Source organism: Beta vulgaris, chromosome 3, assembly GCF_026745355.1.
Source record: "Beta vulgaris subsp. vulgaris cultivar EL10 chromosome 3, EL10.2, whole genome shotgun sequence".
NCBI lineage: Eukaryota > Viridiplantae > Streptophyta > Magnoliopsida > Caryophyllales > Amaranthaceae > Beta > Beta vulgaris.
In genome coordinates this window covers 5,668,281-5,790,176 of record NC_079204.1, presented here as the reverse complement: position 1 = coordinate 5,790,176, position 121,896 = coordinate 5,668,281, and the positions used below count along the sequence as shown (strand labels likewise).

The 121,896-nt window shown below is 34.2% G+C and overlaps 12 protein-coding genes, 1 long non-coding RNA gene and 3 other non-coding genes across 18 annotated transcripts; 8 read left to right on the top strand and 8 right to left on the bottom strand.

Annotated features, from left to right (window-relative positions):
* The first annotated feature begins 2,057 nt into the window (after positions 1-2,057).
* Positions 2,058-7,500, top strand: LOC104888347 (protein SGT1 homolog B). The gene is made up of 10 exons (XM_010673286.4): positions 2,058-2,317; positions 2,813-2,882; positions 3,131-3,255; positions 3,881-4,046; positions 4,154-4,250; positions 4,353-4,418; positions 4,917-5,055; positions 5,752-5,831; positions 6,806-6,910; positions 7,072-7,500. Exons 1-10 carry the CDS (start codon positions 2,158-2,160, stop codon positions 7,177-7,179), a joined length of 1,116 nt encoding a protein of 371 aa, XP_010671588.2. The 5' UTR covers positions 2,058-2,157; the 3' UTR covers positions 7,180-7,500.
* Positions 7,501-9,915: 2,415 nt separating this feature from the next.
* LOC104888346 (UDP-glycosyltransferase 88B1) lies at positions 9,916-11,824 on the top strand. Its single transcript, XM_010673285.4, has one exon. It carries the CDS (start codon positions 10,122-10,124, stop codon positions 11,556-11,558), a length of 1,437 nt encoding a protein of 478 aa, XP_010671587.2. The 5' UTR covers positions 9,916-10,121; the 3' UTR covers positions 11,559-11,824.
* A 530-nt stretch (positions 11,825-12,354) lies between these two features.
* TRNAA-UGC (transfer RNA alanine (anticodon UGC)) lies at positions 12,355-12,427 on the bottom strand. The gene has a single exon. It is a non-coding gene; the product is annotated as a tRNA-Ala (tRNA).
* A 4,037-nt stretch (positions 12,428-16,464) lies between these two features.
* Positions 16,465-18,311, top strand: LOC104888345 (UDP-glycosyltransferase 88B1). Its single transcript, XM_057393527.1, has one exon. It carries the CDS (start codon positions 16,717-16,719, stop codon positions 18,160-18,162), a length of 1,446 nt encoding a protein of 481 aa, XP_057249510.1. The 5' UTR covers positions 16,465-16,716; the 3' UTR covers positions 18,163-18,311.
* A 3,421-nt stretch (positions 18,312-21,732) lies between these two features.
* Positions 21,733-23,544, top strand: LOC104888344 (UDP-glycosyltransferase 88B1). Its single transcript, XM_010673283.4, has one exon. The coding sequence runs from the start codon at positions 22,008-22,010 to the stop codon at positions 23,400-23,402; it is 1,395 nt and encodes a 464-aa protein (XP_010671585.2). The 5' UTR covers positions 21,733-22,007; the 3' UTR covers positions 23,403-23,544.
* A 966-nt stretch (positions 23,545-24,510) lies between these two features.
* Positions 24,511-24,583, bottom strand: TRNAA-UGC (transfer RNA alanine (anticodon UGC)). Its single transcript has one exon. It is a non-coding gene; the product is annotated as a tRNA-Ala (tRNA).
* A 958-nt stretch (positions 24,584-25,541) lies between these two features.
* TRNAA-UGC (transfer RNA alanine (anticodon UGC)) lies at positions 25,542-25,614 on the bottom strand. Its single transcript has one exon. It is a non-coding gene; the product is annotated as a tRNA-Ala (tRNA).
* Positions 25,615-29,527: 3,913 nt separating this feature from the next.
* On the bottom strand, positions 29,528-31,433 carry LOC104888343 (ABC transporter G family member 8). The gene has a single exon (XM_010673282.4). The coding sequence runs from the start codon at positions 31,396-31,398 to the stop codon at positions 29,602-29,604; it is 1,797 nt and encodes a 598-aa protein (XP_010671584.2). The 5' UTR covers positions 31,399-31,433; the 3' UTR covers positions 29,528-29,601.
* Positions 31,434-41,077: 9,644 nt separating this feature from the next.
* On the top strand, positions 41,078-44,057 carry LOC125495955 (uncharacterized). Its single transcript, XR_007272406.2, has 4 exons — positions 41,078-41,424; positions 43,261-43,441; positions 43,547-43,652; positions 43,842-44,057. It is a non-coding gene; the product is annotated as an uncharacterized LOC125495955 (long non-coding RNA).
* Positions 44,058-45,346: 1,289 nt separating this feature from the next.
* LOC104888340 (hypothetical protein) lies at positions 45,347-47,106 on the bottom strand. Of its 2 annotated transcripts, XM_010673279.3 has the most exons (3): positions 46,976-47,106; positions 45,848-46,641; positions 45,347-45,687 (listed from the first exon to the last, which is right to left on the bottom strand). In XM_010673279.3, exons 2-3 carry the CDS (start codon positions 46,633-46,635, stop codon positions 45,495-45,497), a joined length of 981 nt encoding a protein of 326 aa, XP_010671581.2. In that variant the 5' UTR covers positions 46,636-46,641; positions 46,976-47,106; the 3' UTR covers positions 45,347-45,494. The 2 variants fall into 2 exon arrangements, with proteins under 2 accessions (XP_010671581.2, XP_010671580.2); XM_010673278.3 differs by having other exon boundaries at positions 45,347-46,641; positions 46,976-47,105.
* Positions 47,107-50,198: 3,092 nt separating this feature from the next.
* LOC104888341 (receptor-like protein EIX2) lies at positions 50,199-53,222 on the top strand. The gene has a single exon (XM_048640111.1). The coding sequence runs from the start codon at positions 50,199-50,201 to the stop codon at positions 53,220-53,222; it is 3,024 nt and encodes a 1,007-aa protein (XP_048496068.1).
* Positions 53,223-56,533: 3,311 nt separating this feature from the next.
* On the top strand, positions 56,534-59,458 carry LOC104888598 (receptor-like protein EIX2). Its single transcript, XM_048640110.1, has one exon. The coding sequence runs from the start codon at positions 56,534-56,536 to the stop codon at positions 59,456-59,458; it is 2,925 nt and encodes a 974-aa protein (XP_048496067.1).
* Positions 59,459-73,880: 14,422 nt separating this feature from the next.
* Positions 73,881-75,560, bottom strand: LOC104888338 (membrane-associated kinase regulator 5). Its single transcript, XM_010673277.4, has 2 exons — positions 74,540-75,560; positions 73,881-74,411 (listed from the first exon to the last, which is right to left on the bottom strand). Exons 1-2 carry the CDS (start codon positions 75,429-75,431, stop codon positions 74,338-74,340), a joined length of 966 nt encoding a protein of 321 aa, XP_010671579.2. The 5' UTR covers positions 75,432-75,560; the 3' UTR covers positions 73,881-74,337.
* Positions 75,561-88,246: 12,686 nt separating this feature from the next.
* On the top strand, positions 88,247-93,014 carry LOC104888337 (reticulon-like protein B4). Its single transcript, XM_010673276.4, has 5 exons — positions 88,247-88,720; positions 91,551-91,731; positions 91,813-91,954; positions 92,360-92,429; positions 92,519-93,014. Exons 1-5 carry the CDS (start codon positions 88,423-88,425, stop codon positions 92,686-92,688), a joined length of 861 nt encoding a protein of 286 aa, XP_010671578.2. The 5' UTR covers positions 88,247-88,422; the 3' UTR covers positions 92,689-93,014.
* Positions 93,015-94,571: 1,557 nt separating this feature from the next.
* On the bottom strand, positions 94,572-98,544 carry LOC104888336 (F-box protein At5g52880). Of its 2 annotated transcripts, none has more exons than XM_010673275.4 (6): positions 98,149-98,544; positions 97,193-97,356; positions 96,651-96,738; positions 96,244-96,443; positions 95,543-95,688; positions 94,572-94,898 (listed from the first exon to the last, which is right to left on the bottom strand). In XM_010673275.4, exons 1-6 carry the CDS (start codon positions 98,331-98,333, stop codon positions 94,827-94,829), a joined length of 855 nt encoding a protein of 284 aa, XP_010671577.2. In that variant the 5' UTR covers positions 98,334-98,544; the 3' UTR covers positions 94,572-94,826. The 2 variants fall into 2 exon arrangements, with proteins under 2 accessions (XP_010671577.2, XP_010671576.2); XM_010673274.4 differs by having other exon boundaries at positions 94,572-94,950; positions 98,149-98,543.
* A 2,390-nt stretch (positions 98,545-100,934) lies between these two features.
* LOC104888335 (hypothetical protein) lies at positions 100,935-107,124 on the bottom strand. Its single transcript, XM_010673273.4, has 14 exons — positions 106,606-107,124; positions 105,218-105,339; positions 105,012-105,100; positions 104,891-104,926; positions 104,466-104,559; positions 104,250-104,292; positions 103,987-104,149; positions 103,299-103,877; positions 103,067-103,189; positions 102,413-102,981; positions 102,035-102,170; positions 101,873-101,941; positions 101,642-101,779; positions 100,935-101,536 (listed from the first exon to the last, which is right to left on the bottom strand). Exons 1-14 carry the CDS (start codon positions 106,821-106,823, stop codon positions 101,423-101,425), a joined length of 2,493 nt encoding a protein of 830 aa, XP_010671575.1. The 5' UTR covers positions 106,824-107,124; the 3' UTR covers positions 100,935-101,422.
* Positions 107,125-121,896: the final 14,772 nt, after the last annotated feature.

Here is a 121,896-nt window from a genome sequence, read left to right as displayed (position 1 = left end):
AATAGTTATTTAACCTTTATTTGTCTTCTAACTTAAAATGGCATTACAATACAAGCCATGATAAAGTTATGTCCATTTATTCTATGAACACTCTACCTAAAAGGAAACCACATTAAAACGAAGAATGAACGTAATCTAGGCGTTTTCTTTATTTTCTTTTTGTCTTTTTTTTTGTATTGTTTTCCTTGGGGTGGTTTGTGCATGCTTGTATTTGTAAAAACACTTAAATGGTACCAGTGCACTAAGTGTCTAAGTGTGCATTGGGCTGGTAATTGATATTAACTTCATAATGTGAGTTTTATAGAGAGATAGTAAAGTAGTGAACTTATGTACAATATGATGAATTTTATTAACGGAAAATATATAGTGAAATTATATGCAATATAGTGGAAAGTTTATATTTAATGTTTTAACGTGCAGGAAGATATATGTTGTTTAGTTTATCGTGACACATACTTTAACTAGAGGTGATCATGGGCTGGGCTGGGCTGAGCCGGGTTTGGGCCGGACCCCGCCTTGAAAAATTGCCCATTGTCGGGTCGAGCCAAATTTCGGGCCGGAATTTTGTGCCCAAAGCCCGCTTATTCGGGCCAAAAAAAACTGCCCCAAATCGGGCCGGGCCGGGCCAAAATGATCACTTCTAACTTTGACCTATAAAAAGATCAAAGATGTAGATTCTGCATGATATAATGAGTGTATCTAAAGGATATAGTGAGTTTCTGCATGATATGTAAGTGTTTGAATTATATAGTGGGTTGTTCATAATGATGTAGTTTTCGCATGATATAGTATGTTTTTCAATGATATAGTGAGTTTGTTCATGATTTTGTGGGTTTTTAAATGATATAGTGGATTTGTTTATATAAATGATGTACTAGTAGTTTATGCATGATATAATATGTTTCTAAATGACATAGTGAGTTTTTGCATGATATAGTGGATTTCTAAATGATATAATGGATTGTTCAGAAATGATACGTACTTTTGGCCTGATATAGACTAATATCAACATTAACTGGATCCATGCAAGTCAGATTGTTGTATTTGTGGGTTTAAAAACACATGAAATTTGGCTTCAGAGCAACATATAATTCCACTTATATAAAGAGAGTTTTCATATAATAATTGGATACTCTTTCCTTACTGATAATCTTTGTTTTTGTTTTTTTTAAAGGGAATCGATAATCTTTGGTTACTAGTATTACATGTTCTTTTTACATGATATGATATTTTTGATAAATGATGCTCCCTCTATTGCAATTTATAGTGCTTGTATTTCATTGTTTCTGTCCCAAATTGTTTTTGTTTCTCATATTTCTATTTTAGAAATGATATTTTTATTCCTGCAATTCCCACATTAAACATTTTTTAATCCTCTTTTATCCTTATATTTACATGGGAAGTTGTAACCACATGGGAATTTTCATTGGTGAGGAATACATTAAAACATTATTTTTATATCTCTTCTCTCCTCATTTATTACATACATATCACTATTTTATTCTAATGTGTCTAAGAGGGTTGGCAACCCTAAGGGTTACTCAAACATTTTCCCCTTACAACAGGCAACAGCTCAATCTTAACCACTAGGCCAAGATCTTGGTATTCATACTTCCTCAGTAATATAATAACTCTAATGAAAAAAAATACATACTCCCTCTATATTTTTTTTATCTTTCCTACTTCGACTTTGCACGTTTGTCAATGCACTTATTCTACATTATATATCTTTCATTACATATTTGTAAAAATTATAATAATTGAATATTAATAATGTACTCATTGAGACGAATCAAACAAGACCCCACCTGACTATATATTTTCTTATATATTTGTGAATAGTGTCAAGATTCTAAATGAGAAAAATAAAAAATATAAAGGGAATAATATTTTATACCTTACAAATAATATTTATTTATTAGAGTTAATTAGGCTATTACTCTTCAAAATTCTACATTTAGTACTAGAGTCGTCGACTTTTCAAACCCCTTTCCCACCCTCATTTCCTAGCAAAAGAATCCCTCTCCTTCTACATCTATTATAAATATATACTATTTGTCTATTTCCAATTATTATCACTCGCAACTCTCAAGTCAATCCTCTCCTCCCTCTGCAAGTCTCCCCCCACTTGCTAACCTTCCAGAGAGTTCGACAACAATGGCGACGGATCTAGAGAAGAAAGCTAAAGAAGCTTTCATCGATGACCACTTCGAATTAGCCGTTGAACTTTACTCTCAAGCTATTGATGTTAACCCTAACATCTCCGAACTTTATGCCGATCGTGCTCAAGCTAACATTAAACTCTCCAACTTCACTGGTTCATCTCTTTTTCTCTATCTTTTCTTTGTGCATTAATACCAGATTTGCTCTGTAATTTTGTTGTTTTTACGAATTCCTAAGTTTTTACTTAACTGATTCTATATATATCAGTACTAAATTATTGTTTCGTGCTTTAATTTCTGTAATTTATGTGTTTTTTTTTTTTTGGAATTTTACTGGTTTTTCTGTAGTCTTGCTAGATTGACCTGTATTTCTTCTATATATGTATGATTTCCTTGAGTTTAACCGAATTTATGCGATGATTATGAATTTGTTCGTATTTATATACGAAAATGTATTTTCAACCTAGACAACAATGGTTTAGGTTTAGTAATATAATTTTAAGATCCTTGTAAAATTCTTTCTGTTACTTCTTAAGAAACATAGGAACACATGGAAATAATTCGCGAGGTTCGTGTTTTCTTATCGTAACTTTTAGCCTATGTTTACAGTGTGGAAGATGGTATCTTACAATGTTGTTGTTTATGTATAGAGGCGGTTGCGGATGCGAACAAAGCGATTCAATTGGATTCTTCAATGGCTAAGGCATACCTACGGAAAGGGTTTGTTTTCTGCACTCTTTTACTGAACTTCAATACTAAGTGGTGTATTGTGTGTTATATAGAGATTTGGTGAATGCATATTAAGTTTTCTTGTATTTGGGCGTTAATTGCTTTTGTAGAGCCTATTGTGCTGATTGCTGATGATTTGGTGCTGATAGCAACATTTAGTTTTTGAGTGGCACTGAATTGATAGATTATGTGATGATTTGTTTTTAGAAAATATTGATAGATTTATTGGATTTGTGCAGTATTGCATGTATGAAGCTCGAGGAGTATCAAACTGCCAAAACAGCTTTCGAAGCAGGATCTACCTTAGCACCTGAAGACTCGAGGTTTACAAATTTTATCAAGGAGTGTGATGAACTTATTGCAGGTATCTTAGTTAATTTGCTTTGGTATTATCTTATTTAGGTTCTGCAACAAGGCATTGCTTTTGTGACTTGTGTGTATCATAAATTCATAAGGTCCTGGGACCCTGTATTCGTGGCATTGCTTCTTTTTTATACCTGCTATTATTCTTTGTGAATCTTTGGTATGTTACTCAATCATGATTATTTGAAAAGAAAATAAACTTTTGCTATCTAAGGTGTAATTATCATGGGAGCTATTTCAAGTTTCAACCTCTGAGTGGTCTGTCTGGTTGACACATGGTCCATCTTCTGTTTGCAGAGAAATGAAAAGTGTATTGTCTTCACACTTTAAAAGTCTCAATGTCGTCTTCGTCTTTTTAAAAATAGAGGTCCTGAAGTAACTTGTAAAAATTGTCTAATTACTGCTTTTTTCACATTGAAGTATCCTTCTATTACATTCAAACCCTGCTGATTTCTCCAATTTCTATTATTTTGTAGTTAGCACAAGACTGTATTCATCTTGATTATACCCTGTAGATAATCTTGTACGGTGGACGTATATATCTTAGGATAGATTAAGTAAATTAATAGAGCCAGGCTACATCCAATCCGTTATATCTCCTTGTGACTCCATGTTGTTACTTGCAGAGGAAAATGCCTGTTTATCTAAGCCATCTATTGAAAGTACTACCAGAAACACTGTAGTTGAAGGATCAGATTTAGATAATATCACTGCACCAGTAGCCCGTGCTCCTGCTGTTGATGGTCTATCTAGTCCAGCTAGTGTTGTGCCAGTGTCAAAACCGAAGTTCAGGTGCTTCTTGCCTCCCCTGATATTATCATGCTTGCCTGTTTTTGAATTCTTTACTAGCGTAGCGCAACTTTTAGGCTGTAATTTTTTTTTCTTTGGCCATGTTACAGGCATGAATTCTATCAGAAACCTGAGGAAGTAGTAGTAACTATTTTTGCTAAGGGTATACCAGCCAAAAATGTTGCTGTTGACTATGGTGAACAAATTGTGAGTCTTTTCTGATAGCCTTGCTGCATCACGTCGGGAGAACTTGTTACCGGTTTGTTTTTTTGTTTGCATGGCTCTTATAATGTTTTATTTGCTTTCCAGCTTAGCGTTACCATTGATGTTCCTGGTGAAGAACCATACCATCTTCAGCCCCGCTTATATGGGAAGGTAAATCACATAAAGCTATCTTTTCGTTGTGGCTTGTGATTTTGTTGTTGCCCATCAAATATTATAAGCATAAGTTGCTAGAATATTTTGTTGGAAATGAAATACTTCATTTGTTCTTTTTTAATTGCAACATTTGGGTATTTACACTTGCCGATACATGATTTGACTATTAATATCTTAAGTTATATATTTGTAAAAGTTATGCTAATGAGATATTTAGAAAATACACATTGAGACGAATCAAATAAGATCACATATGACTGTTTTTTCTTATGTATTATTCACTATAGAAGGTCGAAAGTTGAAGTGTGAATAGTGAAAAAGTCAAAATGTTGCACTTAGAAAAGAACGGAGGAAATATGTTAGTCTTGTATACATATAGCTGTGATGAAAATACGGAAAAGTTTGCTGTGCTTTTTCTTTGAACAATTGAATTTAAAACAGTGTACGTATGTAAAATGAAGAATTTGGGGTTATAATGCGTGTTTATCCTGGCAGATAATACCAGCCAAATGCAGATACGAAGTCTTGTCTACTAAAATTGAAATCCGGCTTGCAAAAGCTGAACCAATACAATGGACTTCTTTGGAATTCACCAAGGATGTTGCTGTTCCTCAGAAGATAAACATATCAACGCGTAAGTGAATTGCTGTTGGGCACCTGACCAATGAACTTATTTCCCTATGTTTTTTCTTTAAGTCAGTGATTGAACTTAACATTTTCCTGTAATTTTTTTTTTTTTGTATTTCAAACTCCCCTCACAGCCCGCTTTACTACTACTACAATGTTTGGGGCCGTTCAGTGGAAATGTGGAAGGAATCACTCCCCAACTCCATATAGTGTCTGAAAATGATGTTGCCTGTTTCTGTGGAAGGGGTTTAATTAGTGATAAAACTGAAGTTGTAAAGAAGTTAATGTGTTATTGTGTTCTGTGATCAAGTTTTGATCGGTATCAAATCTGATGCTATTTTAAATTAGTGATGCTTGTCATACTAACCTGCTTATCTCGGGTTTTTTTTTTTTTTTTTTGAAATCTCGGGTTTTTTTTTTATATGAAGAAGTTTGTTTGTGTGTGTTTATGTTGTCATTCTTATTGGTTATACCTACCCCAGGATCTCAGTTCTTTCTTTTTTCTTTGCTTTTTGGTGCTTTAGTTGTATGATATATATATATATATATATATAGTATATATATATATATATATATAATATATATATATATATAATATATAATATATATATATATTATATATATATATATATATATATATATGTATGTGTTGGATAATTGAATTTATACTAATAATGAAATGTTAATGAATGAATTGCTGCAGCTGCACAGAGGCCTTCTTATCCGTCGTCCAAACATAGGGGAGTGGACTGGGACAAATTAGAAGCCGAAGTGAAGAAAGAGGTATGCTTAATGCCTTCTTAAGCAATGTCTCCACCCACCCCCCCCCCCCCCCCCCCACCCCCTCTTAAATAAAGGACAAAGGAAAAAGAAGAGAGAAGAAAACATGAGGTGGTGTTTAGGAGCCTTGTATGGACATGGTCCATACTAATATTATTGTGGATCAAAGTCACCTATATGATATAGTGACACTTTTATTTCATATAGTTACCTTTTAAAATTTAAAGTTACGCTAATATGTTATTATCTAATTTAATGATAGTTTTCTTATACAGTCACCCTTTTTAACATTATTGTATCATAATGAAAATTTCACTTTGTGAGATAGTAACGTTATTTTTTTCTTATATAGTCACTTTTTAGATATCTATATTTACTCCTTGTTTATATCTACTTTTTTATATAGTGATCCTTTTTTCATAAATTACATGAATTAGTATTAGGTCCACACTAATTTAGTGTGGACCAGGTTCATATAAGTTTTTTATGGTGCTTGGTTGGGCACTTCTAAGTTCTAATATGTAAAGTGATGACAATTTACTGTCTACTCTACCTTTGCCTCTTCTGTAAATTTTTAGTTTTACTCCCGTTAGAGGATCACACTTGAATCTAGCACAATAAATAGGGAAAAAAAAGAGGGAATTTGTATGTGTTCTATTTTGGGTGTGTGTGAGGTTGTGTTTGTTCCTTTTTGGGGGTGTGTTCTTTCTTGGATGTCTGTGGGTTGGAAACACTGACACAGGGAGTCAAGTAATCCAGGGAGGAGAATGGAGGGTTGAAGATCCCATGCATGCAGAGAACTGCCTTGTCAGTGATATCTGGTGGTATTTTGAGCTTAGATTAATCGATAAAAGAATCATCATTGTCGACCACGTTCTTTTTTGTTGGGTCTCTTCTTTTGCACTTTCAGGTCATACTGTCGTTATGAAATTGAAAGCCTTGATTTTCACTTGTGCAAATTGGGCCTCATTTAACAGGAGAAAGATGAAAAATTAGATGGTGATGCAGCTTTGAACAAGTTTTTCCAGGACATATATCGAGATGCTGATGAGGACACAAGAAGAGCCATGCAGAAATCCTTTGTAAGCCTTTGAATTTTCATTTCATTGATTTATGTAATCTGATTATTTCGTATTAATTTTATTTACACCAAAACCGTGTCTGTTCTGCGGAGCTATGTTTTGCATCTGCAGTACATATATCTTAGTTTCTGGAGAACTAATTGCTTTTTGTGTTGTTACAGGTGGAGTCGAATGGTACAGTGTTGTCAACAAACTGGAAAGATGTGGGAGCGAAGAAGGTAGAGGGAACCCCTCCTGACGGCATGGAGATGAAGAAATGGGAATACTAAGTTTTTGTGCCCTCTTATATAAAATCTGTGCAGTTTTTTGGTCTGCTATTTGTCTTCAGTTTGGTATTTATTTTGCCAAAATGACTACTTGTTGGGTATTTGATCGAACTCCATGAATTTGAGGTTTCCTGTTTTTGTTTTGTTGTCTCAGTTGGAATATTGAGCGTCAAAACCTCTGGTCTCCCTTATAATTTTTTGCAATTTTTCGGTTAATTATTTGAGTACAAAATTGTGAAATAGTGGTGGTAACTGGTATCTCTTTTCCCTTGCAAAGGGTTATGTGGCTGTGTTGCATAATGTTCATATATTAATTATCTTCAATGGTTTGCAACTGGTTGTGGTGTTCCATTCTAAAACGATGATATGCATAATGCATGGTGCTTATAATACTACCAGTATATGCTAACCTTCTAACCTTTAAGGGTATATAAATCTTCTCCTTTTTAACCCTTGAATGTTTCATCAATGGCATTGAAGAATTATGCTGCTGGAAACAGTGGTTTAGACCAATTAGTCTCATTGGAATGCAAACTCTTGTCTAGATTTGGGTATATGTACCCCCTTAGGGCGTGTGTGCTATGTAAATTTGTCTGGTATAGTGGTAAAGGTTTGGACTCATGACTTCAAAAGTCATGGGGATTCTTTATGGCGAGGTTTCCCTTATCATATCGTTTCTAAGGTGTTTGACCCGCAAACCTGGCTGGTTACACCTGTACGAGGTGTTAGTTCAGTAGTGTTTTTCATCTTACCAATTAAAAAATTATTTTATCAATAATGTAAAGAAAATATTAAACAATAAAAAGCCAAAGGAAGCGGGGTCACACATTGACGAAAGCGAGGTGCTTTTGGTAGTTGATTACTTGCTTTGGAGCAATGATAAAACGTTTATAGTCTTTGGGCATTGAAAACAATTATTAGTTTTTTTTTTAAAGTTACCTTTATGTAAAAGAAAAACTTTTTGATTAAATAAAATTTAAGGTAACCTTTTGTCAAATAATGAACATGTGGTATTTGATAAAAAGTAAAATGTCGTTAACTTTTTTCTGAAAAAATGCAATTGATTATTTATAAGAATTTAAATTTGTTTTTATAAAACTGATTATTGATAAATCAATTCCTGCTTATATGTCAAAGACACTTGTTATCGTGAAATCAACACTGTATGTATATAGTAGTATGTGTTAAAATGACCCCTCAAAAAAAAAAAAAAGTATGTGTTAAAATGACAATATTATCGTTACACGTTGCCCACCAATAATGAGCGTTTATCATTTCGGTGGGAGTCCATTAATTATGGAAACAGCGAAAGACAAAATCTGGGGTGCATTTATTGGGTAATCACTAGTGGCACTGGCACTAAACAATCAACATAGCTTACTTTCCACAACAATTGCCTAGAAGAGAAGCGTAGTCCACTTCTCAACGATCAGTCAAAAATGGGCTACACTTCTGTCTTCATTTGGATTACCAACATATTGACTGGTAAGGCATGTATATCATGTTAAGGAAATACCCCAACATAATGCTGGGAGTAAGGATCGAACCCCTGACATCAGAGGTCAAGGGGGAGCGCTCTACCCACTTGAGCTAACTCCTATCCCTGAGGGCAGCCTAATATAAACTCTACGTTTCCTACTAGCTTATTTTGGGGAATTTTAGGATTTTTATCAAATATCCAATAATTTGAGATTATAATCGAAAAAATTAAAGTAGTATACTTTCTCCGTTTTACTTTAAATGTAACAGACGTGTATTATTTATGAGATATAAAATATTCATTTATTGCATTAAAACAAAACGGAGGAAGTGTAATAGATATATCACTTTGATATGTCATTCAATTGTTGTCAGGCAATTAATGTGATATGAATAAAATTTATTGATCTTATAACTGTAAGAGTTCTGATATGCAATTCAATGGAAAATGTTTGAGTAACCCTTAGGGTTGCCAACCCTCTTAGACACATTAAAATAAAATATTAATTATATATAATAAATAAGGAGAGAAGTGATATAAAAATAATATTTTAATGTATTCCTAACCAATGAAAATTTAATATAAGAGGGTTGGCAACCATAAGGGTCACTCAATCACTCTCCTTCTTTTAGTTACACGGCTTGCACCATTTTTTTTTTTACACTATTCATCAACTCGTGTTAAGCTATTTTGTACGGTCGTACCATTATATAAGGAAAAAACCCAAGTGAGGTCTTGTTTGATTCATCATAATGCAAAAAATTTAAAATGTCAAATTTTTATAATTTTCACTTACACTCAACAAACATCTCGACCAAATATAAAAAAAAAACAAATGGTGCAACTAAAAGAATATAAACGTTTGACATCATTAATAACTGCCAAATTGTCACCTTCTACAATCAGCTTGTCAATACCAAGGGACTTAGCCCCTTTGTTGGAAGATTCCATGGAAGATTCATTCCTCTATTTTGGACACAGATCAAGAGTTGGGTCACTTTGTGGATGTGCAAATTTGTCATTTGTTTAGGGAAGCCAATGCGGCTGCAGACTAGATGGTGCATCGGGGTCATTCTTCGACTACCACTACCTACTGGTTTGATGTTCCTGTTTTATCCTTCGCTGTAATCATCTGTAAGGATGCTTTAGGGTAGCCCAACTCCTGTCTTCCTAGTTTTTTCTTTCCTTGTTAAAAAAAAAAAAGGAATATAAACGTAATATATACTACAATAAACCCAAAAGATAAGAGTAATCGGTAATAGTCTCATGGTATCCTCAATCTTCGAAGACAGTGGGAGCCAGTAAGCCACGAGGAACATCATTCAAATATTTTATTTACAGATAAACTGTTACCATACAATTACCATCATACAAAATTTCTGATATCAAGTTTTTCCTCAACCAAACTCAGAACTTCATCTTAGTTAAGTTCTTTCTACTTTCTCCTCCACTAAATTTTACATCAATGGAGAAAATAGTACTTTACCCATCACCAGGCATAGGCCATTTAATCTCCATGGTAGAGCTTGCTAAACTCCTCTTAACTCACTCATCTTCTCTCTCTTCTATAACAATTCTCATCCCAAATTTTCCTTTTATTACAGGCTCTTACTCCTCTTATATCTCATCTATTTCTTCATCTTTTCCTTCAATCACCTTTCTTTCTCTTCCTTCTGTTCCTCTCCTTCATGGAGATTCTTCCAACTATGAAAATATGGAGCAACTTACATACGAAACACTTCGTAATAACAACCCTAATGTTCTTCAATCCCTTCAATCATTATCTGTATCATCTCCAGTTTCTGCTTTTATTATTGACTTCTTTTGCTACAATGCTGTTGAAATTTCACAATCTCTTAATATACCCACTTACTTTTTCTTCACTTCTGGTGCTTCTGCTCTAGCTTTCTTCCTTAACTTCCCGGTATTCGACAAAATCTCCTCTGAGCCTTATAGGAATCTCAAGGTTTCATTTGAGATTCCTGGGTTGTTCTCTGTTCCTGCTGATCATATGCTAGAACCAATGCTTGATCGTGGTGTTAGTTATTATGAGTTTGTTAAAATGGCTGAAACTTTGCCTAAATCTGATGGGATTATTATCAATACTTTTGAGTCATTAGAGGTTAAAGCTGTTATGTGTTTGAAACAGGGAATTTGTCTTCCTAGTACTACAATTCCTCCTGTTTATTGCATTGGTCCTTTGATTGCGAAACAAGGTGATAATAATGTGAAGAACAAAGATGAAGATAAACATAAACATGAGTGTCTTAAATGGCTCGACTCACAACCTAGTAAAAGTGTTGTGTACTTAGGTTTTGGGAGTAGAGGTGTGTTTTCTAAGGAGCAATTATGGGAGATAGCTTTTGGGTTGGAAAAGAGTGGAGTTAGATTTTTGTGGGTTGTTAGGGCACCACCTAGTAAGAGTAAAGGTGATGCATTCTCAAATCAGGATGAGCCAAATTTCGACACGATCCTTCCATATGGTTTTTTGGATAGGATTAGAGATAGAGGCCATGTAGCTAAGTCATGGGTACCGCAAATTGCGGTATTGGGTCATGAGTCGGTTGGTGGATTTGTGAGTCATTGTGGATGGAACTCGACTTTAGAGGCAGTAGATACTGGTGTGCCTTTAGTAGCATGGCCACTTTATGCCGAGCAAAGATTTAATAAGATCTTGCTTGTGGAGGAGATAAGGATTGCGTTACCAATGGATGAATCGGAAGATCGATTTGTGAGTTCGAGTGAGATTGAGAAACGAGTTAAGCAAATTGTGGACTCGGAAGAAGGCGAGATTATAAGGAAACGAATGTTGGATTTGAAAGCTAAGGGTAGGAACACGCTCAATGAAGGAGGTCCATCGCATGTGGCATTGACTACATTAGTCGAATCATGGAAAAAATAAAGGGAACTCACTAGTCGAATTGCATATTAGAACTTACTAAAATTTGAAGTTGCTCCTATAAAAAAAATTGATGTTGCTAGTAGTCTTTAGCTTTGAGTTATATTGAACTTCGGAAAAGAATTGTATGCCTTTTCTCTATTATTCTCAAAACTCTATTGGTTAGAAATAAGGGTGAGCGAGTTGCAGTATGAACATATATGTCCGTCATTTGTTATTGTTGTTGTGTCAAATATTTATCTCATATTAAGAAGAGTGTTTTTTTACAAGACTCATAGATTGTAAAAATATCTAGTTATCATTAACGAACAACAAAATAGAAACGTGATACCATAAGCATAGGAGCAAATTTTATTATACAATAATCCTTGCTTCTCCTACTCCCTTCTCAACAAACTAGCTAACATGCTCACACAGGTTATATAAGGAAGGCGATGAGTCGTCACACATTATGTTGTATACCGATGAACATAATGTGCAATTGTGCATTACATTACAAACAGATTGACAATTCATAGCAGAAATAATTTCTTTCATAATAAGAACACATTTCATTTCCAGTAACACTTGAACAGTTGAACTATAAAAGAAAACAGAATTGTGATAGTATGATGCGAAATTATTTGGTTATATGAAAAGTCAATTAGTTAAGAGTATATTGCACGTTATGCTTAGCCAATCACAAAGATGATGTGAAACTCAACTTTGGAAAAAATCTTTTTAGCATTGGCAAGACTTACAAGTTACAACTTACAAAACCTTCGAGTATAAGACAAAATTTTAGCAAAAAATCAAAATTTGGAGATGCGGGGGATCGAACCCCGTGCCTCTCGCATGCAAAGCGAGCGCTCTACCATTTGAGCTACATCCCCTTTGATGTTAATATGCTTACAGCTCTACTTTTAACATTGGTTATAATATATTTGAGATTAAGTTGGGAACCAATGTTACAACTTACAAAGCTTATCTCAGTCTTAAAAAATGTTAATATGTTTATTTTAATTAAAATGGTTAGCAACTGGTTAATGGTATTGTTTTAGCATGATGATATGCATGGTGCTACTTGTTATTTATGTTAAACTTGGAATGGTAAAAACATTTTACTATATATCTTTCAAATTTTAAGTTTTACTCCCTCCAATCCGTATTTAATTATTTGCTATGTTATTGTGGTTACAAATATTTAAGAAAGGAGAAAAAATATGGTGGCGACCATAACTTTATTGGCAAATGATAAATATTTAAGAGTTATAGATAAGAAAATGACAAAATTAGTCTTAAAAAAATGTTAATATGTTTATTTTAGGATTTTTTGGTTAAAACACCCTTATGTTTGGTGATTTTTAAAACAATCCCCCTTTTGTTTTATTTTTTAAAATGAACCCCCAAACGTTTTATAAAAATTTTGGTTGCACCCCCAAAACCTAACTGCCGTCAAATCCAGACGTTTGTGGGGCCCTTTTTTCCATTTTCCCTCCTAAATGTTGCGTGAAATGACATTTGTATCCTTAGGTAATAAACCCTTCAACTAACCTCTTCATCTCTCTCATTCATTCCTTTGTTTCTGATTTCATCTCTCTCATTTGCTTCAGTCAGAAATTCAGCATCTCTCTCTTGTCATCATCTACACCTTTTCATCTCCTCTTTCAGTCTCTCTTATCCAGCACTCTCTCTCTTTAAAAATTACATTAACAATGAGGAATAAAATGAAAAAACTTGCAACTACCCCAACAAACAATCCAGTGATAAATCCACAATTTTTTGGTGCATTTTGCCTTTTTGATGCTCATGATTTTTTGTTCAACACCACCAAAATTTCCACCTTTGGCTTAGTGTCTTGAATCCTTGCGATTTCACTCTTTTAAAATGTTACTTCATGTGTCAACAACCTCTTCTCCAGTACCAATTTATTAATGACCACCTTCTGCCACTCCTCCTGATTCTTGTCAACCCATCCAAAGAATCCACACCCTTCTCTTCCAGTATGAACATCTGAGAATTTGCAGGCATAGAAACTCCTCCCAGGATTGTCATGCGTCCATGACCTCAAAATCTTAGCATGAATTCGACAATTGCATTTGGTTGACATAACCCTAATTGAACAATCAACCCAAATTAAAATAAGCAAATAAACCCTAGAATTGCAAAATTACCCAAAATTTAATGCCTAGAAATGAATGTAACACTTACTTGATTTGAAGGATGTCAGGAATTGTCAATTGAGAGTGGAATTGCAATTTTCCGTTTGAAATTTTGGATTAGAAGCTTCAATTTGGGGGTGTCGGAAATGACCGTTGTGAGAGGGGAATATCCTGATTTGGGATGAAGTGGTTGTTATAAAATAGCATAGGTGGGCCCCACAAACGTCTGGATTTGACGGAAGTTAGGTTTTGGGGGTGCAACCAAAATTTTTATAAAACGTTTGGGGGTTCATTTCAAAAAAAAAAACAAAAGGGAGATTGTTTTAAAAATCACCGAACATAAGGGTGTTTTAACCAAAAATTCCTTTATTTTAATTAAAATGGTTAGCAACTGGTTAATGGTATTGTTTTAGCATGATGATATGCATGGTGCTACTTGTTATTTATGTTAAACTTGGAATGGTAAAAACATTTTACTATATAGCTTTCAAATTTTAATTTTACTCCCTCCAATCCGTATTTAATTATTTGCTATGTTATTGTGGTTACAAATATTTAAGAAAGGAGAAAAAATATGGTGGCGACCATAACTTTATTGAAAAATGATAAATATTTAAGAGTTATAGATAAGAAAATGACAAAATTAAAGAGAAATACAAATAATTTTTGGTGTATGTGGGTCCTAACTACCAAACAAACAAATATGACAAATAAAAACAAACTCATTTATGAAAAATGTAGCAAGTAAAAATAAACACCAATATAAGAAATATGTAGTGCGCAAGTAAAAAAAAGACAGTATAAAAAGAGTCTCTTTTAATAAATTGGACGTATTATTGCTGCAAGAAAGCAGTGACAATTATTATTGTTAGAAGAACTATTAAATTGATTGCGAAATGGAAATTCTAACGTACCTTTCGTGTGAATGTTTGCCAAATATGTGCTACATAATGCATACTTCGAGGTTTATGTACAATAGACTTTTCAAGTAATACAATAAGATGTCTATCATTTTCAATCTCTCATTCAGCCACTAAGATTGAATAATAGCTCAATTGATACGTGTTCTATATGTACTATATAGTAATAGTAGCTGATATATCCTCTTCTAAGTCATCGGGTGAATAATAGTTCAATTTTTCATCTTACTATTAGATAATATCTTCAAATAATTCATCTGTCCTTAATAGATACGTCATATTGATGGGATACATGAATCAAATATACAACTTTAACCATTAATTTTTTCTAATATATACTATTAAATTTAAAAAAAAAAAAATATTTAGAAAAAGTATATTGAGATTAACCTAACAATAACTAAGATAAGTACATTTATTTTTACAAAATAGTTATGAAATATATTCAATGATTTTATTCAAATAATGTACAAAATCGATATGATGCTTCTATTAAGAAACGTAGCAACTAGCAAGTAGATGTACGACGTCATGCCTCAATCGTCATCAACGATGATCAAAGGAAGAGTCGAAGAGATTATAGTTGAGATAGTGGGAAGCCAAGTAGGGACTACGGGGACGCATGTGACGAAATTGAGGTGGTGTTGGAAGATCCTTATATTAGTTGCTGTAGGACTCCAATAATAATAACGTAGGAAGACAAAATGTGGGGGCGATTTGGTTGGCTACTTGCACTGATGAACAATGACCATAGCTCCAAGTTGACTGCAGGTAAACGCTTGAAGAGAAGCGCAGTCCATTTGCTTAACGACTAGTTGAATATTAGAAATCGCAATCACATGGTCTTCATAACTACTAGGGGTGTTAATCGAGCGAGTCGATTAAGAGCAGAGGGTTGTTCGACTCGTGCTCGCTAAGTTTCGAGCCGAGTTGAGTTGAGTTGCTCATGAGCAGCTTATTTAAAGTTTCGGTACACCATATAATTTAGAGAAGGCCAACAGTGCAGGCTAATCCAGCCCAGCCTACCTCGTGCGTCGTGCGGGCCGGATCCGCAAAAAGCCCGGTCCAGTCCAACTCGAACCGTGAAATTGGTGGGTGGATCGTGAGCCAGATTTCTTAAAATTGCCCAGCCCGGACCATGAACTGGACCAGCCCAGTCCAAGTAAATATCGAACCAAATTGTGTATATTTAAATCAAATTGTATATATTTTAATCAAATTGTATATATTATAATTTAATCAAATTTTAAAATAATGAAATTATTCATTAATATTAATTAGGGTAATGTTATATGTAGCCTTAAGGGTAATATTAATTAGGGCTACATATAAGCATTAAATACATGTCTTAAAATGAAAACAGTTTATGAATTCATGACAAAATTTCACATCATTTGAGGTAATAAATGCTTGATTCAAATTTTTATTTCTATTTTAAGCTTCTTATACATAGCCCTAAGGGCTATGTATATCATTTTCCTATTAATAATTGTATATATTTTAATTCATTCTAAAGATTTCATGTAACAATAATGAACAATTTCAATGATTAAATAATTTTAAAAAAATTCTCATACCGGCCCGCCAGCCCGATCCAGCCCACTAGACCCACGAATCGCTTCCCAAATTGTGAAAAATCGGTAACAAACCGGTGTGGGCCAAGATTTTTTGGCCCGCGTACTAGCCCACCCAACCCATGAATTTCATGGTTCGGTCCTGGACCGTGAAATTTCAGCCCAACTCGCTATGGCCCACGGTCCGGCCCGCCCAACCCACACCAGTGGCAATCACTACCTTAAATTCTAGGCATTGATTATAATATCTTAATCTGTCAATAAATTCATTATTAAGGTCATAAATTACATCGTCATCCATTTTATCTTACAAGTCTTCAATCTCCACTCTACCATAGTTCCTCAAACACCACAGCTGAAATCACTAACGAAGCTCATCTTGAAAGAAAGTGAGCCAGAAGAGAAACCTTCTATAAATATCTTGGTTGATAAAATGGTATGACAACACCATTAAAATTTAACACATTACTAATTTCACCTACTAAGCTCAAAATTCTTCTTCCTTCTTCTTTTCTCCTACATTAATATGTGTTTTACACCAATGGAGAATATAGTACTTTTCCCTTCACCAGGCATAGGCCACATAATCTCCATGGTAGAGCTTGGTAAACTCTTCTTAACTCACTCATCTTCTCAAGCTTCCATAACCATTCTCATCCCAAATTTCCCTTTTATTACTGGCTCTTACTCCTCTTATATCTCATCTATTTCTTCATCTTTTCCTTCAATCACCTTTCTTTCTCTTCCTTCTGTTCCTCTTCTTCATGGACACCCTTCCAACTACGAAAATCATCAGCAACTTACGTTCGAAACACTTCGCAATAACAACCCCAATGTTCTTCAATCACTCCAATCACTATCTGTATCATCTCCGATTTCTGCTTTTATTATTGATTTCTTTTGTTACCCTGCTCTTGAAATATCTCAATCCCTTAATATACCCACTTTCTTTTTCTTTACTTCTAGTGCTTCTGCTCTTGCTTTCTTCCTTAACTTCCCGGTATTCGACAAAATCTCCTCTGAGCCTTATAGGAGTCTTAAGGTTTCATTTGAGATTCCTGGGTTGTTCTCTGTTCCTGCTGATCATATGCTAGAACCTATGCTTGATCGTGGTGTTAGTTATTATGAGTTTGTTAAGATGGCTGAAACATTGCCTAAATCAGATGGGATTATTATTAATACTTTTGAGTCATTAGAGGTTAAAGCTGTTATGTGTTTGAAACAGGGAATTTGTCTTCCTAGTACTACAATTCCTCCTGTTTATTGCATTGGTCCTTTGATTGCGAAACAAGGTGATAATAATGTGAAGAACAAAGATGAAGATAAACACGAGTGTCTTAAATGGCTCGACTCACAACCTAGTAAAAGTGTTGTGTACTTGGCTTTTGGTAGTAGAGGTGTGTTTTCTAAGGAGCAACTATGGGAAATAGCCTTTGGGTTGGAAAAGAGTGGAGTTAGATTTTTATGGGCTATTCGGGCACCACCTAGTGAGAATAAGGGTGATGCGTTCTCTCATCAACTCGAACCGGATTTGGATTCGATACTTCCACAAGGATTTTTGGATAGGACTAAAGATAGGGGTCATATAGTTAAGCTATGGGCACCGCAAATTGCCGTGTTGGGTCATGAGTCAGTGGGTGGATTTGTGAGTCATTGTGGATGGAACTCGACTTTGGAGGCGATTGATGCTGCTGTGCCTTTAGTGGCATGGCCATTGTATGCCGAGCAAAGATATAATAAGATTTCGCTTGTGGAGGTAATAGGGATTGCATTACCTATGAATGAATATGAAGATCACTTTGTTAGTTCGAGTGAGATTGAAAAGCGAGTTAAGCAAATATTGGACTCAAAAGAAGGCGATGTTATAAGGAAAAGAATGTTGGATTTGAAAGCTAAGGCTAGAAATGTTCTCAATGAAGGAGGCTCATCTCATGTTGCATTGACTACATTAGTGGAATCATGGAAACGATGAAGGGAGTGCAATGATTTGTAAGACTTTATTATTGTAATGTTGCATATTGGAGCTTATTGATATTTAAAGTGGCTAGTAATTATTGTATTTGATTTATACTCTTACGACCTGTTTGGTAGTTGGTTATAAATGGTGGTAATGGGAATGAATTTGTGTGTAAATTTGTGAAAAATATCATTGTCCATTCCCATGGTAATGCTAATTTATCCTAAAGTGTCCACTTTCCTTGTTGAATTTTCATTCCCATCCAATACCACCTTGTAGGTGGTAATGAGTGGTAATGAAAATTGCTTCCCCTTGGAGACAAAAACACAAGTTTAGGGGTGAGATTGCTTGCCCATGGAGAAAAAATGCTTTTCCATGGAAATTTTAAGGATGCTTTCCTAATAAAATTACACTTTAAATTCATTTCCATTACCGCAATTTATTAACGACTACCAAACGGGCCGTTAAGACTAAAATGAATTGTGAACCGGTGGTGGCTACTAGTGGCTATTCCTTTTTTTAACCTTACAAAGCTTATCTGGATTTGCTTTGCTTAGTCTAGAAAATGCTACTCTCTCTGTCCCATAATATAGTGTCTACTTCATTTTTTGGTGGGTCAAACTTTAAATTTTTTGACCGAATGTTCTCATTTGTATATATAAAAAACATATTCATGTGGAATCGTGTTAGATTCGTCTAAAGATGTAGTTTTATAACATCAACTTTTTTTATATATTTTATTAATACGAAATCGACGATATTAAAGGTCAAAGTTAGGTCTTGGAGACCATGTAAAAAAGAAACAAGTACTATATTATAGGACGGAGGAGTAATATAATTAGAAGTTTAGAACGGTTAGCAACTGGTTATGGCCTATAGGGCTGCAATTGACGATATGCATGGGCCTATTTATGTTAACCTTAGCTTCAAAAGGTACAAATCTTCTCCTATATTGCAAATTTTAATGACGGTTATTGTTAGATGAACTATTCGAATAAGAATTCAAATTCTTGTGTATATTCTTGTGTATACACGAGCCATAGTATGTTCTCGTAATGCGTAAGTCGGTGAATTAATCAAATTGGTTAAAAAAAAATTGAGCCTCAATGACAATTTAGTAAAAAAACTTGGTCTAATGACAAATTGGTAAAAAAAAAAATTGAGATTAGAGGGAACATAAAAATCTGGTCAAGTTCAACACTCAAGCCAAAAAACTTTTGCCGTTGTATATGTATTAATTAATAGAGGGAAACAAAATTATAACCCCAAATATTGAAATATTTAACATATTCGGGCCGCCTTAATGCATTCCTGCACCAACCTAATAGGGCACCAGTGTCAGTTCAGGGAATATTAGAATCCATCAATCACAAACGTCGCACATGACACGAGGTTACAATATTCTTCCTTCGTTCTTTTTATATTACAATAATTACTATTTTGGGTAGCTTCAAATTTATTGCAACAATTCCAATTTTGGTATAAAAAATAACTTTCATTGACAATATCGCCCTTACTTATTAAGACCATCATAAATTACTCACTTTGCCTTATGAAATTGCTTTTATCTTCTAAGGATGATTTCTCTCCTACTCTAGTTATTTAAAGAGTTACTTTTATACTAAACTACTCAGTTGTTCCAAATCCTTAAAAATTGTGTCCAAACACGTTGTAATAGAAAAAGAACAGATGTAGTATTAGTTCGGCTAAATTTTAATCGAATTGGGTCACCGTTAGTTTTCTTTTTACTACTTCTAACCTTTAATTTTGGTTGTTTTTTGGGACATTTTTGGTACTTCTATCCTTTAATTTTGGTTGTTTTTTGGGACATTTTTGGACTTCTTAGGGTCTGGTTATATTTTCTCCCGGAACATTCATAGGAAACTCGACGTGACTTGTTACATTGTAAGGGTGCTTAGCACCATTTGTGTTGCCTTGAAAAAGCCTTTGAACACCCCATTTGTTCATTTGTCGTGAAACCCAAAATTACCTTGCAATGAACATAAATGCATCCATATATTTGTTACAAACCACATGACTCATTTCTAATGACCTTTCATATCCCTAGGAGGTATCCCGTGGCGTTCGAATCTCGGCCCCGAAAAAATCCGAAAGTGTGTGTATTATAACCTCCAATTGTGGCTGTTTATGCGACATTTTTAGACTTCTCCGGGCCTGGTCATATTTTCTCGCGAGACATTCTTAGGAGTGCCGACGTGACTTGTAATGTTGCGCGGGTGCTTGACACCATTTGTGTTGCCTCAAAAGGTCTCGAAACACCCCGTTTGTTCATTTCTCAAGAAATCGAAAATTGTCTCCACATAAACATAAAGGCATCCACATATTCGTTCCAAGCCACATGACTGTTTTCCGATGACGTCACATGCCCCTAGGAGGTATCATGTGGCGTTCGGAGCTCGGACCCCGAGAAAGTCCGAAACCATGTATTATAACCTTCAATTTTGGCTGTTTTTGGGACGTTTTTGGACTTATTCGGGCCTGAGCATATTTTATTCCCAAAACGTTCCTAGGAAAGCTGACGTGACTTATAACGTTGCGCGGGTGCTTGGCACCATTTGTGTTGGCTTGAAAAGCCTCTAAACACCCCGGCCATTTGTTCATTTCTCGTGAAACCTAACACTGTCTCGAAATGAGCATAAAGACATCCACATATTCGTTCCAAGCCACATGATTCTTTTCCAATAATCTTATTACACGCTCCAACACATGCTTTACACATGGACATGAGAGGTGTGTAAGTTTTTACATCCGCTATGTTGTTAAAGTTGTGATATGTATTTCTTTCTTTTTGTCAATTATACTACTTCCTCCGTTCTGTTTTAAATGAAACAATTGCTTTTTCACGCAACCTGAAAGCGCTTATTTACTTATTAATATCTTTAGTTGTGCACACGTAAAAAATTCTAAAAAGTTATAATATGATAGTATGCATCGAGACGAATCTAACAAGACCCGCTTGACTATGTGTTTTCTTTATATAATGATGATAAATGGAAGTCAAAATTGATTAATAAATAGTGTCATTTAAAACAGAACGAATGAAGTATATTGATTTTTGGCACTACTTCTATAATATACTTTGACCCTTTTTAATTTTTACTTCATCTTGTTAAAATTTCCCCTTCGTATATCTTCACAAGATATCAACATTTTATATTCTTTATGATCATTACATGAAAAAAGTTTTTTATGTCTTCGGTGTATAATTTTAACCATTGAAAATTTCAATTATTAATAATAAATTTATGAAAATTGATATTTTTTAAATGTATATTGAGATATACGACTCTATCCAAGTATAGTTCATGATACAAGCTAAGATCAAAGGAAAGTATAATTAGTCTAATGATGTAATGATTTCTAAATATTGGAGGAACTAAATCAAGTAATTTTTAGCCTTGCTCATTAGTCATTACTAGCATAAACCTAAGGGGAAAAAATAAAGGAAGAATCAATTAATAGTTCTTTAAGATACTACCATGAAACCAAAAAGAATAAATTTCTCCGTTATAAAATAAACGGAACACTTTTTCTCAAAAAACTGTCACATGAATAAAAGTTGCGCTTCACTTAATTCAGAATGGAGGAAATACGTAAATTAGTAGACTAGTAGCTGTAGATGAATTATTATTAAGGTCATGGATTACATCATCTTCTTGACTCTTCAGTCTTGAGTAGTTCTTCATAGTCCACCAGTCAAATCACTAATGAATGATGCTCAATCTTCCAAGAAAGTGTGCCATAGTAGTATTTTGTTGAATATTAAATGTACAAATAAACCATTATTCAATCCCATATACTATACAGTTCAAAACTAAAATTTCTTCTGTTTTACATCAATGGAGAAAATAGTACTTTACCCATCACCAGGCATAGTTCACTTAACCTCTATGGTAGAGCTTGGAAAACTCCTCCTAACTCACTCATCATCTATCTCTTCCATTATCATTCTTATCCCAAATAATCTCCCTTCTATTACTAGCTCTTACTCTTCTTACATCTCTTCTGTGTCTTTATCTTTTCCTTCAATCACCTTCATTTCTCTCCCTTCTGTTCCTCTCTTAAACCCTTCAAACTACGAAGATCAACAACAACTCACTTTGGAAACAATTCGCAATAACAACTCTAATGTTCTACAATCCCTCCAATCACTATCTGTGTCATCTCCAATTTCTGCATTTATTCTTAGTTACCCTACTCTTGAAATCTCTCGATCCCTTAATATACCCACTTTCTTTTTCTTCACTTCTAGTGCTTCAGCTCTTGCTTTCTTCCTTAACTTCCCGGTATTCGACAAAATCACCTCTGAGCCTTATAGGAATCTAAAGGTTTCGTTTGAGATTCCTGGGTTGTTTTCTGTTCCTGCTGATCATATGATAGAGCCTATGCTTGATCGTGGTGTTAGTTATTATGAGTTCATTAAGATGGCTGAAACTTTGCCTAAATGTGATGGGATTATTATTAATACTTTTGAGTCATTGGAGGTTAAAGCTATGAAGGCTTTGAAACAGGGAACTTGTCTCCCTAATACTCCACTTCCTCCAGTTTATTGCATTGGTCCTTTTATTGAGAATCACGGTGATAATAGTGGGGAGAATAAAGATGAAAATCAAAGACACGAGTGTCTTAAGTGGCTTGACTCACAACCTAGTAAAAGTGTGGTGTATTTGGCTTTTGGGAGTAAAGGTGTGTTTTCTAAGGAGCAACTATTGGAGATAGCCTTTGGGTTGGAAAAGAGTGGAGTGAGATTTTTGTGGGCTGTTCGGGCACCATCTAGTCAGTTTGAATCGGATTTGGATTCGATACTTCCAAATGGGTTTTTGGAAAGGACTAAAGATAGGGGTTATATAGTCAAGATGTGGGCACCACAAATTGCGGTGTTGGGTCATGAGTCGGTGGGTGGATTTGTAACTCATTGTGGATGGAAATCGACTATAGAGGCGGTTAATGCTGGGGTGCCTTTAGTAGCATGGCCACTCTATGCCGAGCAAAGATTTAATAAGATCTCGCTTGTGGAGGAAATAGGGATTGCATTACCAATGAATGAGTCTGAAGATCGATTTGTGAGTTCGAGTGAGATTGAAAAGCGAGTTAAGCAAATTTTGGACTCAAAAGATGGGGATGTGATAAGGAAACGAATATTGGATCTGAAAGCTAAGGCTAGGAATGCACTCAATGAAGGAGGCTCATCTTATGCGGCATTGACTACATTTGTGGAATCATGGAAATTGTAAAGTGTTATTTATAGTATGCATATTGGAGGCTTTGGAGCTTACTAAAATTTAAAGCTATTAGTAATTGTTGTCTTTAACTTATGACTATATATAGTAATGTTGTATGACTTTCGATAAATAATATATTTTTTCCTATAGAAAATTGACCCGACCAGTGATCACAAAACAACATAAGAGATCAAATCCGATTGCGCTCTGATTAGTAAAAACGAGTTGATAAGGGCCCGTTTATTATCGTTTTCTGTTTTTAGTTTTCAATTTTTTTGAAAACTAAAAACCAAAAACTGGAAACCAAAAAAGTGATTTTCACTTTTCAGTTGCCAGTTTTCAAAATCATCATGTTCCCAATAAATTTGACTAATTTTTTATTCATTATAGGACATTTATCATATGAGTTTGAAAATCAAAAAAACCAAAAAACAGAAAAACATAGTAATACCGAACAGAACCTAAGTTATAAGCCCAAGCTCCAAAACTAACTCCAATATTGTTGTTCCGATTCAAATTTGTTATCAAACATTAGATATCTTTAGTTTCAAGTCCAAATTTCATCAAATTTTACATCTAAAAACAAAATTCCAATCCCCAAAACCTTGGTGCTTTGGTCCATGCATAGTCTTTTGCATCATGCAAGGATGTTATCTACGCATATAATAGCAGTGACGAAGTCAGAAAGCTCAGAACTCATTATACATACTAATTCAATCGAACGTTGAAATTAGTTTTATGCTGATGCATATCGTCAAATTGAGTTCATGTACATCGAGGAGTGATGAGTGACATTTAAGTGTTTATTATCTGGCAGACATTGGTATACATATACATCGAGGAGTGATGAGTGGCAACGCTGCAGGTCTGATTTAACGAGTCTATACTATATTGTGTAGTACTTGCCAACAATTTGGTCATTTGGAGTACGTTGTTATGGTAGAATGATTGATTAGTGGAGGTGTAATAGTCTCAATAAATGGAGATGGTTGGTTTGTTTCACTTTTTATGTGTGAGAACAATATACAAAACTAAAATATCACTCCATAGGTTATATTCTAATAAAGAATAAAATGTTATTGTTGACATGAAGGTAGCTAAAACCTAAAATGACTTTCTGTGGAGATGCGGGGGATCGAACCCCGTGCCTCTCGCATGCAAAGCGAGCGCTCTACCATTTGAGCTACATCCCCATTAATAAGCTGGTTAACCTAATCATTATTATGGATTAGAGGGGTTAGATTATGATATACAACGTTTGATCTCTTTCATTTAAAATTGTTTTATTCATTCGTTGTGAATCTAGTTGGGCATTGGGTGGGCCGATTTGGTTTGGAATAATAATAATTTGCCACAGGCCCACACATTATGTTCTGCAAGTGGGTCATGTTGGGATTTGGGTCGGCTTGAATAGTTTCGAAATTGATTGAAAAAATTATACTAGATCCGTTTAATATTATTTACAACGATTAGACATTTTCTACTCATATTTTATGTCAAATCGTTCGTTATCTTATTTTATTTTTAGTTTTTTTTTCTGAAAATCAAAAACAAAATTATGGAAATAAAAAAAAATCTAGTTTTAGTTTTCACAAAACACACGTTTAGTACAAGTGTGAGTTTATTATACCCCGCGCCTTTCCTTTACTTAAAAAAAGAGGTGCGCTTTTATTCTATAATTTTCATATTTATAAAACCAAAAAGTAGAAACTTATAGTGATATAAAACGAGCCCTTAGCAATTGTTTTTTTTAGGTGTAAACCGTTTGGCAATTGTTAGCTAACAGACAGACGAACACAATTTACAAAGTGATACATTTATTCCCATTTAGTGTTCGTTCATTATCTTATTCTATTTTCAGTTATTTTCTGAAAACTAAAAACAAAATTATGGAAATAAAAAAAATCCAGTTTTCTACTATTAGTTTTCACAAAACACAATTTACAAAGTGATACACTCATTAAAAAGGTTCTAACCTAGCTGAAAAAGGCGACCAATAAATCCCAATATTAACCTATATAATAAAGAAATAAATCATATGATCGTTGAAATAAATCTAGCTACAAAAAGCAACCAGTACATGAATACATTTTATACATCCCATTCCCAAGCTGCCATTAGAACAATGGTACAGCAAAATATGCAAAAATTTGGAGATGCGGGGGATCGAACCCCGTGCCTCTCGCATGCAAAGCGAGCGCTCTACCATTTGAGCTACATCCCCTTTGTTATGATAGTTATATGCGATAAAATCCATGTTAAGAGCTCAAAGATAGAATGATAACATAACCCTCGCAACACTACCTTGGTGTCCAACACCACTGTGGCCCCTTTGGCAACAAGCAATGTTCTCTTAATGGCGCGAATCTTAGTCTCTTCTAACTAAATTTTTATGTATGATTGAGACAGAAGATTGGGTTATGTATATGGAGTTAGTAATAATTAAGATGGCTCAAACTATGAGATGTATAATTTCGTCAAGATAAGCACTATATATATATGAATCGAACTTTTATACAGAAAAAAAAGACTTTGATGGAGTTGGATAAGGAAAACTAATGCAAATCGCTTATTCTTGGCGTGTACTGATTGAATTTTGGTGCAATTTCTCGATTTTAGATTATACAATTCTCTCCTTTTTTTTTTTTTTTTGTGTGAGTTGTCTTTTTAAGATCTTTAAACTCCACCTAGGCTTTGGTACCAAGTCAAGTTCGTTGTTTGTCAGATGGATATTATATTATTTTCAAATTCATAAAAAATTACATGATCCTATAATCAATTAATCAAAATTAGGATAAGCAATCCTTTAAAGTGGATGTCATCTAGCTTAAATGGTAAAGTCTTGTGAAGGTGGTGTGTATTAAGAGATTGAATCCCGTCTACATTCTCTCGCCTAGTCGCTCATTAGCACCAAAAAAATTAACCTTTTAAAACTTATTAAGTGATGGTTTATTTTAATTGTGGAACAATTCACATGGATTTTTATATCAAATCTCAATAACATTGGACCGTGAGTAACCTTTTGTAGTAAAGGATTAGTTGTAGAATGTAGACTAGAACCCACTAAAAAAAAATATGCAATTCAGAATCTTTACTTTCTAAAAGATCAATTTCTAGCTGAAAATCACATCACTTTAACAAAACCACCGTACCGTTATATTTCGTGAACTTTTGGAACACAACATTCTCACAACTTGTTAAGAAAATGGTGGACAGTTTAGAAATAGCAACATTCTCACAACTTGTTCAGAAAATGGTGGACAGTTTAGAAATAGTTGTGTTACTGGCTACTAAGTTCACGTGAGATGCGTAGTTGGAGTCGAGACTCGAGATGTACATCTCGTGAATGTTTTTTCCCTAGGGATTCATTATCATTCATGTGCAAGTGCAACCAAACAGTGAGACGTGAGTTATAACTTATAAGCTACAACAAAGAAAATAAAGCAAAGACTATTATTATACTTCTTCCGTTTCAAAATAGATGGTACATTGTGATTAAAACGGACTCCTAGGCAAAATTTCATAAATATGTTTAAGTAGTATAAAGGGAGGTAGTTTAATTCTAGTGGTCCCATGTGAAAAGGAGGGAGAAAGAAAAAGTTGGGGACCACATGTATTAATTAAGTAAAATGGTAAAAGTGTAAGGCAAAAGTTACTAAATAAGGAAAAAAAACAATGTATCATCTATTTTGAAACACCCATAAATAGACAATGTACCATCTATTTTGAAACGGAGGAAATATAATAATTATGAAAATTATCCTTGATAATCATGTATGTGTTTTAACAGTTTATATCTAGTGATTGAAAACTTTATATACTTCCTCCGTCTCATAATATAGTGCCTACTTCATTTTTGGTGGGTCAAACTTAAAATCTTTGACCGAATATTCTCATTTGTATATATAAAAAAACATATTCATGTGGGATCTTGTTAGATTCGTCTCAATGTGTAGTTTCATATTATCAACTTTTTGTATTTTTTATTAATGCAGAATTGAAGACATTAAAGGTCAAAGTTACTTCTTGGAGATCGTGTAAAAAAGAAACAAGCACTGTATTGTGGGACGGAGGGAGTATTTCATAAAATGACCTCGTAGTATAATTTTTCTATGTTGGGACCATAATTCTATAATTCATTTACTATGTTCAAGAAATGTACTCTTTGAGATCAATAATGGTTGATTACTATCATCAAGAGTCAAGACACAAAATTGGAAAAGAAAAACACAAATAGTGTACAAAAGAATCCCAAAATCACAAAAAATCAATTTCAAATGGATATGTTTTATTGTATGTTTAATTTGTATATATTTTGGATTATTATGTATGTAGTTATAAATTATTTAAGATTTAGTAAACATCAAAAGAGTATATTTTTAGCGGATATTTCATCATGAATGTTACACTATTCTTTTGATGCAAATTAATGTCACGCTACAAAATAACACAATGATATATGGTTTAGATAAATTATTATATTTTGTTAACATATTTAGGGCCTGTTCTCCCCACCTTATTTTCAGTTCAGTTCAGTTCAGTTCAGTTCAGACCAGTTCAGTTCAGTTGAGTTCAGCTCTTGACAATACTTTTACTCTCACATATCACTATTCAGTTCAATTCAGATCAATTCAGTTCAGTCCAGTTCAGATCAGTTGAGTTCAATTGAGTTCAATTGAGTTCAGTTCAGCTCAGTTCAATTCAGATCAGTTCAGTTCAGTTCAATTCAGTTCAGTTCAGCTGTTTTATGCCGAAGAGAACAGGCCCTTAAATAGTCAAATCATAGAATTATCAATGTGAATTTCCCTTATTATTATTATTATTTTTTTTATAGATTTTACAATTTTGTTGTGGACAAAGACAAGACATTTAAAAAGAGTGATGAGAAAAAAGTGACAAATTTTTTTTGGTTGATTCTGCTGTTTTAATTTTGGATATATTTGATAAGGACCCGTGACATCTATTTTTTCCATTTTGTAACAAGAAACATTTGCTGAAAATCAAAAGCTGCTCCAATTAACATAAAGCAAGATTCCCTATGTTCAAAAGAATTTCGGGTCACGGGTCACCCTTGATAGAATAGTGGCGCTACTAAATAGGCTTGGTAGATTATGGCATGATGCCCAATTCTATAGAAAGTTGAAAAAAGCGTTAATAATAATTGAAAGACGTGATGGTATGTGCCATATCAAATATTAGAACAAACCCCTCCCCCCCCCCCCCCCCCCCCTCAATTTATTGGTTAACAATGTGATTTTTTTTTTTTTTAACAACCAAGGTCTCCATCACCGATAGCAGTGACTAATCCTTTCGCTCTGGGTGCTCCACTTAAGAGTAAAGGGCTGGTCAAGAATCTCTTTTCATTCCCAAAGGTTGAGGATCAAACCCTCGACCAATTGATTAAGCAACAAAGTGAGCAACCACTATGCCAAGACCACTTGGTTAATTTATTGGTTAACACTGTTCATAGGAATATTAAATTGTAGCATTCATTAACCCTAAAATCTTATACACAAACCCGGCCTAGTGTTATGAGTACTACCCTAGTTCTTATAAAGATAAGCTATAAAGATAAGCTAATAATAAATTTAGGGTGATAAATGTTTCACAACTTGATTATAGTTTAATTAGCATATAATTCATTCTTAAATAGATAGAGGATATTCGAATATTGAACGAGTAGAACATGATATACCTAATGAATATTATAACCTGTCAAATAATTTTGTCGAAGCTATGCACCACTCTCTTTGTTTTAGCAATGGGTACACATGCATATAATATTCATGGTTAAATTTTTTCTTTTGAGGTAAGAAAAATAACATTAGGAGATCCTCCGCTTTAAAAGAACTTTTAATGCATCGGTTATAAGAATAGAGAAAAGTGAAGAACTGTTAATTTCAAATATATCGAGTTTGACTATTAACTTTTCAAAATACCTAATCTTTCATTACTATATATGATTGCTTTGTAAATATACAACAATGTCCAACATTTATATACATGAAGATCTTGAAGGAGATCCCCCTATGCAAATACTTGGAAAAAAGCAATGAACCATGCATAAATGCATCATGCATGTCCCATATGTTATTTCACAATAGATTTACTGAAAGTGAAACAACAGAACTCATAGATTCACCAAATCATAGAGCATTGGAATATTATTTGTTATGATTGGAACAAACATAAAAATTGACCATCAACATTATTATTTTTTAGACCTTGAAACTCTCCTAATCAACACCAACAAACAAAGTACTCTATAGACAACAAAAAACCCAACTAAAACATAAACATTAATCCATCTTTGATCTTCATGTAACCCTCTCTTTTCCAAAACATCATGTCCTGTCACCATACAACTCTTAGTCCCTTCATACCACACCAAACACTTACTCACAAGGCAAGAGTACTCATTTATAAGCAAAGCATCTAGGGCATACTTATACATGGACAAGTAATGCATGTATACCCAATACTTTGGCATACTTTCCTTACCAATAAAGTACCCTGAGAAGAGGAAACACCCGGCGAGAAGCACGGTTACCAACGACGTCCCGGCGATGTATGTGGGGGCAATCGAGCTAAGGAATAGGACAAAGGAGTTAGCCATGAGTACAATGATCCAAATTACGAGGACGAAATACCCAAAAGACAGCCATGTAGCACAAAGTCCTACAAGAAAGTACACTGAAAAAGAGTAGATTATTGAAATGGCAAGCAAATAAGGGAGGAAAACAAGGGTATTAGCTAAAAGATAAGAAGATACTCTATAAACTCCACTTGAAGTTTCTCTTAATAAGATTGGTCTCTCATTAATGAAAATTGGTAGGGTTTCTGTTGTAGAAGAGAGGAGAAATGTAAGAGTAAATGCAAAAAGCCCTAATCTTTTTTGAATCCCTTCTTTATTATACCCTATATTAATGTAAATAGTTCCTAAAACAAGACCAACAATTAATGCTTCCAAAGTATTTGTCAAAAGAAGCTGTTTTGTTCTGTAAATAATCTTCCAAAATCTTCTGGAAAGTATAAGAATTTCATGCAATCTTGAACTCTTATACTTGATCTTCTCTCTTTTATGATCATTTGCATTATGATGATCACTTAAATTGTGAGTAGGAGATGGAGGAACAGGAAGTTGATTTAGTATTTCCATAGCATATTCTAGGGCATTAAGCTGAGGAGGAACAGTAAAACCATTAAAATTCAAGTGATTTTGTAAAGAAGATAAACTCCCATGATGTAAAACTCTTCCTTTAGATAACAAAAGAATTTGATCAATGGTTGAAAGGATCTTAAAACTAGGTTGATGGATAGAAACAACAACTGTTCGATGCCTCGAAAGTGCGATAAATTTTAGGGTTTGCATGACATTGAAAGCAGAAGCACTATCAAGGCCTGAAGTAGGTTCATCAAGGAGAAGAATTCCAGGATCATGTAATAGACTAAGTCCTATAGAAACCCTTCTTTTTTCACCTCCTGATAAACTCTTTTCACACCAAGTATTGGATAAATGTCCTAGACGAAGTTCCCCTAGGAGGGTGGAGACAACATCGGAGATCTCTTTGGAGGAAAACTTGGGGTGGAGTAGGCGGGCAGTGAAGGCAAAGGTTTCGGAGACAGTGAGGAGAGAAAGACAAGCATCATGTTGTGGGACGTAGGCGGAGAGTTTTCTATAGGACGAAGGAGAAATAGGGTGGGAGTTAAGGAGGAGGGTGCCGGAAGTAGGGGAGGTTCTAGCAGCTAGGATGTCTAGGAGGGTGGATTTTCCGGCCCCGCTCGGACCGACAATGGCTAGTATTTGGGAAGGGAAGGCGGTTAGGGAGATGTCTTGGAGAATGTAGGTTGGTGGGGTGGTGGTGCAATCTTTAAAGAGGAAGCTTGGTGTGAAGGAAGTAGTAGTGGAAGTGTTTGTGGTAGTTTTTGTGTAGGAGATGGAAGTGGCTGTTACTTTATAAGTTTTTGGTGTTGGTGGTGAAATTGGATTGTGTTTATGATGTTCCATATTGGATTGGTTACTTGTATTATTGATGGTTGTGAAAGTGAGCAATCTTATTTATATATGAGATTTTGAAGTGGCCAAGTGGGTAGGATTGTAGAGTTTCATGTGGTTTTGTAGCAATAGGTACTTAGGTAGTGTAACAAATTAAATACACGTTACGTGTATAATGTATATGTGTGTGGTAATTGGCCTGACGAGTGATGATCCATCTAAAGCACTCATGTTATAAGCTTACAGCTTAGAGTATTCCATCTTTACCTTTTCATTTATTTATATACTATAAAGATTTTGATTCATTATTTAGATGTACGTCTGTACCATGTAGAATTTACAATGGTTGTAGAGCAGTCGCAAAAAAAAATGAAGTAAAGGAGTAGATATTTGATGTTGTCAATGAGCAATCAAAATGTTAATAACAATTAGTTTTTCTTATTCAATGAAAAAATATGCTTGAAATTAGGAACAATGACTAAGGGCCTGTTCTCCCTAGTTTATTTTCAGTTCCGTTCAATTCAGTTCAGCTGATTTGGACAATATTTTTACTCTCACATATCACTATTCATTTCAGTTCAGTTCAATTCAGCTATTTTATGCCAAAGAGAACAGACCCTAAGAAGGTAACAAGTAGCAAGTCAAGTGAATTTTTGTTTTCAAGAGCAGGTGACTATCCAAGTACAAGATGTAGAAATATACAATAGCGACACAAATGCTATTATTCACCTAAAGGGGGGAATATAGAGCTATCAAAGCCATTGCTCATAATTTTGTCCATCGTTCATAAATTAGGTGGGATTGTGGGAATGCAGGTGGAACAAGCGAATCTGATTAGTAATAGCTACTTATTACCATCCATTTTTAAAAAACTACTCCATCTGTTCTCAAATAATAATTATACGGTATGATTTTTACCATTAATATTTCTAATTACATATTAGTAATCTTAATAAATTTTGATATACTGAAGTTATACATTGATGTGAATCTAACAAGAGTTAAATCATCATAAGCTAAGATTTGATATTTATAATGGTTAAAAAATATGGTTAAGAGTTATAAGGTTGGCCATAGAAGTCAACTAAACAATTATTTGAGAATGGAAGGGATAGTATATATAAAAGTATTATGTAATTGATGTTTCAGGTTATATCAAGCAAACATATATACAATTAAAATAATTTCAAGCTTAACTTAGCTTACTTGGAGGCTATATATCCACCTCATGACCTTAAGTGGGGACACTTGAAGGAGGATTTTCCTTATGATCCCCCTTCCTTTCAAGTGTCTGGGCTTCTGGTTGTTTAGTCTCCGTGCAAGGGCAGCACACGAGAGTTACTGTGGACATTTTTTTAGAGGTATTTATGGACATAATCATCCTCAATTCCATTGTATGACATTTAATTCCATAAAACACATAAAATAAGATAAGGAAATTAGAAAGAAAAAAAATACTGCTCCATCAAATGGAAGCAAGGTGGATCCTAAATTAAAATAACATATCCTATATACACTCTATTTTTCAGAAATTAATTATCATATGACCAATATGTAACCTGAACTAATAATGTGTTCGCTGAAGTCAAATGAATGTAGTATTGAGTATTGACAACAAAAAGTCTCAGCTTAAGAAGATTAAGCAACAATTAGGCTTTGATCCAATCTTTACATGAATTATTGATTTGAATATTATTAATTTTTTGACAATAGCTACAACTAAACCTAGAAATTAAGGAAAACAACGGTAAATTAGCTAAACAACGAATAGTTGATCAGACTATAATAGCTAATAAATCAAACAAATAAGAGTCACGGACTAAATTAGTAGTAGGCAGAAATGATCGAGAGAAAACAACTGCTTTAAAAAGAGATACAAACAAAATACGAACACTCATTATAGCGAGCATGATTCAGTTGTACCAAACATTCAATCCGCTTAGAAAGTAGAAACTAAGGTGGTGATTGTTTGTTAGCATTGAGTTTGTATTATTGTATGTATCATATTACCAATTGGACATGATTATAGGAAAGAGTTTTCTTTGCGTTATGTGCGACATATGTTACTCATAGGCTGAACATTTTCTTATTCCAAAAAGAGTCACATGACCATATGTTGACAATTTTCTTCTTCTTATTATCTACATCCGAGTTTATTTTTTGCTCATCTCTCGCTTGAAACTCTTCCTATTGTTAGAATTTTGCTCATTTATTTGAAGGATGTCAAATAAGCAACGAGCAAACTGAACTTAAAACTAAACTTGGATGTACCATACTCACAATACATCCTGAATTCCTAATGTATGACAAATGTTGCTCCGGGATTTAATGTTGCTAATATACGCCTCTTTTGATAGTACTCTTCTATCTTCCTAAAATCTCAACTTGGCATATATGACCGCATAAGCATGATAGTGAAGTTCGTGTTACCCTACAAAAGTAATGTATCCATAGCACCATGTATATATATTTTGTAATTTTGTTGTTGTTTGTTAGAGAGTTAATTATGATGGATTATGATGTAGATATTTTGTGGTACATCATGAGTTGTCGCATTATAAAACTAGTTGTTGCTGATACGTTCTTCTCAATTCCTTCTTCTCATTTTTTCATAACCTAAGCTCGGAGAAGGAATAGATAAGAGGGCACGCAGTCTCATGGAGAATGTGGTCAAAATTCCATAATAAAATTCGACCAGAATGACCGAATTGTTAAACTTCATGTATAAGGATACTATAGGTTACCTTGTAGAAAAGATTGAAAGATCATCACAAACCTCACTTTTTCTTTTGTATTTGAATTTGTGGATTAGCATCATTGATTTGCTATCCTCGTGGGTAGTGTGCTAAAGGGTGACCCTATGGGTCACGTCCACTCGATAGATAGATGACTGAAGGTCAAACTTATTTTGAAAGATGCCATTATCTATGGTAGCCTTTAACATTTTAGAAGCCCTATACCAATTATAAAAATAGGGACTTAGATATATAAATATTATAAAAATTTACAATATAGAAAATATATATCAATAAAGTACCTATATTAAGATTAAATACACACAAATAAAGCATCAAAATTGACGAGATTACAGACAATATATATGTCTGATATGAATTGAGTGTTGGTTCTTTTGGGGGCCCCTAAAAGGGGGGCCTTGTGTTGTAGGTCTCCTTGCACATCTTAAACGATGGCCTCTACCATTGTTCATGTTGATCGAGTGAGTCGAGTATGTTTTACGTTGTGCACAACTCGACTTGACTCAATTGTTAACAAGGTTTTATCGAGTCGAATCGGAGTTCTTGCGAGTTGCGAGCAAACAAGTTTTATTAAACTCCCCTTCGTTGAAGCAATCCCGGAGAGAGAAATCAAATAGAGTTAATGAAACAACAAGAATGAAATTGTAGATATAGCATTTTTATTTGTTCAATTTCATCCTTTCAAGTGTTATGTTTTTTGTCCTCTCGTTCTAGTATTTTTACTATTAGATGACCTTAATGAACTCTCTAAGTTACTACATACAAACTTGTTTTTATATTAAAACTAGTTTGTAGGCCCAGCTCGGGTACTTATAGTTCTAGTTATTAATAATTTACTTTAAAATGATATCACCAAGTATCATTTGGTTTAGTGGTTAAAACTTTAGTATATGAACTTGAAGGTTATTGGATCAAATCATATACAATGCATTTAGTACTTTTTTTTGTTGTATAAGGATTATGTGTAGTAAAACAACCTAAGGGGGAGCGGCGCCGTTCCTTACTTAAGAACACCTTTTAATATACTAGTATAGATCCTTAATATCAATAAAGAAACAAAAATCAACACTTTAAAATTGTAATATAAGTATGAAAACTAATAGAAAATTATAATATGTTGGTTGAGCTAGCTAGGGTTTGCTCAACCCGAACTAGTTTTAACCAAATCGAGTACAAGTTGTTCATAAACTACTCAACTTGATTAGCAGGCTAGCAAGTATTCCTAGTATATATGAATGGAATTTGGAGGGGTTGACTCCTAGTTGCGTTGTAAGAGGGCGGTCCTTTCGGTTGGTGCTAGGGAACAACGTACAGTTAGTTATGGCCAATCAATATAGCATTCATTACGGAGAGTTTTTGTTTCCTCTCCCTCTCCTCTCCCTCTCACGTTATTTTTTGATAGTTTTAAGTTTTAGTTTTCTCTCCTCTCTTTCTCTCTAGTTTTTTGTGTAAACCCTAGTTTTTATTCTTCCTCATTAGTTCATGAGTTTCATTAGTTTCTTTCCTTGATTACTTTAATTATGTTTTCTTTTATAGTTTTAGATATGATCTTTTATTTCATGTTAGAGTAGTTTTTATTTCTAGGGTTTTGGGAATCCATGTTTCTATGCTATGATTTGATTGATATTTATTCATGGTTTGATTAGTTATTGATTTCTCTAATTGATTAGTATTTTTATTGTTAATCTTGCAATCTGATCAATTGTCTGATTAAATATTGTTAATATCGAGTCATAGATCGAGAGATATTACTTCTTAGATACTTACCTACAATTAGCAAATCTGATTATGTTGAGCGACCGTACTAGCATATGTTGATTTGAGAGCGTTAATGTCTGACCAAGGATTAACCTGTGCTCTAGATATCTGCTTGATTGAACTATTGATGATATTTTGATAGATTATAGTTATAAACATGGTGAACCATTACCCTAGATCCTTTTTAGTTTCTTTTTCGTAGTTTGATTAATTTAGAACTTTAATTCAATTATTCCTGATCTTGTTTAGTTTCTCCATATATTAGAAGCTAGATTAAAAACGACCATCTCTCTGTGAATTCGACCCTACTTACGCTACTATATTGTTAGAAGGTTTTGCAGGAATTTTTTTTGATGGGTATACGACAACATATCACAAGGTGGGCAGATAGCTGATGTGCCCACCTGAACACGCTAAGGCAGATGGGGCACCCATTCCACCGCTGATGCTTATCTCTATTATGGTATAAAATATCATTTTTCTTTGTGTATGTGTAACCACAAAAAATACAATGATACATCACCTGAAACCAAAAACAATCCAAGAATTGAAAAACACTTCATCAAAAAAAAGCGAAAGATTCAAGAATACAACCAAGAATTAGAAAAAAAAGACCCTAAAAATTAGAATTTTTTTTGAATAGAATCGAAATTACGAACTTAAAAAAACGACCTAAAACGAAAAACAATCCCAGAATTGAAAAACACTACATAAAAAACGAAATATTCAAGAACACAACCAAAAATTAGAAAAAAAAACGAATAAATACAAATTGATGATAACTAACAGGCGGATTGAATCGAAATTACCAACTGAAAAGACTTTAAAAACGAATGATTCGAAAAACCCTAAAAATTATAATAATATAAATTGATAATTACTAATAGACGGATTTGTTAGAGATTAATCTAGAAAAATCTAGATGTGTAATGAAACATGAAGTGATGTATCTAGAAACATCTTTAATTTTACAAATCAAAGATATTAGACAAGTGTAGAGAATCTAGAACTACAACAACTATAAATATGTATTGTATGTACATGAGTTGAAAGGTGAGCCAAACAAGTGAGCTCCACACAAGAGATTAGGAAAGGTAGAAACAAAGGGTTCTACCAAGGCGAATGAGAGATATGAGCTCTCACAAACACACTCGTATAATTAATTATCAATGAAAATACAATTTCATGATACTATTTGGGTCCATCAAAACTTCCGTATGCACCACAGATTTTATCAGGATTAAATCGAAATTACAAAATGATTCGAAAAAACAAAACCAAGAAACGACTTACATCAGTATGATTCTGCGAAGAAATGAGTGAAAATTGCGAAGAAACGAGAAAGAAACGCTTAGAGAAATGAAATTGCAAAGAAACGAGAAAGAAAGCGCCGGAAAACGAAAAAGTGCGACGAAACGACGGGAAAGAAAATGCCGAAATTATTTCTGCAGTTGGCTCCTCCAATTTCATTCACGGTGGTTAACCATCTCAACTGCCTAGTCCGTGCTCCTCCAATTCCAGTGCAAGGTGGGCAGATAGCTGATCTGCCCACCTGAACCTGCTAAAGCAGGTGGGGCACTCATATTTCTACCGGTGATGCTTATCTCTATTATGCTGTAAAAATATCATTTTTCCTCGTGTATGTGTAATCACAAGGAATACAACGATACATCGCCTGAAACCACACAATAAATCCAAAATCACCTTTCGATGACAAAATGCTCTACTGAAATAAGTCGAGGAATACCCGGGGAAGAGGAGGGGAGTGGTATGAACATGCAGGACGTTAGCAAGATCAATGGTAAATGATGCGAGAAGGAATCTCACAACTTCAACTGATTCCAGCACATACAAGATTGACATGTATAGGGTAAGATCCACTAAATATGGACATCGCCTGAAGCCACACAATAAATCCAAAATCACCTGGGAATGCTTCTTCCATCAAGAGCAGTCTTTGCAGAAGATGCAGTTTCTGTGTCAGAAATCTGAATCAATGCCTACAAATCAGGGAAAAAAAATGGAAAAGTGTCACTTCTACCAACAGACAGTATAAAAAAATGGCAGATACATCAAAGTTAACTACCTGGTTGCTCGGCTTCAGCTCGCAGTCGCTCAGCTTCAGCTCGCAGTCGCTCAGCTCGCAATCTCTATTTCTCCAACTCCTCCAGTTCAAGGTGGGCAGATAGCTCATCTGGCCACCTGAATCTGCTATGGCAGTTAGGGCACTCATGTACATCATGCTGATGTTTACCTTTGTTATGCTGTAAAATGTCATGTAACCGTGTGTAGGTGAGACCACAACGAATACAATTAAACATTGCCTAAACCAAAAACAATTCAACACAACCAAAAATTAGAAAAGAAAAACGAATAAATACAAATTGATGATAACTAACAGGCAGATTAAATCGAAATTACCAACTGATAAGACTTCAAAAACGAAAGATTTGAAAAACCCTAAAAATTATAATAATATAAAGAAAGCTCAGATCACAAATTCCTTTGTTTAATCACATTCATATCATTCCTACTGAATACTGATATTGTTCACTCAATATGGAATTCAAACCGAAATCAGTAAGTACACATCCAATGGAACTAAAAAAACAACTAAACTACCTGCCCAACTGAATGAGGCTCAAAATTCAAATATTCAAAGAATATTGTAGCATTTTCTCTTCCAAATAAGATTCTATGTTTAAAAAGATTTAAAACACATAACATGATGTTGCAGAGAGAAGACAATATGGGACATAACAGTCAAGATTTGGGAAAAGGAAAAATACCTAATAAGGATCAGCAATAGGATCGGAGCTCATATGTATTGCAGTCAACAAACTTAGCTTATAGCAGTCAATAAGCTCAGCCTGACCTCTTATAATCTATTTTATTTATAAACAACACCACACACTCTAACAGACACACCAAGCTAGACCTATATAGAGATTGCTTTTAGAAGGGCTGCAATATAACCTAAATTTATAACCCATAAGGAGCTGGCAAAAGGACTCAGGCATTAGTATAAATTTCTCTAATTAACTCAGCCCATAGCGAAATCAACTTTCTAACTAGCTATATAGGTCTTGAAGCATCTTAATATAGCTATTGAAGAGAGAGGGGAAGAGGGAGCAGTTTTGAAGCAGGTGAGTGAACATCAGTTGGACACAACAAAGAACATTAGTTTCAACCCAGAAACATTTATTAGTTTCTCTAAAACAAAAGTAACATTTATTAGTTACTCAAATATTCTATGAAGGGAAAGAAATATGTGTAACCTCCACTATAATGCAAAGGAGACTATAAGGAAAGCACTTTGGAGTAAGTATACTTTCCAATTTATATATTTACCTGTCCACTGACAGGTAGGGGTAGATGATCTGCAAAGACAGAACACATCACTAACAAGTGATATATAGTCCTGCGACCGGAAAGGATCAACGGCAGCACATTTACATCCACATATGGAAAATCCAAGTACCCAACAATACTTCAACTACTAGAAAATGCAGCTTAGACTGGCTTCACGAGGCACCAATATACTTTTTGTGTAGCTTAAAAGAACTCAAAGATAGCTCAGCAATTTACAAAATTACTCATTCGACATCACGACTAGCTATCTTAGCAATTAGCAGTTAGCAGTATAGCACACAAGACTATTGTAATACAAAATTCACGTATATCCAGAATATATTAATTTTTTTAGTTTGATAAATTCATCGAAAAAACCCCAAATTGATCTCATTGAGAGAACTACCAAATAAACAATTCTGGAATAAGCAAGCATTGCCACTCACATTCTCACCCTCCCTCGCTCTCTTAGCATCAAATTGTTAAACTACCACAACATAAAGAGTGCCAAATGTAAATTGCGCAAAACAAACTCACCTCAAAAAACAATAACATTCAAGAAATCAGATAAAACAAAGAAAAGAAACAAGATTATGTGAATACATCCTAATTCACTCCACGATTATGATATACGTAACAAAATTCGTAAAATTACGAAAACCCTAGCAATCAACATGAACACAAAACAAGTAACAAATCCACGAAAGCAACAACAAAAAGAATGCAAGATAGTAATAATGAACGTTATTAAGATGAACCATTAAACTGAACAAAAAGAACTTAAAATCAAAAATTTACCTGCACTTCATAAGGTGGTCGCAGTCGTCGAGGAAGTCGAAGGGCCTGAGTTTTTGTTGCAGGACTGATGTAATACGTTTTATAGCAATGCAGGATCAACACAGATGCACCATCAATGATTCAACAACCAAAGAGATTAAACGTAGAAGGAGAAGAGAGAAATAGGAGAATAGTAGAGAGATTGATTGTATTAATATCCATATAGAGTATTGATTACACCTTCCCTTATATAGTGCTACTAAAGGACAAAATACGTAGGACTAATAAGGACAAAATAACAGTAATAAAAGGACAGCTTATGATTAGCAATGATTGGTACTAAATGCCACCTAGGTAAAATATTCTAGAGGAATAATTCAGATGACACCAATTTACAGTAGCACAATCATATACCCAGAAATATCAAACATGATATTTTTCAGATTACTCCTTATTAGTCATTACTCCCCCTCAAGTTGGGAGTGTAGCATTTGTGGAAGTTCCCAACTTGGCCAATAGATGCTTGTGCTGCTTGACAGATAGTATTTTTGTTAGGACATCAGCTAGTTGATCTGATGATGACACATGCTGAGTAATGATGTCACCAAATTGTATCTTATCCCTGACATAGTGACAGTCTACCTCCAAGTGTTTGGTCCTCTCATGAAGGACTGGATTAGCTGCTATTGCAAGAGCATCTTGGTTATCACACTTTAGGATGGTAGGTGGTAATTTTGTGAGACCCAGGTCTTTGAGAAGAGTGGTTAACCAAGTGACTTCACATGTTGTGATGGCCATAGATCTGTATTCTGCTTCAGCAGTAGATCTAGCCACAACACTTTGCTTTTTAGCTTTCCACACAACAAGAATCAGCCTTTTTAGCGTCTGAATTTAGCGTCCGACAGTATAAGTGGACGGTAAATTAAAAATTAGCGTCTGATTTATTTCAGACACTAATTTGCGTCTGCTATCTTGTTTTTTAGCGTCCGCTCTCGTAAATAGACGCTAATTAGCGTCCGTCTACAAAAACGGACACTAATTAGCGTCCGTTCAATAAATTAGCGTCCGTTAGGCAGACGCTAATTTATTGACCCTACCAAAATCAATCGACCAAACCGTCCAATTATTGTCCATAACGCCATATGGTCCTCTCTCACTCAATTCTCTCTCACTCAATTCTCTCTCACCTCAATTCTTTCCTCTGTCTAACTCTTCATCTCCCTCAAACTATTCATTTTCCTCAGAAAAATTGTGGTTTTCGTTATTTCACTCGTTTAGATCTGGTATTTTTGTTCAGTTAGTTGTGGTAGGGTTTTGTTCAGTTGGTTGCATCATCGCCGCTTCTGTCTCTGAGCTTCATCGTCGTCTTCAAGCATCACCGCCGCTTCTTTATCAGGTATAGTTTATTTTATTTTTAATTGTCGTTTGAATTTTCATTATTCTATTTTTTATTCTGAATTTTCGTTTTCGGATTTCTGTTTTTCAATTTTTAATTTTTTGGTTTGGGTTTTTGGATCTGTTGTTTTGGTTTGGGTTTTGGATCTGTTGTTTTGGTTTGGGTGGGTCTGTTCGTGGGGTTGTTCGGGGAGGGTGGTGCTTTCCGGCTCGTGTGGGGGTTCGGGTGGGTGGGGCTCTGGGTTCGTGGGTGGTTTGGGTATTTGGGGTTAGGGTTTCGCATTTTGGGTTGGGTTTGACCGGTATAATAAATTCTATAACACTTGTTCACATTCATTCCAAACATTTTACAAAAGACTGAAACCCCAAAAATTTGTTCACTTTCTCTCTCCTCTGGTGCTGCCGCCGCAGCAGTGCTCCCGCGCTTCTTGGCGTTGTTGCCGCATTTGTGGATGGCTGTTGTAGCTTCTGTGTGTAGTAAGTTGTTTACTAATTAAAATTCATTTACTTTCGAATTGAAACTTGTTTTGAAGTTTACATTACTATGAACTTTGATTCCAATAAATTCATGACAAATTTTGGGTTGGGTTAATTACTTCACCATTCTTTTTTGTACTCTGTAGAAAGAAACATCATGAATTTTTATTAACACTTGTTCTTCTCTATCTCTCCATTTGTTTCCAATAATTAAGCTGTCGATTTCCTCTCTCTTCTCTCTAATTTCTTGGGTCTGAATTTTATGATTTCCACCGTTAATAGATTTCAAGAGCTATGCAAGTTTGCAGCGTAACGGTATATTATTTTTGTTATTCTGTTAATTTGTAAGATTATTTTAATTTTTACAACTAATGTTGAGTTAGAAGTTGAAATTATTGAACTAATCTAAACTTAAGGCTTTGATCTCCCCTTTTTTTTTCGTGCATTGTTCCAAGTATAAAATTATAAAGTATATTGGCTTAATCTACTGTTAGTTCTGGTTTTCTATTGTTGTTGAATGTTGATTGACTGTTTTTCTGCTGGAATTATGAGATATTGGTTGGGAAATGTTGCATGTTGTTCATGAAATTATGTAATTTGATTATGAAATTGTAAATGTTTTAGAGAGACAGAATTCATGAACTTTATGGGAAGTATAGCTTGTAAATTTTTATGGGAAGTATAGTTGGACTGTAGAAACTGAGAAGGTTTAGCATCCATACATTACAAGCTTCATTGGCTTGAAATCGGCTCAGATTGTGTAAACTAAAATGTCCTTGAAACTGGGAAACCTTGTGTTCCTGAGGTTTTTGTGCTTCATAGAACCAAACAACTCAAAAGAGTATTCAAGTTTTGTGCTTCCAACTTTATGGGAAGTATAGCTTGTAAATTTTTATGCCTACCAGACAAGTACTAACACTTCTTTAATAATAGTCGCCTGAGGAGACTTTAAACTGTTTTAGTCCATAAAGTAGATGCTACGTATTGGAAGGTTGTTAAGCTAGTTATAGCAAATATAAGAAGACCTTAGCTGTCTGGCATCTGTAGCGTCTCAAATACTGCATTGATGTAGCATATCTATGTATGAGTGACTATAATCTAGGAGGGTGTTGTGAGTTACCAAAATTTACTGGTAGTTTATTTGTTTTGAGTTATATGACCAGATCCTGCATTATCTAAAATCTTAGCAATTGTGTAATCGGGCATAACCTGTTCTTTATGCTACTTATTGTCTTGCTCTATGTGGGTATTTTATATATTATGTTTTTTATAACCTGTTTAGTTTTTGAAGTGTAATAATAGCAAGAACAACTTCACACCTATCTTTACATGACAATGTTGTGTAATTTTCATGTTACAGGATTCCTGATCCCGAAGGGACTGTGAGTTATCACCCGAGGAACCAATACTTCTATAAAAGGCATTTTAGATATACAATGTGAAAATCATAATTTGGAAAGGATGAGACAACTTGACAAAGTGGGGGAGTATTAGTTGCTGCTGAAGTCACTTGGTCTGTACAATTGTTGTGATTGGTACAGGTAAAACACTGCATTATGCATTCCATACATGTCCTGTGTCCTATGCATAAAAATTGTTGTATGTAGGCTACAAATGAAAATCTTTCACCAAATCTTATTAAGCAGCTTGCAAAAGAGTTAAAAAATCTCGACGAAACACCTCCAGAAGGAATCAAAGTGGGCGTTAATGATGATGATTTCACAACCATATTTGCTGATATAGATGGCCCAGGTACATTACTCACTTTCCTCTTTCTAGGAAGCGATTCCTAGGAAATAACGAATTGGATTTTGAGTACGAGCTCCAACTATATGGTCTGTTTTAACTAGATTGTGCTTGAGCAGACTAAGCTCTTGTAAGTTATGTTTTTCCTGGAGAGTGACCTTTGTTTCTAATTTTGATTTTTTTTTTCTTTTGCAGGTTTGTTTGAGTTTGATAGGATGACTTTGGAAAGGTTGAAGATTGAAGATTTGTATATTGAAGAAGAAATGATTTCTTTCTAATGTATTACATAGATTTTTTGTTATTATTTATTTAAGTAAGGATGTAAATTATTCACAAATTTTGATTTATCATTTCTATTTATATTGTAATTACTTTTATTACATATAATAATAATTATAATTTTTCCTTCTACATTTGCATTATTATATTTGATAGTGACAAGTTTGACTCAACATAATAACCAAGGAAAAGTGGTTACTCACAAGTTTCAACATTACATTTGAAAAAAAAAGAAGAGAATTAGTCTGGGGTCCGACTTTAATCGGACGCTAATTAGCATCCGACTTTAGGGTTGGACGCTAATTAGCATCCGACTTTTCTAATTAGCATCCGACTTTATAGTCGGACGCTAATTAGCATCCGACTTTAGAGTCGGACGCTAATTAGTAAAGACGGACGCTAATTAGCATCCGACTTTACAGTCGGATGCTAATTAGCGTCCGACTATAAAGTCGGATGCTAAATTTGAAATTTCGGACGCTGAAATTTTAGCGTCCGTTTAGCGGACGCTAAACGAAGAATTAGCGACTAGGGGTTTTGCATCAGCCTTTTAGCGTCCGTTGACGGACGCTAATAGATTTAGCGTCCGATCCCGCGTTTTTAGCATCCGATTTTGGCGGACGGAAAAGGGTGACATTCTTGTTGTGCCATGATATTGGTGAATGACCAAGAAGGATGCAGTAGCCAGATGTAGACCTCCTAGACATGGGGCAGCTGGCCCAGTCACTGTCACGGAAGGCATTGAGCTGAGCAGATGAGGTAGATGCAAGGAGGATTCCCTGTGATGAAGTGCCAAGAAGATATCTGAGTAGTCTTTTTGCACATTGCATGTGAATGGTTGTTGCATATGCTGGCTTAAGAGTTGCACAGTAAAGGCTATATCAGGCCTTGTGATTGTGAGGTAAATTAATTTACCTAGCAGCCTTTGGTATGAAGTAGGGGAGGGCAAGAGATCACCAAGAGTAGGAGTGAGTTTGAGGTTGGGATCCATAGGTAATTGTAATGGTTTGGCATCCACTATACCATATTCCTTTATGAGATCCATGGTGTATTTCTTCTGAGAGACAAAGAAGCCAGCTGAAGATCTGTGGATTTCCAGGCCAAGGAAATAGCTCAATGGCCCTAGATCCTTCATGTGAAATGAGAGACATAGCATCTCCTTTAGATGATTGAGTTGCTCAATAGAATTGCCTGAGATGAGTAAATCATCCACATACACAAGCACCAGAGTGATAGTACTCTTTGTCACTTTAGTGAACAAGCTGTAATCAGCTTTAGACTGAGTGAAGCCAAAGTCTAGGAGGGTCAAAGAGAATTTTGAAAACCACTGCCTAGGGGCATGTTTTAGGCCATATAGAGATAATTTTGAATGAAACAGGCATAGTGTGGATATTAGAGCATACAAACCCATTATGCACAAATTTCTAAACATAGCAACTAAGCATTAACAAGGAAAAGGAAAATCAACATCCAAGTGTGATTAAATACTACAAATAAGCAGAATGTAAAACTAAAAACATCTTCCTAATAAAAACTTCTAAGTATTGGAGATTTGATAATTAGGGAGCTCTACCCATATAGGTGGAGTTTCATGACTAAATCGAGAAGGGCCTTGATAATCTGGAGCAACCACTTTTCTTTGTTCCAAACAAAATATGCCCATATCCATTCCTCCTCCACAGGTCGTACTCCAATATTCTCCGTAATTGTCGTCGGTGAAATAAATACAATTAGGTCTACAACTACGTTTATCCGATGATGCCTGTACAAAAAAGGTAGAGTTGTGACCAATGAATAATGCCCGATTACCTATATTCTTAACTTGTTTAGCTTTGCCAGTGTCAACATCCAACTCAAATAGCTGAAAAGATCGAGTATTCCAATACTTGAAATTACCCTTGCGGAACTTAACGTGCACTAACCTGTGTATCAACAATAGTTTCTGTTTGCTTTCTAGTACAACTATGTAAAACCTATGAACCACATAGGGTATAAAACCTTGAGCTTTTAAATTTGAAACGATTCTGAATGGTTTATCTGGTATTTCGCTTCCAAAGGCTATTACTTGACCGTAGGCATCAATGGTATAAAATTCTCCCCTAAAAAAACACACATCTTCAATCTGAAACCGTCTAACAGGTTCAATCCACTGTTGTTGCCCAGGTCTCCAAAAAGCGATATGTTTAGCTGTGTGAAACACCATGGCAACCTCAAAATCATCACCTGGCTTTGGCCTAGTAGAGAATGCAAATCTTGAAAACTGGACAAAATAATCTGTATCACACCATATATCTCCGTCTGAAAACTCAAGGAGGGGATGACTTGGTGGTTTGATGACACTACCAGTAAAAGGATCAAAAAATGAGATAAGAGCTTTTTTCCTACTCACACCAATCAGCCATCCCTTTGAACTAAAATACCTTCGGTGGTCGTCGGCGTCATCGTCAAATCGAGGTAGATCGATCTTACGAACCATGCCCTTCGTCAGGCTGTAAAATCGGCGGTGTGAAGTGGTGGGTGAATCAGCCAGCATTAACCATGGAAGTTGGGTGTTTTTTGATGGACAGAAATTCAAGTTCATATAACTAACATCCTTCGTTTCAGATCTCCATAAAGAGCAAACCAATCTTAAACTTTCCAAATCTTCTAGATTATCAACATGCTCAACTGCGATTTTTCTAATAATATCTTTTGGAAGATCATCTGCCATGCTCAACTGCAATACAATAAGTACGGAGTCAAATTCATAATCTTTATAAATATTTCCGGAAAATACAACCCAGTTGAAATTAGGGAGTCAATTATAGATAAAATTCAGGAAAAGGGTTAAAATCAACACGTCAATGGAATTGAATAGGAGAGAAATTCAACAAAACAGAATATGTATTATATGGGCAGAAAGAAAATTTCTAAGAAATCAAAAATCAAAATTTTTAAAAGCTAAATTCACAAACGGGACACAAGTATTTCATATAGTTAATGTTTGGAAAACCAATCTGATTACAGGAAAATTCTATAACAAAGATTAGCAAGACATTTACGGGATTTACCTGAATTCCAGAGAACGAGTGGCGAGATCAGAGAGAGAAGTTTTTTTTTAGGAAGGAGAGAGAGCGCAGTTAAAAGTAAACAATGTGACTTTGATACCTAATACAAATTTTTTTTACCTCTCCACAATATTGAAAAGAAGATCTAACAGAATCTCCATGCTAAAAGACTTTTTTTTATCCATGCTAAAAGACTCTAATAGTAATAAAATGATAGTAATAGTAATACTAGTAATACTAGTAATAATAATACTAGGAATGAAATACAAAGTAATAATAATATTAGTAATAATATGTTTTATAAAAGATAGGTTTAGATCATATCAGATAAGTTCAGATCAGATCAGATCATATCTGATAAGTTCAGATCAAATCAGATCAGAAAAAATAAGTTCAGATCATATAAATTCAGATCGGTAAAAATAAGGTGAACTAAACATAGCCTAATTAATCGACGCACCATTATTAATTGGGAAATTTACTTCACTTCTAGACTGGAAGTATATTGCAATTACATTAAAAAAAATATAATACATATTAAGTGTTATGTAAATCATCATGGAAATAACGATAACTAGTATAGATGTATTTTAGTAAAACTACATTATATCCTTTATTATACACACCAAGAAAACGCAACAATTAACGTAAATACAGGAAGATATGCATGATATATTGATATGTGTTAAATATGAATGAGAGTATTATCGGGATCTTCAACCGCGATTTATGTTGGAAAACTAGCGTTTAGGCCCGGGCGATGCTTCGGGATTTCACTGTGCTACAATTTAGTAGTAGTTAAATAAGTCATCTCACACCCATATAAAAAAAATAATTTTAACCAAGTCAAGTACTAGTTGTTCGTCATCTACTCAACTTGATTAGCAAGATGGCAGTATCTCTATCATATATGATGGAAATTTAATTTGAAGGGGTTGAGTTAAGTTGTAAGTAGGGATGGAAATGGATCGGGTTCGGGGCGGGTGGAGCATCACTCGCATCCATCACCCGCCTCCATCCACCCCACCCGATCCATCCACCACCCGCCAATTCATCCACCCGAATCCATCCATCCATCACCCACGGGTGAAACGAATCGTTCGGGTGGTAATCGGATGTAAATACTAGTGACAAATTAGCACAAATTCGTGACAGAAAATTGTGAAAAGGGCAGAAATTCGTGATAAAATTAGGGCAGAATATTGTGAAAAAAGGGGCAAAAATTCGTGACAAAATTAGCAGAAAATTGTGAAAAAAGGGTAGAAATTCGTGACAAAATTAGGGCAGAATATCATGAAAAAAGGGCCAAAATTCGTGACAAAATTAGGGCAGAATATCGTGAAAAAAGGGGTAAAAATTCGTGACAAAATTAGACAGAAATTAAGGATAGAAATCCGAGAAAAAAAATAAAGGAAAAAATTCGTGAAATGAAACTCAAGTCAACATGTATAAACGAAATCTAAGAATCCTATATAATTAACCAAAAAAATCGATTTCGTTTTCTTAGGATTAAAATCGTATGAACAGATTAATGTTTAGAATTTTTAATACGTTAATAGTTAACAATGGACGCTTCCCTTGATGCTACCACCGTCAGAAGTGCCGACCACTAGAGAAACCGCCGACCACCAGGGAGACCACCAGGCGAGTAGTACGGAGACAGACTAGAGAGCGTTTTCTTGAAATTTTAGGGTTTGAGAATCACTGCTGTATAGTTATGAGTGTATAAGACTAGTAAGAGCTTATTCAATTATTCATTTGGACTTGGGCCTAGCCCAGCAATACACAAATTTCAGAAAAAAAATTGTTTTTTATATTTTCGGGTTAACGGGTCGGGTGGTGGGTGAAAATTTTCCACCCGAATCCGTTAATCCGTCACCCGTCAATCATCCATTTAAACCGGGTTTTTCATCCGTCCATTAAGTCGGGTGGAGCGGGTTAGCGGAATAGCGGGTGATCCACTGGATATTTCCATCTCTAATTGTAAGAGTGGCGGTCCATTCCGTTGATGCTAGGGAATAAGGTACACTTAGTTATGGCCAATTAATATAGCATCTTTACCTTTGAGAACAAATATTCTAATAATGCTGCCCAAAGTTGACTTGATTTGACTTGGTAGGTTGGTATAAAGCAAGTTCTAGCTTTGCATTATTCAACAGATTAAGGGCTTGTTCTTTTTGGCATAAAACAGCTGAACTGAATTGAACTGAACTGAATTGAACTAATCGAATTGAATTGAACTGAAATGAATAGTGATATGTGAGAGTAAAAGTATTGTCAGGAGCTGAACTGAATTGAACTGAGTCGAATTGAACTAAACTGAACTAAACTAAACTAAACTGAACTGAAAATAAGCTGAGGAGAACAGGCCCTAATTAATGAACCTCAACGCTAATAGTACAAGTTTACATTCTTTACATGGAATGATGCAAAAAAAATAAAAATTGTCAAGGTGGTGAAAAACCGTTTAATCTATTAATGAAGGTCCACTATTATTTTCTTTGCACAGTCCTCGATAATTGAACCACCCATGATTATGGACTTAAATAATCAAATTATCTTATGTGGTGTCTAATGTCTGGTAGACAATATATATGTGAAAACTCCAGAATTATGTCATGGATAGTATTTTGTAAGTATTACAGAAATAATTTCTCCAATTTTATTAGTTTCACATTTGCTATTTATAATATCTATTACACAAATATGATAGTTATTATCTTTGATTACATATAAAATTACTCTTGAAATAAAGTATCTTTAATTACGTATCATCCATTATTTTGACGGAAAACACCAAATTATTCAAAGACTCCAAGTCCACCATTACAGCATTGCATAATATTATATTAATTACGTATCATCCATAATATTATATTTTTATACACTTCTGTGGAGTATATAGTATAAAAATACGGCCAATAATTTCTTTAAAAAAATTCACCTTTAAAACAAAAGATGGTACAAAGAGGAATTTCCTCACTTTGTTGACCGTTCACTCTCATTCACATATATAATGGCAAAAAGTTGACTCCATGATGAACCAAGTCTTGGTCTATGTCTTATGTACGAACAGCGTGGTATGGACAAGCTGGTCCGCTCATTCATACGCTGAGCAATATCTACGCCATATTCATAATTCATGCATGCATGCTTCCTACTATTTATACCCCTCAAGTCCATTCTCTCAAACACACTTCAATTATTCTTCCCAAACTTACAAAAAATGTCTTGCTATTATTCCCCTATCAAAACATGTCGTCGATACCTACTATTTCTTCTTGCTTGCCGCTATTTGTTACCCTACTACAACGGTCTCGCCGCTGGGATTACTACAATCGATGATGAAGCCACTATTCGATGTCTCCATAACGAGAGAGAAGCCTTACTCGAATTCAAACACGACATTCGAGTTGATCGTTGTGGGCTACTCTCTTCGTGGGGTGACGATGTACACCATCATAAAGACTGTTGTCGATGGCAAGGCGTGCAATGCAACAACCGTACTAGTCATGTAACCATGCTAGCTCTTCGAGGGCCTTGTTTGGAAGGTACATTAACTGCTTCCCTCATTGAACTAAATCATTTGAAATTCTTAGACCTTAGCTTGAATGATTTTCGCGGTCAGCTTATGCCTAGCTTCATCAGTTCCTTAGCCAATTTACGCCACCTTGATCTCTCTGAAGCTGGCTTCACAGGTGAAATCCCTCATCACCTCGGAAACCTTTCCAACTTACTATTTCTTGATCTTAGTTGTGATTCTGGTAACCTATATGGTTGTCCTTATGTCAATAACTTAAATTGGCTTTCACACTTGAGTTTGTTGAGAGATATTAATTTGAGTGGTATTGATCTTAGTCAAGCTAGTGATGATTGGTTTCAAGTTGTTACTAATCTTCCTTCCTTGAGGACCCTTCATATGAAAAGATGTTGGCTTTCTCCAATTATTCCATCAACCATTTCATACATTAATTCCTCTACCACTTTAAGTACCATTGATCTTAGTAACAATAATTTCAATGATACCTCGATATTCAAGTGGTTGTTTAACTTGAATGGAGCAAATACTAGCCTTGTTTCTTTTGACCTCTCTTATAACCAAATCCCAGGTTCCATTCCACACAACTTTGGAGAAATGCTCTCTCTTTCGTATCTCGATTTGAGTTCAAACCAAATTGATGGTCCAATCCCACGAGCAATATGGAATATGCACAATATTTCATATATGTCTCTTGGTATGAATCAACTTGAAGGTCCTATTACGGACAGAATCTCGAATGCAAAACACCTAACACATCTTATTCTCTCCGGAAATAATTTTCATGGGAGTGGAAATTTTCCAAGTTCATTAGGTACCTTATGTTATTTACAAGAAATACGCTTAAATAACAATGAACTCGAAGATGAATTCTTGAGCATTATCCAAGCCTTATCCGGATGCGCAAGCAAGTCACTTGTGTCTTTGGATTTGTCTAACAACCGAGTATGGGGCTCCATCCCGAACATAATCAGCTCATTTTCTTCATTGAATGGCTTATATCTTAGTACTAACCAGCTGAATGGCACGGTTAGTCAAGGTATTGGACAACTTTCTAAGCTTGAGAGATTGGATATGTCTTACAATTCATTGAAAGGTACAATCTCCCATACACACTTATCAAATCTCTCAAGATTAAATACTCTAGACTTGTCAAATAATCTAGATTTAGTCGTCGACATCAGTGCTCATTGGATTCCACCATTTCAGTTGAACTCCATAAATCTAGAATCTTGCAAGTTAGGACCTTCTTTCCCAAAGTGGCTTGTAACCCAAACAAATGTCTCATACCTCGGCATGTCAAATGCTGAGATTTCAGACAGTATACCTTCTTCTTTTTGGAACTCATTATCTTCCGAAAATTTGGAGTACTTAAATATGTCTTACAATAAGATTTATGGAGTACTCCCTGATCTATCGATTACCTTCCACAATCTCCCACTAGTAGACTTGAGTTCAAATGATTTGCATGGTGCAATACCATCTTTTCTAAGAAATACTGCAAAGTTGTACCTAAACAACAATAGGCTTTCCAAATTGAGTCCTTTCTTTTGCCCAAAACAAAAGACTTCTCTACTCATTTTAAACCTCGCAAACAACTTATTTTCAGGGGAGATTTCTGATTGTTTGATGTATTTTGATCAATTATTAGTTCTTCACCTTGAAAATAACAATTTTTCGAGTAAATTGCCGGTTTCCATAGGTGCATTGAAGCAGCTTTCGGCACTCCATTTATACAACAATAGTCTTTCAGGAGAACTACCTCGATCATTAGAGAGATGTACATCATTGAACGTTCTCAACCTTGGATATAACATGTTCACAGGGCATATACCCTTAAACATTGGTCATAATTTAACAAATCTTGGTGTTCTTATCCTACGAGGCAATAGTTTTTATGGGAGTCTTCCTTTAAGCCTTTGTCAACTTTCTCATCTCAAAATCTTGGATGTTTCCATCAACCACATAAATGGAGTTCTTCCCAAATGCATAAACAACTTTACAGCAATGACTAATGCAGATGATGGTTTAGGCTTACCAGATTTTAGTGTTGATTACCTCTACATATTTTATGTGTACTCAGATTACGCAGAACTCATGTGGAAAAGAAAAGAACAGAGGTTTCAAAGATCACTGAAACAAGTGAAAGGTATTGATATTTCAGATAATGAGTTAGAAGGTGAAATTCCTCAAGGAATTTCAAGCCTTAATGGTCTTATATTCTTGAACTTATCAAGAAATCATTTGAAAGGAAGCATTACCTCAAAAATTGGTATGTTAACATCTTTAGAATTTCTTGATCTATCAAACAATCATCTTTCTGAAAAGATTCCTACAAGTCTTTCTCAAGTGACTAATCTCGCGATCTTGGATTTGTCAAACAACAACTTGTCTGGGAAAATTCCAGTGGGTACTCAGTTACAAGGGTTTGATCCTTCATCATATATGGGAAATTCTCAACTTTGCGGTGCACCTCTTTCGAAATGTCCTGGAGATGAACCGCCTGCAAGTAAGCTGAATAGAGATGATAATGCTCATCAAAATGAGGGTGGAAACAGTGAACTTTTTCTGGGATTGTATATAAGTGTACTACTTGGATTCATCTTAGGATTTTGGGGAGTTTGTGGAACTTTGGTGATTAAAACAAATTGGAGACATGCTTTTTTCAAGCTTCTTGATGATGTCAAAAACAAGTTTAGTTTTATGAGATGAGATGATGGTTGTGATTATTTGTGAACTTCATTGGCTAGAGCTTAGAGAATATATATATATGTAGCTCATGCATGTTATATACTTATTGTTGTTGTGTTTACTTCATTGTTGCATCAAGGCTTCTACATGGTAAACTACTTATTTTAACTTATAATTTCAATTGAATTCCTTAATATCAATAAAGAAACAAAAATCAAAATTTTAAGATTGTAATTTAAGGCTCTATTACATTCAACTTATTTTAGAAAAAAAAAAAAAGATAAGATAAGATAAGATAAGATAAGATAAAATAAGATGTTAGACAACAAAATAAACTAGAATATAATTTAGGATAATTAAGAAAATATAAAATATGATAAAATAAGATAAGATCAGATAAGATCATATAAGATCATATAAGATAAAACTAACATTTTTTTTGGTGCGTGTCATATTAACCTTGTTTTCTCAATTGGTTATTCATCAGTGTTACAAAAAGTTTAATATAAACAGAAATTTGTAATTATTTTTAATTTTTTTAGTAGGCTTTTATTAAATTAATTTTTTATTGATTTTTTAGTTATTTGTTCATCATTATTCAAATATTGTACAGAGAGAAGGAAATATAAAGCAGAAGAAAGCTTGTACTCAACTAAAGTGGAAGAATTTGGGTATCGATTTCAATCGTTGAATACTAATAAAGTGGAAGAGTTTGATTCATACAATAGAGATTACCTAATAATAATCATATGGATTTTAAGATATTATTAGTATAATTATTTATAAGAAATTCAAGTTTTTATTTTTTCTTTTGATTGTGCCAATCAATTTATAGTGTCAAATTAATTTTTTATCAGAGTTTTTCACACATATGTAAAAAGAGAAAATTAATCTCCTTAAATTAATGTTTAATTGAAAATGTTAAATTCAAATTCGTTGTTAACTTGTTCTATATATATGACAAATAAGAAAAAAAAGATTATTTTAATATGGGTAATGTTATATATATCCCCATATAAGCATTAAATACATGTCTTAAAATGGAAACAGTTTATGAATTCATGAGAAAATTTCACATCATTTGAGGTAATAAATGCTTGATTCAAATTTTTATTTCTATTTTAAGCTTCTTATACATGGCCCTTAGTGCTATGTATATCATTTTCCTGCTAATATATATGACAATTTAAATTCATTAAGGGTATTATCAAACTTTTTGTAAGGGGACACCATCGTCCTCCCCTCTTAAACTATATAATAGTGATATATGGCAAGTAGGAAGAAGACAATATTGTTTAATATATATGGTCATTTAATTTCATTAAGGGTATTGGGTATATTAGACTTTTTATAGGCGGACACCGTCTTCCTCCCCCTTCATTTATATAATAGAGATAAGATAAGATAAGTTGAATCAGGCGAATCCTAAGTATGAAAAATAGAAGAAAACTATAATCTGATTGAGCTAGCTAGAGATTGCTCAATCACACTCAAGGTTTCGATTAAAATTCAAGCTTAACTTAAGATAACTCAAGTCGAATTTGAATTCAGTGTTAAATTTTGAATTAACTAATTTTAACGGAGTCGAGTACAAAGTTATTCGTCATCTACTCAACTGGATTAGCAAGATGACAATATCTCTAGTATTTATGATGGAAATTTAATTTAAAGGGGTTGAGTTACCTTGTAAGGGGGGGTCCTTTCCGTTGATGCTAGGGAATAACGTACACTTAGTTATGGGCCTATGGCCAATTAATATAGCATCTTGTCAAAGCTTTGCTCAGATATGAAAGGTTCCAATGTTGTGTTTTAATGTTCCTGGAAATCCCGGCACCAAAAACCTTTGAGATCTAAGACGAATATTCTAATAATGCTGCCGAAAGTTGACTTTACTTGACTTGGTAGGGTGGTAAGTGGTATATGAAGCAAGTTCTGGCTTTGCCTTCAGCAGACTAATTAATGAACCTCAACGCTAATAGTAAAAGTTTACATACTTTACATGTCTATAGTTCATGTTGTTTTCTGCTGCAATAAATATATCCATGAGTCATGACATACTACTAAAGTATTAATTAATCTTTCCCACACAAATTATCAGATTTTAGAAATTTTGGCTCGTTTTCTTTTCATTAAAAAGCGTTTATCAGCCATGTGTGTCTTCTTTGCTTTTTGCCGTCACAATATTATTTATATTATACAAGTGTGTATACTGTACTACTGTACACTTGAAGTTATTTCATTGCTTATTTATTAATAAAGATTTAAATTAGTAAAAAAACATGAGCAAAAAGAAGTCTCTTTAGTATAAGGTAAACTCAGGTTTACGGTATAAGTAGTTTTGCCACTGCAAGAATGATTAGCAATAGAAATACAACTATCCATTTCCTGAATGTCACTAAAGCTCCGTTTGGTAGGGCATAAAACATATTCAGAGTAAAATGATTTTCATGAAAAATAATTTACAATGGAAAACACAATTTCAAATTTAGTTTTCCGTTGCTTGGTTTCATGTAAGAAAAATAATGAAATGTAAGAAATATGAAAGGGAAAGTAAGGAGGTAGTGAGAGGAGTGAAAATAGTTTTCCCTTTATTTTGAAGGAGAATGGTTTTCCATCCTTAAGAGTGTGATTTTACTCCAAGGGAAAATAGTTTTACACTCCTTTGTCAACCAAACGATGTAAAACTGAAAATAGAGGAAAACGATTTTCCATAAAAACGTTTTACGCCCTACCAAATGGAGCCTAACTTCTACATATTTGGTTGGTGAGTAGATTACTGCATGATAAATTGATTATAAAAGTCGCGATGACAAGTTATCGAAGACGTATGAGATATTACGAATTGCTGACAAACATGCAACTCTTGTATTGGAAAAAACTTGTGCAACTAGTATTGGAAAACTTGTGCAACTAGGGATAGAGCGAGATCAAAAAAATTAGTCAATAGTGACGAAAGATAATGCACGTAACTAACACGAAATTACCTGCGTTATCAAAACTTGACTTGGCTAGTAAGAACTAGTCAATTATCAAAAAAAGTATTGGCCTACTCTTTTCTCTACAAAGCAAATTGATCTAAAGTCTAAAGAATCATTATTTATAGTACGATGTTTCCACAATCTAAATCATAGTGTTTACACAGTGAAAATTCATAGCAGTCACATAGTATTTCTGTTTCTATAAATACACTTAATTAGAACTTGTTCTACTACATTCACACAATTTCACTAAATATGACTACTTATCCTCTCATAAAAAACTGCCATCAACTTCTTTATATTCTTTCTTTCCTTTTGCTACCATGCTCTGTGATCTCAACTACTGCAGAGTCAATGAATAATAGCAATGACAATACTGGTATCCAATGTTTAGAAAAAGAGAGAAAAGCTCTGCTCCAATTTAAACAAAGCATTCAATTTGATCGTTGTGGGTTGCTTTCTTCATGGGCAGAAAACAACCAAGATTGTTGTCAATGGAAAGGCGTCCAGTGCAACAACCATACGAGTCGTGTTGAAGGGCTCCATCTTCGTGGTGTGCGAATGGATAGCCTTACTAACCGTTGTCTCGAAGGTAATATAAGTGCTTCCTTACTTGACCTCGAGCATATGAGTTATTTAGACCTCAGTTTCAATAACTTTCTTCGCCAGCCTATACCGCCTTTTTTAGGCTCTCTTACTAGTTTAAAGCATCTCAATCTATCCAATGCTAATTTTAAAGGAGAAATTCCTCGTCAACTTGGGAATATCTCTGTATTAGTATCTCTTGATCTTAATTGTCGTTCTGAATTGGATCCATATGATCGACCTTACGTGAAAAACTTGTGGTGGCTTTCGCGTCTTACATTATTGACAGACATCAATTTGAGTGGTATTGATCTTAGTGAAGTTACTGGTTGGTACCATATTATAAATAGTCTCCCTTATTTAAGAGTCCTTAAGATGAGAGAGTGTCAACTTGCTCCAACATATCCATCATCACTCTCATATGCTAATTCCTCAAGTAATCTTAGCATAGTTAGCCTTTCTAGCAATGACTTCAATAATGCTTCAATTTTCAAATGGCTGTTTAAATTGAAAGGAATAAATACTAGTTTGGTGCACCTTGATCTCTCTTATTGCTTACTTTTAGGTTACATTCCGGATGATCTTGGTGGAATGAGCTCACTTTCATATCTTGATATGAGTATAAATCTTCTATTTGGTTTGATCCCAAGTTCAATCTGGAATATGCCTAATCTTTCGTATCTTTCCTTGAGTTGGAACGCGCTTAGTGGTCTTATATCATTTCCTGACAATATTGCAAATCATACACTCACTCATCTTGATCTATCTGGGAATAGTTTTGAAGTAAGCACAACTCTTTTGAAATTTCTTACTCAGTTATGTGGCTTACAAGAACTCGACTTAAGTAGCCAAAATCTCCCCTTTGAGTTCTCTGTTATAATGAAATCCTTGTCTGTATGTTCACTAAACACACTAGAAACTCTAGATTTGAGTAACAACATGGTTTGGGGTTCAATTCCTGATATGATCAGCTCATTTTCTTCTTTAAAAGGGTTACTTCTTTATGGTAATCGTCTGAATGGCACAATTAGTCAAGGTATTGGACAACTTTCTATGCTTGAGGAGTTGGATTTTTCATCCAATACTTTGTCGGATACTCTCAGTGATAAACACTTGGCAAATCTCTCGAGTCTACGTACACTATCCTTGTCAGAAAACCCGGAGCTAGTGGTGAATGTCAGTAGTAATTGGGTTCCTCCATTTCAGCTAGACTCCTTGACTCTAGGTTCTTGCAAGTTGGGACCTCACTTCCCAGAGTGGCTTAAAACTCAAAACAACTTCTCATGGCTTGACATTTCCAATGGCGGAATTTCAGGCTCTATTCCTGTTTCTTTTTGGAAGTCATTGCCATCTAAACTCCAACTTTTGGATGTGTCACGTAACAGTATTTATGGGACAGTTCCAGAAGTATCGATTACCTTCGATAACCTCCCTCGAATAAACATGAGTACAAACCAGTTTAGTGGCACCATACCAAGCTTTCTTGTAAATGCTTCAATGTTGTACCTAGACAACAACAAGTTTTCTAACCTGACTACTTTCCTGTGTCCAAAAGCCATAACTTCTTTAACTTTTTTAGACCTCTCAAACAACTTATTCTCAGGGGAGCTTCCAGATTGTTGGATGTACTTTGATCAATTAGCTACCCTTTACATGGATAACAATCATATTTCAGGAAATCTACCAACATCCACGAGTGAACTACAAAACCTTCAAGCGTTACACTTGCGTAACAATAGTCTTTCTGGAGAAACACTCATGCCTTTGGAGAATTGTTCTTCTTTGGTTGTCCTAGATCTTGGTTATAATTCATTAACTGGTCATATACCGCGTGAAATTGGAAATAGTTTTCAAAATCTCAGCGTTCTCATCTTAAGAAGCAATGAATTTGTTGGGGATCTTCCTTTAAGTCTTTGCCAACTTTCGCGTCTCCAAATATTAGACCTTTCGAGTAATCTCATCTCTGGAACTGTTCCTGCATGCATATACAACCTTACAGCAATGACAAACACTACTGATCTTTTACCTGCAATTGGTATCAAGGGAATTTATGCATCATCAGATTCTGCAAAGCTCATGTGGAAAAGACAAGAACAGAGTTTTAGCAACTCTTTAGGCCTAGTTAAATCCATAGATTTCTCAAACAATAAGTTGGAAGGCCAAATTCCCTCCCAAATTTCACTTCTTACAGGTCTGTTTTCTTTAGACTTTTCAAGAAACAATCTCAGTGGGAGTATAACTCCCAAGATTGGAGAATTGTCATCTTTAGAATTACTTGATTTATCAAACAACAATCTCTCTGGCATCATACCTGCAAGCCTTTCGAACTTGAGCTCTCTCGCGATATTGGATTTATCCAACAATAGATTGACAGGGAGAATTCCTATGGGTACTCAGTTGCAAACGTTTAATGCATCACAATATGCTGGTAACCCTGGACTTTGTGGTGATCCACTTCCAAAATGTCCCGGGGATACACAACCTGCTAGGCCAATGAATGCAAATCAACATAAAGAGGACGACAATGATATCTTTCCTGGATTGTACATAAGTATTGTGTTTGGATTCATCGTTGGATTTTGGGGAGTTTGTGGAACTCTAGTGATCAAAACCTCGTGGAGGCGTGCCTATTTTCGATTCTTTGATGACACGAAAGATAAGCTTTATAGAACATGGAGGAAACCTACAACATAGTTGGTTAATTCTTCATCTTCTACTATAACATGGAGCAAATTTTCACGTAGAATCTTGTTTTTGTGCAGGTTCTTGTAGAACAGTTCCCAGTTTTACTATTAGCTAGTAATAAGTTGTTTTCTTTTTCTTCATAGACTAATGAATAATGTAATTATGTACATAATACTACCACAAGAAAGAAATTATACCAATAATCATACAGTGAAATTGTTCTTCTATATTATGATGGGTTTCTTCGACAGTTTTATGAGAATCAGCGAGAAAATGAGCATAACTACACAGAGTTACTCCCTCCGTCTTAAAATATAAAGCACGCACGATGTTCGAGATCGAACTTTGACCCTTAATTGCTCTCAATATATGTCGATAGAAAATTTTAAAAAATAATATTATCATAGTATTCTTCAATACGAATCAAATGATATAATTTTTATTTATCATATTATGAGAGAAATTTATGGTCAAAGTAATTTTCGTAAAACGTAAATGTCTTACATTTTGAAACGGAGGGAGTATATATATACCAAAGTATTATTTTTTTTTTTCTTTTCTTCTTGGTAAGTTCATCTCATTGATCCTCTTATGGTAAAAAAAATCAAAAACTGAGTGATGATCTAATGCTTTCCAAGATTATAAACTTCTGGGCCATTATGGTGTGCGGCCCATCAAAAAGAATCAACAGTTTTAGATCTTCATCACATGTGTACTGAAGTGGTCCATTAGGCATTAGCACATGTTTAGGATCGTAAGAGCTGGAACGTTTTAGTTCAAAGTTGATATTTTCAACTCAATTGTCACATGCTTTATAACCCATTTAACTCATCTATTTAAGAAATCAGATTGTTTTTTAACGACATGAACAAAACCAAACCCAATTGAAATTTTTTTAATTTAACATGAGTCCATGAATGCATATAAATTCCTTTGTTGGATAGTTTGTGTGGTTTTTCGGATTTAAACTTGTTTTTAATGATGAAGTGGTTTCCTCCAGGAAGACAAGTTTTATTATTAGTAATTTTGCTACCTTGTGGTCCAAAGCTCTTAATTTGGAAGAAATGAGTTTTAAGGCTAATTTGGCTGCATACACCAAGAGTAATAAACTTCGCATAGGTCCTGGTTCAACCTGATCTCCCCAGCTCCTGGCATATGGCTCCAAATTAAATAATGGTAATGTTGTGCTGGACTTTGTAATCTGTGACGCTTCAGGTGATGCTCTGATGGTTGGGCTTTGGTCATGTAAGTGTATTAAAAAACGCACATAGTCAAACCAGGCAAATTAAAAAAAAAAAAAAAAAAAAAGAGAATACCAAATAGAATTAAGTTGGTACCAAAATACAATTGGATATCAACTTAATGCTATTTGGTTCGTACCAACCTAACTTTATTTTAGTATCAATTTAATTGCGCACCGCGTGACATTACCAAAGACTCTAACAATTAGACATTTGTACAGGCTACAACCTCAGGCTCATCGTTAATTTATCCTCCTCCAATGACTTGAAATGAGTCATGATCAAGCTAAAGTTTTATTACACTCCTTTATAGTTTATAGTAAATTTTCATATCCTACCACTTTAGATCAACAAGGTACGATATTGAAAGAAATTATCCCAAATTTCACAATATACTTAGATTATTGGCTCATAGCTAATAAATGATCTTATTCATATCTCTCTTTTTTTAGTATCTACTATCTAAGTATTTTATTAAGTGAAAGTATTGGGTCAGACCGTCTGACCAAATACTTACTGTCAGACGGGCTGACCAGTAACCTCAAAACACCGTCTCCTTTGGCCCTTCACAAAGCTCAATCATCACCATTTTCCCAACACTTTTCCCCTCCCCAAAACCCCTAACTTTCCCACATTCTCTCTCCTCCATAACAACCCAAAAAAATGAGACTCAAAAAACGCAGCAAAAAACCCATCCTCACCGACGCCGGAGACTCGTCGCCGGTGGGCCCATTTGTTGAGTTCCAGAACGGTCTTTAATAATAGGCGCAATTCATATCGAAATTGCTGAAGATATCAGGGATTACGATAGCTGCTTCGAGGACTAAAGTGAAGGCTACTTATGTGACTTTGTTGTGTAAGAATTGGAGAAATGTTAAGCTTGTTCAGTGTCAACCTGGACTTAGTGGTGCTATTATTCCCAGATCTTGTAACCATATTGATTAGGTTTCTCCTTCATTTTCACATTTCTCACTTCAAGTTGTTTTGTTTCAGTTGGATTTTGTTTTGTTTCAGTTGGACTTTATTTTGTTTCAGTTGGACTTTATTTTGTTTCAGTTGGACTTTGTTTTGTTTCAGTTGGACCTTGTTTTGTTTCAGTTGGACCTTGTTTCGTAATATGTATACCAACTGAAATAAATAATGGACCAACTGAAATAAATAATGGACCAACTGAAACAAAAAATGGACCAACTGAAAGAAATAATGGGCCAACTGAAAGAAATAATGGACTAACTGAAAAAAAATGAAGACTACCTGAAAAAAAATGAACACTACATGAAACTCAAGTGAAGTGGTCCGAAGAAAATATTGTGTCGGACGAGTCCGACACAATACGAACTCTTTTATTAATTACCAATTATACCTTGGATGGAACCATGGAAGTTATGTAATTATCTTAAGAATGTTCCACTGAACACGGACACAGTCCAACTCGTCCTAAACTCCTAAGTTAATTACTATGATCATCGAGTAGGTATTATATTCTTATCATCTTCACTTCGTTAATGTCAAAATATGGTAATTAAAGTTGTCAAATGACCAACTCAACCAAAAGTTTAAGCTGATGGTTGAGGCCCCAGGAATAAATTTATACTCTATCACGTGTAGCAGAAGTCTCCCTTGTACCTGGCGCTAAATATTCCACTAAGAAAAGAGGGGTGGATGAGATTCGAACTCGTGACCTTTTTGTCACGCTGGCTCTTGATACCATGTCAAAGGACCAACTCAACCAAAAGTTTAAACTGATGGTTAAGGCCCCAAGAATAAATTTATACTCTATCAAAAGTTCTTATTATCTAGTCATAATATTTTAAAAGACACAAAATCAACAAAGAAACATAGCAAATCTATAGATTTCTGTTAGATAATACTAATATAAAATGGTTTTGCTTCACTTGTTGGGACTTCAATTTACTGTCTAAGTACATGGTTTTATGCACTTGAAATTCACAATCCCCCATTTAACTTATGATGAGCTTGTCTACTAAATTTCCTCAATGTTGGCTATTCCCTGAAGTTATGGAGTATAATCATCTTGGATTTTCTTTCCTTTTTTAATTTAGCTAATCACTTTGTTCTCCAACATCTTTCTTGCTCTGGTAAAAACTTGCGGTGATTATCCTGTATTATTCTTATAAGATTACTAATGTTATCTAACTTATACAAATTTTTAGAAAACCAAACTTTTATCTTTATTGCATACTTTATAGTTTATATAAGATAAGAAAAAAAGAAGGTTATGGGACCCTCCGCACGAGGAGAGCTCCCACCTTATCAGTTACAAGTATGTTATGAAAAGTAGTAGAAGAACAATCATCTATACAAAACTCGCTAGCCACTAAATGTCCCACGTTAGCAATTAATCCAGTCAACGTTTCTATTAGCTTCCCGGTATATGTGTTGGATGTCCCAAGAAACAAAAGAGTTGCATACTTACCTAGCCTAATTTATTAATAAGTGGTATTATCATATAATACTTACATATATAGCTTAATTAACTAACTAGCAATCTATACACGCGATGCGTGCTTCAATTAATAAATTTTTTTAGTGGTTAGTTTTTCGCAATAAACCCTTTAAATTTTTTCTTTCCCAAGGTAATTGTTTATAGCATTTCAATAACTCTAGTTCTTCTTAATTGTGATATTTTATGAGTCAATTATTTGAAATCAATGAAGCACATATAATGCATAAAGCAATTAGAAATTATATATCACTAACCTTTTGTTGTTTTTAACATATAGTTGGAGTTGAAACTAGATTAGGATGAAGGTAGTATTAGTAATATATATCTTTCGATAATGTTACTTTTTAGTCTTATTTTATTTTTAAAATATATACAAGTTTCTATATATTATAAATCATCATCAAATTTTTACATACTACATTATTATCGATAATGAATTCATGTATTCCAATAACACACTTTTGATTTTGTTTTATAGACTTTTCTAATCAATCTATAATCATATGTGTATGTTTTTCAATGTTCCATTTTAAATTTATGATAAATTTTCTTATTTAAAATTATTTTGTCAATTTTATGTTGATTGTGATGACTTTGAATTGTTTGGGAGTTTCCTTTTTTAAATTAATTTTGTCAATTTTTTGTTGATTTGCATTGATTGTCCTAACTTTGAGTTGTTTAGGAGTGTTGTTTGAAGTTTTTTTATTAAAAAATTTATTTAATAAGGGTAAAAATGTGATTTTAAATGGGGACATTGTTGCTCTTCTCTTCATTTATATAGTTATTATAGTATAGAGGTTAGTTAATCGTGGCCAAGTTGTAAAATTTTTACACATACGTCTCATTTCGCGTACTTTTTTGTATAGTAATTTCACTAGTAGAAGTCACTATATAGTACTCTAATTTTTTGACAAAAGAATAGAGTACTAATTTAATTTACTTAATTTTGAAGTGCTAAGTACTGTGATTATTATAAGGGTAATGCTAAATGCAGCCCTTAGGGCTGCATATAAGCATTAAATATCTTTCCTAAACTAGTATAAAGTTGGTTATTTATGACAAAAAGCATGCATTTATCAAGGTCATTAATGCTTGTTTTACAAAAAAAATTTCCATTTATAGGTTCTTATATGTAACCCTAAGGGCTGCATTTAACTTTTCCCTTATTATAATAGCCTCTTATCTCTTGCTCTAACTCTCATTTAGTTTTATTCTTTCGAAACTCAATTATACCTCGAGTAGGAAGTCAATTACCAATTTAACATACCTTAATTATCCCAAGATTATTGATTCATTGGACTAGGACTCACCAACTCGTCCTAAGTTACTGTGATTGTCGATTACGTATTAAATTCTCATCATCTTCACTTCGTGAATGTCAAATGATGAGAATATAATCTCAAATTAACCAATTAATTTGTTCTATTAGTATCTAGTTATAATAGTTTAACATAGACATTAGACAGAAAATCAACAAGAAACATAGCAAATCTATTGATTTTTGTTAAAAATACTAAAATAATTTGGTTTTGTTCCACTTGTTGGGGCTTCGATTTATGTACTGTCTAAGTGCAAGGCATTATGTTGATCTTGGAATTCGGAATATGATCCACCATTTAACTTATGATGAGGTTGTCTACTAAAGTTTCCTCAATGTTGGGTATTGAGGCATTTGAGCTATATTCTTTAGAGTTACGGATTATTTAATCTTGTTGGATTTTCTGTTCTTTCCTTCTTAATTGAGCTAGGTTGGTGGTTCTCCAATATTCTTGCTGTAGCTCTGTTTTAAGATGGTGTTAAATCGAATATTTCTCTCTTTTAAAATATAAGACATTTATGTTTTATGAAAATTTAGTTTGATTTTAAATATCTCTTATTCATAATATGAAAAACAAAGCTTTTAAACATTATACCATTAAATTAATTTTGAAAAATATTATAAGAATATTTTTTTATTATTTTTATCAACAAAACTTGAGAGTAATTAAAGATCAACTTTAACCTTGAATATCATGTGTGTCTTATATTTTGAAACAGATTGAGTAATACTCCTTTTATGATTTTGTGTTGTATAATATATTGTGCGGTTGTGCCGCACCCCATAGAAAGGTTTTGGGCAAAAATACGACTGGACCTTGAAGAGTCCTAAAACGGTTAAAATTGAAGGTTATACGTCATGCTTTAGACGTTCGCGGGACCCGTGCATTGAATGTCGTGGGATGCCTCGAGAGGACATGGGATGGTATATTAAGGACTCTCACGGCTTTGAACGGACATAAAAACAACATTTACAACCATTTCGGGTCATTCCGTGGCTACACGACAAAATAACAAATGGGTCGTTTGGTGGCATTCTAGAGCAATTCAGATTGTACAAAGCACTCGGGATGCATTATAAGTCGTGTCACACCCCATAGAAAGGTTTTGGGTGAAAAATATGACTGGGTCCGGAGAAGCCCTAAAACGATCAACATTAAAGACTATAAGTCATGCTTTTAGACGTTATGGGACCCGTGCATTGAATGTTGTGAGATGCCTCGAGGGGACATAGGATAGCATATTAAGAACTCCCACAACTTTGAACAGGCATAAGAACAACTTTTACGACCGTTTCGGGGCCATTCTGTGGTTGCACCACAAAATCATAAATGGGTGGTTTAATGGCATTCTGGGGTAATTCAGATAGTGTGAAGCACATGACATGCATTATAAGTCATGCCACACCCCATAGAAACGCTTTCAGTGAAAAATATGACAGGTCCCGGAAGAGTCTTAAAATGGTCAAAATTGAAGACTATAAATCACGATTTTAGAAGTCAACGGGATCCGTGCACCGAATGTCGTGGGATAGCTCGAGTGGACATGGGATGGTATATTAAAAAATCCCACGATTTTGAACGGAAATAAGAACAACTTTTACAACTGTTTCGGATCCATTGTGTGGTTGTACCACAAAATCATAAATGGTGGCTTAATGGCATTCTGGGGACATTCAGATGGTGCGAAGCACCTGAGACGCATTGTATGTCGTGTCGCACCCCACAAAAAAGTTTTTGGGGAAAAATATGACCGCACCTGGAGAAGCCCTAAAACAGTTAAAATTTGAAGGCTATAAGTCACGCTTTTAGACGTCAACAGAACCCGTGCACCGAATGCCGTGAGATGACATGAGGAGACATAAGATAGTATATTAAGAACTCCCACAGCTTTGAACGGAAATAATAATAACTTTTACGACCGTTTCGAGGACATTACGTGGTTGCACTATAAAATCATAAATGGGTGATTTAATGGCAATTCAGATGGTGCGAAGCATCTGGGATGCATAAGTCGTGTCGCACTCCATAGGAAGGTTGCCGTCGAAAAATATGACCGGGCCCGGATGAGCCTTAAAACGATCAAAATCAAAGGCTTATAAGTCACGTTTTTAGACGTACACAAGACCCGTGCACCAAATGTCGTGGGATGGCTTGAGGGGACATAGGATGGTATATTATAAACTCCACGACTTTAAACGCAAATAAGAATAACTTTTATGACCGTTTTGGCGCCATTCCATGGCTGCACCACAAAATCATAAATGGGTGGTTTGATGACATTTTGGACAATTCAGATTGAGTATATAGCAGAGTTTTTTTGTTAATTAGAAACAACGTTTTATAATCACCTTTTTGTGAAAAATAACCTTTTGAATTTTTTTTGCAACTTACAACCTCAAACAAAAAAAATTGCGAGATGAAACTTTTTCTGTCGTTGACCGTTAATTTTTTGTCGTTGACTGTGATTTGATTTACTTTCATCTCTCTTATACAATTTATAATATGTTGTTTTCATTTGTTTAAAAATTAGAATAAAAAATATCATTTTATCATATAAAACGGTGCTGGTTACTACTTATACCCTCCGTCCAAATTTAGTTGCTACATTTGTTTTTTCACAGTTTACGAGATGCAACTTCAAACACCAATATCTTGAGTTACATATATGAAAAAATTATAAAAATGATATATTTGAAAAATTCAAATTGGAACGAATAAAACAAGATCCAACATGACTACGTCTTTTTTTATGTGTATGGAGTAAAAGATAGTCAAAATTATGACGTGAATAGTGCCTATGGTCAAAATGTAGCAACTAAATTGAGACCGAGGGAGTACTAGCTTTACTATAAATGACCGAATGAGCACAACGTACCAGCTCACCTCGTGGAACTGTTCATTTTTAACCAAATAAATAGACAAATCTTAAGGGCACGCAAGAAACGGTCATACTCTACGTCCTTATGTCCAAAGGCGTGGGGGTCTCGGATTGCGTAGTATCACGGTTCATAATCGAGCATTATTGATTAAAAAGGTCTGGCGTATTCATCGAAACTCTGACCTCCTCATCAACAAGGTCTTTGCTTCTCAGTCCCTGGTCTCTTCGCCAAAACTGTCTACTCTACGTCCTTTACGAGGTCAAAGTTCTTGGGGTGCACGGAGTCTAGATCAAGCTGAAAAGGTTCTTCTTGCTAATTATGCGTGGAAGATTGGGAGAAATTCATGCCTTCGGGCTGGTCAACACCGATGGATTAATGGTAAGGTGCCGATATTCCGCGATCAGATCACACTTCGTACTGCGGCTACTGTAACTGTTGGTTCTCTAATATTACCTCATCAACAAGGATGGAATGTTCCCCGATTATGTTCTCTCTTCACTCCTGCAACGGTTAGTGCTATTCGAGGATTAGAGTTGCCCCGGCTTCATAATCCATCCGACATGCCTTTCTGGCCTCTTACAACATCTGGTACATATACAACTAAATCTGATTACTATCTTTTATCTCGACAAACTGATATATGTAGCATGACACCCCCTTTGGTTGCGAAAGTATTTCGCATACTATGGGGTTTGCGCATCATGCCTAAATGGAAATTTTTTTTATAAAAGCTGTGGCACAACAATTTAGCAACGGTTGCTAATCTTTCGTATCGAGGCCTGTCTGTTTCGGATGACTGTCCAAGTTGTGATTTGGAACCTGAGACTTGCCAACATCTCTTCAGATTGTGTCCATTGGCTATTTCGGCTTGGAGAACAAGTCAATTGGGTATCATTTCCAATTTAGTCACTTATGTCTCCTTCAAAGACTGGCTTATTACATGGATACTATACCTTTACCGTATGGATGGCTACTCTGGCGACCATTTACCTATTTTTGTTGCCACGCTATGGGCCATCTGGCAAAGCCGGAATAATTTGGTTTTCAATGGTATAATCCCTAATGGTGAAATCTTACACTCCATTATGCAACAAGTAATGCAACATGTAACCTTTCTTACCAAACCTTTGGCATGTCATAGGGCTCTGGCAGAAGGTCCGGGTCCTCCAGGGTTCCTAATGGCGCATTTTGGATCTTCTTTTTCTGGGGTTCCCCAACTACATATTCAAGTAGATCGTTCTTGGGCAGTTCATACTGATTCTGAGATCGTTGTCCAAAGCTTACGTAATCCACGGATACAGCCGACAACGATTTCATGGACACTCAACGATGTTCGTTCAATTGGCGAGCAATTTCACTGGTGTCGAATAACAAAGGTCAATCGTTCGCAGGTTCAGCTAGCACATGATTTGGCTATTCGGGCCAGAAAGGGACAACTACCAATTGTCCACCTGTAATTGCTTTAATTGCTTTCTTGTGTTAACTGCTTTCTTGGTTTAACCTTCTTGTACGTTTTTCCGATGTCCAAAAAAAAAAAAAAAAAATACATTACTCCAATTTTCTTGCATGAGAATGGAGATGATCAGAAGATGAATTGTTCCCATATTAAGGGCAACAAACGCCCAGTCGGGCATACATTACATAATAATCAAAGGCACAACCGCACAATAAATGAATATAAATCACTCCCCCAATCTTCAACCCCGAGAAAGCTTTTTTTTTTTTCTTCTTCTTTGTTTGTTTGTACTGTATGTCTGTAGTTCCTGCATGCATGCAACTAAGTAACTTCCTTACTCTGTAGTCTTTACAGCTTTTCTTTTTGGACGAGCTAATCCTTTAAGCTTTTTTGTGCCTAATTTGCTTGGAAGAAAAGAGTATATCGAGGAGTACGTAATTCGAGTGTAAAGCCTGAATAGAGTTGGAAAAGTGTAATCTTTTTGGCATCAAAATGAGATAGCTAGTTACTGGTAGATCAGAACAGGAGATAGCTAGTTACTGAGATAGCTGCCTAGTATTACGTGGTTTAGACGCCATCAGCGTGAGCCTCTTCCTCTGAATTCTGACATGCTCTACAAAGTATATAGGACTATAAGGAGTATTTCTTTGACTACCAATTCCAACCTTTCTCCTTATTTCCATCAACTTATTTTATTACCTGCCCTTATTACCGTTTTACACTTTTTTTTTTTTAAGTTTTGGACTATACAACTCTACATTTGAATTAGGAGATTATTGAACATCGACCTAAAATTTCTTAAAATTATCCTAAAATATAACTAAAATTGCAATTTTACCTTTGTTTTTTATCGTCACATTACTAAACCCCTTTATTACCCAACAACCATCATCACACACATCACCACCACCGAAACCACGCAAAACACAATCCAGACCACACACACCACCGATTAAATTACGCACAACCACCAACGAGAAAGTATAACTAAAATTGCAATTTTACCTTTGTTTTTTATCGTCACATTACTAAACCCCTTTATTACCCAACAACCATCATCACACACATCACCACCACCGAAACTACGCAAAACACAATCCAGACCACACACACCACCGATTAAATTACGCACAACCACCAACGAGACCAAAAAACATACCCTCCTCCACCACAAAACGTCCTAGTCGGACGTTCTGTGGTGGAGAACGGTACATTTTTTGGTTTTTGCTGCTTGCTCGATCGTGGTGATTGCAGGGGGTTGGGATGAGGGGCTGCTGGTGGGGGTGGAGGGTGGGTGGGGTGATGACCTACTAGTGAGTGGTAGAGGGGGTAGTTGTTAATATATATTTAACTTTTTATATTTTTTAATTATGTTTTTTTCCTTATATACAGTATACTTAGAAATGGTATAAAAGTCATGAAACAAGATTGAGTATTTCTTTTCATTGAAAAAAAGTACTATTTATATGCAAACAAATTACTTCCTCCATTCTGTTTTAAATGAAACATTGGATGAAATGACACTATTCATTGATTTATCGCTATTATATAAAGAATAACATAGTCAAGTGAGATCTTGTTAGATTCGTCTCGATGCATACTATCAAATTATAACTTTTTTATAATTTTTACGTGTACACAACTAAAGATATTAATGACTAAAGAAGCGCGTCGGGTTACGTGAAAAAGCAAACGTTTCATTTAAAACGGAACGGAGGAAGTATATTGCTTTTACGTTATTTTACTTGAATCGAAAAGGCTCAAAACAATATAATTTTTTTATTTACTACATTGTTGTTGCATATTTTTAAGGCGTTATATGACTCTTAATATTTTTTACTTTATTTAATTAAAATTATTAAAATTTAATATTATGAACTTATACATTTACACAAATCTAACAAGATCACGCATAGTTAAAAAGTCAAATAATCAATCAAAGTTAATGATTGATTTTTTCAAAATAACATAATGTAGCAAATAAAAAAACTCGGGGGGAAATTCTACTAAAAAAAGAAATAACTTCACCATGACACGTGTTTAGGAATGGCAACGGGTTGGACTTGGACCGGATTATGCATAATCCGACTCCGACCCTACAAGAAGTCGGATTTTAAATCCGACACCGACATCCGACTCTGACCCGACTTAAAAGCCGAACATCCGACTCCGATCCGACTTAAAATCCGAACATCCGACTCCGAATCCGATTAGACTTATTTTTCTCCCCATTTTTTTATAAGAAAATAGTCTTCTATAATATAATAATCTAATAATTATAATTTATTCTTATAATCATATGGAAATCTTATATAGTACAAATAATTCAAATATTACCATTATTTAAAACAATCATTTCTTCAATGGAAAAATCCTATATAATACAGTGGGCTGAAAGTCGAACTCAGGTTATCCATAAATTATACATTAATATAAATGAGAAAAAAAGATTGATTGACTCAAAGTTGGAGTCGGATTCGGATGTCGGATTATTTTATGAGATCTGACTCCGACTCTCTTCCAACTCGGAGTCAGACTTTTTAAACGGAGTCGGAGTCGGATTACTTTTTTGTCGGAGACAAGTCAGATTTTTTCCTTCGGATCGGAACGGACTAGAGTTGAATTCGGACTGAATTGCCATCCCTACACGTGTTATTGAATTTTGCAGAAATACGACATTAGATGAAAATTATTTCATTGGTACTGGAATCCAACTGCAGGGCTGTATAGACTATAGTAAGTATACTATGACCAATTGACCATGCTCATGCAGAGGTCATGCTAGTAATTGCAAATTCTGCCCGAAAAGATGATAGGAGATAAATGCAGATTTGGCGTTGAACAAAGGGATTATATGCTCTCTTCTCCTTTTTGTTTTCCTTTTTTTTATTGTTGTTTTTTTTATATCTATTTTTTGAAGAGTCATATCACTATTAAAAAGAGGAGTAAAAGGAAAGAGAAAAAAAAGCTAATAAAGAGAGCAAAAATAAGGAGGGTAAAAGCAAAGGTAAGGGAAAGAGAAAAAATTGGAGTACTAAGATTTTTTTTTTTTTTTTTTTTTGTGTGGAAAAGTATTTGAGGAATTATGACTTATGTGAGGATAGATGAAAGAAGTGAGTTGAGCTTTGGAAAGTGGGTTCCTAAAGATTGACCAACTTTCCTTTTTTTCTTTTTCTTTTTCTTTTTCCCTTTCTCTTCTTTTTTTTCTACATGCCAAAATATAAAAATTGCTTTCTCCTAAATTATCTTTCTTAAAATAAAAAAGACTAAAGATTAAAGACTCTTTTCATTTGGTTTACTTAGTTACAATGAAGCATTTTATGCAATTTATATTAGCAACAATAAGTTCAGATAAATTATTAAATAAATTTAAAAAATTTACAATCAGTAATATAGTTACTCCATTTGTTTCTTAAAATTCTATTCACTTTTCTTTTTCATTATTTTTTTAAAGTTCTATTCACTCTAGATCCATCCTTAAATATGTATGTTTTTCTCCATATATATTTACATTATCCTTTATAACCACTTAGGACTTGTTCTCCTCAACTTATTTTCAGTTCAGTTCAATTTAGTTCAATTGCAATTAATTCAGTTCAATTTAATTCAGTTCAGTTGCAAGCAGTTAAGTTCAGTTGTTTTATGTCGAAAAGAACAGGTCCTTAAGAGGTGGTATTAAGTGGAAATAAAATTGTTTATCATGTTTGAAGATGTTATTTTATTACTATACAAATAGGTAGGGGATTTTCCTTTTATATTTTAATTACACATAAGGTAATTGCCAATAGCCCTAAGAATGTTAATAGTTTTTACTTACTCCGTTTTTTTAGATGACTCATTTTGAATTTTGTTATTATTCACATGTGCAACTTTGACTGTATTTTGTGATTTGTACTTATGAAAAAATAGTCATCTCGAATCTTGTTAGATTCATTTCAATGTATATTTTCATAATATCAACTTTTTGCTTATTGATAATTAGAGATGTAAAGGTTTGAAATATTATATTGACATGTGTCCAATGAAAATTTGTCAACTAAAAAAAACAAAGGTAGTATTTTCTACTTGGTGCATTTTTATGCAAATCATAAGGGGGCATCTAGTGCATTTCCGAAACAACGAGGGTACCTGATGCATTTTATGATATCTCAGGGGTACCTGGTAAAAAAACCGATATTTTAATTACACATAAGGTAATTGCCAATAGCCCTAAAAATGTTAATAGTTTTTACTTCATCTTCTTTTTTTTAGATGACCCATGCATTTTGAGTTTTGATACTATTCACATGTGTAACTTTGACTATATTTTGTGATTTGTACTTACAAAAAAATTTAGTCATGTAGATTCTTGTTAGATTTGTCTTAATATATATTTTCATAATATCAACTTTTTGTAATTTTTGCTTATTAATAATTAGAGATATAAAAGTTTAAAATATTGTATTGTCATGTGTGCCCAATGAAAACGTTTCAACTAAAAAAACAAAGGTAGTATTTTCTACTATAAAATTGTCTATTTTTACCATGAAGATAAACATAAAAATGAAAAGTCTTTCCTCAACATTATAACCTAATTTACCTAAAACTTTTTCACATTATGCGAAGACTATGTTCTATAACTATTTACATAAAATAAGGTGATTTAATCAGAATTTTGAATCTTTGTAGCTTGATATGCTATTCGACAAAACTTTATCGATATTCTGATACTAATTTATAAGAATGAACATCTACACAAGCTCATATTAGATTCATAATGTGAAATCTGAAACTTAATTTATTGAGATGAAGAAAACGCACCTAACATATTTTTCAGATGAAAGAAAGTATGATTTGAAATTTTGAATTTTGTAACTAAATTATCAAGACAAAAATCCAAAAATATGGTGAAGGAACCTAGCATCATCTTTCACCACAAGTACAGTGAAGGCAACTTTGCTATCTAGGCCAAATTGGCCCATTTCTCATCAAATTGTCATGCTGAATCACGAACTTGCAACAATTCTTGATACTTCCATCATTTCCAAAACGCAAAAAAGCAAATCGGAAACCACAAAATTTGCACAAAATTTTACAAAAGCCATCATCATTAACAAACAGTTTAATAATGCTTTACAAGACGACTCAAGTGACCTAAGCTCACTCGTCATACATCACTGGTCATCGCTCATCTCCCAAATTCTTCTTCATCATCATTCTTCACTCTAGTAACAAATTAACCACCTAAAATAAATACAAAAAAAATCAAAAAACCAAAACCTTTCAATTTTCTCTCTCTAAAACAGAGAAAGTCACCAAACTATGTCTCCTAATTATGATTTTCTTCTAGTATTGTCTCCTTCACAATTCTCAGTAAAACACAGTAGTACCAATTTTTGAACCCTAATTAATTATTGATTAATATACTAATATCTTTTTTGGGAGAAAGATTTTCCCGCCTCTTTCTCTCTCCTAAATAACAACCAACATACAAACAAACAAAAGTTTACAGGTAGCACCAATATAATCATTTCATTTTCTTTTCCCTCAGATTTCCTCTGACACTTGAATTGACTTCTCATGTGATGGATCACTGCTACATCTCGATAGTGCTGAATGTCCTGCAATTTTTTTTTTACATTAGTTTAAATTCAAATTACTGACATTATAACACTAATTTATACATTCAAATGCATAATTGTCTCTTAATTAACGAACTTTTTTCAATTAATTAAGATTAAAAATGTACCTATTGGAGAAGTGAAAGAACGCTTGCAGTGTAGAATAGCGCCTTCAATACCGTCTTGAGGATGATCATTTCTCGCCGGAAAATTCGCCGGAGAAGGAACTCCGATCATAGCTGAAGCTGATTTGCATTTTCCTAACTGCTTACATCTCACGCTAAAACGACTGCTCTGTTTCTCCTCTTTCTCTTTCTTCGACGACGGAAACGACGTCGTTGATGATCTTGTTGGAGAAGCAACGAATTTCTCGCCATCGTTGTATTTTTTCGAGGTTTTCGGCTTAATGAGGTTTAAGTATTTCTGAACGACGTCTTTCGAGAAACGTTTCGAGGTTTCTGAAAAAGCGTCGGAGGTTTGTTTTTCAATCTTCGGACTAGTGGTGGAAACGCTTGAGTTGTTGCTACTACTACGAGTGAGCTTCGGAACAATCGAACCGTCTTCAATCCTGAATTTGACTGTAAATAAGCTTGAACTACTCCGTTTCGGAGAATAACATGAAGAAACGCTTTCCGTTTCGTATAAATCCTCAACACGTTTCGATTTCTTGTTAAATCTTCCAAACATGAAGACTCTGAGCTTCGGAGGAGCTGAGCGAAGAATCGAGATCGGAGATTGAGGTTTCGACTTCAGTTTCGGCTCTGATTCTCTTTCTTCGACGTTGAAGTCGTTTTTTGAGGATTTCTTCGAGCAAGGAGAAGTGAGGTCGAATTTGGAGTCGTATGAAGGTAATGTGAGCTCCAATTCGAAGAAAGAATCGTCGTCGTCGTCGGTTTCTTCGGAAAGGTGATCGGAAATGGTGGAATTAGCAACGGTTTCTGCACCATCGCCTTCGCTTGTGGTGGTTGCGACTTTTGAAGTATTTGATTTCCAGAATTTGAGCATTGTTAACACATCCATTTTTTTGGTGGTGTTGTAGTTGAGTCAATACTGTTAGTTGAATGTAGGAAGAGTCAGGGGAGGAGAGAGAAAGAGATTTTTGATTTGGTTTTGTCTGGCCGTGTGGGGATGGGAAGTGAGGGGGGGTCTTTATAAGAGGGGAGGAAAGGAGGTTTGAGTTTCTCCTTTTTCTTTGGGGTTATACAAGAGTATTGTAATGTTGTACACTTGTACAAATCTAAGTACAATTAGGCCCTGTTTTTTTTTTACTGAATTTAATTGAATTGAAAACTGTAAAAAGAAAACTATTGAACTGAACTGAATTGAAATTAACTTAATTGAACTAAATTGAATAGAAATTAACTTAACTTAACTTAACTGAATTGAATTAAACTAAACTAAACTGCAATCTAAGAGAACAGGGGCTTAGGCACTATTCTTTTTAACTCAAAAAACTAAATTGAATTTAACTGGAATGAATTGAACTTGATTGAATTGAACTAAATTAATCTAAACTGAAATGAACTAAATTGAATTGAACTGATAGAAAAATTGAATTGCAAAGAGAAAGTGAACTTAAATGAATTGAAAATATGTCCAAAAGAACATATGGCCTTAATATTGACTAGTTAAGCTCTCCATTATATCTTTGATACTACTTTGTAAGATGCGTCATCTTCACTTAAAAAAATACTACTTCATAAGTTATCAAGTCTGTAGGTGTAAATAGAGTTAATTAGTTCCAATCATATCAGATGCAAAAATCAAAACTAATTCGATCCAATCAGAATTAATAAGTTCAGTTCAAATAAGTTATCCTTGTGTGGAGAGTCTCCTAGTATATATAGTTTATCTTATAAAAAATTGACTTTGTACCTAAAATCAAGGTTGGAGTATGGTTGTGATTTGTGAGACCCTTATTCCATCCTTGTGACAAATATTTGATCTTCACTTTTACAAGAATTATTCCCAATTTTTTCCTTTTTTACAAGTGAATTCTTCGCTTACGTATCTTACAATTTACATTCCATTATTTTGTACTTTTTGATAGTGCTCACTTGAAAATTCTAATCAAAGTTTGACCATATTTAGTGATTGGAAATCAAAATGTTGAACAAGGTGGTGATTCTTCTATATAAACAAAATACATTCATGTGAGATTCCTTTATAGCAATTTTAGGATTTCTCGAATGGAAGATGATGTCAATATTATTAGGCTATCACCTACTGCTTATTGTTGCATCATATATGAGCTAACTTTTTTGTTCTCTTGTCATAATATGGTACTCTAAATCAATACATAATTTACAGTTTAAGAAAATTTGTATAGTCGAAGAATTTAAAAATCTACTCTTTGAGTAGTCAAGTGAACTATACTAGGTTAAACAAAATATGTGTTCAATTGTACTTAAAAAGAATTATAAATTTTGTTAGATGGTACTTATAATATATAAACAGACATGTAATTTAAAACAACATTCAACTAATTGATTTCCTCAAATTACATGTACATTATTCAGCCTAGCTAGTAAGTTGTCTCAAATATTATAGAAAAAAAAATTGATGAATAAAAAAATAATGTTGGAAAATGGGAAGTAAGTAGAGAATGGGGAATATGGTTGTTGCAGTTAAATCTCGATGGGTGTGTGTCTAAGAGGAATACAAAGAAAGATAGGGAAGAAGGAAGGTAGATACAGAGTACGTAAAAGATGGGGAACAAATTATGGACACCTAAACTAAATATTGAGTAAAGACAAAGTCAAGGACACCCGGCGAGTTTACTCTCGGACTTCTTGTTCCTTCCCACATCTCACGGCTAATCAGTCATCCCCCCTCCCCTCTCCTTCCTTTCTTCATACCCATATATACGTCACAGAACTCATTCATTATATACTCGGGTGTACCATATGTATAATACTCTCGAAATTAATCTTTGTTCATTTGTAAATTTTGCACTCTTCTTTTCTTCAGTATATTTTGTTAATTAATTTGAATAATGAAAAATAATAAAATATAGTCTTGCGTGTACCATACTCACGATCCATCCAGTGTATAATAAATTTTTGCATACCACTTATTATTTTGAACATCCTACATATCACTAATAGATGTTACTTCGATTAATTTTATATTAGTGACATTATATATAAAAATAGTACCAAAAAAATAACTCATATTATAAGAAATCAAACAAGGTGGAGTTGTTACTTGTTAAGGGAAGTACGACCTATTGAGTAAATTAGACCTTCATGTTTGATGCATTTTAGTTGCTCAATTAGTATATGTACTTCTTTGACTTCTTTTTCAATTTTAGGGTGTGACGTTGACCAGTGGATACTTGTAAATTATAATATACTCATGAAAACTATATTGTAGATGGTAGAGTGTTGATTAATGTTAAATATATAGCTTTCATAATTACCAAGTAAAGTTTGATTTAGTGGTAAAAATTTAGCTTCATGATTTTAAGATTATAGAATTGAACCACACTAGGAGCTCTGGGGGGTTGGTGGTAAGGGATCTCTCCCAAAAAGTCTTACCTTTAAACCTGTTTGGTTAAAACTAAGCGATTTATCAGATCAATAGGAATTTTCATCTTACTTATCTAAAAAAAGGACTTTCATAATTACTTTTTTTATATGCAACAACTAAAAATAAAGGATGAACTATACTACTATGTTGTTAGATAGTCCATATATTTGAAGAGAGAGTACAACAATAATAGTAGCAACTTATATTTTGAATGCCCAAACCAAATGGAGAAAAGGACTTGGTTTCAAGTAGAAGAAATTCGCTAATTTGAATATGATGGTCTACCGTGACTTGTGGAAAAATTAGACATTTTAGAATAAGTTGTCCAATTTGACTTGTTTTATTGACCAAAATGTGCTACATGGAAAACAAATTTGTGCTAAAAACAATTGAGATAAATCACAAAACATATTGATTCTTAATACTAATAAGATATATGGAACTTTTGACAAGCTAAGCACCTAACACATTTATATTAGCTATTCATATTTTTCCCCCACTCAAGGCATATTAATAACATATATACAAGTTTTACAATTACAGTCTCAACAAACTCATGCCATGATCTTTATTAATTTACCAATCGCCTAGACATAGTGTGACATCAAAAGATGAGACTCGGATTAGACATGATTAAGTTAAAATAATAAGTTATGGTCTCTTGAAATACTCGTCTCTATAACTAGTTAAATACAGTGGTTCATATGTAGAGTCTTTGTGAATGATCTTTCATTGAAAATATTGTTAGCGCAACTGCAAACAATTTATGTGTCTTTGTACTTGATTAGATAAGTAATATGTTTTTCTTAATTAGTAAACTTTTTTTGTCCCATCTTCTGGTACTTTGTTTTGGACCCCATCTAATTTGTTTTTTCATAACATATCAATAAGTTACAATGATAAGTATCATTATTCATTGATTAGATGATTAGGTTCAAGAGCAATAATTAACTTCAGACTAATAACAATCCTAGTCCTAATACATATCATATATGGAATTCTAACGAAAATTGAAAAATAATAGTTAGTACTAGTAAAATATAGATAAAAGTATAAGCTAGAGGTAAGAGTAGAATTGGAAGAAATAGAGATAATCTATAGTTTCTTGCGCTCCAAAAATTGCATTTATGAAAATCCGTTTTGATTTTTGTGAATCTTATGGCAAATACTCCAGCAATAATGACATAGTGGCAAAACAAGAGGAGGTTAGGAGCGCATCACGGTGATAACTTGATAAGTAAATGGTTGGACCATTGGAACTTGTTTGTGGGTTCACATATGAAATGAGATGATAATCAAGCTACTTGGCCATGCCATAACGCCTTCTACGTGGATATTTTCATTGCCATGATGACAATATGGATATGCATCTGCCAAATTAATGCCATACCATTTACGTACGTACACATTGATAGCACTAGCTCCATGCCATCTAAAACTAGAAGAATTCTTATGCAACACTAATTTTTCACATATTTTTTGAAGTATAACTTCTGCCACGACAACAAGCCCCTTCATCTAGTGACTTATAGGGCTGGTAATTCCTGACATGACATGATAACTCGATACGAACCCAACTTAAAATTATTAAGAGAAACACGAACCCGACACTAACAAAAGAAACTCATCAATCCGATTAGCTACATTTATCATATTATGCAACTATTCTACTTTTTATATCAATTTTGATACATTTGGAGGCCAGCCCGAGATCGACACTAGACTAAACACGAACACGACCCACTGACACGAATTGCCAACCCTAGTGATTTAGTCATTTTATAGCAAACAAACTTTTCGCGTATAGCGTATGGCATCAAATTCAAATCGTTGGGGGCCCACAATTGTATGTTTTCTTTGCTCTTTTAACTTATGCAATATATAAGAGTAGATAATAAAGTGTCTGACACCTTTGTAATAGTTGTAATGTTTCTAAATAGTGATAATAGATGGTGAACGATAAAAAAGTTCTAAATTAATGATGTGATAACAATCTTATAATGAATGTAAAGTCATACCGATATCATGAACTCCTTCATTATTACTATTTTTTTTATAAAGTAAGATGATGCCAATACTATTAGCCTATCACCTCCTGCTCTCAAGTCTCATAATACTAAATATGCCACTATATATCATTCAAGAATATACATTTGCTCGTATACCTAAGAGATTTTGACTACACAATAGAGTACTACTTTGAAACTTGAGTCAACATGGACATAACTTCACGCACGTAACTAAAGCTCAAGAATACCCTTGTACTATTAAGTAAAAGGTTTTCCAAGATAGTATAATAGGAGAATTTCCAAAAGAAGCTAAAGAAAGTGAATAAATGTGTTTGTGTCTCGAAAGAAAAGGCCAAAAAGAAAAGAGCTCCGCAAAAAGAACCAAATACAAATGAAGTGTTTCTTATAGAGAGCTTTTATAATCTCTTTGCTTTAGTTAGGCTTTAGATAGAGAGATAGCCTTCAAAAATCTGTAGGAATATTGGACACTTTCACAAGCCAAATGTGTGTGTTGGGACACTCTTTCGCTCAATCTACTTCCACCTTCTGTTTCCTCATCAAAAGCAGTTCCAAATTCGTAAATCTCATTTACCACCGCCCAAACAAAACAAAGTATAATTTCATTAAAAAATAATTAAAGGTTTGACCAAAAACTTTCCCGAAATTCCTATGAATTAAAAATTTCGTGAGTTGTTTGATTGACAACAAAGTAGTAAAATGAAGAAATTAGAAATATTTAGGAATTTTGAGTTCTCACAAAATGAAGGAAGTTACTTACCTAGGTCCCCCTAGATAAGTAAAAATTCCCACGGAGAATTTATTCCTACATTGTCAACTAAACAATTTAACCAATTTCCCGTAAATTTGATTAAGTAATTTATTCGTATGAATTGCAATTTCATGAGAATTTTGACTTCCCAGATAAACCAAACGACCACTTAAAATTTTCATTTAACATATCTATGTTCTAATCTTCCTAAAAAAAAATAGATGGAAACCCAATATAAAGGGATGAAGTGGGTGATGGATCAGGTTGGATAAGTGTGGTGCTTCACCCCATTCGCCATCCAACCGTCTACCAATTTAATATATTATAAGTAATTCCTTCAATTTGAATATAAACGATGTATTATATGCAAAAAGGTAGTTTTAGATTTTTAAAAAATATTGTTTTGAAAAATATATTTGTTGTTTTTATCTTATTCAGTATAATCAAAATAGTATTTCTTGTCGAAAATAGTTAATTATTATGATTAATGTAATATTTTTGCAAAAAAGCGTTCAACCGTTAGTCACATGATGCACCCAATTCACCCACAGATGATGTATAGGTGACCGATGGATCCGTGGGACGAATGGAAGCAAGCAATGAACGATGTAGATGAAGGTCCACTCGACCCGAATTCAATCCATTTACATAACTAACTAGAGCTGAAATGCATTTGACTTTAACTTTACCCAATTCACCCGTTCAAGAGAACCAATAGTCTATATAGAATTAGGGGGTATTATGTAACTGCATAAAATATTGCCTCATTTGTCAATTATCGAATAGTTGTTAGCTGATTGTATTAATAAGTTTGACTTATTGATTGTATTAGCTGATTGAATATGAATATTTGGTAAATAATCGATAATTTATTATATTTTAGTCAAATTCTCATTTAACCTCAATAATTCCAATTCTCTCTCTCTCAAAAAAAACTTGTCCACTAGCCTTTTTAGAGGTTTGGATCTAAAAAAACTCGTAAAATCCTCTATTTACCAAACACCAATACTAAAGGATTTGACTACTGAATCCTTTAAATTGGATGAAAACCTCTAGTTCATACCCAATCCTCTCTTTACTAATAAAGCCATTGGCTAGCTACTAGCTAGAAAACATGCCTATATGCTAACAAACTGATTTTTGTTTAATATGTTGAGAGTTAGTTGTTGTAAACCTTAAATTGAAACATGCTGATTTTTGTTCTTTTACAGTTATTTATAGTCTTACTAATCTATGCTTTCAATTCCCTTTGTCCCAGCCTTTTTATCCTTTCGAGTTTTTAAAGGTAATTATCCATTTTGACTCAAAGAAAAGAGAAGGTATCCGAAGTTGTAAAGTCTACCTATACAACATGCATTTGTGAAGTTCACAAAGTACTTTAATTTAGTCACCCAGCTTTAGTACAAAAGAAAAAGAATAAAGGACGTTAGAAAATGTATATAATTTTTCAAGTATGTTAAAAGAAAAATTAAAGCAAAGGCTCAAAGGAGCGTTAACAAAGAAAGAGTAAAAGTGATGTGACAAATTTCCCTCTTTTTCCTTTCTAGTTGTAAATTAAATTTACTAATTTTTAAATATATATTAAAATTAAAATGAGAATCATAATATTTTCAAAGGTAATTGAAACTAAATCTAGAAAGTTCATAAAGTGTGGTGCATATCTAGTATGACATATGTCTTGCTATTGGAGTTTTCAACAAGAGATGTCTCAATATAATGGAGAAGTATACATGAGGGATATCTCGTATCTCAGTTGAGTGCCATCCTGAATTGAAGGGCATTAATCAGAGTTTGAATCCTCATTTTAACAATATGTTGAGTATTTACTTTTGAGTTATTTAGTCTTGTATTTAGCCTTTGAACTGGTATGTCCTGCATACTAGTAGCATATCAAAAGTTGATTTTCTGATTAGTTTTAAAAAAATGGAGAAATATACAATTCACTTACTATGTGGAAGTGTGAAAAAAACTAAGGCCCAACGTGTATGCGGGTCAAACTATACCCAAAAAAAGGCCCATGCATGGAAATACCCCATATGTCGATGTCCGTTGCGTCTTGCTCCGGTTTTGTCATGCATGTGCTTATAACCACATTCCCACCTTTTTTTTCTTTCTATATGTTCTTGCTATCACAAACGTGATAAAGCAACGAAAAATAAAGACTAATTGACACAACTGGTAATGTGTTAGATAAATCTATAGATATAGGAAAATATTTTACTATCTTTCACCTCAAAGAGTATAAATTTCGGAATATGAGTATTGGAGTTAATTATAAGGTTTATATATTAATAGCCTAATTAACCTAAATAAAATGAGCCTAAACCAGAAACAATTTACTAAATTACCTATAACGAGAACCCCTCACTTGATTAATCCTAGTATCAGATAATTCAATATAAATGCATATTTCAACAAATCTCGCTCCCTATATATTTAAGTTGTTGGTCCAATAATTTTGATTTTAAAATTCTGCAATGCATTAATTAATTTTTTTCTGCAATGCTATCTGTGGTGAAATTAATTTATGTCTCATGCTATGCCATGCTTACCCGTCCAAAGTATGGTATAGGTATACAATTGTCTCATACAACCCTACATAAATGGTACAATGGTCTGTTGTGCCCTTTTCATGGTAGATCAGATTATGTAGTGTTTTCGTGCTTTTTCATATCGTGTATGTGAATATGTCTATTTATAAGCTTAAAAAAAGTTAAAATTAAATTAGTTTCAATACTTTGACGATTTTAAGTATACATCTGTACTCTTGATCGCAAAAATAAGTTATCCTCGTAAAATTATACATTTACAGCATGGTGCATTTGTACTGATAGGAACATTAGGAAGTAATGATGTAGGTTAATAAACTAAGTGGAAAACCAAAAGAAAAAGACTGAAAAAGAAAAGAAACAAATGTCCTACATTCAGGCCCGTCTCGAACTATATAGAGGCCCTGTGCGATCTCGTATAGGAAGAATTCAATAATGTAATATCTCATCCATACTCCACATACATATTATGAAAAAAAAAATAGTCCAAATAAGTAGATAAACTTTTTCTTTTTACTACTTGAACTTTCTCTATTTTGGGGCCCTCACAATTAAGGAGCCCTGTTCCATGGAACATGTTGAACATGCTAAAAGCCGCCCCTGCCTACATTATCTTGTGAATAATCGAATTAAGTACATTATCTTTCTCTTGTTTATCTAAAATGAAAAGCAAAAGAAGTATATAAATTGGTCAATTGTCAAATTAAGAGATTCATGGGATGGGAGAAATCTATCAATCAGAAGACGATTTCACGGACTCTTATATGAACATGTTAATGATTGCAATCAAAGATTCTACCACCTCAAATTCATGATGATGAACAAAGCCAAAGCTACAATTTGGATTTAATGACCCCACTTTTTCCTTAACTTTCTCATGTGATCAAGGTAAGTAGGAGTAACAAGTTTATTTACCTTAGATAATTCCTCCTTATATGCTTATTTGTAGGTGGGTTAGGGGACATCAACAAGTTAATCGATAGTGGTAGTTGGTAGTTTGAATCAATGTTGTTGGATTAAGGAATGATGCTAATCCTTACTATTATGAACTAATTATATCATTTATAACTTCCTTGATTACGGTGTATATAGTGATTAGCGCGTAATAATAGTTTGTCTAAGAAAAGTAGAAATTGTAAGACTAGTTGGTGAAGTCGTAGAACATTAGGAGTTCACTCCTGGTACACCCGGGTGTACCATGAGCACGGTACACCCAGGGATATTTTTGTAATAAATTGAACTTCAGGTGCTCATTTGATACTAGATTTGCTCATATGAGCATTTTGCTCATTTACTCATTTGCTCATTTTGCTCATTTTGTAATAAAAGTGTTTGATCGTTTTCTTAAATGAGTAGAAATATTTGCTCATTTGCTCATTCGCTCATTTTGCTCATTTGCTGAAAATAGTCTTGGGTGTACCATGAGCATGGTACACCCAGGTGTACTATAAATATTCTCGAACATTGATACATATAACTTAAAATTGAATCTTATCTATATATGTAGTTTTTTATTTAAAAAAATATTCTGCATATCCTTTATACACGTCTCTTTAAAAAAAAACACTAAATTTTCATATATAGTTCAATTTAACCTATATATTAAATTACTTTTTAGAAAGTGTGAAATTGATATTTCTCTCTTTTATGCATCTCATACTGAATTATTGTCCAGAAAGCCGAACTATGTTGAAACACAATATGAATATTTATATTTAACAATTATTGGACTTGATTTATTTTTTTAGATGAGTAGAATTTTCCTTATTGATGCATGATATCATTACCTACATAAGCATGATGCAATGGTACTTCATTAGGGTCCTTACTAGAAGTTTTAAAGACGAGAACCATACATGCTGCATATCTTTTGAATTTGATGTGCAAATTCATACTCTTTATAAATGCACATGATAGAAATAATGTACATTTTCTGTAGTACAAAAAATGCCATGTAGCCTTTGCATACATTTGAACATAGAGCGATTACTTGCTTATTAAGTGCTCGTTTGGTTGAGCGGCAGCCTTTGGTATCTCGTAGCTCTCGAGTTTGGAGGCCTCCACCTCCGGATTGCTGGAAAATCAATGTTGATGCCTCGCTGGAAGTAGAAGGTTGGGTGGGGCTCGGTGTTATTGCTCGAAACCAGCTGGGTGAGGTGCGATTTGCTGCGTCTCGACGGGTTCGGGCTTTCTGGACTCCAGAAATCGCTGAAGCAAAGGCAATCGAAATGGGGGTGCGCATGGGACGAAGGTTTGGACTTGCGAATGTGGTGGTGGAATCGGATTGCCTTCATGTTATCACCAGGCTTCAAAAGACTTCCTTCTATCTGTCTGATTTGGATAATGTCTTGTCTTCTATCTTCTCTTCTAGCTCTCATTTTCTTTCCTTAGTATGGTCTCATGTAAAGAGAGATGGCAACTTTGTAGCCCATCATTTAGCTAAGCTAGTCCCTTTTGGGGTTGAACAAATCTGGGAGAACCATGCTCCTCGTGAGGTGGCTCCCTATCTTCTAATGGACAATTTGTCCCGTGATTAATCTAGCTTATGCTTTTCCCCTCAAAAAAAAAAGTGCTCGTTTGGTTGAATGTAGGGAGTGCAAATTCCTTATAAATTTATCTTCTCATGTAATTATATTTTTTAGGAATTGCTAAATGTTGTTTGGTGATTCATGGGAAGTAAAAATTCTCATGGGGATTTTCACTTACCTAAATCTCCCTATGTAAGTAATTTCCTCCATTTTGTGGGAAGTGGAACTTCATAGGAAATTCTACTTCCCATGAATTTGTCAAACAAACAACACCAAGAAATTTCAATTCCTAGGAATTCCAGCTTCCTATGCTAAACAATGTCACCAAACAACAATTACATTGCATTAGACTTGATCAAAACAGCCCGGCCCGATTCTTTTGCGGGTTTTGGGCAGATTTTTTTGGCCCCCAGTTGGGCCTGATTTTTTTCTTTTGGGTTGGACAAGCTAAAATTGACTTTTTAGCCTATTTTTTGACCCGGTCCGATTTTGGCCCAAAAATCCTGCTCATTTTGGCCCGAAATAGCAGGCTTCGGACACAAAATTTTGGCCCAGCCCGGCCAATGAGCAATTTTTTCGGGTGCCATCCTGTTCGAACCCAGTCCGTCCCATGATCACCTCTATGATCATGAGACAAAAGCACAGGACAAGGCTACAGCCTACAAAAAGTTAATGGCAGGCCACATGCTTATTCACATGTGATAAATAGTTAAAACAAGGCCAGGGGTTAATAGCAGGCCCATTCTCATTCAATAATTATAACCGCATTTCTGAAACATGGGCCATAAAAATAAGTTCGTTGTAGTAGGCTAGTTAGCTACAACTAACACATTATGGCCTGATCCAACTCAAACCAACAAGGCATTAGGCATAGGCATATTCTCTTTCAGTACCTCCTATTTCCCTGAGAAATATGAGCATATTCCATTTGAATCAAACTAATTCGCTTGATGATACTATGAACACATAAAATCAAACCAAAATCTGCAAGTAGCTTCTATACACTTTCATCTACTATCAAAGAGAAAGAGAGAGGATTTTGTGTGTGTGACGAAATTTGTTCCAGTTTTTCTTCTACTTTGGAGTTGTTGCATCATGCTACTGGTAAGTTCAAGTTAGAAGCTTGTTACTTCTTTCCTAGATTATACAATTTATAATACATGTATTCCTCATTGTTTTATGATTGCAACTAATTTGAAATAAGAGAAGTATCTACTTGTCAAATGACTCAAATCCTTTCTAGTTTGGATAATTTTCTGTTGCGTTAATGCTAAGGCCTAAGAGTGCATATTCTTACATAAGAACTACACTCGAGTGTATCTTAAATAAACCCACTCATATTTTTTTTTTCAAACAAATAATTAATATTTGAACTAATCTATGTAACTCATTTTTGCTTATATAAACTTATTTGAGCTTATTAGATTTAATTAGTTAGACTTTATTTTTCAACATTATCGATGTTATAGATTGAATATTAATATCTCTAAATTTACTTACGTAAAAATTATATAAAAAAATTGATATTCTAAAAGTACATATCAAGATGAATCAAACAAGATCTCACATAACTATATTTTATTCTTATTCAGTAATCACAAATGATAGTCAAATATTTTTTTTTTGAAAAATGTCAAAAACTCAAAGTGCAACCATTAAAGATATAGAGAAAAAGTACTCAATTAAAAAATAAATATTATATAACTGTAAGATGTCAGTCGTGACCTTTGAAATGAAAAGTGAGAGTTTAACTATCAATAAAAAATCACTTGTACTAATTGTAAGAAACTTGATTTGAAAATAACATAAAGATAGGTGAATCTATACCTGAGCGCAGGCCGGGTCGAACCTGTTCACGAGCTCGACCTGTGGGTTTAGGAAAATGTCGGGCCGGACCCGAGCTCGACCTGCGGGTTTAGGGAAATGTCGGGCCAGGCCCGAGCCCGAGAGTGGCGGGACGTGCCGTGCCTGACTAGAAATTTCCAGATTTTGTTCATGGTCTAGGCCCAGGGATCTGCGAGCGTGACCCGTGTTTTATGTTATTTTTTTGAATGTTTTAGACTAAAAAAGGGCCTACGAGCCATCTAAGCGGGCTCGTGCCGACCGTGACAAGCCCACAACCCACGAAGCGGACAACAAACCGAGTCAGGCTAGACCCAAACCGAGCCGGGCCGGGCCGCGTACTGGGCCGGCCCTGCCCACCTCTAATTATTGTCAGTGAATCCCTAAAATCTTACAAAATAAAATACTTTCATATAGATATGTGCACCCAAATGGCAAGCAATGAGTGCAACACATGTAAATCTCACGACCCCACAAATTAGAATACAACTCCTGTCTCCTTCGCGCCCCACGAAAAGAGTATGCTATGCCACTCCTTAATTTCCTTCCCTCCACGTGTCATCCAACTCCTTAAATATCTCTCCCACGCTTCACTTAACGCCGTCACCCACCTCCCCCTCCTAAATTAACACAATACAAACATCCCTTAACCTCTCATTCCAAAACCACACATACATTTTCTCTCTCCTCCCTCCTCCCAACACAAATCCCACTCTCTTCTCTCTCTCATTTTCCATTTTCCAATTTTCTCTCTCCTCAGCTTCTTCCGCCATTGAAGCTGCGATGTCGGACCACGCAGAGGAGCACCACGAGTCATCATCGTTGATGGAGAAGATCTCCGATAAGATTCACGGTCACGATTCATCATCGTCTTCATCCGACGAAGAATCCGATAAGAAAAAGTCTTCGTCGTCGGAGACGCCGTCTGTTCCTGCTGCTGCTCACGTGCCGCCTCCGGAGGTTGTTCCTGCGACGGAGAAAGCGGAGGCGCCTGCTTCTCCGTCGTCTTCGACTTCTTCGAAGATCTATCGCCTTTTTGGTCGCCAGAAGCCTGTTCATAAGGTCCTTGGTGGTGGCAAACGTCAGTTTCACTCTCCTCCTTTTTTTTTATATCGATTTTTCGAAAATGCGGTGTTATTTTCTCTAATTATACGGTTTATTGCGTGGAATTAGAGGTGCGAAGAATTCAATGTCATGACTCATGAGCTTATATGTTTGGTTTTTCTCCTAATTCGAATTAGAGGTGCAAAACTAACTATATTTCTATTTAGGAGATGAATTTTGTAGATTATTTTGGTACTTTTGAGGAATTGGACCTGTTTTTGCTATCTGTAGCCTGTAGGTCATAATGAAATAGTTTATTGCGTAGAATTACAGGTGCGAAGAAAATAATGTGACGAGCTTATATGTTTGATTTTTCTTTTAAGCTGAATTGGAGGTGTAAAACTAACTATTTTCGTGTTTAGGAGATGGATTTTGTAGATTACTTTGGTACTTTTGAGGAATTGGAGCTGTTTTTGCTATCTGTAGGTCATAATGATATAGTTTATTGAGTGGAATTAGAGGTGCGAAGAATTCAACGTGATGAGCTTATATATTTGATTTTTCTCCTAAATTGAGTTAGAGGTGCAAAGGTACAAAACTAAGTATTTTCGTATTTAGGAGATGGATTTTGTAGATTATTTTGGTTTTTGCTATCTGTAGCCTGTAGGTCATAATGATATAGTTTATTGCATGGAATTAGAGATGCGAAGAATTTAATGTGATGAGCTTATATGTTTGATATTTCTCCTGCGTCAATTTCGAGGTGCAAAACTAAGGTTTTTGACGTTTAGTAGATTATTTTGGTACTTTTGAGGAATTGGAGCTATTTCTGCTATCTGTAGGTCCTGATTATATAGTTTATTGCATGGAATTAGAGATGCGAAGAATTTAAGGTGATGAGCTTATATGTTTGATATTTCTCCTACCTCGAATTAGAGGTGCAAAATTAAGGTTTTTGATGTAGATGGTTTTGGTCCTTTGAGGAATTGGAGCTATTTTTGCTATCTGTAGGTCCTTATTATTTATTTTGTTGCACGAAATTAGAGGTTTGAAGGATTTAATGTGATGAGTATATGATTCATTTAGCTTAAGTGGAATTGGAGGTGCAAAACTAGCTAAGATTTCGTATTTAGGAGATTATCTTGGTACCTTTTGAAGAACTGGAGCTGTTTTTGGTATCTGTAGGTCCGATTTTATATTTTTATATGATGAACCTATTTATTTGAGGTGCTAAGAATGTAATGTGATACTAACCTTACTTTTTTTTTTATTTTGCTTTCTCGTGAGTGGAATTCGATGTGAAAATTTAAGGTTTGTTTGTGGGAGAAGAATTATGTAGAGTATTTGGTAGAAGGAGCTATGTTTGCTATCTTCATGCTAAAATTTTATCACATGATTATACTTTTGTGGTTTTTCATGTGGAATTTGGGGGGGGGGGGGGGGGTTGCTAATTTCGAGTGTGATCTTTAGGAGAAAATTTTGTAGCTCTGTTTGGTGCTTTCGAAATTGCTATTGAGTATTTTCTATTTGAAGGTCGAATTTGATTAGCTTGTATATATTAGAGGCGCAAACTTATTCATTAGTATATTTAGTTGATTTTTTTGTGTGGGATGCGGGGTGCAACCTTGAAGTCTTATCCTTAAGAGAAAATATAGTGTAGAAGATTCTAATTAGGTACATTTGAAAGAGTGTAATTATGTTAACGATTTGGATCATTTATTGTGATTATAGTGAGGAGCTCTATTGCTTTCTCTAGACTTTTGGTCATTTTTTTCTTTTGCTTTCTATAGAAGGCGTGAAACTACGGAGAAATCTTTAGGAGAAGATTTTGTAATTAGATTTGGTGCTTTGCTATTATAGTTGCTTCAAATCAGCATTCTTATAAAATTGCCTGAGTTCTTTTTGCTTTGCTTGGTCAAATCTGTTTTTTTTTTTTGGCTTGGCATGGAGGTGCAAATCATGGTATGATTTTTTGGATGAGATTTTTTTTAGTCTGATTTGGTGCTTTTCCATTACTGTTTATCTTAGAGGTTTTGAGGAACTGTTGTAGTTATTGCTCCCTGATTGTTGTTGTATTTTGATATCTATATGGAATTACGGATAGAAGATGGCCCAATCATATTGACTGCTTAAAATGGGACCAGTTTTCGATCACACATTCTGTTACCGTTGCACTGTTGTTCTTTTGCTTGTTCAGTTGCTTTTGTTTGCTGTTTTTTTTCCATGCAAACATGTTTTTGATATATGGAGGTTCTTTCATCACTCTCCCCTGTCAGGGCCTATTGATTTTTCTTCTTGTGGGCAGTCTTTCCCTTGGCGTGATTATTCACAGTTTTGACAATTGCCTTGTGTAGTCAATTGCTTGTTCCAAGCTTGTGTACTACCATATTTTCCCCTTGATTAATTGGTAGGATTTATTGCACTTGCTTCTTAGAGGCAGGCTTGATTTACAGGGTAAAGACATAAGGGTTGGCGAAGAGGATAATGTGAGCTATGCTCATAGTTTTCTGCTTTCTTGGTTCAGATAGATGACCTGCGCTGCCTGTTGTTTTTCAGAACTTTTCTGATAATCTCTTGTTAGGAGTACTGAGAAGATTGTTGTTGTAGCAAAGTCACTCTCAGAGATGGGATTAAACATTTCTCATTTTCTTTTTTGATTCTTTTTTTCTTTTGGGAGTGAGGATCTCTTCTATTTGGTCTTTGTGCGTGTGAATGCATGTGGCTAGATTGTAAGGGCAACTGGGCAAGAGGTTTCATCATGCTGTGACTACTTCGTTTCTTCACATGTATATTTGTGTTGAAGGTGAAGACCTGATTTTGTGTGGTTTTTGTTTATTTTTAACCATGTCTGATTTGAATCTTTTCAGCTGCTGATGTTCTCCTGTGGAGGAACAAGAAGATTTCTGCCTCTGCACTTGGTGTAGCTACTGTTATTTGGTTTCTCTTTGAACTTCTCGAATATCATTTGCTGACGCTGCTCTGCCACATCTTGATATTTACTCTAGCGGTCCTTTTCCTTTGGTCAAATGCTTCTGCATTCATCCACAAGTGAGCATATTGTTCTCCTAATTTGACTATTCATACTTTTAAGGAATTTCCATCTTGACTCTGTTGTCTTGTATTTGTTAGGGCTCCACCACGTATTCCAGATGTTCACATTCCTGATAATGCTCTCCTGGAATTTATCTCAGTATTAAGATTTGAAATAAACCGAGCTCTTTCTGTTCTACGGGACATTGCCTCTGGGAAAGAGCTGAAGAAGTTTTTTAGAGTATGTTTTTCAGTCTCTCTTGTCAATTTCAATAATTTCGTTTTTGATATCAAATCCTATACCATTTGTCTGTTTTAATTTCGTCTGAATTTGAAGATCGAGGTTGGTCTAGTGGTCGTAAAGGGGTTTGATTCTAACCCCTTGCAAGAAGGATTCCCAATTTCTCCCCCTTCTTGCAAGGGAATTCTCCTTACCTTCAAAAAAAAAAAAAAAAAGTCCAGTCGGAGTCTTTCTGATCTAGGTCTGATTTTTGATTCTTTTGATAGCTATGTATTGCTTTTGCGCTTTTGAGCATCTATGCTACAGAGTACAGACTAGTTGCAGTTTGCATTCTTGATTCTGTCTATTGATCCCGTGTCATTTCTAACAAGCTCTTGCTGTTATTTGATACGGTTTTGTTAACAGGTAATCGCCGGCTTGTGGGTTGTCTCAGTTGTTGGAAGTTGGTTCAACTTCCTGACCCTTGTTTACCTATGTAAGATACTTGGTTTGGCGAACTTGTATACCTATAGTGTTACATATATATCTTTGTTTTCCTAACATGTATGTTTGCTACTTGGACAGTGTTTGTTCTGTTGCACACCGTGCCCGTGCTCTATGAGAAGTACGAGGATCATGTAGATGCTTTTGCTGAGAAGGCAGCCATTGAGCTCAAGAAGCAGTATGCGGTAGCTGATGAAAAGTTCTTGAGCAAGATTCCAAGAGGGCCCTTGAAAGACAAGAAGTCTGCTTGAAGAGAGAATTTAGAGCTAGCTATGACAAGGTTTACTGCTGACATTTACCCCCTGCTGCTGTTTTTTGTGTAGTAGTCACAACTCTTTATGTTGTTTAGGACCTTTGTTTATGTTGATTGTTTTTCAACGTATATGAGCTTATATTTGAAATGAACCAGGTGCTTTGTAAGATAGTTTCTAGTCCTGGATTCTTTTTAAACTCGTACGACTTCTAGTATTATGTTCAGTATCTTGTGAGATTTAGATGAAAGTAGATGAACAATAATGTATTTTTGTACCTTCACCATCTCTGAATATGTTTGCTTTTTATGCTCTGTTACTAGTTACTTGAGCCAGGGTTTAGTGTGTGATACTGGTGAATAACCAATGTTATAACTTATAAGGTATCAAATGTCGTGAAGATATAATTCAGTGTGATTTTGTTGGCTGAGATTATGGTTCCCCCTCTATCCAGTGATTTTTGGCAGGGTGTTGCGCCAAGGCAATACTACTGATTGTGTATCGAGAGGTGCATCTGTGGTGATCCCTCTTTCCTAGGGTGTTGTGTTGTTTGCTGCAATTGGGGAAGGTTTGCTAAATTTTGTCCTTATTCCGAAATGTGTCTGCTTTTTCTGTTACGCTCTTACTCAGAGCTAAGGTTTAGCGTTTAGGGTGCAATGCTGGTGGATAAGAGATACATCAAGGTATTAATATTGTTGGGAAATCCAATATCATGGAAATAGCTTATAGATATTGTGGTATTGTAGGAGTCTTGAATTTCCTGGAGCTAAAGATTTGCATTTTCGACTATATATCTTGACAATGTTGTACAGTGCTCGTGCAAATTGAGAAAATGTATAAAAACTAGAATAATGTCCGATTGACTGGAGAAGGGATATGTGAAGTTCGTTCCCTTCTTCTGTGCATCCTTGCGATGGGTAAGTCAAGTTCCCATGAAAAAGGGACAACTTTTGTGTATTTTGTATGTTCATGCTTCTTGGCTTGTTAAAAGCATTGAGATTACTCGTCAGGGTGTTTTGTCGAGGCAGATGCTACTAATTGTGTATCGGGAGGTGGTAGTCTGGTAATGCTGTGTTTTCTCTTGCCTAGAGTGTTGGTTTCTTGTGGTGTTCCTGGTTCACTGGTTTCTACAATTGGGAAAGGAGTCATGGAGCCTCGAGTGGATGCAGACCTCTTTTCTTTTGTCTATTTTGAGGGAAAGGATGTTGTACTTTTAGTTTGAGACTTACCGAGGAGAACTATAAATAGCGAGGACGATGCAGTAACAGAAGCACCTTACCACGGGTTTCTAAACATATGGAGGATTTTTGCCTAGACTTCCCTTTCCATCTAGAAGCACATTGCTGCTCACGGGAAAGCTTTCCCACACTCTTAAGACTGAAAGCTTAAAGTAAGTGCTTCAAAGACAAACGAAGACGATTTTTGGTCGGAAACAACTTTTTGAATGGCAATATAAGATCTTTAAGAAGAAAATATTTTGTGAGTAATAATCTCGAGTCATTTTTTGACATTGACTAAGCATTTTTCAACGTTGACTCGTAAAAATCAAACATTTGTAGTGCATGTAAATTGCATCTATTATGCTCCTGTTTTTTTCCATTTCTCGACATTAACCAAGTATTTTTCGACGTTGACTTCATTAATAATATGAAGTGAAATCGAATTGAAACATAAGAAATAAAGTGTCTTGTCGTGTTTGACTTTAGTGAGTCAAAGACGCAAAATATGTTGGCAAAAGGCCTGGAAAATGGGTTAAGGTTGTTCCTTGTAAAAAATTGTTTTTAAGATCTTATTATGCCAGATTTTTTTTAAAAGGTTGTTTATCACAAATACTTGTATTTCAAAGGTTTTTTCTGACAAATTTTCCTTATTATAAACACAAATATTATAATTGTTATTGCTATATATAATGATTAACCATTGACTTACAACTTCTCAAAAACATTTTTAAGAACCCGTGAGGATTTGGGTCACTTTACCAAATAAGATAAATATAAACAACCATGACATCCTTTTTCTATACGAAGTCATAGCTGATAGCCTGATACAGCCAAGAAGTTGCTCCCCAAGGGCCAAGAGATCCATCAAAAGCTTCTTCCCTGGCATGCACAGCTCTCTAATCAAGCATCCTCACTGACCTAATGTTTAATATATAGGCGTCCAAAACTTGAGAGCAGACTCTTCGTCTGATTCGCTATCACTATCGCCACCTGAAGCATATATCATCCAGGAAGTATCATCATCTATAATGTATCCGACAATCTGCAGTAAAGGGACTGATAAGTGAACACATAATCTGTAGTTTGAATGTGTGACAATTACATAACAGCAGCAGCTAGACAGAAATATTAACAGTCTAACAGTACCAAAAATACTAATTAAAAGATGTCAGTGTGAAGAGACATCCGGCCAATCTGGGTCTAACAGTTGAAAAAAACTTTTGAGGAGGTTAAACAATACTACTCCAATGACACCGCAATTAAGGAGCAAATGGAGGTCAATGAAGGCTTCGGAGTTCCCAGTGGCTATGTTAACTGAAATCAGCTTCTTGTGTTAGATAGGGTCATAGAGGTACATGTCCAAGGGTCGGACTCGACTATTTTACGAAAATTTCCATGATTTTAGCCCATAATGAAGAACCTAATTGTTGATGCCCATGTCGGAAATGTCAAGGAATCGACATGGGTACTTGAGGTAAAATTGAAGCAACTGACATAACAGTGAAATAGCAAATTTAGATGATAGGAACAATTGATATTGTGAGTACAGCGGACTAACTTCTGCAAGCAAGCTATTAGACAAGTACACAACTATAACTATGATAGAAACTCTTAAGACAGAATGTGAAAGCCACCTGGTTAGGCGACACGGGCATCAGCTGCTGATTCCTAGATTCTTGTCTCGAGTGTTTATTTGGACATCTCAAGTTATCAAGCCAAACAATTGAATTGCAGTGACCACAGTATCCTCTGTTGTACTTGTATCTCCAAGATGGAAGGCCTGCCAATGAACAAAAAACTTCAATGGAAGCCACCAAATAATTCAGAAAAGGTGTCTGCATCACCTTCCCTTTGCACGTTCGCAGCAAGCTAAAGAAAAACTGGCCTTAGAAAAACAAATATTATTGGAAGGGCATGAAAAAAAGACAATATAAAGAGCTGAGGTATGGAGACGAAGCCACCCTCTAAGGGAAACAGAAGCAAAAAGGTTTTACTACGCAAAATTAAACTCCTTCCCATCCCACAAAAGAATGTCCACTTTGAGTTCTCATATATTTTATGGAAAATCAAACTGACTTGTGTCTTCAGTGTCATGCCAAAATTGCACTCAGTTGGTATTGAGTTGTATGATATTAATCAAATTATGAATAAAAGTAACGACTTCTAAGGAAAACGAGGGCAATATAGAAAATTGAACAAAATTAAGGTAGTCAAAAAGGAAGGGTGGGCAGTTCTATGGGATGAAAGTACTTTACAATGGTAATGAACTAATGTCACAGCCAAGATTCAGCTATGCTAAAAGGAATTTTTAAAGCCTATAATTATAGATAAATACCCAAGTATGCTCTTCTGAAACCATCTTTCCACTCATAGTTCACATCATCACAAACCCCATTCGAAGCTGTTTGTTGCCTGTCTTGAGCATTATTATGACCTTGTAGTTCCTCCAATTTCATAATACTGTCTGAGTCACCAAAATAGGTGTTATAATGATACTTCCAAAGATATTTGTCATCTGCTGCTGTATTCCACGACCTTTAGAAACATCAATAAACAACTGCCATTAGAATACCCAGGAGTGAACATTTGAAGGTTATAATTTGGCGAACAGTATGATATTCCTAGAAAATCCCTTTTTTTGGCAGCCATAAAGCGAAAATCCAACTAAATGTTTAGATTTGCCAGATAATGTTGGCAACTGGCAAGCATTAAAACAAGAAGCGCATGATGAAGGAATATTACCAGCACACCATACCAGCAGATATTAAAGATTGCATGTCCAGGAAACTGAATACATGTACAAGGACATCTTGAGGGATTTGAACAAAATCTGCAAAAGGTAACTTATGTCGTCAACATATGTGAAAACTGAGATATGCATTTACTAAGACAACCAACCAAACAAGAGTAGCTTGTATCATCGCTTCTGATGTCTCAAAGACTCAAACTAAGAAAATATTCTTCCCACATCCATAATTCCTTGTCCCCTGGTGTGCCAGGATAAAATCTATCACTACGAAATCTCATCTACTACCACCTCTATGCTATGCAACTTCAACCTCTCTACTTTTTTTCTCCTGGTTTTTCTCTCTATAATGAAAAAATAATAATTGCAGGAGTCACCACCAAGCATTCAACATTGCCTCGACTTAATAAGATGTGAGCTAACTAAGACTTGATGGTCGTTTAAGGACTAGGTCACCAACTGCCGGAAAAACTCCAATCTTTTTAACACAAATTTGAATGCGTAAAGTATATGGAGACATTGATAGAGCCAATGTTACCTCTGTCTTCCTGTTCAGGTGTGGGCCTTTTGGCTCGTCTCTTGTAAGCAACCTTTGCATTCTTGAATTCTGTAGCTGCTAGACCTCGTTTCTGCTTTGGCAAAGCAGCCTCCGCACTCTGGCTAAGAAAATTAGCTGCTGAAACAGCACCTTCTGTCTGCATTCTAGCACACAGCTTCAAGTCAAAGAAATTTCCATAAAGCAAAGCTAGTCAGTGACAGCCTCATTCAGAAAGAGTTCATCAGTTTTTTACAACAGCAAATAAGCTGCATTGTTAATCGTACTTGGTCATACACAAATTACACTATTGTACCATCTGAAAACAAAAATATTTAGTACATACTCTATGTTTCATTAAGTAGTGCAGTCCTGTAGATCAAAAAATAGTCTTTTTTGTGTGTTCGTATACTGAAAAAATATAACTACATATGCAGCTATGACTAGAGGTGAAATTTCGGGGTACGGTTTAAATTTAGCCCTATTCCAATCCAATCCGAATAGAATTTCGATTTCAATTTTCCAATCCAAATCCAAACAAAAACCAATCAGCGTTTTGACTCCAAACCAATCCAATCCGAAACATCCAAAATTTTACTCTATTCTTTTGTTGAAATAATTTAGGCACGTGCGTCAAAATAAAGTGTTGATAACAGAAGTAATTCATACAATCGCATAAAAATGTAGTAATAACTAACTAGCTTAAATACAGCTTCAGGAATTTTCTTTGTTTGCAATCATTATAAAGTATCTCATTTGCTTAAATACATACAATTACACAAAATTAATCAGACCCAGTTCAATTCATTGATAACCTAATTTATAAAAAAAAAAGGGAAGCACGCAATGACGCAATTCATCTGAAATTCTTGATATTTGAACAAATTTCCAATATAAACAGCAAAGAACTAAAATGACCAGAGAAAAAAAAAAAGAAGAAAAAAAGAAAGGGAAATTACTGAGGAAGGATGCGAAATGCAGTAATGGTGTCTTCTAAAAGCAGAGATTGAAGGGATTTCGGAAATCTGGAGTAAGCCAATCGAAGAATAAGTCCAAGCTCTCTGCAAGCCATTGGATAGCGGTAGGAGAGAGAAAATGAATCTCGCAATCTTAGGTTTTCGTATTTCTTTAATGCCATCGCCATTTTTAGGGTTTTGCGATGAAATTGAGGAGATTTACGATCAACTGTGAATTAGGAAGAGTAAGATTAGTGTTGTTATTAGCTTGCCCATTTCATAACTAAGAAGAAGAGAGATTGGTGATGATGGCGGGCGCACACGTTTTTTGGCGGTGGTGGTGGTTAAGGTGGTTGCTTGGCGAAATTAAAGTTCCAATATTTTGGTTTTGGGGATTTAGTAGAGGTGATTAAAAAAAGGCTAATGTTATATGTAGCCTTTAGGGTTAAGGATAAGCATTAAATACATTTTTTTAAAATGGAAATAATTTGAGAATTCAAGAAAAATTACACATCATTTGAGGTAATAAATGTTTGATTCAAGTTTTTATTTCCATTTTAAGTTTCTTATACGTAGCCCTAAGGGTTATGTATATCATTTTCCTTAAAAAAAAAATGGCTTGTTTCGGGCTAAAGTTACCGGTTGGGCTGAGGTTCGGGCTGAAAAACCCGCGCTAAAGGTCGGTATTTCAGACCGATACTAGTGGGCTTTTTGAGTCATTTTCGAACCGGTCGAAATTTGACCTATTTTTCCAAATCTAGGTTACTTGTTGCCTGGATTATTTGGTCCAAAAAATCGGGTTGGGCCGAAAAAACGTGCCCAAAATTGCCGGGCTAATCTTGATCACCTCTAGGATTTGCCAATTTTTTCACCCAAATCAGTACATACAAACTAATATACACGTACGTAGGAAGAGAACCATATACATGATAAACATAAAAGATTAGATTATGCACATAGAGATCGATATCCATGAACATGTACCGACAATAGATGTACATATATTCAATTGTAAATTTAGTTTGTTATCCATGTACATATGTTCCTTTGGCTTGTTATTTACGTACATTTGACTTATTATTCATGTACATGTGCGCATCATACTTTATGTACTAGTGTGTGCACCATTTAAGTTTTGTATTGCCCCATCATTCAACAATTTAGGTTACTTTATCGTCATAATGGTGTTATAATATCTTTGTTGTATTTGTTCTAATGAATGAATTAAAAGTAAAGAGTTAAAATAGGTTGTTATTTATGTGAATGTTTAGATTTTATAGGTTGATAAATTATATGATTAAAATAAATTCTATTTATATAGGTTGTATAATTATATGACATGAAGAAACTTATTTTAATGCATACAAGTCTTCATGGATAGTGTAATTTTCTTTTTATGTTTTGAATTATGTATCAAAGGTTATTGAGATTTGAGTGTTATAAACTATGACTTGCAAATGTACTTTGTCAAGAATCATACTAATATTAGAATGCTATTGGATCTTGATATATCTATAAATAAAATTATGCGGGAGATTCATGATAGATTTTCATTTTGGCACCTTTTTGTAAGAGTGCCAATTATCATTCTACCAGTTTACATCATTGATGTTTCTTTGTGGATTGAGATTTCTTTATCTCTCTTCAATCTCCACTACCTATTTGACCGCGAGTATAAAAACAAGTAATAATTTTTTCCCCGACTAGCACTATTTGAATAATAGATTTCGCTGAATGGACCCAATCTTCCATTTTCCGTAATAGCTATCTCCAATTCTTTGTCTTATAAGTTTGCTGCCAACCAACACATGCTTAGATCAACTGGTAAGGGAGTTGTTCTAGCTTAACCAGAGGTCTCGAGTTCGAGCCCTGGGAACGCAGCAGAGTGTGTTGGGAGAGCTTTCCCCCCAATTGGGGCCTGACCCGGCTCGAATCCGGATTAGTCGGGATCCAAAAAATGGATTTCGGAAACCGGGTATGGTTCACCAAAAAAAAAAAAAAAAGTTTGCTGCCAATTAAAATTGAGATTGTGTTTTATCAAACAAAAGCTATCTTAACATTAAGGTCTTATTTGATTGTTAATTTTAATAACATGTTACTAATCACAAAAATAAACTAAAAGAGCGCAAAATGAATATTTCAAATCAGAACATAATTGACTCATTCAAGGTTCATCTTTAAGGTAGCATAAGAATAGCAAATCAATTCACCACAATTCATTGCACTTACAAGATACACTTAGCGCATCCTCGAACAAGTGGCGATCATGTTATTTATCCACCCCTTTATATGGTGTTGCAATTCTAGCCTTTTAGTGAGCAAAGAGGAACTCAAGTTCATCATTGTGAATTGTGATGCTCAAATTTTGTGTACCACGACCTCAACTAAAATGGTATTACACCCTTTTCAATTTCAAATCTTGGCGAAATATGTCCCTTAATAAGTTAACAAGATTCCTATAATAGGTATATCAAAGTTATAAACTTGGCAAGCCTCATTCTGAAATTAACAAGTTGTGTAACTTTAATACCTCCAGGTGTCATGTCGACACAACACGACACTTGAGCACTTCTTCAAAAACCAAAAACTTACAAATTTCTACGAAATGAATGAGTCCAGCACACGAACCCCCCTATCTGAATAGACACTTTCTCCAATTTTGAGTAACATAGCTAGTAAGCTCTCTAATAGATAATCATTTTCTTAGAGCTAGCCTCATTTTAAACAAAGAAGTTTGCCCACCAGCTTATGTACTAAGCATTAGGCGTCTAGTAATGTAAATCAAGTAGTAGAAACAGAATAAGAAGAGTTAAATAAGACATAATGTACAAAGGGCAACTGCCACAGTAACTGATACATAAATTACACCATAAAAATTAAGAGAAATTTTATAAGTTGTTCATTTTCTAGAAACCTAATTACATACTACATTGCATAGGCTCTTGTAAAGATAGAGCATGAGCAAATTAACTCTTACATAGAATATGGTATGTAGAATGTGAACCCACATTGCATCAAACTAGAACTCACTTTCACTCGACCACCAATGCACCAGCAAGAAATACAAACTACACTAAATTCAAGCCTTTTTTTTTTGATGCTTTGAGATTATATATATCCATACCAAAGAGGACTCTAGCAACAGAGCTTTCAAGTAAACTTCCTCCCTATGGAAACATATCTTCAGAACTAGAGCTGTTTGTGGGAGTTCTCTTCGAGCTTTATAGGAAAGCGTAAGAATAGGATGCTCTGAATGTGTGAAAAAGGACGGCCATTTCTATAAGAAGTAAGTAAGCTGCTCCTTTTTCCTTGAACCGCCTTCTCCATACAGCTCGTTCCACTGCTTCAGTTCATTCATCACTGCACCCTCTGAAGCAAAACTAGCAGCAACCTGCAGATCATGCACCAGGTGCAAGTTTAATAAGTCATCATATAACCAACCTTATTTCTAAGTAAATATGTCTAGACCATGCTCATTAGTTTCACAATTCATTACCTGATTCTTTGCTTGCCTCAGATCTTCCATGTTCAAAGCTCTCAAAACAATTGGCTCTTCCTCCTTCTCAGGTTCTTTTGTCTCAGATGAAGCATCAGTTGAATCGTTGTTATTCTCTTGGGCTTTCTTCTTCCTTGCCTGTAATTTACATTAGTAGTTGAGATAAGGACTTAAAGCTTTTTGGAGAACTTCAAGGGAAAAAAAGGGGAATTCCCAAAAACAAGTACTAACCAAATCCTTCTTTCTCTCCCTCTGGATCAGCTCACGAACAGGCCGGTATGCAGCAGTGATACAGAGATTCTGTCAAACAGATGTAACAAAGGTTAGGATATGAGTTGGAAGTGACAATAACATACCACACTGTATTTAAACCATTGATGAGGCGCTTCAAACCTTAAGATCACTTCCAGTGTATCCTTCAGTCATGGTGGCAAGCTCACGGAAGTCAACATTCTCTGCTTTCTCTTTTGACAAAAGAGTTTTTAAGATCTTCTCCCTATTCTCAGTGCTTGGCAAACCCACCATTATCCTGTAATGAAAAAGATTTTGAGAGTTAAAGTGCATTCTCTTCACCTTAAAAATATAAATTTTAGGTAAAATAAGCTTAGATTAGTTATAATAAGTTACAATAAGTTCAGATTAAGTTCAGTTCAGCAAAATTCAGGTGATGAAAACTTGTTCATGGGAATTTGTAATGAGACATGACAAAAAAGAAGACTGATACACTTAGACATCAATTGGCTTGAGAGAATACAGATTTGATGAACAAACCTGCGCTCAAATCGCCTAATAATGGCTTCATCAAGGTCAAATGGCCTGTTGGTAGCAGCAAGAACAAGAATCTGTTCCCCGGGTTTGGTCATGAGTCCATCCCAATGTGTCATGAACTCGTTCTTGATTTTCCTCATGGCTTCGTGCTCCCCAACCCTGGTACGCTGCCCAAGCATACTATCCACCTCATCAACAAAGATAATAGTGGGAGACACTTTAGCTGCAAGTGTGAACAATGCCCGGACATTCTTTTCATCTTCACCAAACCATTTTGAAGTGATGGTGGACATCGAGACATTGATGAAGCTCGCCCCAGCTTCATTGGCAATAGCCTTAGCCAACATAGTTTTACCAGTACCAGGAGGGCCAAAGAGCAGCACACCTCTGCAAGGCTTCAAAAGCCCACCTTTGAACAGGTCTGGCCTTCTTAGGGGAAGCATCACTAGTTCCTGAAGAGATTCCTTAGTCTCCTCCAGAGATCCAATATCGTTGAATGTAACTCCTATCTCATTCGCAGGAATCACCTCCGGCCTTATGCGTTTCTCAAACTCATTGTCCGGGGCCACTTCCTGTTCAATATGATCACGTTTTCAGTAAAAATGCATTTATTACTGTCATATTATTTTGTAAAACTATCTATAACATTCAACTTACCTTCACAGGGGCCGGATTTTCAGCATTCTTTGTCGGGGGAAGTGATTTGTCATCACCTTTGTTATCAGCACCAGAACTTTCAGACTTCCCATCTGACTTCACTGCACCAGCATCATCCGTTGCCTAAAATTTTTAGCCAATGAAAAGGAACTCAGCATTTGAAGTACACCTCCGTAAACCTGGTTGTCTGGTAGCATGTATAATTTCATTATTTATAAATAAGAAAACAAACCTTTCCAGTTTCACCATTTGTTTCCATCTTAGCCACGCCCATCTTTTTTCCTTCTTGGAATATACTCAAGCCATGGGCCAAACTCGTAGAAGATATAACCAGCTTCCCATTGCGGTAATCAGGCTCCTTATTGTTCATTAAATGGTAAGATATTGCAGACATCACAACTTCATCAATATGATCACTGAGGGTTATTGTGTCTGAATGGCAGATGGAACCCAGATCATCACAAACAAGATCATTAGCTGCAAGAATCTCAGCAATGTGGTTCCTGGTATCCTGAAATTGGATCATCTTCATGTCCTCTTCTAGTTGAGAATTCCAGTTAACAAGGTTACTCTCATCATCTGGAGGCCTGATGTCAATGTTGTAAGGGAACAACAAGGTAAGCCGATCATCCACTTGTTCATACTCAGAATTTGCATCTAACATACGTGACCCAAGCACCAAGACTGAACCCGTCATCTTCTTCAACAATTTGTCAAACAAATTGTATAGCCTCTCTGATTGAAGCAGTAGCCTTTCAATGTCCCTGACATATAATATGATAGGATTCTTTTCTGATGCGGTGACTAAGACCTGCAGTTCGAATGTAATATAATATTCTTAGCTTTATGTGTCATATGATTCAGTGGAAGTAGTATCTTAAAAGCACAGAACAGAAAACACAAAAATCTGAAGAAGTTACCTTGTAAAGTGCTTGTAGAAACAGTTTCTCATCAAAAGACCAGTTGTTTGTGCGCTTTGGAGGGAAACTTGTTGTAGCAGATTGAGAAGCAATGCTACTTAAATCAGTTGATGTTGAGGCATTCCTACGATGCTTTGGAGGGCAACTGGCAGCATCCCCAGCCCTGCGTAGATGTGCAAGCTTAGAACTAACATACTAATATGGAATAGCTGAACACTTCTCTTTTTAATAATCCAACAACAACAAGAACAAAGGTATTATACCTAGAATTGATGTCTGTGGTGCTAGCTTGCCTACGCAATGTTCCTGAAAGAAACTATTGTAAGAACTACTAGCTCGAAATAATACAAAGATGGAAAACAATGGCCTGAACATTATATTAGTGGTAGAATAGAGTCTTCATATCTTGAATAAAAGCAAATTTAGCCCTCATACTTTAAAGACAAATAATTTCAGTACAGAGTTGCTGAAATTAATACCTTTAGGTACTTCCCTTGGAGGAAGGACAGAGAAGGAACCTAGCAAGCTGGACATACGTCCTAATGTTGCTTCCGAAATGGACCTTGTCATGCGCTAAAGCAAAGAACAAACAAAAAGGTGAGCGAAAATACAACAAATAATCATGAAATTTTTATTAAAGAAAAGCTTCATTTCTCCAGTAAATACAATATTAAAACCACACAAACACCCTAGACAAAGAAAATTGTGAAGGAAAATTTCTGCCTCAAGGTTGCTACACAAACGAAGCAGGGCATTTGCTAACAATATTAGAGTTTAAAAGACCCTACTTTACGAAAAACTTTAAAACTCCTTTAAGCAAAGTATATCACATGTTCAGATTAATTGGCATGATATCCAGAAATGAAAAAAATCCTGAATTTGTAATAGTGAAGTGTGAGCTTACAGTTTCCTTCTTGTTGCAGCCATACTTGTTCTGCATCTGCACGAACCAAAATCAAATAGACATTAGTGAAACTGAAAGTTCATCACATCATAAATTTGTAGTTTCAATCTGAGATAATCACCTTCATGGAAAAGTCGACAACATCCAACAGTAACAACTTCGCATCAAAGTAGTGAGCCAGTGCTTTAGCAAGCAACTGCTGATAAAGTTCTGCAACAGGAGAAGAAAGTAAATCAGGTACTAACTAGTTAGAAGCAACAACATGGGGAAAATTCCATGGAAATATAACAGAAGAAATTACTCAAGGGAAACAAAAAGATCGCATACCAGCTGGCCCTGAAAGCAGAATTGCCCTGCTTCCGGGTGACAGATTCCTAGTGAACTTAGAAACTTCAGCATGCTTCAAATGAACATATGCAGCGCTTGTCAATAGCATTCGGGTTTGCTCACTGTTCCCAACATCATAAAACAACAATTGTCAGAAACAACTAAACCAACAAGATCTTGCTATCTTGATAGCAATATACAACATCCTTATCCTTTACTACGAAATCCCTGACGACCCATAGTTCCAAGATCATGAATCATCTTCATTTTTCTAAGTGGATTTGGATTGAACTTATGGTGAATAATTCTTTCATGCCCCATAACTTTAACTCTTGATTAAGATGGTTTATAAGAAATTATCTTAATCAGATCATTGTTAATCAGATCATTGCTCAAACATTACGCAATTTCGGTTTAACTTTTAAGCAACTGACATACGGAAGCTAACTAACAGAAAAGCTGAAGCATTCACTAAAGAATATTGCAAGTTATCATCAACATCAGAATCATTTTTAGCAATCCAACAAATCTTGCAACATGAATAACTAACTAAACTGAATCAAACTAACCCCAAAATTTATCAGTTAACCAACTTCAATTTCGAGTTGATCTTCCACCTCTTATCTTAAGCAGCTTTAAACAATAATTACTGATTTACCCACAAAAAACCAAACAGTAAAGATCAAGTTGTCACAGGGAACAAGAAAAAATCTCCCTGGAGTTGAGCAGGAATATACTTAGTATTACTTCCATCTTTTACAATAATATTTAGCCAATTGAACAGAAACTATTCCTCGGATCATATTGATAATATTCTAAAAAAAAGTTTTCACATAAATCAATACAAGAGTCCAGATGTTTTTCTTTTTGCACACAAGGCCATCTTTAACCAACAAAAATCATGAAAATATCTAAGATCATATTCAATCCTTGTCAATAATCATCCAGAATCACACATAAAACTACTGGAACTAGAGAATATAATCTTACAAAAAGAAAAGAATACATTTTAAAAGGATCTATTAATAAATACTTTAAAATGTTCTAATATTTGCATAAAAACCCACTTCAATACAAGATTTTCAGCATATAGGATTCAAAAAGCTATCAGATTCACATAACCCAAAGATTATAAAAACCAAAAGCTCAAAAAACAAAAATATCCATCATAAAAATACCCAACTCCATGAATAATCCACTCAACAAAATGAACTCACCTACCTACCCACAAAATAAAGTCACAATCTTTATCCACAACTCTATCCAAAATTTTAGTCATATTTTTTTCATGAAGGATGATTAACACACAAAATCATAAACTTGGGAAATCATGAACAAAAACATACTTCAAAATAGGAAATATTACAAAGAGAGAAAAAAAAAATTACCTTAGAAAATAAGGAAACTCATCAAAAGTAACTTTAGTTTCCTTGCCATCAACAATCAACCTCAATAATTCATTTTCAATTTGATCAGCAGAAATGCTATCCAAGGTAGCATTTGAACCAATCCATTTACCAACTGTTTGGCCAGAAGCAATCCCAAGGCCAACACCAACACCAACACCAACACTTAATGCAGATAAAAGAAAACTTTTTTGCTCCATTAATTTATCTTCTTTTTCAAAAAAAAAACCCACCAAAAAGATTCAATCTTTTATTGAAATTACAAAAATGTGAGTGAAATTATCATAGAATAAAAGGATTTGATGAAATGGGTAGTTTTGTTTTTGCTGAAAAATTAGGGGAAGAATGAAGAGAGAGAAAGAAAGAGACAGGAAATCAACACCAAAAATGTGGGCTTTTGCTTTTTTGGGTGGGTTTGGTTTGGTGGTGTGTTAATTCACAAGCAATGGTTATTGGTTTGTATGAAACTTTGCAATTTGTTGTGAGTGTTATCTCCTCCTATTTATAGAGCTTTATTATGCATTGGTTGACGTTAACTTCAATAAGAAATTTAAAGCAAATATTATAACTTTCTATAATACTACCAATTGATTGATCAATTACTCCATTATTTTAAACAAAAGTTAGAGAAATAAGAGAGTGAGAGAAAGCCAATTTGGCACAGTTGTGTGAGTTTGTGACCTTTTTCTGACTTACAGACGAAGGAGTCCTCTTTTTTCTACTACAATTTATTTGATTTGATTGGATTTGATTTTCTTCTTTTTTTTGTGATTGGTTGTTTTTCTTTTCAGGTTGCTTCTTCTTTTATTTTTCAGGTTTTTTTTTTCCTGACTTACCCGCTTTTTCTGCTCTTTCCCATATAAATTTGGTTTGGTAATGTTACTAACAAAAAGGAGCACTGTACTAAATACTAATGTGTTATGACTTATGTGGGGAGGTATTTCTTTTATTCTTACTTGGTGCGTTCATATGTATTTTTGGGCTTCAATCCAACTTATTATAATTAGATTCCTTTATAACTGTTTTTCAAGACGAAGATTTTTCTTGGAGTTACGTATATATAAAGTATTTCAGGTCAATTCGGTCTGGAAGGAAAATTGATTGAGGTTGATAGAGACCTGACCCCGTAATTGTTTTGCATATTACATTTGGTAGATATTATGTGGATGTGTGCGCGCGCGTTTATAAGCATGTAGATGATGATTGAAAATTCAACTTTTAATCAAGAATTGAGTATTCAAAACTTGGCTTTATTAAATTTTTGGCCTTATTCAACCACCAAAAAATGGTGATATTTAGTTTTTTACTCAATTTCTATTTGATTGAAATACTTTAACTAATAATATTGATTTTTTTAATGGAAACTAATTTGTACTTATTGAAATTGATTAAAATCGATTTTTTTCGATTAGAACTTATTTGTACAACCATAACCGATTACATCTTATCGGACTTTTTGTTATTGATTAAAACTTATTTTATTAGTTAAAATGGTTCATGTTAATCCTTTAGTGGTGTTCTAATCCAAACTTCATCTGAATTGTCAAAAATATATATGATATAATCCATATATATATTGGAAAGGTGGGCACCTTAATCCTTGTATTATTAATGTAACTTCAATATTTCTTTTTCCAAAATAAATTCTAAAGATTAATAGAAACAAAATGTCTTCAACTAATATCTAATTTGAAATTAATTATTGGATTAGCCACAATGTAATTTAGAGTGAGATTGTCTCTTTTTCATAAACTATGTGGTGAAATTTTGATAGTAAGCAAATAATGTAAAAATTAAAGTTGTGATGCATTTAATTTAAAATAGAAGTATATGTTTTCAAGTTTCTTACAAAAAGAAAAGCTAATTTGTTAAACTTTTCCTAACAACAATGTTCAATTAGGAACAAAAAATGCTTTAATAGTGCACTTGGAAAAAATTCCCTTAGCATTGCAAAATAAATTCAGTGCTACATAGCATGTTTAAGAGAAATGATAACATTTCACAAAAGGCATTCATGCTGTAATCAATCAAGGCATCTCAAGAATTCTAATCGAAGACGACAATTTACAAGTGTCAACTCAGTCAAAAGCCAATAGAACACTCCAATCATCGACATCAAATTACTTTTACAACATTACGAGCATTGAGAGATTAAACATGTTTGTTGCGAAGAAAAATAGAGCAACATCTTACATGGCCGAATTAAGGCGTCTTGTTAATTCTTCTATGTAGATCAATATTTGTAGTAATCCACAGCTCCTTTCGGTTATTCAAAGTGATAAATTAGGTGTATCTTTCAAGAACAAAACTTTCTAATTATCAATTTTATTTTATTCATTTATTTATAAAAATATATATATTGACTTACTTATTGAATAGCAATAACTTTTTTTTTTTTTAATGATAACATCTTATTCATATACTTCTACTACAAGTGAAATGATAAGCGTAGAGAGAATATTGGCCCGTGGCCGCCGGGGTTAAAAGGTCAAAGTACGTCTTCGCCATGCACGATGCAGTGATGCACCAATCACCATGTCTTTTCGTAATGCAGATTCCTTCAAATTGGGAGGTAATTGCAATAAAAAGACTGACTCGTAAAATTTAAGAATTAATGATTTAGTAGTAGTAGTAGTATGGTCCTCGAAATAATCTACCAAATCTCGAGACACAATATAACGGTAGATGTATGTCCAACTAATTAAACTACTAAAATACACAATTGTATGCTAGCTGTTTCTTCATGGGAAGAGCACCAATATCAATATGTGCATTTTTTAAAGGGAGAAGAGTGGGGGGTCTGGCCCTCTGGTCCTCTGAGAAAGGAAGAGGTTGATTATGCACCTAGTTGTTAAAAAGGGGACTTACTGCTGTTATTTTTAGTTTAGTTCAGCTCACTTCAATTCAGTTTAGTTTATTTTAGCTTAACTTAATATTTTAATTATTATTTTGATTTGATATTATTATTATAGTTATCTTCATATTATTATTGATGTGCTTATTATTATTTATAATTATAATTATCTTATTATGATTAATTATTATTATTTTATTATTTATTATTATTTATTTCTTATTATTATTGTTTATTATTTTATTATTAATATTATCACTATTGTTTTGATCATTATTATTTTTATTTTTATTATTACTACTACTATTATTATTATTATTATCATTATTATTACTACTATTATTATTATTATTATTATTATTATTACTATTATTATTACTAGAAATAGACAAATAAAAATAATACTTTCACTGTTTCTTTTTAGTGCAATATTTTAACTTTTGCACTGTTCACACACCTCACTTTGATCCTATTTTTTGATATATGAAAACAAAAATGATGATATAAAATGTGATTAGATTTGTTTCAATGACTATTTTCATAATATTAACTTTTTATAACTTTTATAAATATATAATTAGATATATTAATGGTCAAAGTCGTGTGTTGGCAATCGTGAAAATCAAACTGTAGCTCCTATTTAGAACAGAGGTTAGCAATTAACTCTGTTGAGTTGTAATTCACTATTAATTAATGTCTATCTAGTAGGTGGATTACCCACTAATTTTTTTTCCTTGTTAAGCCATAGTAAATGTTAAATTACAAAATTACCTTACTTTACTTCAAAGATATAATGTGCACTAAAATTATTATAGTTTTACTAATTATGTAGGATCTAAAATAATCCACGATCACATATGTAACTCATGCATGTACATATCAAGGTCATTGGTCTAAAGAGTCTCTAGCTTGCATGGATGGTCTTATCTTAGAGGATCAAGACTTATATAGGAGTACTAGCCAAAACAATACACGAGGTGCATTACATTTTGGTGTCTTGATATGAATGCTAATTTGATAGCTGTCATCCCAAGTTTTCATATTTGGATTGATCATAACAATAAAGTTTAAGGTCCTTTCTTTTAAACTGTTACATAAATGTAAGGAATAAGTTAAAAAGAGGGAAGTTCATAAAAAGCTCTCTTTATTGTCTTGTAGGAATAAAAGTTTCTCATTACCTTCTTTTGTAGAACTGAATAGATGTTAGAAATAAGGTTAAAGGAAACAAGTTCATAAAAGTTTCTAATTTAGATAATAGGTATGACCTTTTATAGGAATTTTGTTTAGTTATTCTTAGGCAGTTGCTTTAATTAGAGGCAAAGTATAATGCAATTCTACTATGTAACGCATTTTGCACCTTCTTTCCCATTTTCTTATAACAAACTAGTTCTTTTTGAACTTGGCGATGTTGTGATTTGTGAATGTTTTTTGAGGCTATGTTTCATATTAATACATTTTTATGTTTTTAACGGCTATTTATTTCAACGTTAATTTTGGATTTTTGTTGTATAGATAATTTTTTTTCGCTCATAAATGAAATTTAAACACCATCATATGGTAATTGTAACTGAGTTTATTTTCTCGTAACTAATTATTGGAACAATTAATGGATGTCATCGTCTGAAAAATCCCTTTAGTTGGGTGTCTCCCCATTATGTTCCTACTCTTTTGTAACATTAGTAATTTGATGAAAGTGTAGTTCTTAACAAACATGAAACATTCTCTATTCAATTTTTTTTTTTACAGAAGATCTATGACCATATTGTTGTTCATTATCCTCTCAAATTTCCTTATATTACAAACTTGTTTACCCTCTTGCTTGTCCCCTTCACTTGAATTAATCATGGAAAAGTGTGTTATTTAATTTGCTAGCTTAAACTCATACAGTCATACTCCCTCCGTTTAATTCACAATATAAGGCACACACGATGTTCGAGGTCGAATTTTGACCGTTATTTACTCTCAAATTATGTTGATAGAAAATTTTAAAAAATAATATTATTATAGTATTTTTCAAGACGAATCCAACGGTATAATTTTTATTTATCATAATTAAGAGATATTTATGATCAAAGCAAATTTTCGTAAAGCGTGAATGCCTTATATTTTGAAACAAAAGGAGTATATTAATGCGTTATTTATGTTATTTAAAAGTTAACATACAATTCCACCAGCTTTCTTTTGCTTTGTCTTTCTTTCATCTCTATTGGCGTAGACTTAGGATTTTGTCGTTCCCTATAAGTGATAAGTATTTTATTGTTTATTTTAATATCTTTCCATTTTATTAGTAAATAAAATTGCGCTTTGATTAGAAAAAGTTGGTTTGATTTGGTGCTAGAATTATAAATTCACAATCTAAAATATAAAAGGATCGAAACCTCTTGCATTATTTCCGTTGGCATAAAAAAAAAAGAACGAATGCCACGTGAGAGTTCACATGGTGCCAACTCAATGTCCACGTGCTGAATCCGATAATCTTCCACGTGTCTAATACTCTCTACATTTCATAGTATAATACTTATTTCATTTTTGGTTGGTCAAAATCTAGAATTTTTGACCAAATATTTTCATTAATAATATATATAAAAAAAACTACTCATGTAGGATCTTGTTAGATTCACCCCCAACGTGTAGTTTCATAATATCAACTTTTTTTTATTTCTTATTAATAAGGAATGAAAAATATCTTATCGAAGATGAAAGGTCCATCTTACCGGTATAAAAAAGAAACGAACATTATATTATAGACGAAAGGAAGTAATATATTGATATAAATAGAAAGATATATAGACGTTTCAACTTTCCGCACTAAAACTACTAGCTATTTGGAAAAAGATTCAAGCTAAGGCCTAAGATACGTGTTGCAAACTCCTCTAATACCGAAAGCCATCCCCACTCTCTATTCTCTAAGCTCTTTTCTTGTTTTTTTATTGAACAATGATCAATGAACGACATATTGTAACATTAGATTCCATGCTATAAGCTATGCAATATTTGTTTGCAGTAAAGGTTTTGATATTATTGGCACGTACGTCCACACGTATTATACGATATGAACTTAGATGCATGCAGTTACAAAAAGCTGCTTTCCTTATTTTGATAAAGAAAGAAATAATATTGATACAAAATCAAGGTACGTAGTAATTAAGGAAAGAGGAAGAATAGTTGAAAAGAAGGGAGGAAAAGGATGCATGTATGGTAGATGTAATACGTTGACGCACACATTATTTGATAGTATTATTTTTCTCCATCTTTAATTTCCTTTTGTTGGCATGAGAGAATTCTTCTTTGATGAGGAAAAACTTTAGGCAAAAACTTGTATAAGACATATATAAGATTACTTTTACTTTTTTTGAGTAATATTTGATGCTTTGTCATAAGTTATTAGAAATCTGCCTTAACTCAAATTTGATGAAAAACATCACTTAGCGTGGTGCTTTGAATTTTTTTTTTCAAAATAAACTAGTATATGGATTTCTTCATTAGAATTCAGAAGTGTACATTATTTGATTGTGAGATTTCATACTAAAATCAATTGGTGATAGTAGGAGTAACTCCTCTATTTTATAAAGTGTAACAATCTCTCCTATTTCTCCAATGTGAGTGTCCTTAGAAATTCAGAGGACCGGTCTTTATCCAATAGCGATCAAATACCCAGTTTAGACGAGACCTGCAACCCGGACTCTAATATTACCATGTTAAATTTAGAAACAATACGAAACAAGCCTGGGTGACCCGAATAAAGAGGAGGAGAGATTTGGTCTACTAGCTTTATAAACCCAAAGGAGGTTCCATACTAAAAGCAATTGGTGATAGTAGGAGTAACCCCTCTACTTTATAAAGTGTAACAATCTCTCCTATTTCTTTAATGTGGGACACTCACAAGTCACAAGTAGGCTTTCAATGGGTTTCAACAGAAGGCCACGTGACTTGTATAAAAAAGAAATAGGGGGAAAAAGAGTCAAGATCAGAATCGTGATGCATAGCCGCAAGATTTGTTCAGAATCTAGTTATAAGATGCATCCATCTCATGTAAGTTTCAATGATTACAACTTTCCGTTTTTGCCGCGTTCAATCTTCCGCTCTTTTTTCTCTCTTGGTAACTTCTCTCTTCTCTGATTACTTCACTCTCCCGATAGTGTATTTTTAAAATAATATAGTGTATTTTAAAATAATATAGTGTATTTTAAAATCATAGTGTTTCGCTGAGTTTTTTGGCATGATAGTGTTGCATGTTATAGTGTATATTGACATGATATAGTATTATAGTGTATTTTGAAATGATATAGTGTATTTTGACATGATAGTGTTTTGCTGTATTTTTTGACATGATAGTGTTGCATGATATACTGTGTTTTGACATAATATAGTGTAGTTTGAAATGTTATAGTGTAGTTTATTTATATATTACATAAAATTATATATCATCATCGATCATTATAGTGTTTGACATGATAGTGCATGTATTTTGACATGTTATAGTGTATTCTAAAATGATATAGTGTATGTTTGTTCTGAACAACTGTTTTTGTTAAAATTTTAGGGCGAGAGAATCATATTGAAGAGAGAGAAAATCGCGCGGATTTTGGAAAGTGGAAGTGACTAGTTTGTAGTGGGGCACGTGTCTAGGCCTGGTCCACACTATCCGCACAAGACGGATTGATTACCTTGAAGTTGCAAAAGGATTTAAAGGAGTTAGACTTAGCCCACTATTATCAACTCAAAACGAATTAACTTTGACCTAATAGTATTCAAGTTATGTCATTTGGAATCATAAAATAGTGTACAATAAATACTTTTTTTTTGTTTTTTTAGTTGTAATAATTTTTTTTATATGTGTTTTTATTTACATGCAACATTTCCTTTCTTGGTAAAGATGTTGGGACACTTTAACCATTTTATCCTCACTTTAACTACTTCACAAGCAAAAACTATGAACAATTGGATCACATCTTACTCTCTCTTCTTTCGTTAATATTTATGTAAAAAGACATTTGTTACCAATTTCGGATCATGTCATTTGGTGTCATAAAATAGTGTATAAGAGCCAAAGTATATGGTTAAATTTATTGTGCGGCATTAACATGACCTCTTAAAAGCATGGCAAAGCCCTTATACACCAACGACAAAGTCAAGGCGGCTTGTAAATATCTTAAAAGTCACTGAACAAGCAAGAGTGGTATTAAATTTACGCAAATGCAAGTTTATACAAGAATCAACCATAACGACAAATAGTTAAAAACACTCAAAGTACAATGGTTATGTCTGATGTCATACTATAATATGTTCTCACAGGCCATAAGAGGCATAATAATATATTAACAATACTAAATTCACCTTAATTCTTGCTTAGAACCAATTCATTCAAGCATCTTGCTCATTTATTTACACAAATAGATTCTAAAGTTTGTGGCCAAACAAGATTAAAAAACCATACATGAAGTTATAAACTAATGTAGATACTACAAAGGATGTACTTAATTATATAAGTATCTTTATTTGTAAGGACCACTTTGGTTTCTTTGTTAACTAACACATAGTAGCATTTACATAAAAAGAGCCGATATACCATCTTAAATATAGAGCCTACTGATTCCAACTAATTCGAATTTAAGATGAGTTAGATCCGAAACATACATTATCTACTAATTAATGTTAGGACTCGAGTTCTACTACTTTCGTAAAATTAGAACAACTTCTTTACCCGCTAATACAATTGTGATGGTTTAAAAGTTAAATAACAACAAGCTTATATTATACTTCCTCCGTTTCCTTTTATTTTGTGGCGTTTAAAACGAAATGGAGGAAGTAGTATTAAACTTAATTTATTATAGTTGTAGTATACATTGATAGTGGGCATGTCGTGTATCCCACAAATCATAATGTCTGTATGTGCAAATTGAATATAAGTGTCAGCATGTGATGCTGATCTGGAAAAGGGTCTTAACGAGTAGGAAAGATGCGTTGCTGCCCCCCAGGAATCTCTAGATCTATGGATTTTACTACTTTTTCACTTTTTTGATCAGTACATTTATTTTTTGGATCAATCAGAATTCAGAAGGTAGAAATATTGAGGGTAAATTTTCCACAACAAAGGTATTTTGGTTCAATCATTCATTCTAAAAAGAAAAAAGAGGAGAGTAAATTAACAGTGGTATATCGGAGATGTGTACTTATGTTTGGGAATTCATATATTTTATAGAAGTACATGTATATGCTTTTGCATCAACCTAATGAAAAGCTAACACGTGTGAAACAGATTCAATTATATTATTCATATTATGAAAAAATATTATAGTTTTGATGATTGTTACGTGCTTTATATAATTAAGGAGACAATTTGTTTTGTATTGTTTTTGTCAATTTATAAAAAGTTTAAGCAAAAATTAATCATTCGAAATTTATGTAAAATGTAAAACTAGTATTGAAACTGATGACCAATGTTTTCAGTGAGTTCTTACATGTATGGAAGACACAAAATAATGTATTTCGAGCACTTAATTCTCCTAAAAAAAAGAATTTTGTTCAAATATTATAATTGATAAAAATGTACTCATATATAATTTTGTACTTTTGATGACAAATTCCTTGTCATAAGAAATGTAGCAAATATTTGTTTGGTTAATCTACTCATTCCGGCCATATATATATGTATTTCAACTCTAGTTCAACGATAAGTTAAAATTTTCACTTATGTTCATTTAGGATAATTCTTTCAAAAAAAAATGTTCATTTAGGATAATTGTTTTCCAAATTGCAATCTTTAGGAAAATAGGATATATATTATGATATTTATTTATTAGAAGAGAAAAGGTAAACTCTATCTCTATAATACTTTTTTATTTCAAGTTTTTTAATTATAAAATTTACCCAATGTTCACAGATAATAATGCATGGAATTATCTACAATTTATATATGTTGCTTTATTTGTAATATAAATATATACATTTTGTAAATCCGGGTCAATTATCTTATTACCATAGGTTATAAGAGGGAGTAAAACTTAAAAACACTCATCCTAATAACTACTTAATAGGAAATATAAATGCATACGGTTTATTTAAGTTTTTATCCCACATCTTGAAGTTAGTAAATTTTGATTGTCACAATTAGAAGCATATTATATATAAAGCATGCATCCAAGCAGCAGTGCAGGCAGTACCAAATAAAAGCACATGTATCACGAACAAATACGGTAGGTTACAAAGGCTGCCGAAAAAGGACATCTCATTGTATTGTTGGCATCGTTCTTGAGTGGCTAAGTTGAGAAATACATGTAAAAACAACTCATCATATCATATAATCTCTATATAAAAAAAGTCACTTAACCAAAGACAAATTTCCAATTGTTTTACTTGAAATTTAAATTGTAAAAAATTTCTATAGAGTGGATGCATGGCATACATCCTTATATAGCTAGTGACCACAAGTATCTCTAGCTTTCTCTTCCATTTAAGTGTATGCCAATCCCCGATGCCATGATATGTTTTACTTACTCTTATGAACGAACAGAGGTGTTTCGTTTTAATAGTTATAAGGAGCAACAGTGTTCATAATTGAGGGTTTTAGGAAACCCGTAAAGAGAAAATTAAATAGGTTCTAAAATATAAAATGGTTAGAGACAATAAAGATTTTGTGCTTAATTAATTATTTCTAAAAGTTAAAATCTTTGAAGATTTCTCTAATAGTAATGTCTCAAATAGTTTCTCTTATATATTGCCGTGACTTGTCAATGTAGTACTTTTTTTTGTTTCATAATCTTTAATTAATTTACACATTTTTCTTTCTGGATTGTCCCAAATTCTTTGCTCCATTCTATTTATACTTGATTTTTCTTTAGTATTTTTTTACATTTTAGACCCACATTCACTCTTGATAGAGTATAAATCTATTCCTAGGACCTCAATATTTAGCGCCAACCTGGAACCTCAACTATCAGTTTAAACTTTTGGTTGAGTTGAGCCTTTGACAACTCTTCATCAATATATGGTTTACTAATAAAATAAAAATACAGTCATAAATCTAACTCAAACTTCGATTGCAAGACAATACGTTTTGTGTGGCTAGGACGGAACTAGTATGACTTCACTTGTTTTTAGTTCATTGATATGGAATCTTATAGTTTATTATTGTGTAGGGCATTAACAATTTACATTAATAACAAATATTTCTTTAATTTGTATGTCCACCTCTACCTAAATCATGTCATTGTCACTAATTTTATTTTATGTTCAAAAAATGGACGTTGTCATATGTCAAATGTTAACATCGTAAAACCTAACTTTTTGGCAAGAAAACTAATTGAATGCACATTCTAACTTTAATACTCCTAGTATAATAATGTTTTATTGAAGATTAGTGCTTTTTTGGTGGCCCTATAGTTTTTATAGTGGAAAAGGGGGGTGTATTATGCTTTACTCATATTGTGCTAACTTTACAAATATAAACAAAGGGAAAGGACCCTAAGAAGATCCTCCAATTCAGAGTTGCCGGCTATTTTGGTGATTAAAACCCTTCACTTACCCATCAAGCAAACCTCTTTTTACAAGAAAAGAATGTGCATCTCTGCAGTAAATTTTGAAAGTTTCTTTAGATTAGAGTAACTTTGTTTATAAAATTAACTTTACAAATGTTTTATCTAGTTTTGTTGGGTAGTTATCATCGCTATCACTTAGAAGAACCATTTTAACAGTGGCATGTTCTTTTTCATCTATATGAGTCACGAAGGCAGTACAAAGTACAAAGAAGGGGACGAGGATTCGAACATGTGACCTATCGTTCACAGCACTTCAATCTTAACCATTAGGCCACGACATCATTGGTTTTGAACAGCGGCATGTCATTATGCTAATTAATTTATTAATTAATATGTAGTAAAGTCCTTGAATATATAGACAAGATTCATCATATTGATTATTTTATACTCGATTAGGTGTACTTGCGCATGATATAGTCAATGTTATATTAAACTCGTTTCGAGTTATCTCAAATCATATAACATTAACACGGTATGTTTGAATGTATAATGAACATTGTCGACGGGACTTGGCATTTGATTTTCCTTACACGGTTACACCCCTCACTTAATCGATAAAAGTCTTGGAGAATGTTTTAAAGCTTCGTTGTAACTTTTAAGGCTTAATATCTTCATCACATTCCAATTTTCATACACTACATAAAAGGAAAGGAAATTGAAAGCTAGAAATTATGAAAAGTTATATTCTTAAGGAGTAATTTCGTCGACCAACTTTGAGCAATTTAAAGTGGTGAAGGAGCTAGAAAAGTTCCTTGCATGCCAAGTATTCAACTTTTTTACTTTATAACTTAAGACTTGTCGCAACCTAAACGAGTTGGCATGTGATTGATGCTTTTGGAAAATTTGTACATTAATGTGGAGTTGTGGACCCATTACAAGAAAAAAAGATTGTTCAAGGTGCGTTCTAGTATACTCCAGGTTTAAATGTACGTGCGATACATTATTTATACCAAAATTATACTACTTTAAATCATTATTTGATTGTTTTAGTTTGTTACATGACGAAGTAGGAGAACTAATAGTAGCTTTTTGAAGAATGTCCACATAAAATGCTAAATTAGTGAAGATAATGGCTTGCAGTTACAAAGTAAATACGTAAAAGTTTCATATTAGGGCTGGGTATGGATATCAATTCCATCTGGTATTTTATAATGGGCCAAGATTGTTGGTTTTCATACCATGATAATTTCATTAGTCCTAACGCAAGTCCACACTAGAGAAAAGTTTAAGCACATACAAGTAATTAGGCATGGACCGGTCTTGTTCGCAGGCTCGGCCCACGGGATTAGGGGAATGGCGGGCTGGGCCAAGCCGGATGCCATGAGTGGCGAGTCATGCCATGCTTTCAAATTTTGTCCACGGCCTAGACCCACATGCCTGTGGGTCTGGCTCGTGCCTTCTACGGGTTTGTCCCACACTTTATGTTTTTTTTTTATTCTTGGCTGTTTTTATCTAAAAAAAAGAAGAGCGTTCGATCGGTTGGTCGGCTCACGGCCCATATAGTCAGGCTCGTGCTAGGTCGGGCCTGTAATAAACTTTCTTGACCGTGGCAGGCCCGCGACCCACATAGCGGGCAACAGAGCAAGCTCAAAGGCCGAGTCGGACCGTCCCATGCCCATCTCTGCATACAAGGTTGGCAGAGTTCCATCCTAAAACTAATTGGTGATAGATGGAGTAACCTACCAATCTATATGTTAGTCTTTCTCTATCTAATTCTTTAATATGGAACAATTCTATTTTTCCAACTCACATGTGGATTATACTCTTAACTGTAACTGGATAAGTTGATAGTATGATAGACAGAAAAATAGGAGTGATATAATAGACAGGAAAATAATTATTTTACTTAAATTAGAAGTATGATAATATTTTAAGGGAATTATATAAATAAGATTTTAAATAATTAGTAATACTTGAAGTAATAATATATCGTCATAAAAATTTGTATCCGTAGTCTCGTTTATTCAAATTACTGTTAGTCAAATAAATCGAATAAAAAGTTATAAAGAATGTAGAGAAGCTAAGTCATGTATGAAAAAGTTAAAGATCCTTAACAATAAACTCAAATTCTTGGGTGTAATTGTTACATCATAATTTGTATAGTCAATGTCATTCTTGTTGAAGTACATGTGATGATGCATATTACACAGTAAGTTGTGGTATAACATGTTACACCTAAGACAAACTCAAAAGTAAACTATTATAGAAAAGTATTTAGAAGTTACGGTTTTTTCACCAAATACCCACGAGTTTTCGGTTTATTCACGAGATACCCTCACACTTTTCAAAATACACGGTGTACCCCTCATTTTCTTGGTAATACATTCACATGTCCTGAATGACTAACAATAGTTAACTCTGATAGTCTTAACCCTAAATAGCCCTTATTAACCTAACTAAACCCTAACCTCTAACTTGTAACCCTACCCTAACCCCACCACCACGCAACCACCACCCCTCCACCGCCCTACTCATGCATCCCCCACCCCCACCATGCAGCACCCCAACCCCTTTAATTTTTGTGAAACAACCTATCCAAATGTACGGGGAGCTTCAAATTGAAATACAAAAGGAAGAAGAAATCGAATTGAAGAGGGGGGGGGGGTGTGAGGGTGAGGGGCTGCGTTGGGGTAGGGAAGGTGGACTGGTGGGAGGGTGGGTGGTGGATTGATGGTTAGGGTTAGGGTTAATTAGGGTTTAGGTTTAGGGTTAGGGGTTAGGAGTTAGGATAAGGGTTAGGGTTAGGATTAGGATTGATAATAAAAAATTAGGATTAATGACTAACAAAGTTAACCACGGTTAGTCCTAAAGGGTATTTAGATTTATTACCTTTAAAATGAGGCACGTTCCGTGTATTTTAAAAAGTGCGAGGGTACCTAATGAGTTTTCTGAAAATTCGGGATACTTGGTGAAAAAACCGTTGAAGTTAAACCAGAAGAAAATTTTAGTAATTTAATTGGGTTTGACAATCTGACAATAAGAGAGCAACTGAATATATACAATGAAGAAAAGTATATCATTGTCTTTAAACATGACAGATTGAAACCTACACATACTTACTGCGTCGCAATTTGGTCACGTATATATGCCCTTGAATTCCCGAGTTAACTCTCATTGAAGTACCAAATATTTCTAAACTAAAAGGCTCTATAATCATCATGGGTTCATCCTCTCTCAGTGCTTCAACCCATGCGGCCATGCCCAACAACAACTCACACAAACATCTAAGCCTCGGGAGATGGACATAGAATGGCTACTCCCCTAAACTCAGAAATAGTAGCAGTACATAATTGCATGCACATTGTACCCATAATTTAACTTCTTGACTCTTGTAATTCTACTTATATAGTAGTATATAGACTATTGTTATATAAAGTAGGTAGAGAAAGTGGCAACATGCATGAGAAAAACAAAAAATAAGTTAGACAATGCAGTTTAAAGTACCATTGGTTGCATAGATATCTGCACCTAACTTATTAAAAAAAAAAATACACCCTAACACAATGCATAATCATGTGATTAAGTGCTTTGAGCATTGGTTTTGGTTAAAGATCATTATCTTCAAATAAAATAAAGAAGTTTCCATTACTTAGCACTGCATAATCATGTGCTTTGCTGTTTAGTTAAGCAAGATTAGTGAGAGCTTAATCTCTCTTACAAGCTGACTGCAATTCATGACAGCAACGTACCAATCACGTGAGCATAAAAGTTACACACTTACACATCCTTTGTTGTTGGAGAGGTGAGTGTGGGGGGTTGTTGGGAAGAAAAAAATAATATAAAATGATAAGACAAATAATCTCAAAGTTCAAAGATATTGAAGCATGCATGCATAATATATAAGTTAATAAGTAGTTTCCTAGATCTTATCTAATTAATCAC

What these genes read in the sequence shown, in the direction of transcription:
- LOC104888344 (XM_010673283.4), top strand. Translation starts at nt 22,008, where the DNA reads ATGGAGAAAATAGTACTTTACCCATCACCAGGCATAGTTCACTTAACC.
- LOC104888343 (XM_010673282.4), bottom strand. Translation starts at nt 31,398, where the DNA reads ATGGAACATCATAAACACAATCCAATTTCACCACCAACACCAAAAACT.
- LOC104888338 (XM_010673277.4), bottom strand. Translation starts at nt 75,431, where the DNA reads ATGGATGTGTTAACAATGCTCAAATTCTGGAAATCAAATACTTCAAAA. An exon ending in TTCTTTCACTTCTCCAATAG is followed by an intron (nt 74,412 to 74,539) that starts GTACATTTTTAA and finishes AAAAAATTGCAG; the next exon opens with GACATTCAGCACTATCGAGA.
- LOC104888335 (XM_010673273.4), bottom strand. Translation starts at nt 106,823, where the DNA reads ATGGAGCAAAAAAGTTTTCTTTTATCTGCATTAAGTGTTGGTGTTGGT. An exon ending in TCTGCTTTCAGGGCCAGCTG is followed by an intron (nt 105,101 to 105,217) that starts GTATGCGATCTT and finishes CTCCTGTTGCAG; the next exon opens with AACTTTATCAGCAGTTGCTT. An exon ending in GCTGCAACAAGAAGGAAACT is followed by an intron (nt 104,560 to 104,890) that starts GTAAGCTCACAC and finishes TCTTTGCTTTAG; the next exon opens with CGCATGACAAGGTCCATTTC.
- LOC104888341 (XM_048640111.1), top strand. Translation starts at nt 50,199, where the DNA reads ATGTCTTGCTATTATTCCCCTATCAAAACATGTCGTCGATACCTACTA.
- LOC104888345 (XM_057393527.1), top strand. Translation starts at nt 16,717, where the DNA reads ATGTGTTTTACACCAATGGAGAATATAGTACTTTTCCCTTCACCAGGC.
- LOC104888337 (XM_010673276.4), top strand. Translation starts at nt 88,423, where the DNA reads ATGTCGGACCACGCAGAGGAGCACCACGAGTCATCATCGTTGATGGAG. An exon ending in GGTCCTTGGTGGTGGCAAAC is followed by an intron (nt 88,721 to 91,550) that starts GTCAGTTTCACT and finishes GAATCTTTTCAG; the next exon opens with CTGCTGATGTTCTCCTGTGG. An exon ending in GCTTCTGCATTCATCCACAA is followed by an intron (nt 91,732 to 91,812) that starts GTGAGCATATTG and finishes TGTATTTGTTAG; the next exon opens with GGCTCCACCACGTATTCCAG.
- LOC104888340 (XM_010673278.3), bottom strand. Translation starts at nt 46,635, where the DNA reads ATGGCAGATGATCTTCCAAAAGATATTATTAGAAAAATCGCAGTTGAG.
- LOC104888347 (XM_010673286.4), top strand. Translation starts at nt 2,158, where the DNA reads ATGGCGACGGATCTAGAGAAGAAAGCTAAAGAAGCTTTCATCGATGAC. An exon ending in TAAACTCTCCAACTTCACTG is followed by an intron (nt 2,318 to 2,812) that starts GTTCATCTCTTT and finishes GTTTATGTATAG; the next exon opens with AGGCGGTTGCGGATGCGAAC. An exon ending in AAGCCGAAGTGAAGAAAGAG is followed by an intron (nt 5,832 to 6,805) that starts GTATGCTTAATG and finishes CTCATTTAACAG; the next exon opens with GAGAAAGATGAAAAATTAGA.
- LOC104888336 (XM_010673274.4), bottom strand. Translation starts at nt 98,333, where the DNA reads ATGGCGATGGCATTAAAGAAATACGAAAACCTAAGATTGCGAGATTCA. An exon ending in GCATTTCGCATCCTTCCTCA is followed by an intron (nt 97,357 to 98,148) that starts GTAATTTCCCTT and finishes GCTGTGTGCTAG; the next exon opens with AATGCAGACAGAAGGTGCTG. An exon ending in TCTGCTGGTATGGTGTGCTG is followed by an intron (nt 96,444 to 96,650) that starts GTAATATTCCTT and finishes ATGTTTCTAAAG; the next exon opens with GTCGTGGAATACAGCAGCAG.
- LOC104888598 (XM_048640110.1), top strand. Translation starts at nt 56,534, where the DNA reads ATGAATAATAGCAATGACAATACTGGTATCCAATGTTTAGAAAAAGAG.
- LOC104888346 (XM_010673285.4), top strand. Translation starts at nt 10,122, where the DNA reads ATGGAGAAAATAGTACTTTACCCATCACCAGGCATAGGCCATTTAATC.